The following is a 139,962-nucleotide window of genomic DNA, read 5'->3' as shown; positions in this document are numbered from 1 at the left end:
CTGGTAACTGATCTTTCCATAAACTCGCCCTCCCCCCAGCTCAGAAAATTCACCCACAAATGTCAACATCCAGAATGCTTTCTTGAGGAGGTAGGGTCTTCATTGCCGTTGCTTCCAAGTGTCTCCTACCTCTGCGCTGCACCTGGGACTTTGTGTCCAGGGACTGTCCCATCGTGGGAAGCAGAGCCTGCCCCCCCAGCCAGGAGCTGCACAGCCCAGAGATGCACTGTCCCAGCCTGCTTTGCAACCAGAGCATGTGACCAAGTCCCAGCCTGTCAGACGCAGTTAGTCTGTGCCTGAACCACTCTGCAGAGCCATTTGGGGCCATGTTCCCAACTGCAGAGCCCCCCAACCTGGTTCTCTGGCCTTCCTGAAAGTTCTGTGAGCCCCCCCCCAAGATCCTCTGGTGAACGCCTTTCCTGTAGCAGTCAGCCCCAGATGGTTTCTGTTGCCTGCAGCTACGAACCCTGCAGGATGCAGCATCAGGGAGCTTGGAAGGGCCCATGGAAATCATGTCTACCCAAAGTTTACAGACCTTCCCTTTTTCTCAGCAGCTGAAACTTTTGATCAAGGAAGCTTTTCACAGATGCTCAATGCAGAAAACAGAGCTTCTGTGGTTAAACCAAGCAAGAAAGGGAGCTAGAGTTGCTACATTTAACAAATAAAAATGTAGGCTGCCCAGTTAGATCTGAATTTCAGATAAACAATGAGTAATTTTTAGTCTAAGTATGTCCCATACTTTATTTGAGACACACTTATACTACAAATTTATCTCTTTGTTCTCTGAAAAAGATGTTTGATAGGTTAAGCCACAGTGTGCTGGGTTTCAGTCAGTTATAGCCCAAATCCTACAAATGTGTGGTTTATGTCCTTCAGCTTGAAGATAGAGAAATTGAGACCCAGAGAAACACTGCGGGGCCCCAAATCTCCCAGTGAGTCAGGGCAGAGCTGTCATTCAAACTCGGGCTCCTGGCTCCCGGGGTCCTAGAAGCTCTTCACTCCCCCGCACCATGCGTCTCTCCGTCCCTGCTCCTTCTTCCTTCTCTAACTGTTTCTTACTCTCTTACTTCTCTATTCTTACCTCCTCGCTGTGTTCCTGCCCATTTAAAAGAAAAAATTCTTCCTTCTACCTTGCATTTTATCTTTATTGCCTCCCCCTTGGTAAACCCTCCCTCCAAAATAGGTTAGTCCTGAATCGCATAAAAAGATAATTTGGGAAAATGAACAGATTTGACCTCACCTTACATATGATGCAAAAAATAATGAGGGTCAGCACTGATGAATGACACAGCTATCTGGTGCTGGGCACATTGTAGATTATCTCGAATCTTCTAACAGCCCTGAAATTAGATGCTCTGTCTCCCATTTCACAGATGAAGATATGAAGGCACAGAAGTCAAAGAGCTTGCCCAGGACAAAAGGCAATGCCAGCATTCACACCCTGGGCAACCTGCTTCTGACTCCCTTGTTTCTTCCAGCCACACCTCTCCATAAAGCCAGCCACAACTTTTATTTCCATGGCTCACACGGTGACTGACCACTGAGTAAGGTTGCCAGATTTAACAAATCAAAATATAGGACACCCAGCTAAATTTGAATTTCCAATAAACAATGACTAACTTTTAAGTAGAAGTGTGTCCCAAATTGTATGGGACATGCTTATGCATACTCGCCACCCCCTGAAATATATAGTTAAGTGTCTCTTGGTTTCTTGTCTCTCCCCCACAGGAAAGTGGGCAAGGATTTTGAATCCTTTGAACTCGTTCACTGCCCTAAACAGAGCCCAGAAAGGGTCTTGCACGTGGTAGATGCTCAACAAATATTTGCCGAGTGAGTGAATGACCTCCCTCAGAGCACATCTTGGTTTCTGTCTGGAACATCGCCTGAGTCAGAATCAGGAGCTGGGATTGTCACTGATAACCCGTCACTGAGGCACTGAGTGACAGTGGGCAGGCGGCTGAGGGGCTCATCATAGAGCCCAGTGTCACCAGGGAGATCAGGTGACAAAATGGCCTTGACAGATGGATCTAGATGGGAACGGCCATGTGTTCAGGTGTTCAGGCGTGGCCAGGGAGAGGCTGAGAACAACAGCTGGGAAGGCTTCTCTGAAAGGTGATGTCTGGGAGCCAGGCATGTGATGCACAGGGAAAGGGTGCTCCCGGTAGGGGCAACTGTAAATGCAAAGACCCCGAGGTGAATCCCAAGAGCATCTGGGCGACCTGACTTCAGGAACACCTTCTAACTCCAGCTTTTCCTGAGGCCCGATGGCTCCCTGTGCCCGGATCCCCGGACACCACCACATTCTAGGGGTGGCTTGCGTGCGTGCTTAATTCTTACAGCCAAAAGAAGTCAGCCCAAACCCCTGGCCTGGGCCCCTGGCCTGCAGCAGGGTCCAGGCACGGGCATTGCTGCGTGCTCCTCCACTGGGGGGGCTGAAGCTCAGCGTCCTCATGGGCCAGACCCATCCCTGTCTGGCCACCTCTGAAGAGCGTGCTCCCAGGAAGCTATCTGCAGTTGCAAAACCAGGAAGCATGATGTTCCCAGACATCAAAGAGGTTGCAAAGATTGTGGTCACCCCAAACCCAGACCTCTTCCTGCAGCTGCTGTTTAGTTAATACCAAGTCCGAGGATTTTTCTTCAGGGCTCCCATGAACGGTAGAAGCTGCCACCCCCACCCCCACCTCGTGGCTGTAATCTGTCCCATGTCCCTCCATGTCTCCGGCACGATGGCCCTGATTTTGTTTTTATGGGGTAATATTCTCTGATTCCCAAATGCCTTGTGGGAACTTGCTGGAGGTTGGGGGTAGGAAGCGGAGAAACAAAAGAACGGTTTACAGGGCTCCAGAAGCTTCATTATAACCAGAAAATTTAATTACACACATTTGGTTGTTTCGTTTCCATTTGTGAAGGAGGAAAAAAAAAATCAATTGAGTGTGGCCACACTGAGTCCCTCTTCGAGGTTAGTTCAAGGCATCTGTGACTTCTGCAATCCTTGTTGGCATTCAGCGATAAACAGGCTGAGAAGATAAAGCCGTCCTGTGTTTAAAAAGGGGGTCTGTCTCTGAGGCAGAAATTTCATAGATAAAACAACGGAATGTGACTCACAGAGGTCATCTAGTGAAAATGACCCTGTGTGGACACTGATCTCCTCACACAGGAGCTGAACCCTAAAACAGACAGGAAGCTGGGGGGGGCAGGGGAAGCTAGATCATTCTCTGCATCTGGCTTTCGAGGAGCCACCTCCAAGCCCCGTTTTCCAGATGAGTTTGATGTTGCGAATGTCCCTTCCCCGCCTCTGCTGTCTCCCCGCCTGGACCACCTTTCCTCTTTCTGTCCGTTCATCAAACGTGCGGACGCGGTGCAGGGAAAAAGGACTTCCTGGTCGGGTCAGTTTAAAGAAATGATGAGCTGGAGAAAGACAAACAGGTTTCTTCACTTCCGAGCTTCTCAGTCTGTAATTAGAGTACAGTGTTTCCCTGAGCTGTTACATTAAGTCAGGAGTGTATCCAGTCCCAATGACAGGAGCGCAAACCAAGGGGGTGCCTCTCAGAGGGAGAGGTCCTGTTCAGGCAGCGCTGGGTCCCGGGGGGGCGCACAGGGCAACCTCTTCTTGTGGCTCTGTTCTCTCCGTCTCCCTAGCTCTTTTGATTCGGCATCTGTCTGAATGTTGGCTTCATTATTTCCCACCACAGACTGGCGTCCTCTGCACGGCAGGGGGACTCAGACCCTGATTGTTCCAGATGGACAGTGCTGGCTGGTGAGCGTGGTGGAGAGGGAGAGCTTCTTGCTTCCGAAAAAAAAAAAAAAAAAAAAGGACGTCCAGGTCTTGGGCCAGGAAACGGAGCACCCGAATTTCCCGGTCTAGGTCACCTGCCCACCCCAGAGTCAGGATGGAGGTCCCTGCACTGGGTCAGCCCCACCAGAGACCTATGCCATGGGGCAGAACCAGGAACTCCAGTGTATAATTCAGTCTAGGCCTGAGCATCAGGGGGGCAATGGTGTAAGCCCTGGTCCAAGTCTGAAGGCCCAAGAGTCAGCAGGGTAGGTGTCCAAGGGCAGGAGGAGACGGATGTCCCAACTCAGCCAGAGACAGCGAATGGGCCCTTCCTCCACATTTTCAACGTGTTCAGACCCTCAGTGGATTGGATGACGCCCACCCACACGGATGAGGGCGGGCTTCTTTACTCCATCTACCAATGCAAATGCTAATCCCTTCCAGAAACACCCTTACAGACACACCCACAAATAATGTTCTACCAGCCATCCGGGCATCCCTTAGCCCAGGCAAAGGGACACCTAAAATTAACCATCACAGGGGGTCAGAAGGCTCCACCCCAGAGTTCTACAAGCACGTGGCGGGTGAGTTTCGGAACCACTACCCAGGGTCGGGAGGATGAGTCCGAGGTCATCTGTGTCCTGGGGGGCAGGAGAGCCAGGAGAGTTGCGACAGTTTGAACACTACCGTGAAGAAGAGCGCAGAGGCACTGCTCTTCCTACTCCTCGACAGCTTCCCAAACGTTCGCTGGACTGGAGGGGTCAAGAGTGGCTCACATCGCCTTCATGCCAGAACATGTCGCCTGACCCCCGACCCACCCACTCAGGATGCCCGGGAGGGTCAGAGACGGCACGTCTGACTTTACCAACCCTGAATAATGAGCACTTCGGAAGACTTCATCACGTGCCCAGCACTGGACTCGGTGGTAGGATTGCGCTGCGCTGTGTGTAACAGAAACCTGCCCGTAATGGCTTAGCCAAGAAGGACAGGTGGGTTTCGAACATAGGAAGGGTATAGTAGGAGGTTCAAGGCTGATGCCGCTTCCCCGTAAGGACCTTCCTCCTCCTGAGCGCCCTGCTCTCCTTAGCTTGTCGTTTCCACCCTCAGGGTCACACGTTGCCCCGCTCCAGGAATCCCAAGCGTCTTCCAGAATGATGAATGGAAGGAAGAGGGAGGACAAGAGAATGACGCGTCTCATCAGCCGGCACGGGGTCACACAGGCATGCTTAGCTGCAACAGGGGCTAACCCGTGAGTATTTTGGGCCGGCACCATGTTGTTTTGGTAGAAAGGAAGGGGGAGAGAATGGGTCAGCAACCAGCAGCATCTGCCCCACACGCCACCAGCCTGACTTGGTTCACCCTCCTGACATCTTCTTGAGGTAGCGACTGTTTGCATCTAGGCGAGGAACTACCTCAGGGGTCTGCAGACTATGGCCCGTGTGCCGCATCCGGTCACCTATGAAAGTTTTATTAACACAGCTACGGCCAAATGTTTACATCCTATCTAAGCCTGCTTTCACGTTTAACGGCAGAATTAAGTAGCTGTGACGGAGACTGTACGTTCTGCGGAGCGGGAAATACTGACGATCCGGTTCTTTACGGAAAACGTTGATGGACCCCTGCAAGAAACCCTGGTTACTCAAAGTGTGGGTGGGCGACCAGCAGCATCAGGAATACCAGAAACAGAATCTCGGGCCGGCGGAGACAAGAACCTGTGCTTACTCACTGCGTGAGCCTGCGTGTTCCCGAGTCCCCATTTTCCCACCTGTAAAATGGACACAATCATCCCTCTCATCTCCCTCGTGTTGCCTGGAGGAATCAGAGAGGCAGTCCATGGAAGTGCCTGGTGGATGACAATTACTTGAGAAATGGTAACAAGCTGCTGGTGTTGGTCTTCATGTCTCTCTCTCTCTCTCTTTTTTAAATGTCACTCCCATGATCCATAATCTCAGGAATTCCTTGGGGGATAAAGAAGGACAGGCTCCTGCAGACTCCTGGTTGCTGGGCACTGGGAGGGAAACAGCCATGACACCAATCTGGTACCGAATTCTCTCTGGGGCTTTTATTCGACACCGCACAGGAATGTTTTGGTCCAACTGTTGCCCTGTAGCTTTCTGGCTGGTTCTTGGGTGTTTGCACAGGAGGGTCCTCCTCAGGCCTCAGCGGTCACATTTTTCCCCAAGTTGAGTCCCAAACAGTCGGGTTGGTTCCTTTGACTCCTTTTGTTTCAATGTGCTCATGAGCCTGCATGAAAATGGTTGTGAGCTGCATCCGGCCCTGCACAGCAAGAACAGCCTACAGCCTGATGGGCTCACCCTTCTGGAAATGTGGAGGAAGAGTCAACAGGTCAAACGAGATGAGATTCTGAACCTAGTCATCCTTAGAAATTTTATCTTTGCCAATACATAAAATAATAGAATTAAAAACTAATTTAAAAAAACCCAAAATTTTAAAAAATGTTTTTAAAGTCTCTTTTAGGTAGTCCATTCCCAAAGAATAGGTGGCATTGAGCTTCTTTGATATCCCTAAAAGCTGGCCTCTAAAGTTCCCATCCCCCCACGACACACAAAAAGCTCCACTTTGGGGCAATTCTCCCTGTTTCCGGAAGGTTCTGGAGGTTTACCACAAAGGTCCCTGCCTGTTTGGAGCTTCTCAGCAGCAGAAAATTACTAACCACAAAAGCTTTCAGGACAGGCATTTAAAATCAACCCAAAGACACTCGTCTTTCACGGGCTTTTGCCTCCAGACAGTTTTTCACAGTCCAATCCCACACCGTTCCTCGCAGACAGGATCAGCATCCAAACCAAGGATTCTTTTAAGAATTCTGTATGCATTAATGTGATCACCTTGAACTTGTGCAGGACGAAGAGCTCCAGTTAGCAGGGGGCTTGCGAAGGCTTTTAATAGGAAACACTTGTGCCAAATATAAAGGCTTCTCCTTGTGCTTTGCTTTAGCTGTAAATTATCTCCTCCGAGGATCCATCCAGAAATCTCTGCGGAGGGTGAACTCTGCAGCATGGCTGGATCCAGATTTGTTGCTTGGTGCAGATAGATTTTCAGCTGCTGCATCCAAACCGCAACCAGGGGGACAATAAGAACAGAACTCCTTTTGTTCTGATTAAACTGTTTTTAATGGTCCCTTCTAGCCTGGGACTTAGTGGGCGTCTCAACAAGGCCCCTCATTGAGACGCCCTTGAAAGAGGCAAGTGGAGCAGAGCACAAGGGAGCCCTCGGGAGGGGCTGGACGCCCTTTGCTCAGCCTTGGTGGTCCTGCCACAAAGGAAAACGGGGCTATTTTATGTGTTGTCTAAGATGGAAAAGGGGAGGGGTGGCAAGAGAATGACACGCCCACAGATTTCCATAATTAGTGCTTGCAAAGTGTTAGGGTTCACACACACACACACACACACACACGGTGACATCAAAGTCATCCTGGGGGGACAGGGGTTCCCAAAAGCTGAAACCCCAGAAGCTGGTGGAGCAAATCCACTAAATGGAATAGCACGTGCTCCCCTGGCCTGAGAACTCGGGCTCTATTAAGGGAGCCACGTTTCTGACCACTCTGCTTTTCATCGGGAGGCCTGCGGAGTCCCTTTGGTTCATGCGGGATCCAGAATACAGAAGAGAAGAAATACACCAACCACTCCCGAGGCACAAGGTGTGTCCCACGCAGCACCTCTGTTAAAACCCAAGGGGCACAGTGTCCATCCTCTGAGGGTCTCCCAGGTGGCACCTGCAAGGACACGGTCTAGGTAAGAACAGGGACCGAAGAAAGGAGGCAAAGAAAGCTGTGGTTTATCGCTCGGAGAAAGGTTCCCCACTTCAAACCGTACACACGGAAGCGAGATTTTAAATGTGTTTACGTGCTCTTTTCTTTCCTAAAGACCCCACTTTGGTTCCCCACGTTAGTGATCAGTGGTTCTCAGCCAGGTAGAGTTCTGCCCACGCCACCCCCAGGGGACATGTGCTAATGTCTGGGGACATTTTTAGTTCTCACAACTTGGGGAGAGTATTACCGGCATCTGGTGGGTGGAGGCCAGGGATGCTACTCAATATCCTACCTTGTCCAGGACAGTTTCCCATGACGGAGACAGACCCAAACTGAACGTCCATAATGCCGAAGCTGAGAAACCCAGGGCTAGGAGAAAGTGACCCAGACCCCAGTCAAGCCCCCACCCCTGTCACCAAGGTTGGAAGGATCCAGATCCTCATTTAGTTGAAGGTTAGGAAAGACTGAGTTGCTTTCTGCCCGGTGGAGGCACAGTTTCTCCCAAATGTGTTAGAACAACAACAGGGACTATAGCTCTTTGAAGCAAGGGCTTGGAGGTTAGTCTTTATTTGGCACTAAATCATCTTAAATTGCATGGGGAGATGGACTACAATTCAAGTTATATTACTAATCAATCTTTCAGTGGAATAAATCATGTAGAATGATATTCTATTAAATCTGTAAGTAATTAAAGGTCATGTGGACTTCACGGGGAAAATTCTGGACTTTCATCAAGTTTCCCTCATGCTCACCACCCCCCTCAAAAAACAAAACAAAACAAAACAAAACAAAACACCTGCTTCTATCACAGGGGACTGTCTGGAGGTAGAACATGCTTATTATTTGACATAGTGATTTATTAATCACGCCTATTTTTCTCCAGGAAGTAATGGGAAGGGGCTAATACCAGAGAATTTTGAACGGAGAACTGGATGCAACTTAGGGTCCCCATCGCAGGGTTTGCATCTTGGCTCTGCCAGCTGTGAACTTGGGCAACCTACCTCCTCCCACCAAACCTTGGGTTGGCTCATCTGTAAAAGGGGGAAAAAATATTTCCTTCCTTGTAGGGTTTCACCAAGATGGAACGAGATCATGGATTATAAATGCTCAGCACCCTCCCTGGACCCTGAGAGGCCCGGACCCTGGACCCAGGAGGTGTTGGCTATCTCTGTCCCTCTGCAAGAAGCCTGGAGTAGTGAGGTCCCCCTGCCACATGTTCTTGGGGCACCCTGCTTCTCTGTACCCACGTAATTATATGGGCTCTCAGGACATTTGCAATTGGAGTCTGCTCTTCCCTCGAGAATGGGGGCTCCCTGAGCACACAGCAGGTCACAGCGCCTGGCACAGGCACACAGTAAGAGCTCAATAAATGCTTGTGAGATGAATGAATGATGAAGAGAGTATTTGACCAATGTCAAGAGCCTGGATTTCTAGTCCTTTGCCCACAGCGCAGTAGCAGTGGACTTGGAGTAAGAAAAACAACAGCCTCCTCTTTTCTCCTGCATGCCTGGGCCATCAGCAGGTCCTTCTGCTTCCACTGTCAGGCTAGATTCAGATTCTACCCACAGGTCCCACCTGCAGCCGGATCCAGGCCACCACTACCTCTGCTTGGACCGTGGCTATGGCCTCCCCCTGGCCTCCCCCAGAGCCTCGCAGTCCACGGCTACCCCACTTTCCGGCCGCCTTTACTGCACTCGCGCTATTCCAGATGTTCCAACCACCCAGCCTCCTCCTCAAATGTCACCACCCAGACCACCCTATCAGAATAGTGTCTTCTGCTCTGCAGCACTACACATGAAGAATTCTGTCCCCAAGTTAGGCACTCTCAAAATCCATTTTAGTGAAGTTCTTCAGGAAGCCAGTGACACTGGTCTACAAACTGAGACTCCTTCACACTACATCCCCTGGTTTCAATACTTTCTTTGTTTTTCCCTGCTCTCCCATGGACTGCCTTCTTGGTGACCAGAGGTTTAGGGGTGCTATTTTTCCCTTTATGGGTACTTTTGAAGCTAATGGCCAACCTCCGACTGCCTGAAATCTGAGCTTTGTCTAGAGTCAAGGTACACCCCAGCATTCTCTTTTAACTTCATTTTACCTATTACAGATAACAATAACCAAGGAATGACATATTTTGCTTTTTTTTTCTTATTAGTTTGCCTTTCCTTATGTATCCTGTGATCCAACTCTCCAAAAGTTGGATCCAACTCTGAACTCTGTTGCTAACTTGTATCTTTAGTAACTGATTACAGTACAGCTGCTGCTTTGTATGGTGGGTGACCACGCGGCCATCATCCCCTGCCTTCCACATTCTCTTTTCAAATCACATGTTCCCATGAAACAGGGTGAAGCTAACAAATCCCACTTCTGACACCAACTGTGATCTGTTTCTCCTCTAAATGTGTGTTTCTTCCTACCCCAACCACTACTCCAATTCTCTGGACACCAACTGGATGTCCTGCAATTCAGTTCAACTCTGACATTACCTAGAGTTAGCATAGACCCCACAGGTTAAGGGTTCGGTCCCAAAGGACTATGCCAACATCAGGTGCCAAGTCCTGGGACTCCCATACTTCTGACTGACCAGTTATAAACTGGGGTGGGGGGGAGCATAACACCCCTCTGCAGGTTTAGTAATTTGCTATAATCACTTACAGAACTCAAGGAAATACAACTTCTATTTACTAGTATATTATAAAGGATATTATAAAGAATACAAATGATCAGCCAGATGAAGAGGTAGATAGCGCTGGAAGCATCCCAAACCCAGGAGCTTCTGTTCTTGTGGAATTGGGGTGCATAATGCTTGCACACGTGGATGTGTTCACCAACCCAAGAAGCTCCCTTCTTCATTTAAGGTTTTGTACTGGGGTTTCATCACATAGGTATGACCAATTTTAATTATTAACTCAGTCTCTTACCCCTCTCCCCACCACTCGGATTGGGGGATGGGACTGAAAGTTCCAAGTTTCTAAACAAGATTTGGTCTTTCGGTGACCAGCCCCCATCATGAAGCTATTTAGGGATCTGCCAGGAGTTGCCTCATGAAAACAAAACACGTTCCTCTCACTCATTAAAATCCAAAGGATTTAGGAGCTCTGTATCAGGAACCAGAGCCAAAGACCAAATATTATTCCAAAAGATGCTCCTGTCACCCCTATTACTCAGGAAATCCCAGAGGATTTAAGATCTCTGTGCCAGGAACTGGGGACGAAGACCAAATATGTATTTTCCATTATAGCACAGCCTCCCCTCACTCACCCCTTATCTCACTCACACTCACCTCTTATCTTCACATTACTACCATTATCTATAATATTTTTTATTCATCTGCTATGTGTTGTCTTTCTCTCTTCATGGGACTGGCAAGTTTATCTTCCTTATCACTGTATTCCTAATGCCTAGAATAGTGCCTGGCCCACTTAAAAAAAAAATCTCAATTAATATTTCTTGAATGAATGAACAGATGGATTTAAAATGATTGATGAATGGTGAAGAGCTTGGGTTCTAAATTCAGACTGCCTGGGTTCGAATCCTGGCCACTATCCATTCTAGGTGAATGTCCTGGGGTATGTGATTTTGGCCATATGAGCCTCGGTTTCCTTATCCATGAAACGAAGAACAGCTGTATCCATCCTTGGGGTTGTTGCAAGGATTAAGTGATGTCCATGTGATGTGCCAACTTAGCCCAGCACTTGACCTCACAGACGTTCAGTGACTACTTGTAGGATGAGCTTACCCCTTGCATTAGTACAATGTGTACCCACTCAAAACACCCTCACACTCTTCCCTTTTAACTGGTTCAGGTACAGCCGTATGGAATTACTGATGTTTGGCCATTTTCGACCTACAAAAACAGCAGTTTCATAGGGTTTGGTCTAAAAGGTAGGCAGAACCACTCTATTACTGATCCTGTTTTGCACATAAGTAAAATCAGAGTCAGGCAAAAGCCAGGGACCTTTCCCCAGACCACACAACTGGGAAACACTGGAACCAGTCCGAGTCCAGATCTTCTGCTCAGTGTTCTAGCTGGGACCCCTCCAGTCTTCAGAAGCTGGTACATGATGCCAAGAGAACTCCAGGAACCCTTTGTTCTCCCCTGGTTGCAGGAAGGAGGTGCCATTTAGGGGTGGGGGCAACAGGGGGAGGGTCGTGGCAGGAACCACTTTCCAGCTGAGCAGGAAATGAGCTCATTCTGTGATAAGAAGAGTTGTTCCTACACAGCCCCTGGAAGAGCCCCATCCCTTGAGGGTTTCACCAGCTCTCCTTCCTCCCCTCCCCCTTCCTCCTCCCTCCCTCCTTCCTCCCTCCCTCCCTCTCTCCCTCCCTCTCTCCCTTCCTTCCTTCCTTCCTTCCTTCCTTCCTTCCTTCCTTCCTTCCCTCCTTCCTTCCCTCCTTCCCTCCCTCCCTCCTTCCTTCTTCCTTCCTTCCTTCTCTCTTCTTTCTTCATTTTTTAATTAAACAATGACAGGATTCCTTTCTAGTGGTTTCACAGGCGTGAAATCTCTTAGCAACCTTAATTATTTTCAACTTAATAACTTCCTGGGGTTGGGGGGGAGCGGCCGAGCCCCCAGTGGGTGAAATGCCTTGCTGGTTAAGCTGCTCAGAAGCAGGCTCTGGAGCAAATGAAGCGTTTGACCAAATACTTCTCATATTTTCCCTCTCCCTGGTAAGCACTTTTGTTTGGAGTGAACCTTTTTTTCTCCCCCTGATAAACATGAGTGACTAGAGTTGACTGCAATTTTTTTCAGCTGGCTGTAGCTTCAAAGGTTTGCGGGTTTTGAATTCCAGGCTTTTAAATTACGTTTGTTTTTTTTTTTTTTTCCTTTCTCAGACACACCTATAGTAGATAGTAGAAATATGAACTTGATCTTCAAATAAAAGAGAGAAAGGGAGGTGTGCTGTTGGCAGTAGTTTTCAGTGTGGTCAGGTCAGCGTGGACAGTTTCCAGTGGTGGAAACCCCGTAGATCATTGCAACCCCGAGCAATGACAAGGGGACCCGCATTGCCAGACCCCAGCCCACTGGGGCCAAATAAGCCCAGGAAGCAAGTCCCGAGCCCTGACCGTGAACGCTTGGTGGAGATAAAAAGTCACCGAGCCTCAAACCGCCCTAGGAGGCGGGTGCCAGGATTACTGAGGGAGAAGCTGAGGCACAGAGCGGTTAAGCAACTGATCCCGGGTCACAGAGCTCCATAATGAAGCCGAACCCAAACATGATTTGCCTCCAATGCCGCCTGCCTCCCCAGAGTTACTCCTTGTACCAAAGGACAAACACTCGATGAGCAAGCACCTATAAATCAAGACTAATAAAATACCTACTTTGAAGTGCTACCATGGTGATTGAAGGAGATAAAGGGCATGAGAGATTCTGGTACGTGATTCCTTAAGAAACATTCACCCATTTCCTGCCTCTCCCAGCTGGCAAGACACATTTGTAAATACCAAAGACAAAGATTCAGACAGATTAGGGTTCAATTTGAGCACTCATCACTTGGTGGCCACATGATCTTGGGTGAGTCACTTAACCCTTGCTGGGCCTCAATCTTCATCACCTGGAAAATGGAGCTAAAGGTAGTGCCTACTGCATGGGTGGGTGAGGGCACAGGGAGAAAGACGCGGAAGGACTGCATAAACGTCATCTGTGGTTTTAGAAGACAGGAATGAGCTGGCAACCTATAGAGCATGGCTTATCCTGGAGAGCACTGGTGTCTCTGGGGAGGTGGGAATTCTGTGATGCAGACTGAAAGGAGCCCCAAAGTGACTTTTCCAGCATTTGCTTTGTGCCAGGGGCTGTGCTAAGCTCCGCCCAGGAACCAACCCTGGAATTTTGCTCTGATTCTCATTTAACCCTCGCAAAGACCCCAGGGAACTAGGTCCAGGGATGAGCAGACAAGGAAACGGAGGCTCGGAGAGAAGCCACTTCCTCAAGGTCATACACGCAGGGGCGTGGCAGGATGAGACTCTCAACCCGGCCCCTTCCCAGGCCCAGCTCCCCATCGCTCTGCTGTGGTCCTGATCTGCCACATTTCCACTCATCAGACGTTCAGTGTCCACGATTCTACGTTGGCTGCCGAGCAACCTAAGACCCTCTTCAGGCAGCACCATCGCGACATCCTTAGCTGGTTAGAAACGACTCAAGAAGAAGAAGACGACTTCAGGGAAACCGCTGGGATGCTCTCTTGGCTAGCCCCTAACCACACAGCTGGCAGCCTCACTACCAGACGCGAGCGTGGGTCAGGGTTCCTAAAAAGCCCAAACCTCACAAAGCAGCCAGGCTGCAACCTGTACAAATACATCTCCACCCGCCACCCCCAGCAGGAAGAAGCAAGTCCCCGAGTTCTTGCAGCCCCTCAAGAGCGCTGGTCTGGTGGGATCTTCCCACGTCCTCGGTGGTGTCCGGAGACCAGGCAGTTCTTCGCCATGTGAATGAATCATTTTAATAGGGTGTTTTCACAGAAACATTCATCACCTACTGTGCAACAAGACTTTTCTTTTTTGTTTGATTTAAATGGTTAAGTAGGTAATAAATGCCTATCAGCTTCCCCACTGTAGGCTGGTAATCCCTCCAAACCATCAATCATCCCAAAGATTATTATGGTCCTGATAAATTAACACTTGGAGGCAATTGGTAAGCCAGCGGTTTGGGGCTGTCTGTCCCACAGGAGCAAGGAAGAAAAAGCTGGGTTTTCTATGCGACATTAATCTGCGGACCAGTGAGGGTCTGGCTAGAGGAGGCCCCCACTCTTGCCCATCGAGGCTGCAATGCCAACCCAGATGGTCGTTTCTCTCTCCCTGAAAGCCCCCACCCCCTTCTGTCTGGTACAAAATGCCCTACTATATGCCGGACACTTTGCTAGGCCTGGGGCAACTGAAGGGAAGGAATCAGATGCCACGTCCTCACAGAGCAAATGGGCAGCTGGGAGCCGGGCAGGGATGCCCAGTGACCCGATGCACTGCTTAGCCCCGCTGTGGTTTCACCAGGATGGAACTGGGCAGAGACTGGCTCAGCTGTGCCCCTTGGGGGAGTTGAGGTGCATCTGAAAGCCTGGGCTTGCTCTGAGCCATGGCACCCCCTTCTCTGTGGGGTGTGGGAGGGGGTTGCATTCATTTCCTCGGGCTACTCTAGCAAAGTGCCAAAAACTTAGATGGCTTAACACGACAGGAATTTATTTCCTCACGGTCCTGGGGCTGGAAGTCTAAAATTGAGGTGTGGGCAAGGCTGTGCTCTCCCCGAAAGCCTTTAGAGGAGGAGCCTTCATGCCCCCCTTCCCGCTTCCGGTGGCCCCAGGTGTTCCCTGGCTTGTAGCTAGCTGCCTCCCTCCAATCTCTGCCTCCACTTTCATGCCATCCGGCCACACATCTGTGTCTGAATTTCCCCTCTCCTTTTAAGGTCACGGAGCTAGAGTCGGACACCCTACTCTGATATGACTTCAGCTTATGACCTCAACTAACTACATCCGCATCGATCCTTTTTCCAACTGAGGTCACTCGCACGCAGACATCCAGCGGGTAGGACTTCAACATCTCTTCTGTGGCCGGGGGCGGGGGACAAAATTCAAGCCCTAACAGGGGGCTGCAGGAGAGATCCTTGTGTGAGACTCAGAGGGCGTGGTGGGGCTCAGCCCTTCTGTGGCTCACACACCGTCCCTCCCCTCCTGCCTCCCCGCCGTGGCACCAGGCCTGCCATTGACCCTCCTTCACCCCCAGTTCCTCCTTCAGCTTCTTCGACTCCTGGGCCAGGCTGTGTGTTAAGCTTTGTGATGTTCTGTCTGCCGCAGGACACCCTTGTCCCACCGCCCCCCTGCCCCCACCGCCGCCACCGGTCGGAGGGAACAAGAACCGGGGAACCAGGGAACTGGAGGGAACTGGTTCCAGTCCATCCTCGGGGGCTCCCGCTCATGCTTGCAGTTCCAGTATATTCCAGATGTCCCCCACTTCCCATCCACCTTCGCTTCCTGTCTGTCCTCCGGCATCCGCCCAGGCTGCCTGGGGTGCCCCTCTGGCGCCCTGCTCTTCGCTCCAACAGCCCGAGGCCCCCGCACCTGCTCTCCTCCTGCTGTCGCTTCTCTGCCTGCAGGTACAGGAAGCAGGACGCCCCCAGTTGTTGTCATGCCCCTGGACCGGAGCCAGTAAGCCCAGCCCCTGCTTCCAGGCAGACCAGGCTTTGAGTGTCCTTCACACTCCAGAACCTCCCGTGGGATTCGGCCCAGCCGGGCACTGTGCCTGAAACCACCCCCAAGTTGGGCTCCTTCCCTCCGCTGTCTGGCCGCCTCCTGGGCACACGTCCTCAGTAAGTCACTGCCCCTGGATCAGGGCCTCAGGGGTTATTTCGGGGGGACTCAGCTAATGCAGAGACTTTGAGCCACGCGGCTTCAAGCAGTGGGTTCGGCGTCAATCCGACTGTGTGCAAGTTCTGAGAAGCCAAAAGCAGGGGTACTGGAGAGTCCATATGTGTGCATTTTGAGCGGCTTTCCCGTCGGTCCCTGCTTTGGATGAGTGAGGGCACACGGGGCTGGAGGAGAGACAAAGGACCGACCTTGAGCCACAGGATGAGGAGGTCCCGCCGTGCAGTCAAGTCCACGAGGACCGTCGGGGTGAAAGGGCCCCGCTTCTTGTGAACTTTTTGTTTTGGAAGTAATTTTAGCCTTGCCGCAAAATTGCGGAAACAGCACAGAGGGCTCCGGTGCCCCCCTCGGCCCGCTTGCCTGCGGTTGGCGGCTCACGTAATGCTGGTACAGGGGCGTCTTTTACTAACTCAGGCTAGATACCCAGGGCTAGCAGCTGCTCTCCCCCTGCCTCCCCCCCCCCGTGGTGAGTGCGGGAGGCGGGGACATGATGCTGCAGGAAGGGGGGACCTGACCTTATTCTCAGGGCAAGGGTATTCTGGGAAGGAGGAACAGCTTGTGCCGAGGTTCCGAGTAGAAAGCCCCAGGCCCGTGGGTGCTGCAGGTGGGACGTGTGGGAACGCGGTGGGGGCACGCGCCAGAGAGAGCTGCCGGCCCCGGGGCTACCGTGCTGAGCACTTTGGAGCTTGATGTGCAAACAGGGGGATCCCTGGCCACTTCTTAGGGATTCCCCCCCCCCAGCCCCAGAGTTTGCTGCCTCCGCTCCAAGAGAGTGCAGAGGGAGTGGGTAGGGAGTGGACAACAGAGCCAAAGGCGAGACACGGAGAAGCTGGATGTACAGGACCCATCCCCTGGGATGGGGTCACATTCTGGCTGCAGCAGCCTTAGGCCTTGTCACCTGAGGGCTTTTGCAGGCCACTCAGGATCTCACGTCACCCCCCCCCCCTCCTCCAAGCAATGCCCAGGTCTGGCACCTTCCTCCAGTCCACCCACCCCAACTCCTTCGAAGTGGCCAGGAAGCTGCCCCTCTCCCCCTCATTCCTGGCGCACTCTCCTCCTCCCCGGGTTCCTGAAGGGAGTTTGGCCTCCACATTCACGCTGGGCCACCCCCACCACCGGCCTCGGGCTATCTTCCCTCAGAAATAAGTCTGTCTCCTCTCTGATAAGGCCTTAGGGGAAGTTTGGGCATCCAGGAGGCAAGGTGCTGATCTAATTAGCTGAGTAAAGCAATCAACACTAAGGTGTGAGTGACAGATAGGCCTCACCTGGCGGTGGACGTTTGCGGGGCCACAAAGGAGAATGGGTGAGTCCTGAGGGCGAATGGAGAGGGGCACACAGGTGGCTGCCCCAGGAGTGCTAGGAACTCCCAGAGGGGCTCACCTGCTTGTTACCTGGAAGTGCAAGTGCCCTCCTGTCTTGCTTCCTCACCTTTGCAGGGATCCTGCACCCCTACCCTCCTCCCCGCTAAGGGCTATTACAGCCTTGCCCAGGAAGAGTCTTGTCCTTCCGTGGGTGGAACCTGCCCAGCTCTGTGCCCAAATCATCCCCCGCTGTCCCCAAAGACCTCCAAGGGCACTGTCACTGCCATCCATCAATGACACCAAAGCCACCACTGACAAAGGCAAGGAATGACTGGGGAGAGGGATCACCCGAGGGGCGAGGAACCCCTTGGGTGGCCATGGGCTTCTTAAGACCATTTTCGTGTAAATGTTCTTTTATTTAAAAATTAAACAGATGTCATAATCCCAAATCCCCTTGTACGAGCTGGGTGATATTAAGCAACAACAGTTTGGCCTCTGTGCCTTGGTTTCCCCATCGGTGAAGGGAGGTGGTTGTGAAGACTACAATGGGATGATGCATAAAGCATGTTGGAAGCGCTCCATAAATGTGGGCTATGGTCCTCCATGACCTGCTTTTGTGGGAGAGTAGGGGAAAAGGGTCAGTTGGCAGGAGAACACTTGGATATGATCTTTCTGGGGGTCAATGATGGAATATGGGTCAAGATTTAAAACACACTTCTTACCAGCTGTGATTGCAATTACTTCACTTACCTGTGCCTCAGTTTTCAGACCTGTAAACAGGGCTAAAAGTGACTGTTGCACAGATCTCTGTAAGGATTAAGTTAAATTAATACACAGAAAGCATTGAATCATGCCTAGGTCCTAGTAAGAGCTTGATTCGTATTATGATATTCATTGACCCATTGATTCTGCTTTTCCAGTCTGAATTCCAACTTTCAGTTTTGGGATTCCTCCGGTGCCTTCCAATATGGACATAGGGCGGTTCATTGCAGCGGTGTTTGTAATAGCAAAGAATTAGAAGCCACTCAATATCTACCCGTAGCGGAGGGAATGATATACTACAGATTGTCCCTACAACGGATTCTTCACAGCTGTTAAAAAAGAAGGACTTGATTTGGAACGATGTCTAAGATGTGCCTAAAAGAGCGCCTGGGTGGCTCAGTCGGTTAAGCGTCTGCCTTCTGCTCAGGTCATGATCCCGGGGTCCTGGGATCGAGCCACGCGTTGGGCTCCCTGTTCTGCGGGGTGTTTGCTTCTCCCTCTCCCTCTGCCCCTCCCCCCTGCCCTCTCTTCCTCTCTCAAATAAATAAATAAATAAAAATCTTTAAAAAAAGGTGATTAAAATAATATGTACAGTGTTACCCATGTTTGTTCAAAAAATACTGTCAGGATACACAAAAAATCCTAAGGAATTTTTCACAAATGGCTCGTTTCCGGGGAAAGGGATTTACTGTGGCATTCAGATTTCAATATTTTAAAAATGAGAATATATGGCTTGTGTAATCTAAAAATAACAATATAACAATAAAGATACATTGAAATGAAAACAGCTATAACCCACGCCCCAGGGGAGGACAGAGATTGAGCTCCTGAGAGGCGGGTGGGAACCAACCATGGGATAGTCTGACTCTGGAAAGGGGCAGAGCCTGGCTCCGGGGGTCAAATTCCACTGCAGTGACCTGGAAAGGGCTGTCCCGTGCTTTGCAGAAGGAACCTCAGCGCACCGAGTGTGACTTTGACGTAGGTGATCCGGGAGCGTGGCTGGGAGATGTTTTGCTGTTCAGAGATAGGGGCAGGCGAGCAAGGAATGGGACCTGCGGTGCCCTGCATCTGTCCACTCTGGCCACCCAGAGAGACTCACCGGCTGCCCAGACCAGGGAGACTGTGCTGGGAGCTGGCAGATGGACCCCCACCCCTGACCTTGGAATGCAGCCACCTGAGGGCGGGAGAGGAAAGAGCAGATGGGGGTACAGAGGACCAAGGTGGTCAAATCCTCTCCTTCCCATCTCCCGGGGACACACCTGCTCTCTCACCCATTCCACATCCCTGAGATGACACACAGCTGTCTCGGGCATGAGCACAACCGGAGCCAGTGTAATCGAGGGCTTTCTGCGAGCCCGCACTGGGCACTCAGCATTACGCTCACTTTATTTCATCGCTGAACAGCCCGGGGTTAGGCTATTATCCCCCTTTATACAGTCAAGATCCTGAAGCTCAGAGCTTTTTAAAATAATTTATGCCAAATCACACTAAATTCCACCGCTTGTAAATCACAACCTTGTGATTTACAAGCGGTGGAATTTACACCTTTGTAACGTGCACATCTTTTTATACAAGCTACTGTTATTGCAAAACGTAGAAGCTGAAATTTCAGCTCATGATGTGTTGAAACCATCACAACACAAAACAATAAATAAACCACCAATATCCAAGAACGTCATTGCTGGCAAGCTCTTGGGAGATTCATTTCGTTGTCCAACAGATGTTTGTTGAGCATTTTCCATATATAGCACATTGTTCAACTGAACAATTTCTAGTACTGAAATGCCTGCCTTGATTTCAACAGTGCCGGACACCTGAAGGGACCTCAACTGGTATTTTGAATGAATGAATGAGCGAGTGAATGAGTGAATACACTTTTAACTTGCAAAGGCACTCAAATTCTTGGATCAAAAATCTGGCAGATGAGCAATTTAGGTCAGTGGGGAAAGAGATAGGCTTTGCCCTAGAAGACAGTGACAACAAATGTTTCCAAAAATGTAAATGAGTGAGTAATAGGACTGTCCACCCTCAACCTATAAAACCTCAATCCATTGAATTTCAGCATTTATAGAAAACTTTATAGAATGCCTTTTAAAATTGGACTTCCTTATACTAATATCTGCAACTCACTTTGAAAGAATCACCAAAAAGTAGACGGAATGGTGGATAGAAAGAGGGATGGAGAGATGGACAGGTATGAGAAAAAGCAAGTTGAGTAAAATGTTAATTACAGAACCGAGGCCATGGGGATATGGATGTTCACTGCATAATTTTTTCCATTTTTCTAGATCTGAAAATTTTCAAAATCAGAAGGAAACAATTTGGGTTTCCTTATAAAGCTGTTAAGGAGTGTTCCTGTAGTTATTCAGACCAATGTCTGTCAATGAGCTAAGCGACCATAAAATCTCATTTTTATCTTGTGACTCCAAAGAGCACAGACTGAAACTTCCATGTGAAGAAAATCAGTGTTCTTCTGATGGAGACTTGGTGAATTCTTTGCATTTCACTGGGAATTGGAAGGAAGACCCTTCTAATAGTGGGGACTTTGGCGCAGGTCCCCTTGCTTGTCCCAGAGCTGAATCAGCCAGGGGATGTTCTCTCGGGGTTGCAGGACTGAGGAAGGCTTGAGGAGCCCTCTCAGTCTGCTGCCTCGGGGCCAGTCACTGGGTGCCACAGGACACATGAAAACCATTTCTGTGTTAAGACATCCTCCTCTACAGGACCTTGCACTTCTCCTTTCCCAAGGTTAGAAATATTTAGCCAAAGAGCTCATCCTTTTGTTTGCCCTAAATCTTCAGTGCTGGGGTGTAGACGGCAGGCTCCGAGATACCCGCATGAACCCCATCTTCTGGTATTCACGTCTTTGTGGAACCCCTTCCCCTTGAGTAGGGACTGGCCTATGATGTGGGATGTCACTTCCTGAGTAGGCTACAAAAGACTGGTTACCATACAGGACAATACACTGTGATATTCTATTGATATGTGATTCTATGATACTCCACTTATACAGTACAATACTCTACGGATACACCATGATACTTCATTGATACTATGTAATTCTGATCATTCCAATCCCCACCCCACTCCTGCTCTTAGAACAAGGACCAAAATTCTCACCAGGCCTCCAGGGTACTGCATGCCTTTGCCCATGGTCCTCTCTGGCCCCCTTCCCCACTCTCCATCTTCCCCTATCCCCCCTCTCCAGCTCTCCAGCCTTGCCCACCTTCTGACATCACCAAGCTTTCCCCAGGGCATTTGCACATGCTCCTTTTGCCTGGAGCTCTCTTCTCTGCCTCTTGGACCAGGTAACTCCTCTTCAGACCTCAACTCAGGTGTCACCTCCTCCATGAAATCTTCCCTGGTTCCCCAGAGGAAATCAAGTGCCCCCCCCATTAAACATGCCCTCAAGGTCCAGAACACTTTTCCCTTTCCCATTATTATTTTGTGTGATTGGTAATGTCCGTCCACCAACTTAAACTCTAAACTTCACAAGGGCAGGACCACATCTGTTTGTTCTCTGCAGTGCCCCCTACCCCTCAGATAGATGCTCATTGAGTAACCACCGCCTAAGGTCCAGCCTGGAGGGGGAGGGTGGACATGTGGTCCCGATAACCCTAAGACAAGGCAGGCCAAAGCCACACATGAGGTTGTAGTAAGAGGGGAGAGGAAGGTAAACCTGCCCCTGGCCAGAAAACACAGAGGACACCTGATGGAGGACGGCACAGGGACCCAGCCTCAGAGAAGGACAGGAATCAAGGCAGCAGGGCAGAGAGTCAGAAAGGCTGAATGGCCAGGGCATCTTCCAGCAGGGCTGAAGGCTGGAAGTAGGAATGAGGGACTGAGCCCTAAGTACCTATGATGAGGACAATTTTTGTTTCTCTGAGTTGCTGTCCTGGCATTTTACGGTATGACAAGCTTGCTCACACCCAGTCTGGACAGTTAGATAAGGACCCGAGCTGAGGATTCTGCCAGAAGTTCCTGCTTTGCTTTCCCCGGGGCCCCTTTTAATAGAACTGCTTAGAGTTAAGCCCGTGAAAATTTAGTGACCTCCACCCCAAAACCCCTTCTAAGCAATAAGTGCTCGCCACCTGGCTTGCTCGGGACCGGGGATGGAGGATTGCCCTTCTCCCAGCTCACTGCGCTCCTCCATTCCTGGGATCTGTAAGTAATAAATCTGGTGACTTTGCTTCCTTGGCGTGGGTGTACTGCAACTGCACCTCCCATCAAGACGACCCTGTGGTTCTCACTTCCCCAAAGCGGCAGCTCAGATGCTGGGGGAGCTCCCTGCCCGCCCCATTCCGCAGGTCATAATCCGCATTGTCTTAACTGGGCGCACCAGCTCCAGCTTCCCCGCACAGCATCAACATCTACTCTTTCGTCTGCGTGAAGCAGAACCCCTCTTCTCAGCAGGGAAATGGGTATACTACTAAGCGGAAGGCGCTGCGCACACCCTTAAATACTTTACATGACCTCAGCTATAGAGAAAGTCTCTATAATACATAGGAAAGCCACTAGAATGGAATCTGGAAGGCAGCCTCTGAGTGTGAGATTATGGGTAATTTTTTTTATCTTTTTCGTTGTATTTCCCAACACGGCCATGTGTTCCTTTATAAACAGAGGAGAAAATATTGTTGAAGGCGTGTGCAGGTAGTTGGGGCGGATGACACCGGAGCAGCTCCTTCGGAAGAGCCTCCTGCCTTCTGGTTTGTGCGAGATGGCAAGCACGTGAGCAGTCGGGGGCTACGGCAGAGTTACTGTACCTACAGTGGTGAGAACAGAAATGGCAAAGAGTAGATAATATCAGAGATTGTTCTATAACAGGACGAAGCTTGCGGCGCCTGGCTGGTTCCAGCAGCAGGGCACGCGACTCTCCGTCTTGGGGTTTTGAATTCGAGCCCCATGGTGGCGGTACTTAAAAATTACCTAAAAATACATTTAAAAAAAAAAAAGGCTTTGTAAGAGGACATTTGATGTTTTTGTCTTCTCTCCTCGGTAAGCCTAACACTTCTTTTCTGGAAATTTCTCTTGGAGACACACCCTCCTCTGAGTCCAGGGAGCTCTGGTCGGGCTGGCTCTGGCTCTCTATGGGTGAGCCAATCAGAGCACGGCATCCCTCTGTGGCCAAAGTGATTGGTTCAAGAACAGACACATGACTCGGCAAGGTTGGTGAAGAGTCGGCGCCGCGCAGTCAGTCCCCACGTTTCTGTTGGAACTCTTGTGAGACGGGCACTTCTTTCCACTGGAGTTGCTGAGACAATTGGACACAAGCCTGGAGCTGCTGACACCACCTTTTGGGAGAGCGCCTGCCTAAAAAAGGAGACCACACAGAGCGAAGCATTGTTGGAGCACCTGGACTCAGCCGTACCTGAAGTCGTCTATTCCGCACTTTTAAGTGAGGGAGCCAATATTTATCTTTCGGTTTTTCTGTTAAGCTGGTTTGATTAGGTTTTCTGTCACTTGCAACCTAAAGTGTCCTGCTGACACCAGAGGCAGAACACACAGAGTTGCTTTTTTTGAAGTAGCTTCTGTGGCCACACCTCCTTGATTTCTTCTGGGAGTTCTGCAGCTGGCTGCAAGCTGACGCTCCTGCCCAACAGGCTTGGGCTCCTCTGGGAGGCCTGTGCAAATGGCCAAGGCCGCCCAACCTCCCTCCCTGACACCTGCACTCCTTTCTTCCTCTGATTCTCCTGTTCCCTCCTAGTCTTCTCCCTCTTCTCCTGAGGCTGTCTTCTTTCCTGTTTGTTACAAGAGGAAAAATCATGAGCCAATTAAGGGTAGGAGTATGGAATTTGGAATCAAACATTCCCAGACTTCAGACATCCAGCATCCCCGCTGTGTGACTTAACCTCTCTGAGACTCACTTTGCTTTTCTATAAAGCAGGAATAATAATTCCTCTTCATGATGAATCTTATAAATCAGTTGTGCACAATGCATCGTGCACAGGAAGTACTCATCAACGTGGACTGTTACTGCTAGCCTTTTTTTCCTCTTCCCACCACATGGCCCATGGATGCCCACGGCCTTCGGTGACCTTGAACCATCTCCCTGGCTGTCTCCATGGAGTCATTTGGAGACACTGTTGGCTGGCGACAACTCTTCAAACAAGGCCCACCCCTCAAGGAAATGCCTGTCTGCTCAGCCACATTTTAAGAATATAAATACCACCACCGGCAAGATTCAAAGGCCAGGACCAGGTAATGACTACCCCTCATAGGCCCTTAGTCTCAGGCAGGTTTCAGCTTGCTGTGCAAGGCCTGGAGCTTCTCGTTGGTGTGGCTGTAGCAAGCAGCCTTGTCTTGCAAGGAGAATTTCATCTCAGCTGAAGGAATCAGAAGCACGTGGGAACTATGCTTTGTGTCTTCTCGGCCCCCAGGTTCAGCATCCTTACAGCAGAAATGGAACACAGTCAATGAATAGACATTCGCTAGAGGACACTAGGAAACTGCGTCACCAAACTTAGCCTGTAAATGAACTGGAACAGGGCACTTACCCTAAGCTGTCACCGGGGATGCTGCTGGGTGGTGAGGTCTATTACAAAGCCTCCTCCGTTCACAGAGCGCTCTTCAAACATCCTGCTATTTGTGTAAAATATTTAACACCACTTGATACAGAGGTCACACCCCGACCCATGTTCTTGCATAACTGGGGGTTCTCTTGGAATGACACGAAAGTCAGTCCAAGGCATTCTGGAAGCCATGGAGTATAGTGTTGTGACCTGAGTGTAGGCTTTGTAACAAGTCCTTCTGTAAGGAATGCGATCTGAAGCACATTGCCTGCATTTGACTTTTCTTAAGTGCAATGCAGGGCAGAGCTCGGTGGTTTTTTGTTTTTCGTTTTTTTGTTTGTTTGTTTGTTTGTTTGTTTTGTGCAGTTGTCTCCTCCCTCCATACTTAACTGCAAACCCGCTGAGGGCAGGGTGCCTCTTGTTTGGCTCTGTCTGCTTACAAGCTTGCTTAGTTTCCCAATCTGCTAAGTGGGGAGCATAGTGGTTCCTGCTTAGTGAGGCCGCTGTAAGGATTAGTAACGGCTGCCTTTGCTGAGCCTAGACCTGGCATAGAATATCTAAGTGTGCTACATGCATTACCTTATTTCATCTGGACAGTGTCCCAGGGAGATGGGTACTAACATTATCCCCACATGAGGGAGATTTACAGATGAGGAAAATGATGCCGGGGGGCCTGAGCAACTTGCCCAAGGACACAGATGTAGCAAGTGCTAAGGGGCAGACTTGAACCCAGACAGTTGGACAGTAGAGACCAGCTCACAGATTGCATGCCTCGAGGCTCTCCAGTTCAACACGGTAATGGATGTGCAACACACACACGGCAGGGCGTCTCATCCAGCCATCCGTAACTTGGAGCATTTGACCTCAGTACCCAGCACACACCACAGGACTTTCACTACTTCGTATTTACTGAATGGATCCGTGCCATTGATCATCAAGGACCAGTTGCGTTCCTGCAATGCCAAGGGTCCTATTCTAGACACCGGGAATGGAGCACCCGAAAGCCTTGCAAGGCCTCTGTCCTGATGCTTCCATTGCAGTGGGAGGAAACCATAGCAAACCGAGAGTCAGATACAGAATCAGATGTAATCCAATGCCAAATGGTGGTATGAAGAAAAACACCGCAGCCCAAAGGACGAGAGAAGAACAGGAGCCAAAGGGGAATGACTTAGGGTTTCTTTGAAAATGTGGAATTTTTAGAAGGAGTGGGGCAGTGAGAAAAGTTCCAAAGGGAACGTGTTTGTGACTCTGTCACACTTTGGTAAAATTAAATGCCATCACACAGCAGGGAAAGTTATAGTAGGGGTTTTGAAATGCCAAGAGGGAGAGATGGTTGATGGGCTTGGCCTGGGGAGGTAGAAGCCTCATAGCACACCTGCTTGCCCAGGCTTTCAGAGCCTAAGGCACAGTGTGAAGACCGGGAACCAGCCCCCAGCAGAGATTGTCCACCTGCACCTCACCAGCCTGCTTAGTCGACCTGGGAAGGGTGCCTCTCGAATGCTATATTTTGTCTACCCTTGAGTGAGTGGCAGAAAGATCAGCACAACCCAAAATATGATGTCATCCATCTGTGACTAGCACAGAAGAAGCTAGACCCCCAAGATGGAATGTGCAACTGGGTCAAAATGCAGATGCGGCCCCCCCACCCCCGGCTGCAGCAGCCGGACGCGATGAGAAGCTAACCGAGACAGGAATTTACAAGCACATGACAAAATGGACGGCTTCCCTGGTTGCAAATCATGCAGAAGAGGGTGGGTATCTTAGAGTGGCCGATAACCAGATAAGAAAAAAAGGAAAACAGATCTGTGTGCAATTATCTCCCGACACTGAGTCATGAGGCACACAAGCGGCGCCCTGCAGGACGCTGTCATCCGCAGGCCGCGGCTTTGGCTGATGGCCTCCCAGCCCCTCTGCCTTTGCCGAAGCCCCCAGGGAGCTGGGTGGTGACTGCATTCGTTTCTGGTTCTAGCGCTCCCAAGAGAATCGGCCATGCGGTGTCCAGGATGAAGCTGATCAAGGAAATCCCCCCGAGAGCCAGAGATCGAAGTTCAAAGCCCACAGAAACAGTGTCTGATGAGGATCCCCCCCCCCCACCGTCTGTGGAATTCCCTTATGCAGGTGGTGTTCTGAGATCGAAGAAGAACACCAGCGGTCCCTCCACAGAGCAGCACCCTGCTCTCCCTTCACGGGCTGATTTGGGGGAGGGACACCCTGTCCCGGGGACTGAGGTCTGTGAGCTGACACTGAGAGTCACCTCAGGAGAAGACGGGAAATGACAGAGACATGGGCGGGGAGCCCAAAGTTATCAACAATTACTAACACTCCCTCAGCGAAGTTGGATTTGGCGTGCAAAGCCCAGGCCCCTCTTTGCACACCCAGCCCCGAGGATCGAAGGACAAGTGTCAGCTGCCGTAGCCAGTCCCGGATGACACATCATGTTTGTCCTCTGCCTCGAGCAGCTGAGTACGTGGCTGGCTTGGCCATCCCCAAAAGGAATCCATCTTGACCAGAACATTCTAATTCTATTAACAAGACAGCCGAGCCAGGGGTTTTTGGCTCTTCCTGCGTCTCTGGGGAGTGCCTTGGGACCAAGCAGAGACAGGGAGGAGCAGTGACGTGCACAGAGGCCCTGAGCTGGGACCTCCAGGAGCCCAGGGCAATGTCCCTCTGCAGGGTTCATTGATCCTAAGAAAGCATTCCACTGGGGACGGGGAAACAGCAGGATCCCTGTCCCAGGAGAAGCTGTCTCCCACAGGGGAGACGCTCTGGAGTTTGGGAGATGGGCCCGGGTTCAAGTCCCAGCTCCACTACTTTCTTGCTGGGGACGTGGGGGTAAGTTCCTTAACCTCTCTGCACCTCCACTGCCTGATCTGTAAAAAGAAGGCTATACCAACACCACCTCAAAGGCCCTTTATGAGGACTCAGTGCAATAGCGCACACCGAGTACGGACCGGAGCCTTCCATGCAGTATGTGCTCTGTGAGGGTGTCTTATCTACCTTGAGCTCTGTCACAGGTGCGACGTTGAAGGGCTTCTGTGTTCCAGCCACCTAGGGCTGATGTCGGTCAAACACTTGAGGACTAAGGACTGGGCAAGTTGCTTTACAAACACCGTTACCTCACTTAATTCTCGCAGCGGGTCTATGACGCAGGGCCTGCTGTTTCATCGGTGAGAATACGTCTGAAAGCAGGTCACAAGGCAGTCAATTAAAAGTGGATCAAACAATAAGAAAGCAGGGGCGCCTGGGTGGTTCAGTCGGTTGGGTGTCTGACTCTCGATTTCGGGTCAGGTCATGGTCTCAGGGTCGTGAGATGGAGCCCCGCATGGGGCTCCGCATAGGGCGTGGAGCCTGCTTAAGATTCTCTCTCTCCTCTCTCGGCCCCTCCCTGCTCTCTCTCTTGATCAACAACAACAACAGAACCAATAACAAAGTGGCTTTTCCTCCCGGAATGTGATGACCACTGACAGGCAGCCCCACTTGGGACCAGTGTCCCTGGGAACCGTTGGTGGATCCAGAGTCTTCTTGGCTCTGCCCGATCTACTGCAGACTGGCTTGTCCCCACATGGTCATGAGAAGCTGCTGCAGCTCCAGCTGTCACACACAGATGGGACAACATCCTTCAGAGAGCGTGAGGGATCTTAAAGTACAAATCTTCATTCCTGCTGTTTTGGGAGAATTCTTGATTTGCTGCTGAATAAAAATAGAGTGAATGGGTCTCAGAGGTCTGACTGTGGTCTCGCCATAAGGACATCGGTAATGTCCCCTTGCTTGTGGGCTGGCGCTCAGCCAGGTAGAGCTTTGCCTCAAATCCCAGAAGCGCCTGCGATTCTCGAATTTTCTGGTACATCTTTTTCTTCTGGTGAAAGGCTCCATGGATTGATTTAATGTTGAGCTACTCAGAGATTTTTCTCCCTTCCCATTTTGCCTTGCCATAATTAAGATGTATTGGCACCTGGGTGGCTCAGGTCAGTTAAGCGTCTGCCTTCGGCTCAGGTCATGATCCCGGGGTCCTGGGATCCAGCCCCGCATCGGGCTCCCTGCTCAGCGGGGAGTCTGCTTCTCCCTCTCCACTCGTGTTCTCTCTCTCTCTCTGTCTCTCTCAAATAAGTAAATAAAATCTTAAAAAAAAAAACCTCAAACACCCTACTACATAATGCTTAAAACCAGTAATTAATGAGAGTGTTAAAGATCTAAATGCACAAAAGTCAAACACTGACAAGATTTTCAAGGCAGAAGTTAGTGAGCTAAAGATGAAATGTCTCCAGGGCACTAGGGTGTGAGGCATGCACAGCTCCATGATGACAGAGGAACAAAGAAATATGGGCCTGTTCTGAATCACAGTTAGGTGCCGCTGTCCTCTGTGGCCTGAGGGGAGTCGGCCCCTCGACCCCACCGTGGAGACAGCAGGAACGAGACCGCGTCCTCCCTACCTCACAAACTGCGTCTTCTAACTCCCTTGAAAACGGTCTTTGCTCTTGCCTTTCTTTATTAGGGTGGGAAGCCTTTCCTGTAAACGGATGGTACACAGGCCCTTGGGCCTCATCTGCCACGACGGGCATAAGCCAGACCAGAGTTTGAGTGTGCGTTTACATTGACCCACATTTTCATCACAATCGGAAGATGATGATAATAATATTAATAATGAAAGTATTAGTAGTGGGGCGCCTGGGTGACTCGGTTGGTTGGGCGTCTGCCTTCGGCCCAGGGGTCCTGGGATCAAGCCCCCAATGGGCTCCCTGCTCAAGGGGGAGCCTGCTTCTCCCTCTCCCTCTGCCCCTCACCCTCTGCTCGTCCTCTCTCTCTCTCTCTCTCTCTCAAATAAATAACATCTTTTATAAAAAAAAAAACTAGTAGTGAGACTGATGGCTAATATTTACTGAGTACTTACTATGTGCCAGGACCTGTGCTAAACCCTTCACATGCATCACCTCAGTTAATCCTTCTAACAACCTATGAGTAGGTACTTTACCATCCCCATCTTTTTTTTTTTTTGAAGATTTTATTTATTTATTTGACAGAGAAAGACACAGCGAGAGAGGGAACACAAGCAGGGGGAGTGGGAGAGGGAGAAGCAGGCTTCCCGCAGAGAAGGGACCCCAATGCGGGGCTCGATCCCAGGACCCTGGGATCATGACCTGAGCCGAAGGCAGACGCTTAACGACTGAGCCACCCAGGCGCCCCTTACCATCCCCATCTTAAGGATAGAGAAACAGAGGCCCCGAGGGATTGATCACTTGCCCAAGGTCACATAGCTAATAGCTGGCAGAACTTGGGTGAGAACCCAGGGATTCTGGCCACAGAGCAAAGGCTCTGAGCCACACAACCCAGAGTGAAGTGTGTCTGCAGCCGGGTAGCTGGGCTCCTCCCGGGGAGGTTTTCTTGTTTCCGGTCCTGACTGCCAAGCCTCGAATGAATCTTTTGAAAGAGATGCCAAATCGACTCCTCATCACGAACACGGCAGAAATGAAGGCCCTTGGTCACTGGAAGTCTCGTGACTGTGGGACCATCACCTGAGAGGTTCTCCAACCGCAGATGTGGTGACGGCTCTCCTCTGCCTGCCTTCTTGCTATTTTCTTTCCAGAATCTACCTTGTCTGGACAGCATGCTAATGAGCTAACCGAGAAGGTCTGACTTACTGGCAGTGCTTCCTAATGAAACGCACTTGCTCAATAGAAAAGCTGGCCCTGGTGAGTAGACCTGAGTGGCAGGACCGTGCGCAGATGCCAAGTGGCATGGGGATAATTTAGTTCAAGGGGTTGTCCAGCTGCCAACACCACCTCCACACGCAGGACTAACTACAGTGCCAAAGCGTGTGGGTATGGTTTTCACGGGAGTTAGAAGAAGCAGCAGGCGAGGTAGGGAGTACTGGAGAATATTTGCGTGTTCGCTGTGTTCTTGCTCTTCTAAATAGCAAGGCAATGAATGTGCTGATTGTCACGGACGCTGAATGTTTTAGAACAGACCCTTGGGGCCCATAGACGTCTTAGAAACAAGGATGGCTCCTAAGGATTGAACACTTCACACCGTCAAGGCGTGTTATCCTCACGACCCTCTCAGGTCGGTGTGATGGGTGCCCCCACTTTACAGATGAGCTAAGTGAGGCTCGAAGTCACAGGGTTAGTCAGTGGAGGGGCTGGGACGAAACCCAGGCGTCTGAAGGGGAAAGCCATGCACGTGAGCAGAGCATCCACACTGGGGAGAGCGCAGAGTGCAGGGAGGGTTGGGGAGGGGGAGACGGAGCCCGAAGGGAGGTCAGAGACACGCTCCGGCAGCAGTAGAAGCATGTGTGGGAAGAAAACATTAAAAGCACCTGCTGGAAAAATCAAACTGTCCCTGCCAGGCAGTAAAGCGACGTGCTGCATGACATCTCCATCTCGGGCCCGAAAAGGCGGGTGAGGGCAGCTGGTCCGGCCGGCGTGCCGAGGGGCCTCTGCCGCAGTGAGGATGCAAGTTAGAGCATCGTGCTCCTACCCCACTGGCGTGGATCTGTGGGCCGCAGGACAGCCCTGTGGGTAGGTCTCCGGCCTCCACGTCTGGGCAGCTGGGGCTGAAGTCCCAGCTTCCCTCCCAGGCTATAGTGCCCTGCAAAGACCTGGCTCTCCCTCAGTTTCCTCCTCTGCTCAGTGGGGATTCACGAGCATGAATGAAGCTGTGCCTCCCTAAGCACAGTGTCCAGCAAGGCAATGAATGATGAGGGCCATTGCCACTGTGACTGCCTTCTGCCCATGCTCCCAGACCCCATCCCCACGCACACTGGACCCTCAGCTGCCACACCTGGACGTCGGGCCCCTGCACCCTGGTCATACGGGGCCTCTTGGAGGTCAGGAGGCTGCCCACTAACTCACTGTGTGGCCTCTGCAAGTGTCCTGACCCTCTCTGAGCCTCAGGTTTCCATGTATGGAAAATGGGGGTCATGATAGACCTCCCTCTCCCGTGGGACTGAGATGTGGCTGAAATGAGTTCATGCGCGGACAGCACTCAGCACAGTGCCCAACCTCCGGTGAGCATCCTCAGTTAGCAACTCTTCATACCACTATTGATCCACTGGACTAAATGTTATTGAGTGCCTCTGGTATACCAGGCAGTGTTTGAAGTGCTGCAGTTTAGCATCGAGCAAAACCAGACAAACCCCACCCTCCCAGGGCTTAGATTTTCGAGGGAGAGGGAAAATCGTGTAGCATAGGTCAGGTAGGGAGAAGCGCAGCAGAGAGCAGTGGTGTGGGGGCAGGGCACAGACACAGGGACTTTTGGGAAAGGGGTAACACTGAGCTGTGCGCTCAATGTCTTAGTTCTTTCAGACCCTTGTGACTTGCTTTGGCCAATGAAACATGACAGGTGCCAGTTCTGAGTGGAACCGCAGAGCCACTGTGTGACTTACCATTGTGTGACTTGCCATTGTCCCTTCCCACTGCCACCGTGACCATGAAAATACAAGGAGAAGAGCCTGGGTCAGCCTGGGCCTCTGAGCAGCCATCAGAGCTCCTAGGCCATGACATTGGATATGCAGTGTGTATGAGAGATGAACCTTCATGGTGCCCAGACACGGAGAGTTTAGGGTTGCTAACTGCAGCATAACTAAGCCTGATCCAAAGTCCTATGTCTTAAGGCGGCAGAAGCTTAAGGAGAATGGGGGAGCAAGCCACAGGACAATATGTGGGAAAAGTGTTGTTGGTGGGGGGAGCGGCAGGTGCAAGGGCCTTGAGGCAAAAGAGTGTGCTGGTGTATTCCAGGAACAGCAAGGAGGCCCTTGCAGCTGGAGTAGCTCCAGCAGCAGAACAGAATTAGAGCGGGGAGAGGGGGACCCATCACATCCTTGTGGGCCACTGTAAGGCCAAGCACAATGCTTACTGGTGTCTGGGGAGGGGAGGGTCTCCAAACCAACCAGCACACCTGTCCTCCCACACCTGTTTCCAACACTGCGTTTTAAAAGTAACAAGAGAGGTTGCAGCTGTTGGTGCCCCCCCAACACACACACACACACACACACACACACACGGGATGGGCTGGGGCATCCTGCCGGACCACCCCCATCCCAGGGCTCTCCCTTCTGGCTGGGACCTTCCAGCTGGCCTCACACTTGGCTGCAGGTCCTCGTTTGTTTGGGGCTTGGACAGACTTTCCAAGCTGCTCCTCTCGGCATCTGTTTATGAAGATGACTCTGTTGCACGAGCCTCCCAGGGTTGCTCCATGGGTCCAAGCATCTGTTCTGCTGAATTTCTTTCTCTATTTATTTCTCCAGTAAACAACCAGGGCAAAGGCAGGGTTGTGTGGTGATTCCACAACTCCTGCTGCTAGTGCCAAGATCTAATAGGACGCAGAGATAACAAGGGGAGAAATGAGGGTCCCATGATCGGAGCGGAACACGGGGTAAGGCTCTGGGATCTCCCTGCAGGAGCTGTATCATCCACAGCTCCCACGGCTCCCACGGCACCCAGAGACGTGGGCAGAGCTGGCCCCTAGCGGATCTGCTGGCTTTGCGCCCACCCCCCCACATCGCTTCCCTCTTTTGCTGTTCACAGCGCCCCAGTGACAGCCTTAAGGAACCCAAGGGACCAACCCTCTCCTTTCTCAGTCCAGGGGGGTTTAAGGGAGGCCTGAAGCCCCGTTACTCCCCATCCCCTGAGCCCCACATCCAGGAACAGGTCCATGGCTGAGGCCTCCCCACTACATTTCTCCTTCCCCGACCCTTTGCGATTGGTTCTGCAGTGGTCACATGACCCAAGCTGGGCCATTCCAGGTCACCCCAGGATTTTTAGGGGAGCCATGTGGAAAGGTGGGGGTCTCTGATTGGGTTGTGAAGATGATAGGATGTGACTCACAACTGCCGGTGACCGTCTCAACCATCACGGGGCCGGGGGGGCGGGCGGGAAGTGGTGGGAGAGCCTGCCTGAGAATGAGGGCAAGGCAGAAGAAAGCAAAGTGGAGGAATGGAAAAACACAGATTTCTGAAAGTAACACTTGAGCTCCTGGATCCAGCTACTCCTGAAGCCCCTGGGTTTGAGGGGTAAGTAATTTATGTGGTTTCCTGTCACTCACAATCAGCAGTGCCCCAACCGATTCACGAACACACATCAGTAGACAAACATAAGGAAGTAGGGTGTGGGGATGGAACAAACACCGAGCAGGATGGAAAATGAGAGAAGGCAGGAAGGCGAGGAGGTCTGAGAGTTACTCAACTGGGGTGGTTTCCTGTGTCCTCGGCACAATCGCAAAGCCCAGCAGGATCTGGCCTGTTACTGTTGGGCTTTACCACCTCTGTCTCCCACTTGCACCCTCTCTTCTAGCTATACCACCTCTACATCCGTCTTCTATGCTGTGTCACAAATGACCCAAATTTAGCAGCTTAAAACAACACCTTTTTATTAGCTCACAGTTGTGTAGGTTGGAAGGACATCACAGCGTCACTGGTTCTCGGCTCGGGCTGAAATCAAGGTGTTAGCCAGCTGAAGGGTCTCTTCCAAGCTCATTCCTGTAATTGGCAGGATTCCGTTCCTCGTGGTTGCAGGACTGTAGCCCCATTTCCTTGGTGGCTTTCAGCCCGGGACAGCTCTCAGCTCCCAGAGGCCATTATGTCATGGGGCTCCTGCCAGCAAATCCTCTCGGCTTCCAGTCCCTCTGACTTTTCCTCCTGCCCCCAGCCACACAGAACTCACTTTCTGCTCTCCAAGGGCTCCCCCGATGAGGTCCGATGCACCTGGCTTACCTCTGCATCTTAAGGTCAGTGGCCCTGGGGCTCTAATTACAAATGCAAAGTCCTTGCACAGCAGCACCTAGATTCAAGTCTGGATGAATAAGCAGAGGATGGGAATCTTGGGGGGCCAGCCTGAGGATCCTGCAGGTTCCTTGTTCCTCAGCCATCCCGTCTGTGCTCTCCCTCGAAGCCTGTATGTGCTGTCTGCTCCTCCAAAGAGCTCTTCTGGCAAGTGCCCACATGGCTGACCACTCACCTCCTGGTGTTTCTGTACTGATGGCACCTCCTTGAAGAGACACCCTCGCCCTCCCCACAGAAACATCAGCCCTCTCGCTCCCCAGCCCCTTAACCCTGCTTTGTTGTTCTTCGCAGAGTTTACGTGATATTACAGATGTATTCGCTCTTCCTCGCCCCCGCTGGACGGCAAGCCCTGGGACAGGGACTTTTATTGTGTTTGTAGAGCCTGGCACAGAGTAAATGCTCAATAAATATTTGTTGCCTGGAAGAATGGACATGTTTCTTAGATTTCCTTAATGGTCTTAAATAGTCACTGTGAGGTCTTACTCGTGTTTAGCTGCCAGCCCCGGGCTCCACGGGAGGCACAGTAAAGCCGAGGCAGAGAGCCCAGGGATGGGAGCCAGACTGCCTGAGTTCCAAACGTATGGGCCAGCCCTGCCCTCTTCAAAGCGGGTTTCTTCATCTGCGACATAGGACAATACTAGCACCTACCTCAAAGGGTGTCCATAGGTGTGAAATAGCTCAGGTGAAGTGGCCGGCACCCAAAGCCAAACCGTAAAGTGACACCATTTCCTACCCTCAGAAAGGCAGGGTTGTCACGGATCGACAAGGATGGCTAAGATGGGCATCTGCGGGGGAGTGCATCTCGAGGCAGTCACTTCAGAGATTTATTTCGTAAACTCTAGCCGAGGTGAGGACGTGCACATCCTGTGTCCTGCCCAGAGACAAGCCCAGGAATCCTTTAGGGGTTTGCAATCACATCCACGCCACCTACCAAGATATACTGCTTATATCAGTAAGATCTCACGGGACGAATTCAGAGACGCTACCAGCTTCTGTAGATGGACCGTCAGACACCCGAGCAAGCACTCTCCATAAATAACCTCCCGTGTCTTATTCCCACTTTACAGATGAGAAAATCGAAGCTCGGGGAGCTGCACAGTGCTTGCTCAAGATCACGCAGCAGGAAGGGGCAAATGCACCCTGGATGGTGGAGAGGGAGGGGGCGGGGGGGGGAAGGAAAATGGCAGAGCAGAGTGGACACAAAAGACAGCATCAATGCGTCTCAGAGAGCGCCCTCTTCTGCAAAATGCTGGACACACACCTACCACCTGGCCCAGCTGTTTTGCTCCAAGGTCTGGACCCAACAGCAATGAAAACACATGTCGACACAAAAACTTGTACAGGAATGTTCATAGCAGCATTATTCATAAAAATGGAAACAACCCAAGTGCCCATCACCTAATGAATGGGTAAACAAAACTGTGTTCTTTCCACCCAGTGGGAGATTGACTTGGCCATAAAAAGGAATGACGCACAGATACACATGGATAAACCTCGAAAATATGCTGATTGAAAGAAGCAGTCACAAAAGGCCTCATATTGTAAGACTACACTTATATGGATTTCCAGAATAGGCGCATGTATAAAGACAGAAAGTGGACGGGGGCTGCAGGAAGGAAGGATGAGAAATGACTAATAGGTACCGGGTTTCGTTGCTGTTGTTGTTGTTGGGGGCGAGGGGGTGGGACACAAAAATCTGAAAGTGGATTGTGATGGCGGTCGCACAGCTCTGTGAATGCACCTGGGACTAGGAACTCTAAAAGGGTGAATTCTGCGATCGGTGAATTCTATCTCAGGATAGCTGTTTTTAAAGCGTGTTCTAAGGGCCTCTGGTTTTCTGAGTGTCGATGAGGAAAAGTCATGAAAAAGTAAGTTTGGCAAATGTGGGTAAAACAGTAAGATTCAGTAAGATTTTTATGCAGAGCCTTCAATTTGTAGATATGCATGCTGACACCCCACGTTGGGCCTTACTTTAATAAACAGTGACGTTTGCCAAGTACCTGCCATGTGCCAGGCATATACGAACTCATTTACATGTATTAGCAAATTAACTCTCCACGCTGACCCTGTGAGGTAGGTACTCCTATTACTCTTATGTTTGAAACGAAGAAACTGAGGCACAGAGAGATTGAGAATCTTATCCAAGATCACACAGCTAGCAAGTGGCAAAGCGAAGGTTTGAACCCATCTAGTCTTGCTCTGGGATTCATGCTAGACTGCTGTCTTGATGGAGTATCCAGCATTTCCGACACATGTGCGATCATGGCTTACTTTGGTACGACGCATCCCCAAACCTATGCCTTCTCTCCTTCCTGGAGGACAGCACCCTGATCCAGGAGCACTGCTCACAGGCATGGTGGCAGTTCCTCTCCCCAGGCTTGCTGCCTCCACCCACTCCCTCTGCTCCATTCTCCCTTCCTACTTCAGCTTGCATCATTCCCTTGCTCTGAACCCTCTGAGGACCTCCCCCTGCCTTGGGACCAGGCTCTCTCAGCCTTGGCACTATTAACATTGGGGATTGGCTCATTCTCTGCTGTGGGGACTGCCCTGGGCACTGTGGGATCTTTAACAACAGCCCTGGCCTCTTCCTACTATATGCCAGTAGCATCCACCCCCTACCCCAAACTCCCACAAGTTGTGACAGCCCAAAATATCTCCCAACATCGCCAAATGTCCTGTGGAGGCAAAATTGCCCCAGTTAGAATCACTGCCGTCTAGCAAAGTTCCAGTTCCTCCAGCTGGCTGATAGGCCCCTGATGGTCTGGCCCTTGCCCACCCCCCTTCCCCCACCCTCTGGTCCTTCACACCCTCCACCGACATTGGCTGGCTCTCCCCTATCCCATCTCTCCTCAGGCCCTTTGCATGTGTTGTTCCCTCCAGTGTGGCTGGCCCTTCTTCATTATTCACATTTTCTCTGTTCACTTCTTTACTCCTTCCTGTCCTAACCAGGATGTGTGTTCCCGGCAACACAGCATTATTGAATTTATCTTGTAGATGTGTTGTTTTCTCTTTATAATCTGTCTTCCCCACCAAAATACCAGCAACATGGGCATGGCACCTGGTGATCTTGCTCTTCATTGAATCTTGGTGCCAAGAAGAGCCCTGGGCACCAGGCAGGCACTTGTCTCTGCCAATTGATTCACGTCGTGATGTCAATCCGGGAGGCCTTCTGGTGTGGACCTGTGCACAGCAGAGAGGGAGAATTGAAGAGGGAAACACCTTAGGAGAGTTTTATCACCTTGGCTCTGGCCACCAAAGATGCCTTCTGGTCTTTCGTAAAAGGTCTCTTTCTGTCAAAGCCGGTTGCCAAGGAGTTTTTAGAATGGAAGACAAACAATAAAAGACAAAGAAGCAGCAGAGAGGGAGGATGAGAACTACTTTAAAAATTTTAAAGTCTCCTTAAATCAAAGCCAGTCGCTGTTTAGTGTCAACTGATTTTTTCAAATAAAGCAGAGACTAGCTGTTGGAGCAGGGCTGGAAAACAGCGGCGGTAGGGTGTCTCTAGGCCAGGATCCCGACGCAGAGGGTGGGGGGAGGGGAGTGATTAGCAGCCCAGTTGGGGTGTGAGGAAGAAATAAAAAGCAGAGAGGATGCGTCAGGCTGGGTTGGGGCAAGAAGACTCTGCATGCTAGCCAGCCAAGAGGCAGCCAGGTGGAGAAAACTTCCTTGCAAATCCATAGGACGGTTGTACGCTGTGGAGGGAAATTGTGGCTCTGAGAGCTCTCCCTGGATGTCCTCCTCTGGCTTGGTCTTCCGTGAAGGGATTCAGAACTCAGCAGGGATTTTGCTGAGCATGACTTCACCGCCTGGGGTGAGCTTCTCCTTCTGTTAATGAGAGGCTCAGGTTGGCTCTGAGCTTCTCAACCTGGAAACCCCAGCCACAGAGGTCCTGGAAGGTTACAGTAGAGATTCTACATAGTTCAAACTACCTAGGATATATTTTTTGCCAAAGGCGAGGGTAGGGGGTGGGGGGGGGGAAGATCAAAGCAAGACCCGTCAAGCCCCTAAATCTAACCTCCAATTTAGAGGAAATACCAGGGACAGAAAAACAGGTTAAGTGACACCACAGGGGTGCAATCCACAAACTATTAATTGCATGAAACTCTCTGGGACAAATGACTCGGTATCTTCAACAAATAAATGGCAAGGAAGAAAAAGAGGGGAACCTACAGAATTAAGGGAATTTAAGAGACATATCAGCCCAAAGCCATGAATGGATGGAACTTATCTGCACCTTAAAAACAATTCATGGAATTGGGGACATTAAGCAGTGAGGGGAATATTGGGGGATATTAAAGGATGATTGTGAATAGAAGTTTTGCTATGAAAATGGGATTATGGGTTTTTTTCAAAGAGTCCTTGTTTTTTGGAGATACCTGTTTAAATACTTCAGATGAAATAATATGATGCCTGGAATTTGCTTCCAAATAATCCTGAAGGAGGGTTGAGAAGGGGATAGATGTAGGTGAAAAAATTTGGCTGCGAGTTGACAGTCATGGAAGCTGTTGTTGGGTCCATGGTGGGGTGTGTGTGTGTGTGTGTGTGTGTGTGTGTGTGTGTGTGTGTGTGTGTATTATAGCACTCTCTCTCTCTCTCTCTCTCTCAAAACAAACAACCACAGGGCGCCTGGGCGGCTCATTTGGTTAAGCGTCTGCCTTCAGCTCAGGTCATGATCCCAGGGTCCTGGGATCGAGTCCCGCATCGGGCTCCCTGCTCTGCTTCTTCCTTGCCTGCTCTGCCTGTCACTCCCCCTGCTTGTGCTCTCTCTCTCTCTCTGACAAATAAATAAATAAAATCTTAAAAAAAAAAAACCACCCACCATGCCCGCATCAGTAAGATGACCTACATGCTCCCAAATATTTTGCTGACCTTCTTAAAATTTGATTTATCTTCCTTTCATTGATCTGCTTTACATCAGACACCCTCTTATATCATCACTGGCTATGAGAAATGGGCAAATTTATTCATCAGTACTAAATTACCTTGACTTTGAGGCAATCTCGTACAGCAGCTGACAGCAGAGACCCCGTTCCTGTCAGAGTTTTCTCATATGCCTCTCTAAGAAACCCAGAAGCTTATTTATACTTCTTCGAGCCTCGACTTTCTCCCTCACACAGTGGGAAGGAGTAAATGAGATTTTGTGTGTAGAGCATTTGGCTCAGTGTCTGACCATCAGCAAACTGCGGTTATGATTGTGACCAATGGCAGCAATCCCAGAATGTTTGAGTAGCGTCTTATTCATATAAAAAATGATGCTTATTTGGGCATGCACAGAAAGATGTCTGAGGTGCAATACTACAAGTGGATGATAGACATAATCCCACAAGGGGTCATTCGTTCATTCAACAAACACGACTGAGGGCCTTCTGTGTGCCGGGCACAGTACAACTGTGGGGTACCGGGTGAGTTCACCCCGGGGGCTGACAGGGTAGAGAAAGGCAGGCATGTCGAGACAGGGGGAAGGCAGGGGTCAGGACTTGGAGTGTGGTCCAGGGAGATGTCCAGACTGCGACCTGAGGGATACAGGAGAATTAGCCAAGCTGGATTTGGGGGAGGGAGGGGAGGGAGTAGGAGAGAAAAAGGGCAAAACATTCCAAACTGCTAAAGGATGCGGACGTGCAAAGGCCCTGGGGCAAGAGGGAATAATTCCAGGGTCAGGAGGATGGCAGAGCCCAGAGGAGGACAAATCAAGGTGGAGCAGAGAGTGGCTGCAAGGGGCAGGGGTTTCTTTCACTCTTACTCTGTACTTTCTGCATTATGTAAATATTTTATTAAAAGCATATAGCATTCTTACAGTTTTTTAAAAAACCTCAAAAACCTCACACATAAAAAAGAAAAACACCTGCTAAAGCCCCAAGAAATAAAGAAATTATTGTAGTGTTTAGTTTTTTTCTCAAGAATCTATAATACGTTAAAATCCATTTACATTTGCTAAAGACACCACCTTGCTTAAAAGTAACAAGCGTGGCATCCTCTCCTTTCTGCTCCTCTGGGTGGGCCCCCCCATCCTTCCCTACAATAATTGTGTCTAATTTGAATAATGCTCCTTGCCAACCTGCCTGGGGGCTCTGGTTCTCAGACAAGTTTCTGGATGTCGGGTTGGGTCCGGACGAAAGGCCCACTAGTGGGGTTTGGGGAAAGAAAAGCTTTCCATTTTCCCAAGAGCAGCTCGGGCGCAGCTTTGTGACCCTTCTCTGTCCCTGTGCTGAGCGTAACTGGAGAGCAGGAAGAAAGGACCCACTAGGGAGACTACCCTGCAAAGTGGCATCTGCCTGTTTCCTTTGCAAGCTGTTGCTTGGGGTGGGATCTGCTTTTCTGGTTTCCTCTCAGGGCCTGGGGCTGGGATGGCTGACTCTGATGTGGAGGTGGTGCACGCAGAGCCTGCAAGTTACCTGAGTGCAGCCTGGATACCTGGGGGCAGAACCACAGCTGCCTGGAAGGACGGCTAACGCCTCCTGCTTTGGTCTGTCGCAGTGGGAGCACAGTGAGGCCTTTCAAGTCGGGCCCCTCGTGGTTTCTCCCTGAAGGAATGCCAGGTTTATTATGGGTTGTTCCCTTCTCTGTGCTGATCCCCTCCCTGTGCCCCTGCCCAGCTCAGGACTTTCCATTTCATGTCAGATCCAGTGAGGCCACTGGCTCCTGGCTGAGTGTAGCACTACGTGATATGGAACAGCCTGTCCTCACAGAAGGCAGAGACAACCAAACAGACGGTTCTAGTCCTAGGAGAGAGGCACCTCCCAGCAGACAAGCCCAGTTGGTGTCACTGACTTGCCCTCACCCTTCAAAGGCCTGATGTTTGTTTCTTGATGAGGAAGATCAACGAAAGCCCTCCTGGGGCACCACGCTCATCTCACCATGGGGAAACGGAGGCCAGAGGGGGTAAGTCCACCCCCAGAGAAGCCTCTGCAATATTACTGCACCTTCCCAAGCCTGCCCCGCAGGGGTGCCTCCCATCCCTGTGGTAGCAGCTTGAAGGTGGAGTCGAGGTTCACCCCTCAGCTCTATCACATACCAGGGTGCGCTCTTGCACATATTGCTCCACTTCTCCAAGCCTCAGCTTCCTCATCTGTGAAATGGGGATAATAATTTTTACCTCTTAAGGATGCCAATTTAAATGCACTTCTCACCCTGCCAACCTCAAATTTAAGTGTTCACTTATTTATCCTCTTCTTAGATGGTGAGCTCCCAAAGGGCAAGGACTCTGCCTGCCTTGGCCACAGCAGTGTCCTCGGTAACCAACACTTCCTAGCTCAGAGTAGGCAGTGACCAAGTATTTGTGATAATAATAACCACGGCCCTCAGCTCGGGGCCTGGCACAAGCAGCCGTCATTATGAACAGAGGGGGTTCATTGTTATTTCTGATGGCAAAGCAGTTTTTATTTCAAAACTATCAAATAACCAGGAAGTGAGGGAACAAAATAGTGCTCTGGAGGGGGCCTGCTGTCAGGTGGCTCTTCTGGGTCAAAGCCCTTGGCCTCCCATCCCTGTAGGACCAAGACCCCACAGGCCTACCTTGCTTTATAGTCTCTCCCCATTTTCCTCTCTCTCAAGGACATCATTCCCCCAGAGGCAAGAGTTCTTCCCTGGGGCTTCAGAACTCCTAGCTTCTGCTCAAAGGCTCAGAGCCAGGGAGGCGGGGAGGAAGGGGGGACAGCTCACCAAATCTGCCAGGCGAGGATGTGGTCCAATGTCAGGATTGCTAGATGAAATACTGGATGTCCAGTTCAGTTCTAATTTCAGATAAACAACAAAACAATTTCCAGTAACAGTATGTCTCAACGATTGCATGGGATCTAGTCATCCTTTAAAATAAAAAGCATTAATTGTTTATCTGAAATTGAAATTTAACTGAGCGTCCTGTATTTTAATTTGCTAAATCTGGCGACCCTTCAAAGTGACCAAGCTGGGATGTTACCCCAGTCTGATTCAGCTGTGGACCTCATTTTCCTCCCCTCCTGCAAAATCACCATGACCACATCAGGAACCTCCTGGGATGGTTATGAGAATTAAGAGATTGGCTACTATAAAAATATCAGGAAGAGCAGGAATTTTGTTTGCCTTGATCTCAGCTGAACCCATTGCCTAGCGCTGCGTCTGCCACACAGGTGGATCACCAGAACTACTTCTTTTCATGAAATATCGCTGGTATTAGTTTTCAAAAAAACAAACAAACAAAACAAAACACCACAAAAAACCCAAACACCATAAATCCATTTCAAGGAAAACTGGATCCAATATCCCAGACATGTCATGCTGGTCCCCAGCGGCCCATCACTTTGCCCCGCAGGTGGGGACTGCACCTGACTGAACCCTGTGCACCTGCGCACTCCACTCAATGAGAGGCGTTATGCGCAGGCCTGGGGGGCAAGGTGTGCGCATGCCCGGACCGGAAGTGTGGGAAAAGAGACCGCCATCGCCAGGGAGGCTGTGAGGGAGGGCGGGCGGGCTGCCAGCGCCCGGGAGGGCCGTCGCGGGCGCTAGGGGGCTTCCTGCTCTTGGAGCCTTCAGTTCCTGTCGGCCCTCATGGCCTTTGCACCCATGGGGCCTGAGGCCTCGTTCTTCGCGGTTGTGGACCAGCACAAGGCTTCCCTGCTGGCCACCCTGAGCAGAGGCGGTGGGGAGCCGGCGGGCGGGGGGACGCGCCTGGCCTCGAGGTAGAAGGGCCCCCTCTGGGGCGCGCATGTTGGGAAGTTAGAGAGGAGCCGGCTTCCCAGCCGGGCTGGGGCGGGGTCTTGAGGCGCTCTGTAGTAGGGACACGGCTGGCGCTCCTTGCCGTCTCCCTGGTCTCGGGATGAGGAGGCCCCAGGAGCAACTCCCTTCGCCGGCCACTCATGAACCCTGAGAAAAGTCCTTCCTCAGGGCACTCGCTTTTCCGCTTTTAGCTTTTATTTTGGAACTCAAAAAGCCCGGTGAAAGACCTCGCCTCTGGTGACTTCTGGAATATTCCCCTTCTAGAATGTTCCAGGAGCATCCCCACAGCGAGGCTCGCCGGGTTCCTAAGATTCTCAGAGGTCAGGGAATTCAGGGCACAGTTTGGCTTTGTGTTTGTTTACAACACGTTTTTTCTGGATACAATTTCAATGTAAAAAGCTTTCAGGATTTTGTGTGCGTGCGTGTGTGAAGAGAAAGAGGGAAGACGAATGTTGGGAGGTCTCGCTCAGTCCGGGTTTTATCAAACTGAACAAGGAAGTGGCTGATAGTGAGACAACGATTTACTTGACTTGGAGAGAATGTACACACATTTTAAGTGATTTATTTAAAATCAATTAAAGCAGTTGGCGGCTGGCGGGGTTGGTTAGAGGTGCTGAAGAGATGGATTACTGAGGTTCTCCAGCTACCCGGCTCGGAATTAGCTACAGAGAATGTGTTTATGTTATTGGCCATTCTTATTTAAAATGCTGTTTTTTTTTTTTTCCTGGATCTGCTTTTCTGGTTTATCAGCAAAATTTTTCAGCCTAAACAAATTACTGTCTTATTTTTAAGAAGACTAAGCCAACCACCAACAAAACAAAACACCACACACACAAAAAAAGTGGAAAACCTACAAGCAAACAGATTTTTATAGAAGTATTTAGTTTGAGGGAGAACTTATGAGGGTGAGGAAAGGAGGGAATGGAAGTCCCCTGTTTAAGCTTCAGATGCAAGTTAATCTAATTGTATTTTCAAGTTTGTCACAGTGTTACCTTGCAACTTTTTTTTTTCAAACTGGAAAAATGAATGAGATCTTTCTTTGAGTCAGTTTGTATCGCTCCGTGTTAGAAAATACTGATTGTTTTAAGATTAGCTTTCTGATAACATGCATTTTCAAAGCAAGCTCTGAAGTTTCTGGGGGAATTAGGACATTCTACATTCTGCGCATTTTCTAGATTTAATTCGATTTCCCTCCTTAGGCAATACGCTAATGGTATTTATAACTGAACGACATTTTCTGAAGCTGATGGCTTGTGAAATGAAAAGTCAGCTCACAGAAGACTGGGCTAGGTCTTAATATTTTTCTGTGAAGTGCTGTAATGGTTGCCAAGTCTTTCCATGCTACGTAGTGATTAAACTTTTTTCTCTTTGTATCACTAAAATTCAAAAGGGCAGATTTAAGGCATGAGATCAATCAGGGCGATGTGCTACAATAAGAAGTATTTCTTTTGGAATATTTTTGCATTGCATTTTTGGGAAGGAAATTAAATTCAAAGCCAATATTACATCATTTTTAATTAAAACATTTATCAGTAGTATTTCAAGCCAACAAGTTTGAATTTGAGTAGGTTAATATGAAGAGATTAAAATACATTTATAAATCACATTGTCTAGTTATTAATGTTGTCTAAAAGGGAGATATTACTTCAATTGGTAATTGTTTGAGAAGTAGAATTACAAGCAAATGAAATTTCTCTGTAAATAACCACTATAAATACGGTTGTTGTTTTAGTGCGATGCCCATGTCAAAATTTAGTGGGAGAGGTCAGTATGGAGGCGAATTACCTAGTCTTAAAAAACAACCAATGAAACTAAAACCTACTTTCCTGTTGATCTGGGGAAATGTTACATAGTGTAAAGGTCTAATTTAGAATTAAGATTGAATCATAGTGTGTTTATTGTTTCAGTTCTGAGGTTCTTGCATCTATAGAAAGTGTTATCCAAGACATCATCACAAGTGTGGCAAGGAATGAAGCACCTGCATTCACAATAGACAACAGATCAAGCTGGGAAAATATAAAGTAGGTATTTTGCATTTTTTATTTTTAAATACAGTATCTATGTCATTATTTGAATTTATTTGAGTTAGAGTTCTAGTCTGATTTCATTCTTTTTACTGCTTTTACCCTGCCTAGAAGGATTTAAGGAAGTTTACAAAATACATACCTCATAAGCAGGTCATATAAACTAGAAGTGGGTGTGAAAGATAAGGCAAAGGGAAAACAATGCTAGGAAGAACAAACGAAGCTCCAGAAGAGGTTAGAATTCAAAATGCATATGATAAAGTCTTACAGTTCTGCTAAAAACAGGCTCCCTACTGGGATCTAAGCTAGAATGTCTAGCACTCAAAGGGGGGAAATATGACCAGTGGAATTCTGCAGAAATACTGCAAAAGCAAACCACTTGCTCAGGGGAGCTACAACCAGTCCTGATACTGGAAGGAAAATAAATGTATCCGGAATACAGAACATATTTCAAAGCCTCTTTCTCCTGGTAGATCTCCCCCTGCTAAGTCATGTGTCCAAGAAGGTAAAATCAGCAAACAGTTTTGTCAAAGCCTCCAACCTGCTTGTATCTTTTGTGTTTTTCAGATGCTCAGCCTGTAGAATCTAAATAATGAAAAACACTACAATAGTTCTCAGTAAGAGTTACAGAAACAGAATAAAAGTAATTTTGAGTCTCCTTAGTCACTAAGACTTCTTTTGTGGTCAGTATAATTAATAAAAACTGTAAACTTTTGAATCATATTTTACATCATTTTGGAGAATGGATTTCATCAAGCCCTCAGGCAGCTAACACCTGACCTATTTGCCTGGTGCCTTCTGCCACCTTTAGGACAGGCTTGGCAGTTCAACTTAACAACCTAATATAAATTATTTCATTTAATGTAATTTTGGAGGTAAATCAGAAATATATTTCAAAACTTGTTAAATTGAGGGAAATTAATAAATGAGTAAATATTAAAATGAGCAAAATGCTAATAAAATTATGAAATAAGTGAAAATAGTTTACATACCTAAAATGTCACACATTAGACACTAAATACACACACATACATGATACTCAAAGGTATTTAATTCACTTATTTTAAACACTTTATTTTAGTGCCTCTGTATGTCACAAAGCTAATTACCTAATTACCACCTGGAATTATCTAAGATTATAAATGAAGTTGTCCTAAAGCTTCAGTGGCTCTGTTGAGAAGAAATACGGATTTAGGTGATGCGCAGTAGAGCACATTAAGTGTACATTGTTTGGTGTTCAGAAGTTAATTCTTTTCTTATCTTATTGCCTTTCAACAAAATGACAGGTTTGAAGATTCTGTGGGTCTTCAGATGGTATCTCATTGTACCACGAGAAAAATCAAAAGTGATTCACCAAAATCAGTTAAAAATTTTGGTAAATTAATCTTTTTTAGCTTTTAGTAATAAAATAAATAAGTTTGGTTACTTTCTGGGTTTAGTTGTTCCTAGTTGAATAATTTTAGTTGTTCTTTAATAGACCACCCTTACACCTGAAATAAAGTTACAGAATTTTTCATTGTCAGTAATCACAGAAGCAGATTATAATTCCAAAATAAATTTTCAAGGTACATAATTCAGTAGAAAAGTATTCTCTCAGTTTTGCTGTTCGGACAGCAATTTATTTGATCCTTCAGGAAATTATTATTCTGTTCTCAGTGCTTTCTATTTTGGAAAGATAATTTTTTTAATGTTACGGAAAGTAACTGGGGGTAGTTGGAATCCTTGATAATGGTATGTTTTGAATTAATGAGAGAAATGATGAGTAACTTGTTTATTGTATCTTATTTTCCAGCCCTAATTCTTAAAATATTGTCCATGATTTATAAATTAGTACAGAGCAACACTTATGCAACCAAAAGGTAAATACTTGTTTTGGTAAATTACTCCTTTAAGATGCAACCCGAGAGTTAGTTTAGATTAACTCCCATTATGGTTTGAAATGGTATATAAGACTAGACTATGGGTAATAAATTACTTTCTTTATATGTTGTATTTCATCCAATTAAAGTTTCCCACAAATAATACTTGTCATAGTCAAAGAGAATATGGCTAATTAAAAATATATATTTAACTTTCATAGAGACATATATTATACTGACAGCCAACTCTTTGGTAACCAGACTGTCGTGGACAATATTATCAATGACATTTCTTGTATGTTAAAAGTGCCGAGGATGAGTCTACATATAGTAAGTAGCATTTAATACAAAACACCTTATTTTAAGACAAAAGAGTTGTGTAAAATCATAATAGAAAAATGTAATCTGTGCTTTGTTTTGATACTATTTGATACTACATTTTTGTCATGATTTTAAATAATCTACTCTCAATATATTCCCTTGGATGAATGGACTAAAACAGGTGAATTACTAAATATTTTTTATTCCTAAATATCCTTCCGTATTTTCTCCTTTACTTCTTAAATTCCAGTCTGAGCTGAAATACATGTAATCTGGCAGGTGAACATGAGGATTGATTCAGCCGTATAGAATATGTTAGTGAGGGGCACCTGGCTGGTTCAGTTGGTGGAGCATGCGACTCTTGCTCTTGCGGTCATGAGTTCGAGCCCCACATTGGGTGTAGAGATTGCTTAAATAAATAAAAAATATGTCAGTGAAAAAGTGTTCAAACATGGCTATTATTTTTTCAGTTATCTACATCGAAAGGTTTAATTGCTGGCAATTTAAGGTATATGGAGGAAGACGGCACCAGAGTGCACTGTACCTGTGGTTCCACAGTAAGTATATTAATGTCACCTGCTTTAACTCCCTTTCAGATCCTTTGTTTTTGAAATGTATTTTATTTCCTGCTTTCTTATGTAGTTTGGAGCTTAAGATGTTCAAATAAAACTGAAGGGTGAATAAGCGTATGCTTTAGGAGGTCCTCCGTTAACACAGTTTTAAAATACGCCAGTTGTCAAAGGTCATATTAAAATAAACAAAGATATGCTTTCCTTTGAAAAATGTACTGTTGTCTTCAGGTAGAATGTAGCTTGGCTATTTTAGCATGGTTATTTATGTAATCTTGATACAGTTTCCTGGTTTGGAAATTGATCTGTTTAATTCTGAACTATTTGCTGGGCTTTGGCACCTGGAAAGCCCACAGCACTAATCTGCACAGCAGTCTGGAAATGAGCAAGACGACACCTGTGTGCTCTAGGATAGGAGGGCTTTAATTCAGCACTTTCTGCCGCTTAAGCCACATATCCACAAAGTTTCTGAGAGATTCTCACCTGCTAGGAAGTAGTTTGGGTGGCAAGTTTGTCTTCTTAGGAGTAAATCTGTTTCCTACTGTTTCTTTATTGAGGAATAAATCTCTGATGACTGATGTATTCAGAGAAAAATGAAAATATGGGATTTTTGTGATACATTTTTAAATGTGGTTATACTTGCTTATTTAAAATAAAAACTCTCTTGTTTTGTTAACTTAGGCCGTTGCTGTGCCATCTAATATTCAAGGAATTCAAAGTATCCTTTGAGTGGTAAAACTATTTAAGCTTGTAGAAGGTGCATTCGTTCATTATTTTGATAAACCAAGCCTTCATAATGTGTAACCATCAAGCTAGACCCTATGGTGGTCAAGATGAACACACATGGTTTCTGCTTTAGGGGCTCCCTGTCTAGTAGAAGAGACAGGTATCTAAATATGTGAATAGGTGTCTATGTATTTGAAGGCAAAAAAGAATATACTATATCTACAGCTGCTTTAGAATTGATTTATATGGCATCACTATTTAGTTGGTGATTAAATGGAAATATTCTTGTCTTCGAATTATCAGCCTTAACATCACAGATTTAATTACAGATGCGAAATTTCTATTAATTGTAGAAAAAGACGCGACATTTCAGCGACTCCTGGATGACAACTTTTGCAACAGAATGTCCCCTTGCATCATGGTTACGGTATTATATTATTTCCCTTTACTACAATGCCAAGACTAACATACTACTTTGGTGATTGGCAAGAGGGGTTTATAACATTATCTCTACAGCTCACACAACGTTCTGTTATCAATATGGCACATCATTTGGGGTGAGGGAGTAAGAATTTCCAAGGCATTTATTTAAACATCCTCAAATCTGACTAAAATCAAGGTGGTGGTCCCAATTTTTTTTTTTTAATTTTATTAGAGAGAGAGAGACAGAGACAGAACACGAGCTGGGTGGAGGGGCAGAGGGAGAGGGAGAGGCAGGCTCCCTGGTAGGTGGAGAGCCTGATGTGGGGCTCGATCCCAGGACCCTGAGATCATGACCTGAGCCGAAGGCAGACGCTTAACCGACTGAGCCACCCAGGTGTCCCTGGTGGTCCCAATTCTTAAATACCAGTGATTTTCTAATGCCACAGTGAGTTTGCACAGGCTCTCAGAATCACCTACATGCCATTCTCCCATGGCTGCTCGTCTCATCTATAATATGGTAACACTGGAGCTGCTTTGTGTTCTGCCTCCCCCACAGGTTTGTAGATCAGGTAATTGCATGAATTCCATCAAAGGGAACCTGCTTTTCTGTACAGATATAGACATGCATATATATCTGCACCAAGAATGGCAAAGAACACAGAAGCATACATTGAGATGCCACACGGGCAGCTACAGTCATCAGTGAGCAAAGGGTAGTAAGCTTCCTGCTACAGGGTCATGTGGGAGGAGTTGATAACACTGGAGTAATCAAGGACACCTGCCGAATGACGACTGACATGTGCAATGCTGCCTCTCATGTCCCTGTTGGTAGATATGTCCGATTTTTATTATTTCTGATTCTGCTGAAGTGTTTCCTTAGGATTATTACCCAGGACTGGGATAGTTGAGTCACAGTGACAAATGTAGGCAGGCTTTTTCACTCTGTTGTGTAGACTGTACATTTTTCACAGTCCACCCTAGTTTTCCACCTGAAATTTAAGGTGATCTAACTTTTCTAACTTTTAAATTGTTGGTAAGATAAGGAAAAGGTTTTGTCAGTTTCATTCTGCTGGAATTAAAATGCATAATTTCAATCTTCCTTTTAGGGAAAGGGGGTACCTGATCTGAACACAAGACTTTTGGTCAAGAAGCTATGGGATACATTTCACATTCCTGTTTTCGCTCTTGTCGATGCCGATCCGCATGGTGATTTGTCGTTGGATTATTTGAAGCCGTCGTCCTAACTAAATCCTATTCATCATACTTATAGTTGTGCTTTTCTGCTCTTAGAACACTTTCATAAATTATTTTAAAAGAAGATGGTTATCAGATTAAAATTAATGATTATAATCATTTGAGGCAATTTATTGCTCTTTTTGCCCCATTGAACTGAACCACAAGTTTTTTATTGGTAGTGTCTATGAAAATAAAAGTTGCAGGTGTTAGATAAAATGTGAGAGTGCACACCTGTGATGTACAAGGAGACTAACCATAGCCTTGATGTACAAGAGACCTAACCTGTGATGTGCAAGGAGACTAACCATAAAGGTGACTCTTTTCACAGGCATAGAAATAATGTGCATCTACAAGTATGGATCTAAGGTAAGTACAGAAAAGTATTTTTCCTTTTCCACTATTGAGATAGTTCATACTCATCAGAGTGATTGCTGCATTCACTTACCAGCCCTTAGTTAGCTGAGGACCCCCACGGTGTACCGGGGAGCTACTCTTCTAGTCTAGGGCCAATCTGTGTTAGTGGCTGTGATTCTAGCTTCCAGCATGACCACTGTGACCACAGATGACAGAGTGGGATTAGCTGTGGGCAAGAGACACTATTATCCTTCACTCTCCCAGTCTGCCGAAGTAACTGTGGGACCTCAGGGTAACAGCAAGGGCTGGTTGCCAAATAAACTCTGAAAATTATATATAACCTTGAATTCTGACATTGCAAATTCCCTTTACACCCACTGTAAGGAAAAATGAAAACATCACCAAATTTCACTAGAGTCTGTACATCAATGGTTCTGAGTAGGGTCCCAGACAAGCAGTGTTGGCATTACCGGGGAACTTGCTAGAAATGCACAGCTCAGTCCCCATCCAGGCCGCCTGAATTGGAATCTCTGGGCTTGAACCCCAAGTGATTCCGATGCATGGTAAAGTTTGGGCACCACTGGTATACACCTTGAGTGTTTCTGACAGATATGTTTGTATGACGTATATGTTCAGACGAAAGGGTTGGTGAAGCAAGATGTTAAAATACAGAATCATGAACAACAATAAATGCAGGTCAGAGAGGTTCATTTGCAGTTTTAATTTATATAAAATCAAGACAGAAATCCTAGAGTAGTTTTAAAACCTCACTGAAAGCCCAGGTTAGCAAAAGTCTGGGTGATTTTCTTAGTTCTGTGGGCTCAGGAAGTGTGCAGTCTTTTGTATTTATCCTTCTTAATAAGTAAAAAGTGTGGCTGCAAAAACAAGTCTGCTGGTTTTCTGCAATTTAGCCTCACCTAATGTACGTTTGCTCTTTATTTTAGGCAATGTCTTTTGAGGCCCATAATCTCACAGTTCCAGCTATTAGATGGCTTGGTCTCCTCCCTTCCGATATTAAACGGTTAGATTAATCTTAGTTTTAGTAAAACTAGGATATTTAAAATGATGACTCATCGTAATATTAACAATAAGCCGAAAAAGTGACTGTATGGGAAAGCTCTTAATGTGTTTATATTGTCACTATGACTCAGGATTATAGAATTATGAATTAAATTCATCGATGTTTCTGTTTCAATTACAAAAATGCTTGAATGAATTTGGTTAACTGAACTTTCAGCTAGAAAATAGTTTTTGTTTTACCTTTATGGTTAAAAGATTTTGTAATATTTTTATTTTTTAATTTTTTAAGATTTTGTAATATTTTTATACTCCAAAAGTATGATATTGAATCTAGTTAAGTGGTAATCATTGACAACATCGTTTGTCATATGAATCAATTTTACCATAGATTTAAAATTTTAATTTCATAAAAAAAATCTCATTTTAAGATTACTTAACATTTGGGAACGTAAATTTTGTCAAGTTTAACATACATGTTCATTATAGAAAAAGTTCCATTATGTAACAAGATAAAAATCACCTACTGATGAACAGCTTTACCACTGTAGATTATTATTACACTCTGTGCATAGCCATAACTTTTTCACAAAAATGGGATCATACTTTGTTACTTTGTAATCTGCTTCTCTCACACAACACAATGAAATCACTTTTCTGTACCCATGACCTCATTTTAGTGTCTTCTATTACTGAGTTCCAATTCTGGATGTACCAGTGTTTATTCAGCCAGTGCCTCGTAGTCAGACATTTGGGTGGTTTCCAAATCTCTGATAAATAGTGCTTTGATGGTCCCTCCTGTAACTAAATCTTCGCCCACATCTTTAATTAGTCCCTTAGTCCCCAAGGCTGAATTCCCAGAATTGCTGGGTCAAAGGGTATGCACATTTTTAAGATTTTGACTGCCCTCCTGATAGGTTAATTATTTTGTTTTCCCTGGAGAGTGAGAGCCCACCTGTCCCTCAGCATGGGACATGATCACTTTTATTCATCTCTGCTAATGTGATATTTAAAAATATTTTATTGTTTAATTGGCCAGTATGAATGAACTTATAGGTGTTTATTGGGTTTCTTTAAGCAGGGAGCAAACCCTGGTACCTGGTCCTTGTTTCCTAAATTTGGAACGTGAACAGGTTTTGGGTGATTGCCACTTCTTAACAAAATGAGGGCATAAGAGAAAACATTTAGTTTTTGATTTTTGAGTATTTACACTCTAGTGGATCAAAGTTTTGTTCCATTTGGTGTATGTGTCATGGTCAAAATCTCTTGGGGGTGATCTGTTTGTATGAAGAGCTTTCCTAACACAAATTCAGGATAAATGATCTGATAATTATTAAGGTGGAGGGCTTGAAGAAACTCCAGCTGCATCTCATAAATTCCATCAGTGCCCTCAAAGCCACTCCAAATAAATGGACAATGAAATGTTTAAGAAGTGTGATAGCTACACAAACACAGCTTCACGGGAAATCCTCTAGCTCCCCGCCTCAACTTTTAATCAAATTGTCACCCTATCTGGTAGCTGCCACTGGCAAATGGTCATAATTGTGGGGACATTGAAAAAGACTATTTGAAACTAGAGCTCTCCTGGGAAATCCAGGATTTGTGACTTCAAAAAAGTAGTCTATACCATAAATCCTGGACCTTTGCTGTCCTGTTTTTAAAACACACACCAAGAAAAAATTACAATTCACTTTTTTTAAAACTTAAAACTAGATAGGGGTGCGTGTATGTGTGCACACACGTGTGCTTAAGTGAAAATAAGTTAGAAATAGACTAACTTCCTTCGCCCTGAAAGTTCTCAATGAATTACAAAGAATGAAGTGCTCAGTGGAACCTGAGATCCCACAGTGACTTTTGCTGCTGGCCACGCATATTCTACAGCTCACTGCTTTGAGGCCGTGGCGCTCTGGGAGCCACGGTGGTGTCCATACACTTGATGGAGTGCTATTAGCATTGTGTTTAATACCAGTGTCTGTGTTCTTCTTGTCATTGTCCTGTGAGTGTGACGGGAAGGAAAACAACAATTTAGAATGGACGTCCACTATGAACTTGAATCCTTGCTGATCTAGGACATCTCCCAAATTCTGGCTTTAAAAGAGGGATCTGTACTAATTTGCTTATCTGTTATTTCTGAGTTTCTTGACATAGTATAATAAATACAAATAAAGATGTGACCTTTAAGTTATAGGAGCACTCTGTTTTTGCTGATTTTTTTCATGTATTTTTTCTAGGTTAAATATACCTAGAGATACTTTAATTCCACTGACAAAACGGGACCAGATGAAACTTGACAGTGTCCTGAAAAGACCTTATATTACTTGCCAACCATTTTGGAGAAAAGAAGTATGTTTCTTTCTAAAATTCAAGTGTTGTATGTTTTATTGCCTTTAACTTTCATAGTGGCTATTCACATAATATTCTGTAAATATCCTCCTTGAAATTTTATATAACCAACAACTAATGTGAGTGGTGTTTGGCAGTAAATGGTTGTTGAAACACTGAATTACGAATGCTAATAGATAAGATCAGATGGATGGAGCTGACCTGTTTTTATCCTCATCATAGTTCTCTACCCATCGTCCATGGCTGTATCATAGTTTATGGGCAGGGGGCGGGGGAGAAAGAAAATAGAGAAATTACATAAACACACCAGCCCATCCCTAGTTGTCAGAGACACCCATACTGGGTATTCTTCTAACATTTTTTTCTGTAACAGCTCTGGAATGTTTTGGCTGACCTAAAAGCTATTGCCCATGGCTTCTGAGAATAAAACAAGCCTAGATTTACTAGGTTTGAGTCAAGAGATCTGTAGCACAGGCCTTGGTCACAGCTGTACTTTACTTTTATTGACAGATGGAAATAATGGCAGACTCTAAAATGAAGGCAGAAATTCAAGCTTTGACCTTCCTATCATCAGATTATCTTTCCAGAGTGTACCTACCTAACAAATTAAAATTTGGAGGATGGATATAAAAATGTATCAGAATAGATCTTGTGATTGCAAGAGGTTTTTCATTGGTTTTATTTTCAGTAGTAGATACTGTCATGGAAAGAACGTATATTCTTAATTCTGTAGAGGTAAAATAATTTTCCACTAATCATATTATTTGCCAAAACAATTTTCTTTAGAAGACTCTATCCTTCTCTGTGGAGACTGAGTTCTATCCTATGTTCTAAAGTAACTTATAAAAGAGTATACATTATTTTGACTTCTAAATTTTATTTGAAAAAATATTGTAAAAATGCCATCAAAGTCTGCAAAAATATTTAATTTCTACAATATAACTAATGTTAAGGCATGAAGCATCTTTTAGTATCAAAACTAATAATAACCTAAATTTGAGAAGTTGCAAATGAATTAGAGTGTCTAGCATTTCCTTTTTAGTTGCTTTCTTTTTTGCTTTCATGGTGTAGGGGTCACACCCTATTCATTCACTTGTGAAAGTAGTAAAATTTATTACGAATAAATATTTGGGTTGATGCAGTCTGAAGCACTTAATTTTGTTTCTGAGTATGCTTTTTATTATTAACAATTTATTTGTAAATTTCCCCACGGTTTTATCCATTCTCACCCCACATCAAGTCCCCTGACTTCCCCTCTAGTCCATGTTTATGAAACACGTTCAAGATTTACAGAAGCCTCAAATTTTAATAAGGTCTTTCTGTAATAGTAAAGATTCAATCGTCTCCCCTCATAACCCTCTCTGAATTTTTCCAGAGATGAGTTTTATGACTTTATTCTGTACTTTCAGCAAACGTTTAACTGCACTGAAGTTACTTGTAATTGTAAGCAAGAATATGTATTTAGAGGAGAACAGAATTGTTGGTGAGTTATTTTATCAAAATAGATGTTGGTAATAGTGGGTCCCATTTCTGAGAACTTACCTGTGCCAGTCACTGCTTACACATTATCTTAACCCTCCCAAGGGCCCTGGCAGGTCTGTAATTACATCTGTAGTTTACAGGTGAAAACACGGGGGATGTTGCTTGTCCAAAGCCACGTCGCCGGAACGGGGCAGAGTGGGGACAGTAACACTGTCTACCTCAAGAGCAGGACCAGCTACTGAATATGTGGGGCCAGTGCACAATGTAAGTGTAGGGTCCTCGTTCAAAAATTATTAAGAATTTCAAGATATTAGCAGAGAATTAAAGCATGCACTGGGGGCTCTTCTTTGCATGGGGCCTGGCGTGACTGCACCCATGAAGCTGGCCTTACACAAGAGGTTCTGGTAAACATTAAGTAAGGTCATATAATAAGAAAAGAAAATACTTGTATAGCACCTATTATGTGCCACATATTTTTCTGGGTGTTTTGAACATTAATTTCATCTTCACTGAAACTCTGTGAGCTAGGTACTTTTCTTACTCATCCCCACTTTACAGATAAGACAACAAAGGTACAGAGCTGCTCAGGAGCTTTTCCCAAGGTCACATAACTACTAAGCAGTGGAGCTGGGACTTACCCCCAGAGCCTGGCTCCACGGCTCCTGCTTTAATAACCACGACACTGGTACACGTGAAATGCGTGACGTGTGGCTGAGGGGGCACACTGTTCCGGAAACGTCTACAACTCTTACTGTTGGCTAGTGGTCAAAACAGGTCCTCCTGATACCAAGCCTGCAATGTCAACAATTCTGTTATTTCCCCTTGGTCACGTCAGAAAACCAAGTATTTCATTTTGAGAATATTCTGTGAGACTATCAATTTGACTTGTGAGACTATCCCAAATTGTAAAGACATTTTTGTAAGTCACAGTGTTTCTTTGAATTTATACCTTTCTTCCTTCCTTAACATCTAATGTCACTGAACTTTGACAAGTTCTGTGAAGGAGAACATCACTAACCTAGAAACGCTTGGTCAAGCTGCAAGATGTCTGGATTAGGACATACTGTTAAAATGGAGAGCAATGAAAAATCTACAGTAGTCATTAAAATTTGAAAATACATAAAAATTTTTTGAAAAGAAATTTGAGAGGGGATTGCAGATACATTCAGTTTAGATAATTACATTCATTTCCAGTTTATGATGGAAACTTCCTTAAAATAATTTTCATTTATTTGGGAAAAGGAAATGGGAGAGCAAAATGCACTGTTTTGGCTTTGCTACCTATCTTTGATGCAGATGAAAACCTAACATTAGTAGCTATTGGGAACCATCTAGAATTCTAATTCTCAAGAGTTATTTCTAAAAAGGATTACTGTAAAATAGATGACTATTTAACATGGCAACTGACAACAGATATCCCCTCTACCATCATCTACTGGGTTTATTTTTAATATTTTCATAATTTTAATTAAAGAACAATGGTATTGGAATTGTTTGTAATGAAAGTGAATAAAACCTGATGCAACAAAAAGATGTTCAGAGAATCTTATTTTTTTCCTTAAGAGCTCATAATCACCCTCATAAAATAAAAGCTCTTGTAATATCCCCAGGTTTCTGGGAAATTTAACTGTCATCATTGATGGTGCTAAGTGATTTGAGAAGTCATGATTTCATGGAGAAAAAAACACATATTGCAGTTTCTACAAAATAGGCAAAAACATAACAGGATTTCATCTATGACTTCCTTTAACTGGAGCATCTTGGTTGAACTTTTTGACAGAGGTATCTGCTTACTGGTGCTGAAAAGAACGGATGCTAAGAACGGACGCTGTCAAAGCTAAACCACATACACATGTGCACTAAAAAATATTTGCTGCGGAGTGTTTTTGTAGCAAAGTATTGAGAAACATTACTTCTGTTTGGACTTGGGTTCACCTTTGAAAGTCTATATCCCAAGGAAACAATCCTGCAAACACAAGCCAAAGGCTCCCTCTGCTGGCAGAAGCTCTATTGTTCTCTCAGATCCTCCTGCTATTTGGGGGGGTATTTCTTTTTCTTCCACTTTTTTTTTTTTTAGAATTATTTATTTACTTATTTAGAGAGAGGGAGAGAGAGCAGAGGTAGGGGCAGAGGGAGAGAGGGAATCCTGAAGCAGGCTCTCTGCTGAGTGTGCAGCTCGACATGGGGCTTGATCCCAGGACCCCCAGGTCACGACTTGAGCAGAAATCAAGAGTCGGACACTTAACTGATTGAGCCACCCAGGCTCTCCTGGGTGGATATTTCTTTAAAATATTTTCAAGTCATTGTTCTAAGGAATGGGGTAGAAGAGTCTGAGACATGGCAAAAGAAGTTGGGTAAAACCATGAGAATTCCTGTGTGAGACTGAGTACTACTAGAAAAAATCCATTCTGTATCATCAGCTTTGGATGCCTCCAAGTCCTTGTAAAGCTACACTTCGTGTTTGCTTCTTGGCAACCATGCTCTTTATAAAAACTTAACATATTAGAACTTTTTAATTAGGGCGCCTGGGTGGCTCAGTCGGTTAAGTGTCTGCCTTCGGCTCAGGTCATGGGCCCGGCGTCCTGGGATCGACTCCCACATTGGGCTCCCTGCCCAGTGGGGATCCTGCTTCTCCCTCTGCCTCTGTCCCTCCCCCAGCTCATGCTCTCTCTTCCTCTCAAATAAAGTCTTTTTTAAAAAAAGAATTTTTTAATTAAAGTTTCAAAATTAAAAATCACTTTAAGTGAAAAGGAATTGATACTAAGCTTACAAGCATATTTAGTTTGTATTCACCTAGAAATGGAATGTAAATATTGCCTTGGGTAAAAATTGCAGAAGTGTTCGCCAATGCGAATGATAGCCATAACTGAAATTTAATTTTAATTATTTTTTTTGATAATTTTTTCCTGTACTTTATGGCTCAATAATTCTACCCACGCATACAGATCATTTTGAGTCCCCTTCTTGTTTCTAGAGGGAAGAAGTGAGGTGACTTGCTGCAGTCTGCCATCTGGGGAGGTGTGGAGTCAGATTGTGGGGCCAGGCGGCTTGCATCCCAGTTCCCCTTCTACTCACTGCCTCTGTGACTGGGACAGGTTACAACCTGGCCTTGATTTTGTCAACTGTAAGATGGAAATAACAACAATAATAATGCCCCCATAGAGTCATTGTGAGGATTAAATGAGATAATTCATGTAAAGTGTTTGAGTAACTCTGTTCAGAAAAAGTCAAGGGGTGTTAGCTGTTGTTACATTTGGGTGCGCATGCTGCTGCTCTTCTTCCCCTGATGGTATATGCAAAAGGAGCTCATCAGTTATTTGTCCCTAGATGGCAGAAAGATTCTTTTAAAGTATGCTGAATAACCAGTACTATATGAGAATCTGTATCATAATAGAGGTTTCTGGAATATTCCTCAGGCATGGAAAATATAATTCAACAAATACTGATTTAGCAGCATATATGTGTAAGACACTGTGCTCAGTGCTGCAAAATGGAAAGAATGAAAAATCAACAGTAGTCATTAAAATTTGAAAATAAAAATTTTTTGAAAAGAAATTTGAAAGGGGATTGCAGATACATTCAGTTTAGATAATTACATTCATTTCCAGTTTATGATGGAAACTTCCTTAAAATAATTTTCATTTATTTGGGAAAAGGAAATGGGAGAGCAAAATGCACTGTGTTTTGGCTTTGCTACCTCTCTTTGATGCAGATGAAAACCTAACATTAGTAGCTATTTGGGAACCATCTAGAATTCTAATTCTCAAGAGTTATTTCTAAAAAGGATTACTATAAAATAGATGACTATTTAACATGGCAACTGACAAGAGATATCCCCTCTACCATCATGCACGGGAGTACGGCATAACGTTTAAAATCTAGGAAGCTAGACAAGGCAAATATTTGCACTGTTTTATGAGACAGAATATGATAAGCACTGAGGGGCTCTGAGAGGTTAAAGAAGAGATGGTATGAGATGATCCATCTAGGAAAGAATGAGGAAAGGCGTCATTGAGGAAGGAGTACTTGTCAAGAGAGGATTCCAAGATGATGCTGGTGGGGTTAGGTACCCAACAGACCTCTCTGGCTCTGCCGTTTAACAGCTGTGTGATGTCTGACAAGTATGTTCTCTCTCTCTCCGTCGCGCTTTCCTTTCTATAAAATGGAGATTACAGTACCTACCTCATAGGGCTGCTCTGGAAATTACAGGAGTTGGACCATCTAGTGCTCAAGAGAGCTATTATTATTATCATGATCTAGAGGTTCTCAAGCTTGCCTGCATCTTAGACTCACTTGGGGGAGCTTATGAAAAAAGATTAATTCCCTCTGTCCCACCGCAGACTAACTAAATCAGAAATCTCTGTGAGGCCCAGGCAGCAGGGCTTTACAAAAGTTCCCCCAAATGATCCCAAATACCTCATCTAGATTCTTGGTGCTCAGCTGCTGCCGTGCGTGGCGCGGCAAGCTCAGCTGGGAATCTGCTAGAAATGTGGGTTCTCAGGCCCCCCTGGACCTCCTGAATCTGCGTTTTATAACAAGGTCCTGTGGGTCTGAAAGCTCCCTGCAGGTATCAAGACTCCGGGTTCGCAGACCACACTGACTAGCAAAGGAGAAGATTCAGCGTCTGTCCCACAACCTCAGCAGATCCCTGCCTTTTTTTTTCCTTCAGAAATTCAGCCACCAGCTGAAATATTTGGAGTTGGCGCGCGCGCGCGCGTCATAACAGCCCCTTCGCATTCTTATGGAACCTTACACTTAGCAAAAAGTCTTTCACGTATGTGGCTTCACTTGAACCTAAGGACTCCCCTCGAAGTCGGGCATCACTGTGCCAATTTTATGGCGGGAAACCGAGGCCCAAAGAGCCCGGGATGGCTTACGACGCCCCAATCGGCAAACACGAGGTCAAGGGCCGGGACCCAGGCTGGCCGACCTCACCGCCGACCGAGGAGGCATCGTTCCATCGGCTTCTCCGAGAATGGCTTTGGACTTGGGCTGGCGGGAATCAGAAATATGCTAGACTTTTAATACTCAAGAGAAAATACTAACGACCCTCCATCAGCTGGGCTGCGAATTTATCAAAACGGTCGCTTGGCAACATGCAGGCGGCCACCCCAACTTTCGACCAATCCGCAAATTGCTGGCACGGGGACTCCTTCTTGGCGTCAATGGTGCTTCTGCGCATGTGCCTTCGTCTCCTGGGACCGGGGGCGGGGGGAGCCTTTTTCTTCCTTCCCTGCCTTCCGGGCGACACAGGAAGTGGCTCCGAGGCGCCTGCGCGGTGGGTCCACGGTAATTTGGGCCGTTTCCTCCACCGGCGTGAGGGTATTTCGGCCCTTGGGGTTTCTGGGCGCCGCGGCTCGCCTTTGCCACCTCCGCGCCGAGCGGGTTCGCAGGCTCCCAAGTCCTTCCCGCTGCCCGCCACCGGCCCCCTGTCGCGGCGTGACTCTCAGGTAGGCCCCGTGCCGCCTCCCTCGCTGCCCGCCGCCATGACGCCTCCGATGCCCGGCCCCCCGGCGGAGTGCGCCAGGCAGCGATGCCCCTGGGCGCGAGCCGGCCAGTTAGCGAGCTTCGTTACTGGCCCCTGGGAGGGACTCTGGGGTCTCACCGGGTCTAACCCCCTCGTCCTTCTTTTGGGGAAACAGGCACCGGGAAGGGTCACAGAGTTGATGGCAGCGTCTGTCGTCTCCGCCCTTCTCTGTTAACAGTTTGGCTTATCAGACACATGCTCCCACCTCCTCGGAGAAGCCTTCCCTGACCCTTCTTCTACAGAAGGGCATCCGTTCCTTTCGGTCTCTCCCGCGTTAACCTTTCTTCGTTGCACTCGTCTCTGAAACTTGTCTGTTCCTTTGTTTCTGTCCTCCTCTGCCAAGTGTTTACTGTAAACACACAAACGCGTTGCCCCCCCAGGCAAGTGTCTGTTAAATAGCAGCCGCCTTGGCCCTGGCTCCCTGCCGAGCGCCGGGTGTTTCTTAGAGGAGTCCAGACCGCCCTCTGTTCTTGGAGCTGACATTTTCCTGGGGGAGAGGTTGATGGCACACAATACTAGGTCGTGACAGGTGCTACGAAGAAAACAGGGTGGTGTTATCCGAGGTTGCATATGTTAAATCAGGACGGCAGTGGAGCCTCTCAGGAGGTGACCTTTTTGGAAAAGGTAGGTCTAACAGCTTTATTGAAGTACAGCTTACCTGCTATCACCCATTTAAAGTGGGCCTTTTGATGAGTTTGGGAAGTTGAATACAGTTGTGCACACATCACCCCCAGTGCAGTTTGAGAACATTTCCGTCACCACCCCCATCCCCCAACATTCTCAGGAGACAGCTTTTGGGAATTGGGATCTGAAGATGCAGACCAAGACAGCTGGAGGCTTGGGAGAGGGCGGATCATCTCAGGCTGAAGGAACAGATAGTAGAAATGCTGCAGGGCAGGGCTGAGCTTGCTGTGTTCACAGGTGGAAAGGATGCCCCCAGAGCCGAAGAGGCACGGAGATTATTTGGAAGAGTACACCTGTCCTCTGAACTTCTTGACGGTTCCCCATGCCCTGTATAACGTGTGCTTCACAGAGGCTAATACTTGAATGACCCTTGCTCCTTCCCTAAGTTCATCCCAAATGCCAGAAATGTTCTCTCCCAACTTGATAGCCGAAGAGAGGGAAGGAACAGAAGAAAGAATTTTCAGGCACCGGGCATGCGACCTCACTTGGTTTTCATGATTCCGTGAACTGGATGTTAGTGAATTTCTTTTTGTGGATGAGACAATCAAGGCTAAATAACCTGCGTAAAGCCCCGTAGCTAGTGATTGCAGAAGCTTTGTTATTCCTCTGTTCACTCATGCAGTTAACTGGTGTTTCAAGTGCACTTCTAAGATTTGAGGCACAGGTAGTTGGCACACACCACTTCCTCTCACAGAGTTGCTTCTGAGATATTAATGTGCTCAGAGCTGTTGCTTTGACCAGGATATCCCACTCATTTTCTTCATGAAGTTGGGGATCCCAAATGCCCTTCCAAAATCTCTAGTAATTTCCCCATTCTGTGTTGTTCAGAACCTAATACTAGACCTTTTGATACTCAGTTACACCAAGTGGATTACTTTTTTTAAAACTCGTTCTACAGAGAAATTGCTGAATGTTTGCCAGGACTAATTGCTTTTCTTAGGAACTTCATGGAGAGATACGCACCTAAGCCAGAGTGTAGAAATCAGTAATAGGAAAGTAGATTCTCATTGAGTGGTGACCTGGAAGAGTGGGGCCTTCTGCTGGTTTACTGTTGTATTCCTGGTGCAAAGCTCAGTGTCTCAAATTATGTAAGAAAGGGGTGAATTTATTTTCTAGCTAGTGACTGAAAAGTACTTTGCTGTTAATGTACTGGTTTACTAATGGTGACAAATATAAGAAGGAAATAAGGAAACTGGATGTAGGGGGTATAGGAACTCTGTCTTTACAATTTTCTATAAATCAAAAACTGTTCTAAAAGATTTCATATTTAAAAAGCACTTAACACATTTTTTTTTTAAAGACTTTATGGGGCGCCTGGGTAGCTCAGATGGTTAAGCGTCTGCCTTTGGCTCAGGTCATGATCCCGGGGTCCTGGGATTGAGCCCCATGTAGGGCTCTCTGCTCAGCCTGGAGCCTCCTTCTCCCTCTCTCTCTGCCTCTCCCCCTGCTCATGCGCGCGCTCTCTCGCTCTCTCTCTCTCTCTCTCTCTCTCTATGTATCTCTGTGTCTCAAATGAATATATAAAATCTTAAAAAGAAAAAAAATTTTTATTTACTTATTTGACAGAGATAGCGAGAGGGAGAGCACAAGTAGGCAGAGCTGCAGGCAGAGAGAGAAGCAGGCTCCCCGCTGAGCAGAGAGCCTGATTCAGGATTCAATCCCAGGACCCTGGGATCATGACCTGAGCTGAAGGCAGACGCTCTTAACTGACTGAGCTACCCGGGCGCCCTGATTATCCGTATTTAGATTTCTAAAGAGAAACCTAGCATCAAGTCATTTTTCCCTTCTGTGACTTAATTAGCTTTATATTATCTCTCAGGGATATTGATTACTGAAGACAGGACCTGTCCTTAACGTTTTCCATTATTTTTTAGGGCCAGAATGAGTCTGTTTGGAACCACCTCGGGTTTTGGAACTAGCGGGACCAGCATGTTTGGCAGCACAAGCACAGATAACCACAACCCCATGAAGGTACCGCATGAAGCTTCACGGGAGGTTGAGGAAATTACAGTCCAGGGTTCCCACAGTGAGAGAGACCCACATAGCTTGGGAGCCTCCTTTGGGGCAAAAGCTCTGAAACTTTTGTCTAGCCCACTTTCTCAAACTTGGAGCACAGAAATGGTGTCCCCTGTGCTAGTGTCCTGTGCCCCCTGACTTTCTTCACTTAAGTCACCGAGGTGCTTGTTAAAATTGTGGATTCCCAGGGCCCAGCCCACAACTGTTGAATTAGAATTTCCACGGGGTGGGGGCAGGCAGTGGCTCTGATCGAGTAATTTGGGGCCAGAGTGAACTGGTGGGCTATCACGTGGAAAACATCATCCTGGGCATTTCATTGAGAGTGCTGCTTCAGGTCCCAGCAGTGCTAGCTCTTCCACTAGCTCCTTTATTGGATCAAAGCTAGAGAGGTCCGGTTCATTTAGTTCTTAGCACAAGGAAAGTCCACTATGAGTGTTCAGTGAGAAAGAAAACAATTTTGAAAGAAATTGATGATTCCTATGCTGTAACATTGACTTTCCCCCTCGCCCCCCAGGATATTGAAGTAACATCCTCTCCTGATGACAGCATTGGTTGTCTATCTTTTAGCCCACCAACCTTGCCCGGCAACTTTCTTATTGCAGGATCGTGGGCTAACGACGTAAGTGCTCCTTTTGTGCATGTTCTAGAAGTCTTATCTCTTTGTATGGGCGAGGTTAGCTTTCCATTTGGCTTCATTCTTCCCCAAGTAAATGAAGCAGAGATGACCTTTTTAAAGAAATCAGTAGGTGTGACCCTTCTGAGTAGGGCAGACATCACTTGTTACACTGATTTTTGTTAAAAAAGCGTGATCATACCACTCAAAAATTCCTACTCTAGTTCAGTAACTTGACATGGATTCCCAAATCAGTTGTAGTATCATTGAGAATGACTTATCCATGGTAGTGTACATAAACTTATAGGTATCCTGAAAATGTCTTAAGGCAAATGTTAAACTTTTTTCAACTTCAAATATAGCACACATCCCGCATAGACATTATATATAATCTGTTGTGTACAAAAAGAAAGACAAGAAATCATAGTGCACAAAAGGAAAGATAAAAACTCTGGTAGAAAAATAAGCAAAGGATGTGAAGAGGCACTTTGCACAAGGAGTGCAGGTGGCCCGTTAGTGTGAACTTGAACCATTCAGCCACACTCATATAAGCAGATAAATTCAAACTTCTGTGATGGAGACTCTGTCAAGTTAACAAAAGGAGAAGTTTAAAAAAATAACACTTGATCCCAGCAAAAAAAAAAAAAAAAAAAAAAGCTTGAGACCTTTCATGTACCGCTGGTGGGTATATAAATTGATACAGCTCTTCTGAAGGCTAATTGGCAATATTTATCAGAAATCCTTAAGTTTATACTCCTGCATCTCGGTGGTTCCCTTCTGGGGCTTGGGGAAGATCTCCAGTAATGTACTTTACGTGCATAACTGAATTAATCCCTTAACAGCTAACGCAGTTATCCCACTGTCCTCTCTGTCTTCTGGCGCAGGTTATGGAAGTCAGAGGTGTAGAATAACTGGCCCATGTCCCGCATCTAAGGAAGCAGCAGCCGGGATGCTGCTGCAGCAGCGTGACCCCAGATCTGTACTCCTAGCCATTACCTGATATTGCCTCATTGTATTGTATTGTATTTTTATTTTATTTAAAAGATATTATTTATTTGTCAGAGCGCACAAGCAGGGGGAGTGGCAGGCAGAGGGAGAAGCAGGGTCCCTGCTCTGCTGAGCAAGGAGCCCGATGCAGGGCTTGATCCCAAGGGGATCATGACCTGAGCTGAAGGTAGATGCTTTACGAACTGAGCCACCCAGCTGTCCCAGTCTCATTTTAAAAAGTCTTCATGCTAGTGGAAATCTGGAAAATTGTAATAACAAATAATGTATTTTATGGTATGTTTGTGTGCTGGAAAACCATTTAAAAGTTTTGGAAAAGATTTTTATGCAACAGTGGGGGGTAAGCAGGGGGTTGGGGAGAGAACGGGAGGAGGAGGAAGGTAGTCATGGTTGAGCAGGTTTGGTTTCTACATGTAGTTTCTGGAAAGACTTCACATGATTCACTGCTGAAAAATGTTAGAAGAATGCTTAATGGCAGTTAATAACGCAAGGGAGAAAAGCTTCAGTTAAAAGAGTGAAGGTACTCTATAATCTAGCTTTTTGAAGAAAATATGTGTGCATAGAAACACTGAAAGCACAACGAACTATTAACTATAGTGTGGTGGGAGTAAGGGGATTTTTTATTTTCTTGTCATATTTACAAAATCTCTCAAGTAAAATGCATTACATTTGTAATCAGGGGAAAAATGATGTAAAAAACCAGAATATTCAGAGAAGAAAGGTAAGTTTCCCCTGTGGTCTTGGTTGTCTGGATGGTGATGGATAACATTGTACTTTAGAAGACAAATGTATCTCAGATGTGATGAGAAATTTATCCGCAGTTTTAGGTGTAAGTAAAAGAATTTGTATATTTTGATGGCTTGGAAATAGGAATAGGGAAATAGCTACTTGAATAGACTTTTCAGTTGCTTTTTTTTTTTTTTTTAAGGTTTGTTTGTTTATTTAGAGAGGGAGCACAAGCAGGAGGGGCAGAGGGAGAGATCTCAAGCAGACTCTGAGATGAGCACGGAGCCCAACGCAGGACTCCATCCCACAACCCTGAGATCATGACCTGAGCCGAAACCATGAGTCGGACGCCTGACCAGCTGCACCACCCAGGCGGCCCTCAATTGCTTTATTCTTAAAGTTAGATAATTAGGTTTATATGAGAAGTTTGTGTATATTTAAGTTGCACCCCATTAGTTATTGGGTATTAAATGCATGTAAAACGTCAGAAGTTGCTATGTTTGCCTTAATTTGTCATATTACCGTAGGTTCGCTGCTGGGAAGTTCAAGATAGTGGACAGACTATTCCAAAAGCCCAGCAGATGCACACGGGGCCTGTGTTAGATGTCTGCTGGAGTGATGTAAGTTTCATTCCATTTTTCATGTTTCCCACAACATTAAATCATGTGTTACCTAGAGTATTTATATAATTTCTACTTTTATATAACATGAGCCACAAATAGCATGTATGTATACACATTGTTGGAATTCTAAGTGAGCGTCAGTACAATAACTTATTGACCTTCCTAATGTAGTCATTTAATGTTAGCTTCAGTTTGAGTTTTTCTTGCATAAAAAGTTCATTTTGTTGACATGTTACCTTTTTTTTTAAGATTTTTTTAATTTATTTTTTAACAGAGAGAGAGAGAGAGACAGCGAGAGAGGGAACATAAGCAGGGAGAGTGGGAGAGGGAGAAGCAGGCTTCCCGCCGAGCAGGGAGCCTGATGTGGGACTCGATCCCAGGACCCTGGGATCATGACCTGAGCCGAAGGCAGACGCTTAACGACTGAGCGACCCAGGCACCCTGTTGACATGTTACCTTAAGCAAACAGTTGAATTATTTCTGGAAGCCCTTCTTGCCTTTATGCCATGAATTTTTATGTCATTTTAAAATTAGAAATTTAGTAACCCAGAAGATAAATCCTAGAGAAAAAAAGAATCCTTTTCTATTAATAGGTATTTGAAGTCTTCGGGGTTTTTGGAATTCTTTTTCCTCCCAGATCCTGAGCATCAGTTGTATAAACAAATATGTTCAAGTTTATTTGGCTGTGAGCTTTTGATAGGGAAGGATGTATCGAAGGGACCCTTCCCAAAGGTGCACTGGAAGGGAAGGTAACTGGTGAACCACAGCAAGAGCTGCAGCTGTAAAGGGGCCCATCCCCTTTGTAAAGGAGGAGCCAGTGCAAGTGGACAGCTCAGCCTTTCTCTCCCTTCTGCCACTGCTGCCCAGCAGCTGAGCCCAGCAGAGGCAAGAAAACGGGGGCCCGAGTGACAGCTGCAGACAGATGTACCTCCATGCTGAGGAAGCTAAGCCTCCAGGCCCCTCTCAGGCCTTCTATGTAATTTTTAGTCAGATTCATTAGTGATGAATTGTAGACAATAAAATTGAAACTTTTTAGTGTATAATTTTGTCAGCTTAGAGAAATGCGTAGAGTTGTGGTCAGGGTACAGAACAGTACAGCCCCAGGTTGCCTCCTGCCCCTCAGTCACATGTTCCTCAGTTTCTCGCTGCTGGAAACCACCAATGTGTTTCCTGTCCCTGTGGTTGTGCCCGTCCCAGAATGCCACGTGAATAGTCCTGTACTGTGTCATCTTGGAGTCTGGCTGCTTTCACTCAGCAGAATGCACCTGAGACCCATGCAGGTCGTTACGTCAGTCAGTAGTTGTCCTTGCTGAGCGGTGTCCCCGTTGTGTGGGTGTGTCACCGTTTGTTCAGTAGGAGCACATTTGGATTGTTTCCCATTGTGGTCATTACAAATAATGCCACTGTAAACAATTGTGTGCTGGGTTTTCTGTGAACAAAAGTTTTCATTTCTCTGGGGTTAATATCTAGTAGTGGGATTGCTGTGTTGTATGTTAAGTATATGTTTAACTTTGTGAGAAATTGCCAAACGACTTTTATTTTATGTTGTCATTTTCAAATTACACCATTCATTTATGTGATCTTACTTGGTTTTATAGCTAAGAAATTTATAAATATTGTGAGATGGTTTAGGAGACAGAATTGATCCCGTTTTCATCATTAGCTATGATAGGCTTCTCTGAGCATTTTTGTCATCTGAACAATGTTTTCTTGACATATGTGATTTGGATTATTATGAGATAATAATAGACTTGTGAAAATAATTTGAAAAGTGATTGCAGATACAACTTATTTTTAGTTTACATGTGGAAAAGCAGCAACTTGAGTAAGTTGAAAATCTTTCTAATTTATTTTGCCTGTCTTTTTTTTTTACGAATGGGTAACAGATCAGAATGTAAAGTTTCTTATAAAGTAGGATAAGAAGTAGAATTAACTGATACAGGAATTCTGTTGCCCACATGTTACTGAGTGGCTGTTGGCATTTCCAAAACACAAAGACAGCTTATTTCCTTTCTCCAAGTTGTGTGTCATCTAATGGAAGACTCAAACACGGTAATGAAGAGTTCTAATACAGTGAGCCGAGCTCTGAGAGGGTCAGGGTGTCCTGGTGCTGGCTTGTAGGGAACACAGAAAGCTATAAATTTTGGGAGGGGTGCCGTGAAGGCCTCACTGAGGAGACAAGTTGAACTGAATCTTAAAAGAGAAATGAACCCTGTGCCTGTAGCTTTTTGAGCATTGTATCATCCAGCTCTAGTTCAAATTTGGGCTCTAACTCTTCAGCATTTTGACTTTGGCAGGTTACTTAATCTGTCTGTGTTTGTTTCCTCATTTGTAACATGAAGGTAATAATTACAACAGATGATATTTAATTAAGCAAATAATTATCAGGCTCCTCTAGTATGCCAAAGCCCTGGGGATATAGTGGAAAGGGAAGTAGGCAAGATGGGCAAATACCATATTCATGGAACTCCCGGTCTGTCAGGACAGACAGAATTGCAGATGGTAGAACTTTGTGGCAGCTAAACTGCATCTACATAAAGTGGCTAGCACGGGGTTAGTTGACAGACTTGTCTGAGGCAACATAGTGAATGGCTGAGTCGAGGCCCAGAGCCAGACCTTCCTGGCTCCCGAACCCATGTGCTTGACAGCCTCCCTCGGAGGCTTACAGGAAGGGGAACGGGCTAGTGTGGAAGGTGGGAAGAGCGTTTGGGAGAGGAAGGTACACATACAACACCACCACGGAAGCACAAAAGCACCAGAGTTACCTTGGAGGCATAAAACCCAAACTTGGTGACGATGATTCTTCAGTGCTGTAGGAACACATGGTTCGCTGTGTGGCCATAGCAGGGCGGGGAGCAGCTGGCTGGAGAGCACTTGCAAATACTGTTTCTCTGCCCTGGCTTTTTGCTAGGTTAGCCTCCGTATCTGTATGCCCAGTGGGATCTGACCTGCTGCTCCGTGATGCTGATTACAGCTGTAGGATGGGCATTTTATAATGAGGTTGAGAGGCCAGTGTGTCGCTCAATCTCAGGGTAGCCCACGACATATGTGGGTATCTTTCTAAAGATTTATGGAGTTACCCTTATAACTTCGCTGATAGAGAAGCAGGTTTTATCTTTTCTTTCAGTTGGAGAACTGGTGACTTTATATGGGAAGAAATTTTTGCTAAGGAAGGATGGCAGTGAATCTTTGAGCTTTGGAACCAGAAATGAGATAATCTAGGTCGTTGGTCAGCAGACTATGGCCCATGGGCCAGAAATGGCCCATTGCCTATTTTTGTAAATAAAGTTTTATTGGCACATAGCCACATTCATTTACATAACGTGTATGGCTGCTTTCAAGCTATTATGACAGTTAAGGAGTTATTCACTAAATAAATGGCCCTTTAAGAAGAAATTTGCTAACCACTGGTCTAGACTTTCCATTTAGTTTTTTCTCTTCCTAAAAATTATTCTGTTTTTTTATATATGACTTAATTTATGAGTTCTATATTTGAATATTTTTAAAACCACTACACAATGACTGCTAATTTAAGCTGTTCTGTAGTTTTCATAGGACCAATGATTATTGAAAATTAGTGTAGTTTTATGGTGTGCACTTCAGAATGCTGTCAGATACATAGCTGAACAAATGTATAATGATAATAGATGCATGTGTGTGTATATAAAGAGAACGATGCACTAAATGTGGCAAAATGTTTACCATTGGTGCTTCTGGGTGAACGGTTTATGGGTGTTCATTGTTTTATTCTTGCAACTTTTGTGAAGGCTTGAAATTGATCAAAAAAGACTTGAAATTGGGGCGCCTATGTGGCTCAGTTGGTGAAGTGTCTGCCTTTGGCTTGGGTCACGGTCCTGGGGTCCTGGGGTCCTGGGATCGAGCCTCGAGTTGGTCTCCTCTGTGGAGAGCCTGCTTCTCCCTCATCCCTCCCTCTGCCTGCTGCTCTGCTTGCTTGTGTAAGCTCGCTCGTGCTCTGTCAGATAAATAAAAATCTTTAAAAAAAAAAAAAAGGCTTGAAATTAACCAGAAGAAGAAGGATACGTGTAAGTGGCCCCTACTACATATGGATGCAGGATTTGCAAAAACTACTCGTGGAAGGTAGTAGTGGCCCATGAGAAAGGAGAGGGTCAGGGGCGGGAGACTTCATTTTCCCTATATAACTTCACATGTTTGAATTTTTATCCTGTTTATTTGGTATCTCTTAGGAAAATAAATCAGTAATAAAGAAACAGCGAAAAATGTGTTTCGTATATGACAGTGAGTTTATAATACACTGGCTTCCCAATAATTAGAAAAATAAAAATTGCGAAACAAAACCTGCCTCAATATGATCAACCTAACATACAGATAAAAATTATATATATATTTTTTTAGAATGACAGATTTTCTTGATTTTCTTTTAGGATGGGAGCAAAGTATTTACAGCGTCATGTGATAAAACTGCCAAAATGTGGGACCTCAACAGTAATCAAGCAATACAGATTGCACAGGTAATAAACGCTGCGTACAGAAAGGCTGGTGCCTGGGGTTGTGATGACTTTTAAATTCTGATTCTCTAGTATAGAAAAAATGCAGGTGACCTACCAGATCAGTTAGACTTACGCATTCCAGAAACCTCTTTAGTATTAGAGTAACACCAGAGTAATAACCATTCTTATTCCTACTGGTGTTTCACAGATGGTCTGTCATGGGTCTTCTGTATGTGTGTAGGTAAGGATGGTGTCCTAAGGAGTTAGTGATATTAGAGCCTATAAAAGGCAGATGTTACAAGTGGGCCTCAGCATTCATGTGTTTGACATTCTGACAGCCATGTGTGGCTTGCCTTTTACCAACTGCATTTGGACCCTGGTTCATTTGACGAGTATTTACTGAATGCCTGCTCTGTGCCAGGCACTGCTGGTAGGGGTAGAGACACAGCAGTGAGTAAGAGGAGAATTTGCACGTGCTTCTGGAGCTTTTACTGGGAACAGCAGGCATGAAGGGCAGAAGTAATGAAGCTCAAAGACGCGAGAACCAAAAGGTCTGACCTGGTTGGGAAGGGAGCCCTTTGACCCAAAACCATTTTCAGAAAAGCGTTACCTACTCTGAGCTCACAGTGTGGGTGGCCGTGTGCCAGAAGCATCTCTTTGATCTCTTCGTTCACATCACCTTAGTCAATAAAATGAAACTGTAGCGTTCCCTACTAGTTATTTCTGAATACCTCCCTAGGGAGAGGCTTACTTTGACTCTCATTATGGGTAAAATAAAATTAATGTTTGTCAGGATGGAAAGTAGATAGATGTTCTTAGATTAAATTAAATGTCACGGTCATTGGGAAGGGCTTGGATATCCTTTGGTGTTTGTTTGCTGTGACCTCAGTATTTAAATTTGTGCCTTCTCTTTTGAGTTTCCGGAACTGAAGCTGCTTACACATAGTTAACGTTTATCTTGATCTGTTTTGATTTTGTCTTCTTGCAAGCACGATGCTCCTGTGAAAACCATACATTGGATCAAAGCACCAAACTACAGCTGTGTGATGACCGGGAGTTGGGATAAGACTTTGAAGGTATGCTATGCCAGTGAGGGGACTGCACGGCCTGACCAGGAGTGACATTAATTCTTATGCTGTTTGGACGATTGCTCTGCATGGTCGCTTACTGGCCTTTTTTTTTTTTTGCTTTTAGTTTTGGGATACACGATCATCAAATCCTATGATGGTGTTGCAGCTCCCTGAGAGGTGTTACTGTGCCGACGTGGTGAGGAATTTCTAACTTAATGTATATCCTTTTAAGGGGAATACAAATTTCTTACCTTACGACATACTGCGATTAGAGGGTAATCTAAAAACCCCTGTAACTTGAATAATAAATACACAGAGGATATAGTTCAAATGGCCACATGCCATCAGTATATAACATCTGTTGTAGCTGTAGGAAGGTGGGCAATTACTGTGGTGTGGTGTTGGATCTTTGGGGACTGAGTGGAAGAGAAACAAGAACTTTCTCTGTCCATTTGGTTATAAGTCTTCCAGTTTTGTGCTAATGGCCAGTAATTCCACTCTTAGGAATTTATCATGAGAAAAAAAAGACACAGGTGGTCTTTGTTCTGTATAATGTAATGAAAGCTTGGATGTGGCCTGTAAGCCAGCAAGACCAGTGAGGTTAAATGAACTCGTTTGAGGGAATATTGTACAGCAACAGCTAGTATTCTTGGAATACACGCCTTGAGTGAAGGACATAACTTATGTAGGAACATAAATACATATATACATAAGCATGCATGATGCTCGGAGAAGCCCTAGAGGAAAACATAGCATGATATTAATTAGCAGTTAGCATTTGAAAGGGTGGTGTAGGTGATTTTCACTTCTCTATTCCTCAGTATTTAAAAAAAAATCCTGTAGTTTATAGTTTTAAAAAGTGAATCTTTTAAGAATGGATGTTCTACTTTCAAGTAATTTTTTCCCTAGATTTTCATGAAAAATGTTGTGATATCATTGGATTTTTTTAAACTTAAAAAAAATTCAGACTTATTTTTGTGAGTCTAAAAACATGGATCTAGTGTTTTGGTATTTAAAAAAACACATTCCTTCATTTTAATCATGTCTCTGCTTCCCTCCGTTCCCTAGATCTACCCTATGGCCGTGGTGGCCACTGCAGAGAGAGGACTGATTGTCTACCAGTTAGAGAATCAACCTTCTGAATTCAGGAGGATAGAATCTCCACTGAAACACCAGGTGAGTCATGTAAGATTAGGAAGTGTGTACTTCATATGTATCACGTGTGGAATACAGTTGTACTTTCAGACACCCAGAAGTATTTTTAAAGGGGTGAATTTAAGGGTACAAGCACATGTATTTTGTGAGTAGATACTGCCCGTCCCTGGAGGAGCCCAACTTCTCTGTTGTCTCCAGAGGTGCCCCTGGATGGCTGGACGCTGCTGTATACAGTTGTGTACCTCCGTGGATGGGCTCCGTCGGGTCCTGGCACCCAGCCTCAGCTCTGCCTTCATTGGGCCCACACAACACTAGGCTTTTCCGTGCAGTCTCCCACCTGCCACGGACTCTTAGATTTTCTTCATCTCTTCTAACTCCTAGGCTCTCCCTCCTCGAGCCTTTGTCTCAGCAGATCAGCTTGGCTCCTGCTCAGAGAATGTAGTGGTGGGGAGCTTCTTAGCTTCTTCCTGGGGGATCTAGAAGTCTGCCTGCGCCTGCATCTTTCCCTGCCTTTCTCCTGCCAGTTAGGTGAGCTCTGTGCTCTGTGAAGGCTGGTTTTGTGGTGGGGCTCCATGGTTGACCCCCTCATCCTCCAGGGATATCTGGACACTTGGCCCCCTCTGTTGGCGCCCCGAGCACGGACACGTGCTCCAGTCTCATTCATCTTAGAAAGCAAACTCTTGCCCCACGTCCTCCGATACCACCTGGACCCCTTTTCCTTTGCAGTTAAGCATCTCACATGAGTTTTCTTAGTTTCCTTACCTCCCACTCATTTCTCACCTGACTCCGTTGAGGTTTCTGCCCCCATTACTCCACCGAAACTGTTTTTAGCTTGGCCACCAGTGGCTTCCTCATCCATAATTTCTGGGGATGCTGACCGGCCCTCATTTAGCTCATAGAGCAGCGTTCATGTTCTGACATGTTCTTAAACACCCTGCCCCTGGCCTCTCTAATGCCCACCTTTTACCCCATGCCTCTCCAGTGGCTACTTCGTCTTCCTTGCTGGTTCTTGCTGCATGTTGGGGCTCCCCAGGCCTCTGCCCTTGCCCACTCCCTTCTCTACTGAAGCAGAACCTCATCTCCTGTCCTTGCCGTCAGTTAAGTATACCTTGTGGTCTGGGGACTCAGATCCCTAACAGACGTCGCCTCTGGGATTCCCTAGAAGGGACACCCACAGTCTGACAGCTCCTTTGCGTGTCTCCCAGCATTTCAGCCCACCAGTATCTCACACCAAACCTGGGACCACTTTCTGAAGATCTTTAGGTGTTAGCTCTCTTCAGGCTTCTCACTGGCTGTTTTCCCCAAAACTGGGGGTGTACGTATATACCTTTAAAGATCTACGCATACGTGTCTTACGTATTCTGTTTCATGTTGTCCACTAGAATGTAAATTCACGCGGAGCAGAGATTTCTCTTTGTTGCCACCTCGTCCTCAGCTCCTAGAGCCAGGTCTAATGCATAGAAGGTTTCTGCAGATGTTTGCTGAGTGAACAAACAACCTTAACCTGCTCCTGCCTACCACCCTCAGTCACCTCCCCCCCATGTGCTCTGTATCTCGAGATGGGACCTCCACCTGCTCTTGTCTAAGCTGGAAATCTGGAAGTCACCCTTGATCTGCTCCCTCTCCGTTTCTCCTGTCTTACCGATTTCCAGGTTCCCTTCTGCCCTGCAGGTGTTTTGGAATCTGTTCATTTTGCTCCTTCTCTCCTGCCACATCTAATCCAAGTCTCCTTTTTTGACTGTAAGAGCTTAGATCTTGTCCCTCCTTTGATCCACTCTCCATGCATGGGTCGGGGGCTCTTACAACAGCACATCTGACTTTGCCACACCTCTCCTTAAAGACGCAGCACTGACTCCTCATTTCCTTTTGGATAAATCCCAAATTCCTTGACAAAACCTGGTCTAACTGGCTTCATTTCCTGCTACCTGTGCCATACACCCTCGTCTTTAATTTGCTGAGGCAGGCCCTCAGCCTTTGCATAGGACCACTGTGTGGTTGTGTTCTTATAAATGGTGCCCCCCAGAGGTGTGCAGTTGCTGGTCTCTGTGCCGAGCATGGGAGGCATAGTCATGGTTCCTGCTAACTTACAGGCTTTTGCCTCTTTTCATTAATTTTTTTCCCACTCAGAAAAGTAATGAGCTGCTTGTTCAAAAAAAGGCAAATGATAAGGAAATAGAACTAGCATATCTTTTTCCTTTTACTTAGGAAATTTGTGTGCTCTAGCAGGTGTCATAATAACAGAAACTGCTCTTTACCTTCATTTTCTGTGGCTTCATCCAGAGGCTCTGATCCTGCCCCCATGTCTCCTGAACTCCTCACGGAAGATAGAACCTCAGTTTGGGTAGGGTGGGTGGTCCTCTGGAGTAGGCCAGGTTGTCACGACGGGAAGGAGGGAGTCAGGACCCAGGCCCTGGCTTCTCCTCCTCTGCCCAGGCGGCTGGGTCATGGGCTCTTCTGTGGGATCTTCTGTAGAGTCCAGGAGACCCTCCTTTGGGTCCCCAGAACCGGTGTTAGATCAGGTGCAGCGTGTTGCTTCTGCATTGTGTGGTCGCAGTTTAGAAAGCACTGGTCACAAAAAAAAAAAAAAAAAAAAAAAAGCGCTGGTCATGTCCACTCTCCCACGTGATCTTTGTTTCCCCTGTGATCTCTGGGCAGATGCTATTTCCCTTCTCCATTTGGGGAAGCAGAGGTGCAGAAACATTGGGTGAGTTGGCTGCAGGGTGCCCACTTGGTTAGTGGTGAGCTGTGGATCGGGGGCCAGCGCCAGAATAGGAACGGGCAGGGTTCAGGGGGGCGTGTGCACCGCTGGAAGGACAGCAGGCCCTTCCGGGGGTAAAGGAAGAGCAGCCCCAGACACAAGCATGTGGTCCGCAGTTAGTTCGTAAAGTTGCATGGCTGAATAGAGGTAGAAAATAACGCTTGGCGGAGGACTAGAAATAATTTACCATGTTTGTATAATACGTTTCTGGTTTTGGTGAAACCCCAAAATGAGGTGAACGTTATTTACCTTCACTTAGTTATGAAATCTTGTATTTTACTTTGGGATAACATACTATTTTCTTTGAAACCATAGCATCGATGTGTGGCTATTTTTAAAGACAAACAGAACAAGCCGACTGGTTTCGCCCTGGGAAGCATCGAGGGGAGGGTTGCTATTCACTACATCAACCCCCCAAATCCGTAAGTGGGCTCCATTTGCTTGCACATTTTCACTTGAGACTTTTTCAGAAAGGAAAATTCAGTTGAGCTTTTGCTTTTCAGCGCCAAAGACAACTTTACCTTCAAATGTCACCGCTCGAACGGAACCAATACTTCAGCCCCTCAGGACATCTACGCAGTACGTTTTTAGAAACTTTAACCTTAAGAATGCATCTAGAAACTAGACTTGGGGGTGGGTGGCTGAGTCATTATGGGGCTCACTCTCGTTGTGCATGTTTATGGGCAGAGATTGCTGGATTACGCTGTAGGTCCTGGTTGTCTGTTTTTGTGCCACATTGACCACGTTTGCTCTCCGCTGCTGCTGACTGCAAGCGGACGGCTCTTGGGGCCTTCCCCCTCCTTCTGAGTGCTGCCCGGCCGCTCACACGCTTAGTTGAAACTGGGAAACGGCTGATTGCTGAAAAAGAAAGAGGCACTTTCCTGAGGCCCCCTCCTCGGCATCCCCGGCTGCGTACTCGGGAACTTCTGCTGACTTGTGTTCGTAACGAGAGATGCGATGAGGTTCTGGGCTGGCAGTTGATCACAGCAGCACGCCTAGTTTCTCCCGAGATCGGCGGGCAGCCGGCACTCGTGAAGCGGCCGTCTGCGCTTTTTGTTTTCCAAGTGAAGCCGGAGGCACATCCTGGTACAAACCCGATTCCTCCTCCCTTTTCCACTGCTTCTCATCGTGCCTGTTAATCCTTGCAGGTAAATGGGATCGCATTCCATCCTGTCCATGGCACTCTTGCCACTGTGGGATCTGATGGTAGATTCAGCTTTTGGGACAAAGATGCCAGAACGAAACTAAAAACTTCAGAACAGTTAGATCAGCCGATATCGGCTTGCTGCTTCAATCACAATGGAAACATATTTGCGTATGCTTCCAGCTACGACTGGTCAAAGGTGAGCATTCCCAGGCCTGCTGTGGAAACTGAGGGAGCGGTGCCAGGCTCTGGACTCGGAAGGCCTGGGCTTGAGTTGTGACTCTGCTCGGGTCTTGCTGGTGACCTTGGCAGGTCACCATCCTGTCACTGCAAAGGGAAATAGCACAAGTGCCCTCAAAAGGTGTGGGGATTCGGCCGAAGTCATACCTGTAGAGCCTTTCCCTGTGAACGTGCCCCTGGGAAGGGTCTGGTCATTGTGAGGTCAGAAGTAGAGAGAGGCTGTCACTCTAGGAGGCTGTAAGTCCTTCAGTGAGGCCCGGGGTGGTTGCCAGAGTGTGAGGGGACACAGTGAGGGCGGCTGGAGGGGCAGCAGGGCCAGGGCATGGGGCTTTCACTGGAGGCATTGCTGCTTTGTTTATTATCTGGGGAAGGGAGTTAGGGGCTGACAGGGTTGTGGCTGCATTTTTGAGGCATCCCAGCATGGTGGTAAGGGGAGCAGACCGCGGGATTGGGGCTCCAGGCTGCTAGGTAACAGCTGATGTTTCTCGGCCAGCCCACGTGTTTGCTTCTCAGCTGCTGGTTGTCCTGGATCGTTTGTTCATTTTTCTCATGCCACCCCCCAGCCCCCTCTCCACAGCAGCCTTTCAGACTTTTCCCTGCTCTGCCCTTGCTGCCCAGCTTCCTGACTGGTGAGGTCGCCGGCCTCACCCAGAAAGGCTTTGCCCTCCTCAGTTTCTTTCCCCTTCATCTGCACGCATGCCTGTCTGCCCTGGCCCATTTCCCTCCACCTGCCTCCCACCCCAGACATGCCCCAGACTCCCTCACACCCCTCCGTTCTCTCTCCTTCTGCGAGCACCTTCTCTCCCTGCCCCCCGGCTCCTGGTCCTCCGTCTGTAAGCACACACTGAAGCTTTCGGCCACGCCAAAGCTAGCTGAGAAACCTTGTTTTCCTCAACTGATCAATGCATAGTGGGGTTAACACCCACTAGCTTCCATTCCTTTGGCTGCCTCCTGGATGCCGGCCTTCCCCATCAGCTCTAGCCTGACTGGTTCTCCTTGGGGTTCTCCCAGCACAAACCAGTGACCGACCCTTCAGTCTCTGACTTGGTTCCTGAGCTTGCACTCCACTTCTCTCCCAGTATCCCCATCCCAGCAGCATGAATGCACAGCATGCCCAGAGTGCCTTCACTTAGGAGATGAAAGTCCTGTAACTCTTGCCTGTGCGTCCTTTATCCTCCAGGCTCACTGCCTCTCCTGGGTCCCTCCTTGGAGTCAGTCACTGTCCGTTCACTTGGGGGTCTCAGTGTCACCTTTGATTCTCTTTCTCAGAAGATCTGGGCAGTCCCCAGTCTCTGGTGGCTTTACCTGCGGTCCCCCTGCCCACCCGGCCTCCACACCTGAGCCCTGTCTCGCCAGGTGTGTGCTGATGCGGACCGGGCAGCTGCGCTGTGTTTCTTGAAGCCGCTTTACTGAGGTATCCTGGGGGTGCAGTAGTCGTGCACGGTGGTCACTTTCAGTATCTGTATGTACCCGTGAAACCATCACCACAGTCCAGATAACCTTGTTTTAAGATAACAGTTTTATTTCCCCCAGAAGTTTCTATATGTATTACTGACACACACACACACACACACACCCACCCACGACCCTCAATCTGCTTTCTGTCATAGACGAGCTTGCTTTTTCTAGAATTCTATGTCTTTTTGGCCTGGCTTCTTTCACCCATTGTAAGGATTGTGGCGTTCGCCCCCAGCGTTGAGTGGATCCCTCGCCCATTGCGTTCCGTGGCTGGGTGGTCCGTGGTACCAGTGTGCCACGTGTGTATCCATCCACCGGTGGCAGCCACACGCAGTTTTTTGCAAAGTATGTCTCTTCCGGTTCTGCCGAGCCGGGGCTGGAGCAGGCTGTGGCCCAGGGCCTCGGTTTCTCCATGGGCTCTTCAAAGGGGCTCCCCTGGTCCACGTGCTCTGCCCGCGGCTGCCTCAGGCTGCACCTCTGCGCCCCCCTCCCCCGGGTCACGCTCAGGGAGCCGCGTGTTGCAGGCATTGAAAAATTAGAAGTGAACTGAAAGAAGTGAGAAAGCTCATTGCTGTGAATGCTGCTCAAGATGAATTCATCTGAACAATTAATGTCAACTTACACTAGGAGTTACTTAAATTACACTCTTTTTAATGTAAAAAGAGTTGCTTTGGGAAGTTCACACTGTTCTTAGTTTAAGGACAGTTCTCTCCAGAATGAAATCGTGATCACATAGGATTAATGTTCTGAGCTTGCTGCCCGAATGCAACTGTCCAGAAAAGCTGTACTTCGTATATTATGATGGGAACTTCTGGTCACCGTTAAGATCAACTTCTAGAACCATCTGGGCATGTCTGTCAAGGGATGAGACTAAAACACGTCGCTGCGGTAGAGGAGGCAGAGTGCAGCCGGAGGCCCTCCCCATCTCCCTGTTCCAGGTCTTGGGGTCACCCGAGGTGCCCACTTCAGCCTTGCCCACCACCCCCTCCGCTGTCCTGGCACTGTGAACCCCTTACAGCTTCTGGCTGCTGTGCCTTTTTCTGGGGGATAATGTTCAGCGGCCTCAGTCTACCCTTCACGGTCCTTCATAGTCCAGCCTGGTCCTGATTTCCAGGCTCCCCTTCCGCCTGCCCACAGGCAGACTGGCTGACCACCACACGTACTTGTACTTCTCTCTGGGTCTTTGTGGGCCGGCTCATCCTGGCCCTTGCCCCCGGCCCCAGGAAGTCATAGAGCAGATGTCTCCTCTTCTGTGAAACCTCAGGTCTGAGCCAGTCCTCCACTGCCCTCCCTGGAGGCCTTGCTCCTGTGGGCGGTCACCTCGGCATTGAGGTGGTAGTGGGTTAAAGAGGCTTAGCACTGAAAAATATGTAGAAGATCATTCCTTTAAGTGGGACACCGAAGACAAATTTCCACCAAGTCCTTAACCTTTCCTCTGAAACCAAAGTTTAAATTTGTTTAACATTTGACTTTTCTTTCCCCCCATAAACCTGTTTTGTTCCCCCAGATACATTATGTTTCATGTATGTAGCACAGGACTTGGCATATACAAAGTGCCCACAAAATGCTAATTTTTGCTTTTTAATGATAAGATTGTTGTTGTGTGTTTTTCTCCCCCCCTTTAGGGACATGAATTTTATAATCCCCAAAAGAAAAATTACATTTTCCTGCGTAATGCAGCCGAAGAGCTAAAACCCAGGAATAAGAAGTAGTGGCCGGAGACTTCTGGATTGTCCAGAGCTGTTTCCTCTCCACTCTGCCTCGTCTTTGTACGGATTTGGGTCCCAGTGTTTGGTAGGTTTTCAGCCCTGGATGTGGATTCCAAGCCCCGGAGAAAACAGTGTCCTTGATCAGCAGTCAGGAGCCCCGTCGGCCACGGTGACTGTCCTTCTCTCCATTCCACTGCCTGTTAACAGATTTCTTCTGTGACTCACGGGGTTTGAAATAGAGTCTAGAAGTTAGATTCCTGTGGGCGACTGCCAGGTATTTTGCAGTGCTTCATTCAGCCATGTACGTATTCGAGAACGTTGGGAAACATTCTGTGAACACTGTACTGTATTTTGTAATAAAATATTTTGAAGATTCCCTACTAAGCTCCCTTTGTGTGTCTCTCCCCTTGCCTGCCCCCGAAGCTCTGAAGCGGCCATCCTGTCGCGCAGCATCCAGGGTTTTGATTTGTAATTGGAGCCACCCTTGGGGACCTGCAGCGGTCTTGCCCCTTCGGAGAAGGGGATCCTGAGCTGCGACTGCCACGTGGAGTGTCTAGCGGCAGCTTCAAGTGCAGGCCGGCAGAGGCTGGATGGGTGTTTCCCTTGTCCTTCGTCCGCCTCTAACCTCCCCAGCGGTGTTTGGCTCTGCCCGGCAGAGGTCCCGGTGGCCGGAATGGGGCTTGTTCCGTGCGCTGAGGGGCAAGCCTTTGTGCGCAAGCCCAAGGGGGTGATGTTCGTGTGGCCTTCAGGTCAGGACCCGAGCTCCCCGCGCCACAGGTGCGCTCCAGTTGTGCCCCGGTGCTGGTAATTCATTTTTTTTGTTGTTTCTCATCATTTAAAATTCTTGATTGGTAAGTATCCGAAATGAAATTCAGCTTAACATTTGACTTTTGAGTCTGTTGTGTTTTTACTCTGTGATCCCAAATGCTGCTTATGCTTTACTGTTTGGGGCTGGTATGTAAACTAACTTGCTGAGTTTGGAAATCTGGCTTTGACAGTATTGTAAGTTATGTTTGCCTACTCATGAAAAGCAATGAAAATAAAATTTTCTACTGGAAGAGATTGCTGGCACTCAATGGTTTAAAAAATTCTTTGGTAGATCACAAGTAAGGTCAGACCTGTTAACTCTTCAGCGCTGTCTTTTTGCATGAAAAATGTTATTTTTTGAGAGAGAAAGGCAGGTGTACTGGTTAAAAAAAAAGCCGGAATTTTCAAGTTAATTATTTCCACCTCACTTTTCATGAATCAGCCCTGTGCGTGTGGGAAGAGGGGCAGGTAGGACCGCTGTGCTGAGAGTCAAGCTCAGTTACCCCAGTAGCCGGCTTTGCTGACAGGTAGGCAACATTTATGAGCGTTGCTTTAGCTGTAATTTCATAATTCTCTTTATAAGCTTGTGACTGGCGATGGTTGAAAAGGACCTGCAAATCATGAGTCTAAACCAGGAGCTTTGTAGAGTGTTCTTTTCCAGCCTGGGCCTCGCCACATTACCAAGGGGATAGGTAGTTTGTGCCATTGGCTAACTTAAAACATTTGCCTTAGTCCATTTACCAGAGTTACCCATGTTGGGGTGCCGGAAACCAGGAGTAAGGGAGCTCCTTGGTGCCCATGGGGATGTGAACCCTGGCAGATGGGTCCGGGGCTCATTTCTCCACCTGCCCAGAACCTAGAGCATAAAGGCCTGCTATGGGTTTACTAGTGATGAACCAGGAAATATTTGTTGAAATCACTGAACTTCTTAAGATATTTGTTTTCATGTTTCCTAAAAGGATATGGAGTCTTTGAGGAGCTCCCCATCTTAAACGTCACCCCTGCAGGTACCCATACTATACGCTGCTCATAAATTTGCTGGCATCTTCCAGTTGAGCAAGATACAAGTGTAATCTTGACGGCTTTAATGACAAGTCACTGTGCCATTAAAGATGGACACCCGGGGGGCGCCTGGGTGGCTCAGTCGGTTAAGGGTCTGCCTTCGGCTCAGGTCACGATCTCAGGATCCTGGGATCAAGTTCCGCATTGGCCTCTGCTCACGGGAAGTCAGCTTCTCCCTTTCACTCTCTCTCTGTGCGCATGCTCGCTTGCTCGCTCTCTCAGATAAAAGCTTAAAAAAGATTTACACCCAGAGGTCCTGCTTTCATGGGAAGAGGGATGTGTAAGCCTAATGGAGAAGACAGGTTTTCTTGTTGACTTACGTTCTCCCAACATTTTATCATGAAAATTCCCAAACGTGTTGAGTGGGAACAGCTTCGCAGTGAACACACATATCTACCAACCAGATTCTAAAATTAAGAGGTTGCTCTCGTGTGATGTCTCCATTTGGTTTTCCTAGGCCTCTGCTCTGCTCGTGACACCACACTTGGCAGTAACTGTGGACACAGCCTGGCGGCGAGAACTCACAAGAAAGGAGACAGGTCAGAGCAGGTGGGAGTCATGTGCAGGAAGGCCCACCTCTGTTGCTGCCACGTTTGGTCTCACCCCGTGTTCTTCGAGACAGACACCGAAATGGCCTGGAAACGCGGTGCTTTGTGTGCTTGTCTGCGAGCTTCTCCAGAGTCCTCTGCCATCAAGGGGGCCTACTGAACCCTGCGCGCCTGACCCGTGTGAGGGGCGGCTTTGTCTGTCCTGGGCCTGGACACGAAGATGCTTAGGTGGGATTGGGTAGAACAGGGTGAACAGCCACCTTAGGACCATGCGTCCTCGCCCTTCCTGAGAAACAGGATTCTGCCGAGTGAGAAGCTGCTCAGATGCCTGGTGTGTTTCTGGGCTGGTTCCCATGCAGCTTCCTAAGCACGTTCATCTGGTCACCAGTTTCACCATGATTTCCTTATTTTTCTTTAAGTCGATCCACTTCTAAAAAACACAGTTGCCCCCACAAAATTAGTCACTGCCATAAATTTAAAGAAAAAAATGACATACGTGGAAAACTATTATCTTTTGCCCAAAGTTAGAAAATAACCATAAAAATTTACACAAAGTAAGACCATAAAAAGCCATGAAATAATACAATGGAAGTTAAAACATACCACCTAACGTCCTCTTCGAGGGACAAAATACCTCACTAGAAAATTCTGTTAACGGGACATTATTCGGTATGTTCTAGGCTGCTTGGTAGAACCTCTCTGCCATTTTTGGAGTGACTTGGGGAAGTTTTTTTTTTTTTCATTCAACCAAAATGTGATTTTTCCTTTGAAGGAGGGGCTCTGTGACAAATGACCAAACACATTAGGAACACGGAAGTCTGCATTTTCCAGATTAAATCGTGATCTCGTAGGTTGTGAAATGACTATAGTTTGCTACTAGCATGTTTTCAATGGAGCTGCAAGACAACATTAAAATATATTTTATACGTTCACGAGCTCACTGTGATGGTAAGCACTGTTTTGCTCGACATGCTGCCATTACGTGTGTATGTATGTGTCTACGTGTATATGTGTTACAGATGTTAATCGTGTTCTGGACTGGGATTTTTCTCCCTGTTACGCCTTACTTGGTTGGGGACCGGTAGTACTGACCGTTTCCTTGCACTTTCCCCCAAATGGGAGAAGGACTGTCTCTTGGCTATAAGGGGACGTTTGAAATACCCATATAACACCATACATAGTTAAGAACATGGACTGCCTGCCTCCAAATCCCTGCTCTGGGACCTTGAGCATGTGATTTCTACTTTTCTGAGCCCCAGGGACCTCATCTGTGGAATGGGAGACATTAAGAGCAGCATTTGCAAAAGATGGGTGGGAGTATTCAGAGGTAAAGCCTGCAGGGTGCTGCTGTGGCTGGCCCATAATGAGTGCTCCAAATTCTAGCTGCTACTGCTGTAACTTCCAGGTGGGATGACATCTGTGGGAAGTTGCTCTCCCATGGGGCCAAAATGTCCACAGACCGGGCTGTCCTGGGACCTCCGTTGTCTGGAGGCGGCTCCTCGCAGCCCCGGGCTGTGTTTCCAGGTCGCCAGGAGGTGGCGCCCACGACCCCAGTGCCAGGCTCAGGGGAGTATGCAGTGTATTCTATTCCTGGGACTTGTGCTTGTTCAAGGAAATGAGTGCTGGCTCTCCACGTGGTGGTGTTACTAAGCTTGTAAGATAGTTGGGAAGTGGGGTTGAAGGATTATTTGTCCTGTTAGAAAAATATCCTTTAAAATTACACACTTTTACCTTTACAAGGTTTGATGGCCTCCTTAGAATACTAAAGTCGAGAATTTTTCAGAGGTCAGATTCCTGATTTTTCTACTTAAAATATAATGCCCCCCTCCCCGGTTTCCTTATGGGACACTGAAGTTTTGTTGCCTGTGGTGTGGGCGACTCTGAGTCTCCACTCACCCTTCGGCATTATCTCTGCCTTGCTTTGGGAAGGAAAGAGAAGGAAATGCAAACCTCCATCCCAGATGGGTGCTAGAGGCCAACAGGGCCATTTGAGACTAGTTTCAGTAACTTTGAACGCTCTAGATGCACATGTGCTGGTGGGCGGGATGTCCCTCCTGGCTGCAGGTGGAGGCGGCGGTTTCAACACGAGCATCCTATGCCCGTGAGGGGCTGGGCTGACGCCCCATGTCAGCATTTCACAGCTCAGTGGCGGGATTTCCTGCGAAGTGAGGGCACCCTGATTCCACAGAGCCCGAGCAGCGAAGTGGGGAGAAGGCAGGAGAACCATGTGGCTGTCGTGTTGAGAGGTTTTTTTTTTTTGAGCGTTTTTTATCACAACAGGTGTTATGTCACCACAAGGCCCATAGAAGCAGAGTAAGTCATTTTATAGCCTGCTGTAAGTCTGTTGTGAATTTTGCATATACTGAGAAATACTAAGGTGAGGGCTGTTTCCAAAGCAAATAAAAGCCTGTTGCATACTTGCTTAAAACGTGAGTCAGCCCCTAAAGAGAACTGGCAGGAGAGCTTATCCCCGGAGTTTCCCCCTGGGGGGGGGGGGGCAGGGCAGCGGGGAGGGGCGGTCAGAAGTGCTAAGGGGCTGGACCACCAGCACCTAGAGGTCCCAAACCCACGCTGGCCGTCGGGTTGTCCAGGCACCAGCGCGCTTCCTCCTGCCTCCGTTTCTTCTCCACGACGGGGACAGCTCAGAAGCGTGAGGCCCCTTCTTTGCTTTGCAGCCTCCACACTTAGCCATTCAGCCGCCACTGGTAGCCCGAAGGGCAGTGTCACCATTACTCCAGGGCCTGGAGGGGCTGCCTTTGACTCCCTGTGCCCCCAGGGCCTTCCTCAGCAGGGCTGAGTGCCCCCCTCCTGACCCTGGGCCTCCTCCAGCACCAGGTAGACCTGCATTTCCAGTCTGCATCTTTCTGACTCTGAGCTCAACCTTTATTTTTTTATGTTTTTATTTTTAAAGATTTTATTTATTTGTTTGAGAGAGCAGGGGGAGGGGCACGGGGAGAGGAAGAAGCAGACTCCCCACTGGTGAGGAGCCTGACATGGGACTGGATCCCAGGACTCCGTGATACAACCCGAGCCGGAGGCAGACACTTAACCGACTGAGCTGCCCAGGCTTGACCTTTAAAGCAGAAGTGCAATGGAGGCTGAGTTTTACTGAGGGAATTCTTTGAGGCATGGGGTTTCCCACTGTCTTTATGTTTGTGGCATGTGCCCTGGTGCTAGGGGCCACTTCATCTCTTGGGACCTACTATAACACGACCCCAGTCCTTGGCCACCTCAGTGGGACTTTGCAGGAGGGGCCCCTTGACCCACATGGGAGGCCCCAAGCACAATTCTGAGAGTTGCCTGCAAAAGCAAAGTAGGTATAGGTTATGGACTGAATTGTGTCCCCGGCCCCCCAAAATTCCTGTGGTTAGTCCCAACCCCCAGTGCACCAGAATGTGACTGCATTGGGAGACAGGGTCTTTACAGAGGTGATTAAATGAGGTCCTCAGAGTGGGCCCTAATCCAGTGTGGCTGGTGTCCTTCTAAGAAGAGATTAGGGGGGGCGCCTGGGTGGCTCAGTTGGTGAAGCGACTGCCTTCGGCTCAGGTCATGATCCTGGAGTCCCGGGACCGAGTCCCGCATCGGGCTCCCTGCTCGGCGAGGAGCCTGCTTCTCCCTCGGACCCTCCCCCCTCTCATGTGCTCTCTCTGTCTCTGTCTCTCACTCTCTCAAAATAAATGAAAAATCTTTAAAAAAAAAAAAAAAGAAGAAGAGATTAGGGTACCACCGACACCCAGGAAAGACCAAGTGAGGACGCGGGGAGGACACAGTGGATGCAAGCCAAGGACAGCAGCTCCACACAAAACCAGCCCTGCCAACACCTTGATCTTGGACTTACGGCCTCCAGAACTATGAGGAAATATGAGCCCCCCCGCCCCGGTCTGTGGTCTTCTGCCGTAGCAGCCCAAGCTGACTAGGACAGTGTTCCCAGGTAGCCATTCGGCTTTCAACTGTGTGGCACGGCGCCCCCTGGCCCCACCATCGAGCCAGAACAGGCCTGTGTCCGCACAGTACCTGCAGGCGCCTTTACCAACGCGCTCCTGGGCTCCTGGGGCAAGCGGCTCATGCACCTGACAGGCTGCACCTGCTGGGGTGGGGGCCCCAGACCAGTGCTCCCCAGGAAACCCCCACTCCAACCGCAGGGACAGGCTCCGCCTCTCCCTAGCCTTGGCTTTCAGGGAGTTCTGGAAGCTCAGGGATTAGCCACACACCGCACTGGGGCAAGGGGCTTCCCCGCACAGCCACTAACCCGTAGAGTGCCAAAAAGGTGTGCAGCCTTCCGAGGGGGAACTGCCCTGTTTATAATCCATGTTTTTTCAGATCAGCACTGGCCACTTTTCTAAGGTTGACCGAGGCAGTGGCCCAAGCTGTCCACGGATGAAACACCACCATTAACCCCGAAGATGGCCCCTGCTTTCCGTGCTACCTCCCGTGGCAAAAAGGGGCTTTGCGGATGTGACTGAGGCTCTGGACCTTGAGATGGGGAGACGATGCTGATCCTGGGGAGATCATCTTCCCCTTGGCAGCGGGAGGAGGAAGCCGCGAGAGAGTGTCGCAGTGGGGCGGCCTGAGACAGGCCACTGAGCACCAGGTCCTGAGGAGGGGTGCAGGGGCCGCGAGCCAAGGAACCCAGCCGCTGAGAAAGGGCAAGGGGACCAAATACCCCCCAGAGCCTCCAGCCCTGCCAACACTGTGACTTGAGTCCAGGGAGACCCCTGCTGGGCTCCGACCTCCAGAATAAGGAGAACAAGAGGGTAGATCTGTGTCGCTTTAAGCCGTTAAGGGTGGTAACTCGTGACAGCGGCCAGAGGAGCTCATGCGAAGGCGCTGTTAGTGGGGCCCGCGGACCCACGCAGCCCGGGGACAGAATGCAGGGTCTGTGAGCCTGATGGGGAAGAAGTCTTCACCACAGAGGCGGGCCGACACAGGCCAGCCGGGCGCCCTCAGCCGCAGCCGTGACCCTGAAGCCCCGCGGCTCCGTGGCCCGCACGGCACGGGGCTCACGGACATTTCGCTCATCGCTGCTTCACAACCAGAGCACCAGGAAAGCCACCGCTTGCTCTGGTGACTTAACCCCTCAGCGAAAGGGCACACAGAGTCCTGAGTCACACGCTTGTTTCTAAAAAATATTTTAATAGCTGTATTTTAATGTGGTTCTTTTCCTTTGCGTTTCTAGCCATTTTACTGTTTGAAACCGCTGTCTGAGGAGGGGCCTTAGGTCTCAGCAGACGGCCCGGGGTCCCAGGCCCACACAGAGCAGGGGGCCCCTGAGAGGGCACACGGCTGGGGCAAGCCGGGCCTTTCCACACCGGCTGGGGGGCGGGAGGGCATCTCCAACAGAGGGGTTTGGGACTCTGTCCCCCAGGCAATGGGAACCCCTGAAGGAGCCTGGGTGGGAGGGCTGCCAAGGTCCCCACCTCCCCACCTGGCCTCAGGCCGCTGTGTAGGCTGGAGACTGAGGCGTGTTGGTAAAAAAAAAAAAAACCACCAAAAACCCGAAAATTGCAGGAGTTTGCATTTACCGAGCTCCCACTCAGTGTGAGGACGGCCTCAGCACTTTCTGTGCCCTCCTGCAGCCTCGCCAGAGCCTCTATAAGGAAGCTGCTAGCGTGACGCCCATCTTAGAGCTGAAGAAACTGAGGCCCAGGGGGGCCTGTCGCTGACAGACGTGTGATGTGTGCAGGACACGAACGCGGGGTTTGTCTGGACTGCCCTCTGCTCCCCCACGCCCCCGCCAACCGATGCCTGTGAAGAAGGCACCACCTGCAGAGGGTGAGCCCGAAGGAGCCCTGCCAAGCCGAGAGTGCCGGCCCGTCGGGCTCAGCCAACACGGGAAAGTCTGCAGGCCCCAAGTCTCCTGCGCTTCCTCTGTTTGTTGTGTCGATGTTTTCTTTCAGGTTTCCCCGAGCCTCCAGTTTGGGTGGAGGTGGGCGTGGGGGGCCTGCATGATAACCGCCCCCCCCCCCACCGCAGCCTGGCTTTGAGGTGAAGGGCAACCCCCCGCTTGAATCCACAGAAACCCTGAGTTCCTCGGGTCTCCACGAGGATCCCTCCACACCCCCAATCCCAGGCTTCTGGAATGGGCTCTTTGGTGTGTTTGTTCCCTCACTCAGCACACATGGACCGAGTGTCTTCCCTGGGCCAGGCGCTGGGGACACGGCGGGGAACGATGCAGACAGCGGCCTGCCCTCTTGGAGCTGGCGTCGGGCTGGGAGGTGGCCAGTCCCTAGAGAAGCAAACGGAGGTGGAGAGGAGGACTGGGCAGGGACACTAGCTTTTGAGGGATGTTAGAGACCAGATGGCGCCTCCGAGATGCAGCTGGGGATGGTGGGGTCCTAGCCTGGCTGCTTGCTGGGGAAAGAGCCCAGGCTCCAGAGATGGCCGGGAGAGGCCAGGAAGGCGGGTGCTGGTTCTGTTCCCAGTTGGGTGGGGAGGAGGGTGGTGGTGTAAGTGGAAGAACCCTCTCTCGGCTGAGCAACTGAAGCCCAGAGCGGATACGGGGCTGCCTCCCACGCCTGGGTCCGGGAATGACACCCAGCAGTCCCAGGACCCTCGGCTGGCTCTGAAGGTGGTTCCCAGACCCAAGAGTGACAGGCTGTGGGATTTCATGTGCTCAGGGCTCTGTCCTGCTCAGTACCTCCACCTGCGTGAGTCTCCGAGGGCTGCCGCAGCCAATGACCACAGACTGGGTGGCTTAAGACAACAGAAATGTATTCCCTCATGGTTCTGGAGGCCAGAAATCCAAAGTCAAGGTGTCAGGAGGGCTCTGAACGCACGAAGGGAGAATCTGTTCCACACGTGCCTTTCTCTGTTTCCCGTGCCACCAGTAATCACGGCGCGCGTTGGCCTGTAGACGCATCTCTTCAGCCTCTGCTCTGTTGTCACATGTGTGTACATCTTCGAGTGGGCTTCTGGTAAGGACAGCAGTTATTGTATTAGGCCCCATACTAATCCAATATGACTTTCTCTTAAATTGATTAAATCATAAAAAACCCTACCTCCAAAAATAAGGTCAGGTTCATGGGTCCCAGGGGTTAGGACTTGAACATATTTGGGGGGAGACACAATTCAACCCACAAGGGCTCACACCCAGGCATGGTCTCGGACAAGGACCCATGTTTCCAGACTAGAGGCGTGAGTCTGGGCTTTCCCCCTAAGACTTCTGCTTCATTCTCACTTCACCTAACCTCTCTGCGGTCCCAGCCACCCAGCCCTCAAAGTGGGGAGACCAAAGTCTTCCTTAAAGGCGGTGGGGAGAATAAATGAGATCATGGATTGGTCATCATTTACAGCCCTCCGTGGCCTTGGGGAAGCGACCCTGAGCCTCGTGCCCTCCCTCTTAAAAGTGGGCTAATAGTACCGACAGATGACAAAGGCTGTTTTGAGGTTAAATCATCTAATATATGTAAGGTGACCCAGTCAAGGACCTGGCCCCAAACAAATGAACGTCATCCTTATTAGCGGTGTGTGAGGATCGACCACATACAAGTGCCCAGCACTCAAAAACCGTTGGATAAATGTTGGTGGCTCTGAGCCTTTGCATTCTGTTCTCTCTGCTGTTCCCTGTCCTCCAGTGGCTCTAGCTCTCACCAGTTCCCACAGGCCTTCCCTGACTCTGAAGAACACCTATCACTGTCCTCTTTGCTTCCTTCTCACCGCCCTAGAAAAATTACCTAAACATAAACATAATATTCGCCATTCATTCATTCATTCCTATCTCTCCACTCCTGAAATGTAAGCCCCTGGGGGCGGGGGGGTGTATGCTTGTTTCCTACCTGCAGTATCCTGGGGCCTGGACCCCTGGCCTGACACCTGACGGACCGTTCATAAGGACCTGTTGGGTGAACAGCTGATTCCCAAGCAGAAATGGGGGCACGTGGGGGAAGTGGCGCCACCCGACGGGAGAGGTCGGGGATGCAGAAACCTACGGGGCCACAGGGTGACCGAGTGAAGGAACCCCTACCCAGGCATGCGCGCGTTATGGCGCACACGGCCCCCCGCCGGGGGGGGGGGCGGGCCCAGCTTCCGGGCCGGGCAGGGGCGCGGGGTGCACGCAGCCAGCCCACCTAGCCCGGGGTGGACAGACGCCCCGCCCGAGCCCCGGGCCTTCCGCTTTTCCAAGCCTGTGTCCCCGCCCTGGGCGCCCGCCCCCGGCTGGGGAAGCCCAGGCCCCCGCGGCGGCAGCACGTGCTCCGCAGACGCCCGCCGCCCGGCGTGCCGCCGCGCTCCAGGCCGGCGCTCCTCCCGCGCCGGGGTTTCGCCGGGTGGGGCTCGGGGCTCGGGGCTCGGGGCGCGGGGCGGGCGGGGCCGGGCGCGGGCGGCTCTGGGACTTGTAGGCGGAGAGCCTCGGCTGCCGGCGCCCCGGGCAAAGGCACCGCCCACCCCTCCCAAGTCCGTCCTGGCCAGGGCTGGGGCAGCCTCCGAGAGGCCCTGTCTGCCACGGAGGGGGAAATTGAGGCCCAGCTTGCCCAAGATCACGCGGCCGGGTGAGGGCCGCCTTCCCTGGCCTCTAGGAAACAAGTCTAGGCCACACTTTAATCAAACTTTAATCAAAGTTTCCAAAGGGCTCTCTGAGGGCCCCTGGTCTGGTGGGGAGCTCTCCTCACCTCCGTTTCATCGTGCATTCACTCAACAAACATTTCCCGAGGGCCCTCTGCTTGCCAGGTCTTACAGCCTGGGCAAAACATCCAAGGTCTCACCTAGCGTAAGAGGGAGGCCGCCCACGCACAGGTCAACGGGGCTTCTGGAAACAGAAGTACCTTGGGAAGGAAATAAAACTGGATAAAGGGCAAGCAATGAGGCGAAGGCCTGGAAGGAGGCAGGAGTGTGGCTGAGGTGTTGGAGGACCATGAGGAACGGGACTGAGGTGGGACGGGGAACTGTGTCCCTAGGAGGCCCGCTGAAGGCTGGGGGCTCCCCTCCCAGCGTCAAGGGGGCTAGGGCACAGATTTGGGGGAAGGAAGGAGCGCAGGGTCAGGGGTCCAGGGGCTTGAGACAGCCCGTCTGGGCCTGGAGTCAAACACAGCCACGACAGAGAGGCGCTGGATACACCCCTGAAAGACTAGGGAACATGGCTGGCCGTGCCACTGCCAGGCCCACAGACCCCGGCCTGTGTCCCGCTGTCCCCGACGAGGCGATAGGCTCGGCCTGAAGTGACCGCACCTAGAGCTGCAGTTCTCAACGGTGTGCACAGCTGCGCCCGGACCCGCCAAGGGTTCGAGGCCCCACAGCGGCGTTCTGCACCGCACGGAGCTGGGACCCACCAGGGGGGAGCGCTGGTGCCAGGGCCGGCGTCAAGGGCCCCGAGCTCAGAAGCAGCCCGCGCTAGGGTTCATGCTCTCCCGTTTGATGTGAAATTCCTAATAACTTTGAACAAGTTCAGTAGCCAGTCCCGCCTGGTGTGGAGCTCACAGAGGCGCTGACATGGCCTGTTTCTGTGGCTGGGCACAGGGACAGAGGGGCCGGACTGCCCTCAGCCTGCGTTCCCCCCCCCCCCCCGCCCCGGGTCGCCCACACAGAGGGAGGAATCCCTGACATGGGGATGGGGGGTGGGCATGGACTTTTGACGAGGCCAGAACAACTCCCCCTGCCTCGTCACCTCCTCCGGGAAGCCTCTGGGACCACTCTCGACCCTCCTGGATCGCAGATCCCGGGTTTATACCCCTCCCGATTGTACACCGTATTTTTTAACGTTGACCCGCCTTATTCAGAGAACTCCGTGTATGTTCTGTGCACCCACGCAGCCCCCATCCTGGAGTGCCTGTCCCATGAGGGGCCCTGAAAAGGATTCGTCGAATGAGTCATATTTGTATATAAGACAAAAATCAGTTCACCTTTTAATACATGTTGCTGTATCTTACCTCGCCCCGAGATAAATGTTGGCTCAATAAACATGATGCTTACTCCCGGGCTTCCCTCTAATTCACTAGACCGTGCGCTCCGCGAGGGCAGGGGGCTGGAATCCGGCGGGCATGCAGAGGGCCCCCGGGACCGCGGTACCCGCCTGCAGCGCGCCCGCCCCGGTCGTCAGTCTCCAGGGTGAGAGCCCCGCCCCGCCCCAGGGCTTCCCCGGCCCACGGGGTGCGGCGGGGCGGGGCCGGGACTACGCTTCCCGGCGGCCCCTGCGCGTCCGTGGCGGGGCGGGGCCGCGGCTGGGGGCGGGGCCGCGGCGGGCTGGGGGCGGGGCCGCTTACAAAGCCCGGGGGCGGGCGCCGGGGCGCAGAGTGCACGCAGCGCCGGCCCGAGCGCAGCGCAGCGCAGGGAGGCGCGCAGAGCGCGAGCAGCCCGCGAGTGGACGGGCCCGGCTGCTGGACCCGCGCCGCTGCTGCCCTGCTCCCTCCCCGCCGCCGCCCATGAGCGCTGCGCCGCGCGGCCCGGGTCCGTAGGCGGCGGGGCGCCCCCCCCCCATGCTGCTGCAGCCCGCGCCGTGCGCGCCGTGCGCCCCGAGCGCGGGCTTCCCGCGGCCCCTGGCCGCCCCCGGCGCCATGCACGGCTCGCAGAAGGACACCACGTTCACCAAGATCTTCGTGGGCGGCCTGCCCTACCACACCACCGACGCCTCGCTCAGGAAGTACTTCGAGGGCTTCGGGGACATCGAGGAGGCCGTGGTCATCACCGACCGCCAGACGGGCAAGTCCCGCGGCTACGGCTTCGTAAGTGGCCCCGCGGCCGGGCGCGCACCCCGCCCCGCACTTACCGCGCCGGGGGCGCTGAGTCAACCGGCGGGAGCACGCCCAGCCGCCCCGGCACCTGCCGCCCCCTCCTGGGCTCGGGGGCGGGGGTTCACGCTCCAGCCGGTCGGGCCGCCGCTACCCGGCCCCGGCTCCCTGCCCCCACCCCCACCCCGCTCCCGGTTTAAAAGGGAGAACCGCTGAGTTCAATTAGCACTTCTGAGTTTGCAGAGAGGTTTTGGGGACAGTCGGCTGCGGCCAGGACTTCCTGGAGCAACAAGCAAGCAGGAGCGGAGGCTTCACCTCAGGGCGCTTTGGAGGCCTTTAGCACTCCCTCTTCTCCAGTATTTTACAAGAGATCACTTAACCGCCCCAAATAAACGTCAGTTGAAGTGAAAAGCGTCTTGAAGAATTGTTTCCTACTTCTTTTCTGACTAGCGCCCCCCCCCGGCCCCTCCCATGAGGAAATTCCCACCCCCCACTGGCTGGCAGGCAGGCCCGGCTGGGGCCCCTGCCTTGCTTGGGGCGGGGGAGGGTGCCTTCTCTCCCCTGGGGATCCTTTCTGTCCTTGAAGGCTAGGTTTCCCAGCACATGAACTTGGAAGGAGGAGCTGAAATCCAGGGGCACCTCTGTGGGAGGGCCCCGGGGTGGGAGGTCGGTGGGGACTGGGCCAGAGGCTCTGAGTCACTGGCCCCGGCGGAGGGGCACGTGAGGGCCCCTTGCCAGAGCAGAGCCTTCTGCTCCTCCCACCCAGTAAGGGAAGCCCCTGATGAGTCTGTGCTCCTCCAGGTGACTATGGCCGACCGGGCGGCAGCTGAGAGAGCTTGCAAAGACCCTAACCCCAACATCGACGGCCGCAAGGCCAACGTGAACCTGGCATATCTGGGCGCCAAGCCGAGGAGCCTCCAGACGGGTGAGAGAGCCCGTGTTTTCCTTCCCAGGCTCGTCTTGATTGCTATATTCAGTGTTGGTATCCGTGGGGTGGAAACGGCCCCCCCTTCCCCGGCCCTGCCCCAGGAGTGGCCGTCAGCTATCATGTGCCTGCAGAGCCGTCACAGGGCCGTCCTCCCCTAGCTTGGGAGCTGGCCCCTTGGTCTAGGCACATGTACCAGTGGGCAGGGTGAGGAAGGCGCATCACCCAGTCGTCAGCTGTCTTGGCGGCAAGGGGCAGTCAGCTCCCGGGCTGGAGATCGGGAGGGCGGGCACCCAGGGGCTGCTGCAACCCTGCTCCCGTGGCTTTGCTTCGGCAACGCGCGTTCGGCTTGGTGGGACGGCAGCCTGGGAGTGAGGAGGAAGCCCGTTATCTGTGTTTTTTGGTGGGGGGCGGGGTGGGTGGGTGCTCCCTGGGGTGAGGCCAAGCCCCTAACTGCTGTCGCATTTTAGGCTTTGCCATCGGCGTGCAGCAGCTGCACCCCACCTTGATCCAGCGGACTTATGGGTGAGTGGACGTGGCTGTTGGGGGCAGGGTTCGGAGCGGGGGTGGGGCGGCGGCAAACCAGCCGGAGCAGGCCCCGGGCGCCCCTTGGTCCAAAGGAGTCTTTCACCCCAGGGCCACCAGCCCCACAGCATTGGTTATGCTGTTCGCATCCACCTTTTCTTGTCTGAGGACCATCGCTTTTTCTGGTCTTCCGTAAACGTGGTGGGGTCCCAAGGGTGGGGAGGGCGGAGTAGAGCCGGGAGAACTGAGAGAAGGCAGAGAGCACTTGTGCACCCCCGACAGAGGCCGCGGTGCGTGGGCACGGGAGCCTGCCTGCCTGGTCTCAAATCCTGGCTCCCCCCTTACTAGGTGCGTGAGCTCTGGGGGTCTACACGGCCAACTGTGCCTCGGTTTCCTCCCCTGGGAAACGGGGATGGTCACAGCATCTCCAAGTCCTGTGGGTGGAGAGCTCCGGATGGGCCTGCTGGGGGCACGTGAGCGCTCTGCAAGTGAGGCCCACAGTCTGTGGGCCTGGCGGCTGGGCTCTTCTCAGGGGGCCTGGTGACCTGCCCCGGTGCCTGACAGATGGTGGCCGCAGGTCCCTGCCACCCAGGGTCTGGTGTGTTGGAGAGCTGCGGCGGGTGAGACCGGACCGGGGCCAGCTGTCCAGCCCGAGTGGGCCCGGCCTGTGGACCTTTTGTCCGACATGCTGTGGTGCGGCCCATCCCACTCTCCCCTCGCGTTTTTTGTTTTTTTTTTTTTTTTAACTTCCAACAAGTCTTGGCAGCTGCTTGCGGAAGGACACACACTTTAGGGGCACAAAGGAGCCTGCCATGCGGTGTGACTTCCCAGCCCCGTGATTGATGTCGGCTGTGTGCCCCAGTGCTGGGAGCAGGTTGAGGGGGGTGGCGAGGGCCATTATCAGACAGGCGGCCCCTTGTAGGACATTAGCACTCCGTAAGCTGTCAGAGGCCAAATCCTGGGCTTGGGTTTTGTGCTTCAAGTTGTGTCAGCGTGTTGTCTGCCTCTGCCCTGGACAGAGGCCCAGCTCAGGAGCAGCCTGGCTCCCCTAGCAGGGGCGGGAGCGAGGTTCGGGTGGACTGCAAGGGTCAAACAGATGGCCGAGGAGTTGCTTCACGCCTCTGATTTGGGGGTGATTTGCGGGCGCTTGCCCAGACAGGCAGCATCTGTGTCTGCATGGTGGCCTTGGCGTGGATCGGCGTGTGTGGGAGCTCAGCTCTTGGTCTGTTCTCCCGGGAGGGAGTCCGGGGGCGGCTGGGAGCAGGTGGTTCTGGGTTTCCTTCTCGCCCTGGAATCTGCTTCATCAGTGTCTGGAGCCGTCTTGGAAGGTATCTGGGGACACTCCGTCACCCTAGGTCCTTCCTTTTTGGGGTTCAGGTCACACGGGGAGGGTACTTCTCATTTTCCATAGCCTTGGCTCTGTTCCCCACGTCCATCCCAGACGGCTGGGACCGGGGCCGGAGTGGGGGGCCAGCTGCACAAAGCTCAGGGCACGAGCCTGGGCACCTGCAGCTCTGTCCTGCTTCAAATGCAGCAGTGCCTTCCCCTCCCAAGTTCGAGCTCTTTTTTGATCTTAAAAAGATCTACAGGAGATCTTTTTTGATCTCCTGTAGCTGCCTCTAAGGCTCCAGTAATTGTCAGGACTCAGCCTCTGGAGCCTGCAGACGTGGGTTCGAATCCCGGCTCTGGCACGGTCCAGCTGGGCCCATTTGGCAGGTGACCTCTTCCTGAGCACCCAGGTGCCTCGTCTGTTGTTTTCCCGTTGGAAATGTTAAGCGCTTCCCACAGTGTCAGCCACCTAGGACCGGGGGCTCCACGCCCCTGTGCGTGCCCCCCCCATTCCCTCCTGTCCTCACAACAGCCTCTCTGAGGTCAGAACCGATGTTATCCTCACTTCCTAGATGAGGAAACTGAGGCAAACAGAGGTTCACAGTCTGCCACGGTGACCTGAGTGATGCAATCTGAAACCAGGGTGGCTCGCTCCGAACCCGCATTCCACCACCGCTCTCTGGGGCGGGCGGGTGGGCAGGCTGCCCCAGCCTTTCCCCTCAGGGCCCCTTGAGTGCCACCCACACGAGGGTAGTGGGGGCTCAACGCAGACTTCACTGCTGTGCGTTCCTGACTTCAGGTGACAGTGTTTTGTAACTGAATCTCCGGCTGGCATCTAATACCCGTGACGATGAAGAGGCCGCCAGGTCTATTGGTTGGTTGCCAAGGGGCGGAGACCCAAACAGGGACAAGGGGTCAGAGTGACTGTCCAGCTCGTTTCCAGGGGCCAGTGGACTGAAGCCTCTCAGGGTCACGCCGCCTCCCACCAGGCCTTGCTGGGCTCCAGGGTGGCGGGAGGGGCCCCTGGAGGTGCTGCCCCCAAGAGGTGGGGCGGGGCTGCCCGGGGTCAGCTGCCCGCCGCCCAGTGCTCCTCAGTTGGGAGAGTTGGGCCGTCAGCGTCCCTTTTGTCTTTTGTCTTTGCGATCGAGAACAATCGGGCGGGAGCGCGGCTGGCCTGACTCAGCAGTCGGCGTTGTGAGCTGCGGGCTGGCAGCGAGGCCTGGCCTGCCCCTGGCCAGGGCACAGTGGGAGCCGGGCAGCTTGGGCTTTTGAAACCAGTTAACCCCTCTCCTGCCTGGCCGAACTTCCCGCAGACTTCCTGGCTCCAATCCTATGCCTTGGACGGTTGCAGAGATTCCACAGCCCCGCTTCTGGGCAAGGCCACGGCAGAAGCCTCGCCTGCTGGGCCGTAAACTTAGGAGCGCGGAAGATTCTTCTGAGAACTTTTTACATATTCGGCTTTTTGCTCAGATTCCCCTGCCCTCCGCTTTTTAAAGCGGAATGGGGTCTTTCAGGACCTAACTGGGGCTCTGTGTCTTGCAACTGTACGTGGGGCCAAGGCCTGAGGTTTGGAGGGTCCTTCCTTGACAGGTGACAAGTGACTTAATCACAGGAGGACTCGACTAAAGCTACAGGCCATCCAGCTGAGCGTCTTTTGGCTGCCCGGGAGGCATAGTCCACAGCCTGCAGGCAGGAAAGTTCAGAGCCGTTTGGGGAGGGCACAGTGTCGGGGCAGAGCTTTGGGTCTGCCCTGGAAGGGACCTCGTGTCACAGGGTGTGTCCAGGCCGGGGCCCGAGGCCTGCCAGGATTGGAGGTTTGTCCTGGGCCTGCCTGTACTTGGAGCCTCTCCTTGGGTTATTTTTGAAGGGCCAGCTGCTTCTCTGGGCACAGCCCCCACCCCCGTTCTCCTGTTCTTAAGGGGGCCTTGCTGTGACCTGCATGCCACTTCACCACAAGCCCCGCTCTGTGCCGGGGGGTGGGGGCGGGGAGGCAGGCCCCAGGTTCCAGACAGCAGGGTCGCTGTGTGCTGGAGCAAGGATCCAAGGGTCTGCCCGGGCTCATCTCCCCGTCCGTGTGGTGGGGCCCAGGACGCTACTGCCACACAGGAAGACTGGGGATTTGTCAGGGACCCATCTCGCGGCAGCGCCCTGACGAGGCCTGTGGCCCCAGCTGCCTGTGGAGGCGCTGGGAAGATGGGTGAGGAGAGCCTTGCCTGAGCTCCCACTGCGTGGGGCTGGGTGGCTCCAACGCCCTCCTTCCTTCCTCGAGGCCCCTACACCTCCCTCTGACCAGCTCTTAGACAAATCAGAACCAGACACCCCGGGATTGACGGCTTGATGCCACAGAATCCTTTTCAGGCGGTTTGTGCCGTGTACTTTCAGGGGCTCCGCCCCCCCCCCCCCCGTGAGGCCCCCACTGCCCTTGCCATCGCTAGGCCACAGGCGTGTGCACGCTGAGGGGTCTGAGCCCAGTCTCTGGGTCACCGGGGGGGGGAGGGGAACTGGGAAGGGACAGGAGGTTGTCCATGTCCCCAGAAGTGTGGAGCACATGGGGCTCAGAGTCCTTCATTCATCAAGGCTTCGATGTGCTGGATGCCAGGCCCTGGGCCCGGGATACTTTACAGAAGAATGACACGGTCAGTTCCCCACCTCAGGGCGCTCACTTTCCAGGGAGGAAGCCAGACCATTCAAAACTCTTCTGTGCACGTGAAGGTCCCGAGGTGGTGGTGGGCGGAGTGACGGAGCGGCCGGCCAGGGGGACTTCCTCGTGGGGAACGGTTCTGCGTGGTGCTTGTCATGGTGGGCGGGCCCTCTGTGCTGGTGAGAGTGTCCTAGAAGGACACGCCAAGAAATGCTGACATCTGACCGGGGTCTCCAGCCTGGCTAAGAGCCGCGAGCTGGCATCAGGCTCCTGGTTTTGATAACGCGCTGGGTGGTGTAGACGTCACCACCGGGGGGACACTGGAGGAGGGCACACAGGATCTCCCTGCAACTTCTTGGGGTTCTACCATTATTTCATAATCCAAACTAAATAAAGGCCCGGGGCTCGGGGGTGAATGGCAGAGCCCTGCGGGGGGGGGTTGGAGGGGAGGGTCAGCATCTTGAGGGGCGCAGCAGGAAGTGAGGTCAGAGCCGGAGGCCCTGTGGACTGGGAGGAAGCTGGTGCCTGCTGTGGCGTCACCTGGCTTGTTTTTACTTTCAGGGTGCCTGGGGTGGCCCTGCTCCCCACACCATGGCTTCCTGTTTGGCACCCACTGGAGCGAGGCGTGGGCCGGCGCGTGGCCCTCCCCCGTGGGCCGCCCGTGCACACCTGTTGTTTGTCCGCGGTGGCTGTAACAGAAACCAGCCCCCGGGCGGCTCTGGGGTTCCTTTGGAGGATGAGCTCCTCGCTCCGGCCCACTGCCCTGGCAGGAAGGGCCTTCTCCTGAGGCCTGGAGAGCCCCGTCCAGAAGCCTCGCGCTAAGGCACAGCGGCCGGAGCACAGACAGAGGCTGCCTGGTGTCCGAAGCACCGCGTGGGTGCCCTGGGGTGGGGGGGAGGGGCAGGGGAGGGGTTCCCGGGCTTCCTGCTGCGGGAACATGGGCAGGCTGAGGAGGCTGGAGGCCCTTTACACGATTCCTGTGCGCGATGCCTTGTGGCCGTGACTTTTCCTCTTAGAGCCTCGGCTTCCCCGCCTTCTGTGTGGATAGGATGGGGGCTCCGCAGGGTCGTGGGGGGACATCTGCCTTCATGTCCCTGACCCCTCCCCCGTGGGTGGGAGGAGGAGGCCGGGCATTCACTCATCTAGTTTGGTCAGCAGATGCTTTTGCTTGCTCTGCAGCAGGCCGAGGATGCCGTGGGGACGAGGGGGGAGCCACGCCTGGTTAGGGATGCAGAGGAGCCTGGAGCAGACGGGTGCGTGCAGGGAGCCCAGGTGGCAGGAGGCGCTGAGAGGGGGAGAGCGGCTGGGCTGGGGCACCAGCCTGAGCAGCGGGAGGGGAGTTGGGGGCCCAGGGGCACATTTAGCTTTTATTCTGAGTGATGCGGGACAGAGGTGGGCCCTGAGCAGATGGGGGCTGGGTCCCTTGTGTCTTGAGAGCATCCCTCGGGCTGCCGGGCAGGCCTGCGCTGCCGAGGCCAGGGGGGAGGCCCCGGGGCCCCTGTGGCAGTCCACGTGCAAGGCCATGGTCGCTGCTGGCTCCGCCGCCAGGGTGAGCAGCTGTAGGATTCTGGATGCGTTTTGAAGAATGTGTGAAAGAAGAGCCCAGGAAGGTTCCAGAGCTTTGGGCTGAGCAAAGGAGGGTTGGATTGGCGTTGGGGAAGGTTTGGGGGAACAGTAGGCATTCAGGTTCGGACACGTTGGGGTGGAGATGCTGTGCCGGGGCCTGGCGATGTCCCACGGCGGCACGTCTTACTTGCCTTGTGCCCGCTGCCCCCACACTTGCCTGCTGGCTGTCGGCCCCCGGGAGCCTTCACATCCCCCTGCGGGGATTCCCGGGCGCGGGGCCTCTTTCCTGCTGGTGTGGGCGCCGCCCTGCTCGAGGCCCCTCCCTGCGCCCGGAGCCTGGTGCCCCCAGCGGCTGCCTGCGGGTCCGGCATGGCGGGCGAAAACCTCCAGGGGGCAGAAAAAGTGAAACGGGCTCATTTGCCTTTTTTATTTTTGGGGGTGGCTTTGCATTCGGAAATGGAATCGGTCAGGGCTGCTTCGATTTCTTCTCGCTGAGTTTTCCCCTGAGTGTGTGGAGAGCGGTCGTCTGGCCCCGGGGTGCTGGCTGCCCTCGGCTGTTGTCAGCACCCCGTCTACCTGGGAGCTCGCATACACTGCTGCTCGGAGCCCCAAGACCTCTGCCTTCTTGAGGGGCCTCTGGGGGCCCAGGGGGCATTCTGTCGGGCTCAGTGGCACCCTTAGCTTACAGAGGGGGAAACAGGCCAGAGGCTGGGATCCAAACTCAGGGTTCTCGCATCCAGACCCCTGGGCTTCCATGGGGCCGAGTCAGCAGGGGTGCTGTTAGTGCTGCGTTGTTGCCTTGGGTCCTGGCCAACATCTCGGCTCCCCAGTGGACTGTATTGAGGCTGCGAGACCCCAGTCCCGCAGGTGATGGTGGTGCCTGGCAGGAGCAGCCCAGATGGGCATTGGGGTCACCCGACCTTTAGGTTCTGACTCTGAGCCTGACTGTCCTGCTGGCTGGTACCGTTCTCCCTCCTGGGGCTGGGCCTGGGCGGCTGGGAGACAGAGAGGACCTTCTGTGCGCCTTGGCTGGCCTGGGGGCTATTCCTTGCCCTCCCTCAAGTCCAGGGGGGTCTCTGGTGCTGCCAAGCCCTCCGGGGCACACAGAGCATTAAATCCTCATGGCAGGCCCGGGGGTTGGTCCCACCCCCACAGAGGCTGTGCTGAGGCTGCGAGGCACCTAGCAAGCGCCAAAGCCAGCCTTGAATTGAGCCGGGAGATTCTGCCTCCCCAGGGTCCCCCCAGCTGTGACTTGCTGAGCAGAGCTGTCCCAGGCTGGGCTGCTTCTAGTGCCTTCGAAGGGGCTTCAACTTCCGGCCCAGGAAACTGTTGGCAATCCTGGGGGAGGCTGCTTTGCCACCTGGGGTGCCAGCAATCCTGGGGCCTGCCTGGGGTCCTCAGCCCTTGACAGATGATGTGCTAGGTGCTTGGGACCCAGCATTCAGCGCCAAGTGCTTTCGCTCGTAGGGCTTAGGTTTTGTTTTCGTGGAGAAAACAGAACAGAAAGTAAATGACCAGAAGGTTTCAGGTCATGAGAAGGAAATAAAGCTAGTGGTTGGGTGGGGTGTGCTGGTGTTGGCCTAGGGGGTTGGTCAGGGAAGGCCTCTGAGGAGGTGAGGTTTGAGCTGTGGGAAGAAGCCTGCAAGCAGAGGGAATAGCAGGTGCAAAGGTCCTGTGGTGTAGAGGAGCCTATTGAGTCTGGTAGGAGTGGAGACAGGGACTGGAGATAAGTTGGGGGAAGTTGAGGCCTGGTTGTGTGGGAAGCCATAGGGGGAGCAGTTTGGTTCTGCGTAGCGTGGAGGCCACAGGAGGGGTCTGGTCCTGGGGGTGACCTGGTCTCTTGGATGTTTTTAAGATGAGCCTCTGGCCACCACATTGGGGCACAGTTGGGGACTGCAGTCCTGCTGCGATATTGTGTTTTTTTTTTTTTTTTTTTTAAAATTTTTTTTTTATTTGTTTGGCAGAGAGAGACCAGAAGAGGGAAAAAAAGGGGGGGGGGGGGGGGGGGGGGGAGAAGCAGGCTTCCTGCGGAGCAGGGAGCACTATGTGGGGCTCGATCCCAGGACCCTGGGATCATGACCTGAGCCGAAGGCAGACGCTTAACGACTGAGCCACCCAGGCGCCCCCTGCTGCGATGTTGTGTTACGGTGGATGGAAGCTTGACCTGGAGAGATGGGGGGCGGGTAGCGTGGAGAACACAGAGAATTCGGGGATCAGGGGTGGGAATGAGGAGTGCCGGGTGGGTGGGGCGGACATGGGCTGCGGGAGAGGGAGGGTGAGCAGGGCCGGCAGGCCAGCCTTCGTTAGCACAGAGCGTTGTGAGGCCTGTGCCCTTTTCAGAGGCCTGAAGATCAGGCCTGTGGAGGCTGGTGGTGCCCTGACCTTTCTGGGTAGTAGGTGGGGCAGTGAGGAGCCTGCTGGGCACACCCACCCTGTCCCCAGTGCCAGGCAGCTGGGACCTCCCCCTGCTGCCATGTGCAGGCCCGGGGAGGGCGTGGGGCTGCCCTCAGACAGGTGGTTTGGCTGGGCGTTCTTTCTCACCCGAGAGCCCAGTGGGTTCCCTGTGTGTGTGTATGCTGCTCGCACGTGCGTGCGCTCACCCCTCCGCCTCTGCCCCGCCATCCCTGCCTGGCCTCCTTCCCAGCCCCAGGCGAGGGCATCTGGTCACAAAAGCGCTGAAGAGCCTTGTATCTGCCCTTGGCTTTGTAGTTCACTCTGGCAGGCTCTCTCCACGTGGGGCGAGCCATGATGCTAGAGGATTCTCTGCGCTGGGCTGTCCTGTGCCTGGTGGGCTGTTAGCAGCATCCCTGGACTCCACCCACCGGGTGGCAGCAGAAATGTTCCAGGCATGGCCTGGTGTCCCTCGAGGGGCAGAGTCGCCCGGGCTGAGATCCACTATTCTGGTGGAGGGTCCCGGGTCTCACAGCGGGCCCTGAGGCCGGCCTCTGTAAGTTCAGAGGCAGAGCTGAGGGGCTGACCTAGGGGAGGGAGACTACCTGGGGCCCGTCCCCTGTGGGGGCGGGGGGAGCTTTGCGGCTCCTTCCCCTCGATTCACCCAGCACTGTCCTCTCTCCCGGCCTCACTGTGTGGCACCATCTGCCATTCCTTCTTTTCCTTTGGATGTGAGGCTGGGGTGCACACACCTGTTGAGGGTCCAGTCTCTGGATACACTGAGCTCCTCGGCAGGAACAGAGTCACTGGGGGCTGCTGGGTCGTGGACGGGGGCCGCTCTGCCATCTGGGTGGCTTCCTGGAGAGCCGGGCTGGCCCCCGAGGTGAGCCCAGGGTCGGAGGCTCCAGCCAGCCGCCCCTCCTTGTGGGCACAGGTCCCAGGCAGCATACGGACAAGGAAGCCGACTTCGCTTTGCCGCTCCCTGGCTGTGTGAGGAGGCAAGTCATCCAGGTCTCTCTGAGCCTCAGTGTTCCTCTCTGGGAAATGGGGTAGCACCGCCCCTCTTGTGGCGTTGAAACGCTTTGTGAGTTATCTCAGGCTTGTTGCGGAGTGCTGAGCACTCCAGGGAAGCAGGTGAATAGATGCAGATGTGCGGAATCCTGGCGTGTCAGGAAACGGGGGCTCCCTTCCTCCCCAGTCTAAGAAATATTCACTCACACCAAGTTGGAGCGTCCCCGTGGTGGCCGGGACAGAGGTCTCGTCCTGGCAGTGGAGAGTGTCGAACCTGGTAAATGTGACCACTGCCTCAGCTGGCTGGACCTGTCATTTTTAAAGCCCTGGGTCCTGCTGTGTGACCAGCATGAGGCCCGGGTCTAGGCAGCGCGTCCGGCGTGTGGGTGTGTATCAGAATCCCTGGGGGCCTGTCAAATGCAGATTCCCAGACCCTATCTGACTTCTCGGTCTGCAGGGGATCCACGTTTTTGGCAAATGCTTGGGGGGGTGTCTCAGGCAGGGGCATCCCTGCCCATGTTTGGAGAAGTTCTGGGCTTCACGCCTCCATTGCCTCCAACTCAGGAATGTTCCTGAGGCTCCCGGAGCCGGGTGGGGACGCTCATGGGGCCAGGGACGTCCTGGTGGGGGCTGCACCAACACACGCTTCCTCGTGTCTCCAATTTGCTCCTTTCCTGAGCGGTGTCCCTACTGCTGGAGCCCCTTGTCTTTCTCGGTGGGGAGACTGTTTTCGATGGGCTGTTCCAGCAGCGCTGTGCACCCGGCATGTTCTAGGGCTAGGTCTTGGGGCAGAGCCCTCTGCGCGGCTAGTTGAGATGCAGGGCAGATGAGAGAACAGGACCAACCTCAGGTGCGGTCAGGAGGCCGCCCCCTGGGATGAGGGCTCCAGGGGACGCAGTGGCGGGTACGGCCCCAGGAAGGGGGGATGGCCTTGAGCATTGGGGGCCGTCCCTGGACTCCACCCACCGGATGTGTGCAGCTGGGGTGGGACAGGGGCATGGAGGGCCGAGGGTCTGGGATCTGGTCTCAGAGTGGACAGCCTGGTGCCCTTGTCCTGCTGTACCAGCACACACACTTGCCTTTTTGTTGCTGTTCCCCTTGCCCGGAATGCTGTTCCCCACGGCTAGCTCTGTTTTGTTTTCCGGGCTTAGTGCAGTTGCTCCCTCCTCCAGGAGGCCTTCCCTGACCACTCCCCGCAGTCCCTCTTCTAGTTCATGGGTTGGATTGTTTGTGTGTCTGTCCGCATCCTGGAATCCAAGCTCTGGGGGGCCAGGGCAGTGCGGTCTGCTCACCGCCGTATCCCGGTCCCGAGCAGACACGGGAGAAGGCTGCTGGGTGCCAAGCAGGATTCGAACCCAGGCCTGGCTCTGGTCAAGGCTTTTGTTTACGTGGGGGAGGAAGGAGGTGGCCGGCAGAGGCTCCCGGGGCGTGGGCGATGGGCGCTGTGGCCCCGAGCGCGGGGATCCCGTGGAAGCTGCCCAGGCGTCCTGGCGTGCACTGTAGAAGGTGGGGCGTCGGGGGGCACAGCCTGTCGCCAGCAGGGGTGTGTTGCCGCAGGTGACCGCCGGGGTGCTGCTGCCTAGGAGGGCAAACGGCAGCCATGAGGGTGCCGTGGTCGGAGCCGGTGACCCCTCAGGCAGGGGCAGGTGTGTCCCGGACCTCCCACTCCCTCCCAGATCCCCGGCACAACCCCGCCCCGGCCGGTCCTTGTCCCAGCCCTGTCCACACCAGGCCCAGCCAGCTCGCTGCCCTCGCCGGTGGCTCCCCCTCCTGCAGGATTTGTCCTTCTCGTATCTGCACGGTGCTGGTAAGGACAGGTCCCCGAACAGCCACCATCTTCAGGCATGAAGGGCACTGACAGACGTGTGCGGACGCTAGCACCGTCTAGCTCCGGAGCCCCGTCGGCCCTCGCTCCCCATCCCGGCCCCCTTGCGAAGCCCCTGGCAGTTTAACCGCTTTCCGCCTGGGGTTGCCCGTGTGCGCCTTGCCTGTCGGTGGGACGCTGCCGTGTGTGTCTGGCTGCTCCGGTCCGCACGTGCTCAGGGTTCGTGCACGGGTGTCAGACGCCGTTGCTCGTCGCGGCGGGGACGGACCGTGTTGGTCGCTCTGTGCTTGGGGGGCTTCTGCTTCGAGGCCCTTGTGAGCACTGCCCCTCCTGGTCACGCACGTGAAGCCGCCCGCCCTGCAAGGGCCACAGCGCCTCAGCGGCCCGGACCTCTCCTGCGCATCCGCTGTACCCGACACGCTCTGCCACCTCTCGGGCCCTTTGCACGAGGCAGCCTCAGCCGTCCTTAGCGTGGCTGCAAATACACGTTTGGTCGTCGCGTCAGCGGTGTCACACTGAGCACGAACGTCACGGTTGTGCGTCATGGGCCCCTCTGTTCTGCTGCTTGTGTGTCGCTTCCCGACGGCAGGGAGGGCAGAGGCGGGGGCCTGAGCCTGCGTCCCTGGTGTCGCGGCTGCCGCATGCGGCTTGCTCTGGAGGGACATTGGCTACTGCCTCGTCCCCTGCAGGTGACGCTCGGGCTCCTCTGGTTTGTCAGCAGTCCCGTAGGTGCTGCTGCTGGGGTCCGCTCAGCACATCTGCCCTTGTGCCGGGGAGGGCTCCTCGTGGATGCTGAGGGGGCCCACCTGGGGAGGAAGTGTGTGTCCTGCCCACGGGCCCCCGAGACGGCACTCTTTCTGCCCCTGCTGAGTTGGGGCGGGGGGGGGTTCTTTCAAAACAGCTTCTCTTTGGAGCAGGGGCAGGGCAGGGGCCCCGGGGTCAACTGACAGGGGCCCGGAGAAGTTGGGGTTCCTCGTTGCCGCCAGGTGTGGCCCTGTCCTCGGTTCCTCGTGCTGGTGTGAGGAGAGGCCGAGGGTCACGCCGTCTGCCCTAGTGAGGCGGCCGTGCTCCTGACACAACAGACAGGCCGGAGGCCCAGAGAGGCCCGGCCACTTGCCCGGGGCCGCCCAGCGGCTGGTTGGCAGAGCAGGCCCACACCGATCCTGCCTTCCTGAGCCTCCATTTCCCCATCTGCGACACGGGGGACCCCGTCCCTGCCTGGCAGGCTGGCATGCACATTAGCCTGCAGCATGGGACAGACGCGTGGGTTCAGAGGGTCCCCTCACCGTATTGCGGCGGGGCCTTGGGCGAGCCACTGGCCCCCTGAGCTCTGTTCTCTGTTGTAAAACAAGGTGATGCTGTGCAGGGCAGCCTGAGGGCAGGCCCAACCAGTCACCGTGTGGAGGGCGTTTCAGACCCGGCGCCGTGGGTACTGGCGGTGGCTGGTGGCCTTGCGCCCAGAGCCTCTGCTTGTCCTCCTCTTCGTCTTCATCGATGTCCTTAGTGCATCGCTCACGTAGTCCTCACTCAGCACGTGTTCGCTGAGCTGCTCTGGGCTGGGCTCTCGGCCGTCAGTGACAGAGCAGGGGAGAAAGGCGGGGGAGAGCCATAGATCGTGCAGGATGTCACTTGGCAGGTGGCAGATGTGGGGAAGATGAACAGGCAAGTGGAGGGATGGGGTGTGACCTGGGCAGTCACACGGGGACCTGTGCTCGGAAGGCCCATGTCGGATTTGATGCTCTGCTGTCACCGTCTGAAAATTGTAAATCATTTTTAAACCTGCCCCGCCCCCCAGTCATAGCTGGCCCTATGGGGAATGGCAGGAGTGTGGAGTGTAGGGTTGGGCTGGGGGTGCCTGGGAAGGGCTTGCTGAGAAGGGGGAGCTCTGTGCATAGTGGGGGACAGTGCGTTGCAGGCAGTGGGAAGGGCCAGTGCAAAGGCCCTGGGGTAGGAGCACATCTGGTGTGTTCAAGGAAGGTGGGTCGTGGCCGTACCCACAGCCTTCCCCAGCTCTGCCGCCTCGCCCTGACCCTCTGCGTTTGGCCCCACAGGCTGACCCCCCACTACATCTATCCGCAAGCCATCGTCCAGCCCAGTGTGGTGATCCCGGCTGCCCCCGTCCCGTCGCTGTCCTCGCCCTACATCGAGTACACGCCAGCCAGCCCGGCCTATGCCCAGTACCCGCCGGCCACCTTTGACCAGTACCCTTACGCCGCCTCGCCCGCCACGGCCGCCAGCTTCGTGGGCTACGGCTACCCGGCTGCCATGCCTCAGGCGCTGTCGGCCACAGCCCCCGCGGGCGCTGCCTTCGTGCAGTACCAGCCTCCGCAGCTGCAGCCCGACAGGATGCAGTGAGGGCGCCCCATCCTGGGCCCTGGGCCCGCGGCCCCGGCACCCCCACGCCGGGCGAGCGGCTGGCCGCGCTTCGGGGTGCACACCCGCACATGTGCCTCGGGAGAGCCCGCAGGAAGCCCCGCCTGACCCCGGATGGACTGGAGACCACTTCTCTTTAAATCCAGGCCCTGCCACGCCTCGAGGGAGGACTTTGGGGGAAAAAGACTGACGGATCGCTCTTCGAAGAAGCAGCCCAGACCTCGCCCACACCGCCACCCTTCCTCCTGCACCCCCCGCACCCCGGGCGCCCACGGGCCTGTCCCCCCAGCAGCCTTCCTCCTGCACCCCCCGCACCCCGGGCGCCCACGGGCCCGTCCCCCCAGCAGCCGGCCAGGGCCCTCGCCGCCCTCCACAGACTGGCTGCCCGTCGGGCTCTGCGGACACTCTGTCCTGCTAGAGATGCCTTAGCCCAGCGCTGCCCGAGCGCGCGGCAGGGGCGGGCTGCGTGCTGCAGGTGTGCCCCCAGGGCCGTGCGCGCCGCCGGGCGGGGCGTGGGTGGCGGGGGCACCTGCCTCCGGAATTCGCATCTTCTAGACCACAGCGCGCCCCCCACCCCCGGGACTCCCGGGCGCAGCAGGGCCCCTGGCGACGTCCCTTTCTGTCAAAGCTGCAGCTCTTTTCTTACCGTCATTGTTTTGCTACTAAGATGATTTCAGAATGTCAGTCTATTTTTTCAACCGGAACTCCCACCACCAAGAATCCAGAACCTATTTTTGACTTTGAGACACTCGCTTTGGTCGACGGCTCCGCCCGAGGACACAGTGACAGTGACAGTATTTCCGTGTGATAAAGCGCCCCTCGGAGGGCAGGCGTCTCCAGGCCTGTCTCGCTAGGCGACAGCAAGTTGTCTCAGAGCTTGTCCCCCGGCCTTGTCCGCACAGGGCGGCAGGGAGTGGGGCCCAAGGTGATGCTGGCCAAGGGCCGCAGCGCAGTGTCCCAGCCAGTGGCGGGGGGCCTCCGAGTGCAGAACCACACAGCCACGCCCGCCCGCCCGCCCGCCCGCCCTCGTGGTGTTACCTGCTATATACCAGCGTGGGCGGTGGGATGGAGCTGAGACAAGTCCTACCTCCCTTGGGGGCTCGCTCAGTCCAGGGTGGAGGCGAGATGTTCCAACAGGGCGGGGTACCTGGGCTGTGCGGTGGCCCCCGGCTCAGAGGAGGAGGGGAGTGAGCTGAGGGGCAGCCTGGCAGAGGAGACAGGCAGAGGGATTTGGGGAGGGCGGGCCGCAGAGTTGGGGGGCACTGGGGGTATTCCTTCGGACCTACCTCAGGGAAGTGGGAGGCCTCAGGGGGCTGACCGACGTGGGCAAGCACTTCGCGGCACGCCTGGTACAGAGCCAAGGCCCAGAAAATAAAGGTAGCTAATATTATAATAATATTTTTATTAGAACGTTCTGATTATAAAAATAAAACTTGTTTTCTTTAAAGAAAAAGTCGGTCTGTGGTTTTTCTCTCAAAGAGGGGGCCTGCGACACTGCCCCCACCCCCACCACAGTCATCATGGGCCAGTCGCTCAGGTCATGATCATACCTGGTGTCACAGCTTGGGAGCCAGGGGTTTTAATCGACTGTTCCTTGAGCCCCTACCCTGCACCCTGCATCCAGAGTGATGGGACAGACGCAGTCCCCCCATCACCACCCACCTTCCCACTGAAGTAGGGAAGGAATGGGCACTCCCCGGCCCCCTAGGTGCCTGTTCCCCTGCAGCTCCCTTCAAGTCCAGGGGAGGGCTGACAGGCTCAGCGTGGGTGACATGCTCCCAGCAGCGTCCTGGACACGGCGGGGGCAGAGGTGGGCATGGTGGTGTGATTGGTGGCTGCCCAGAATCCCATAGAATGGGGGGCAATTCCCCAAGAGAAGGGAGGGTGCCTCTAGAAGAACCTGAGTGATGGCTGCTGAGGGGACAACACCAGTGTCTGAGCCAGCTACCCTCTGGGTGCTGGTAAGCAGGGTGCAAAGTCACAAGAAGAGAAGTCTCGGTCTGGGACTGAAGGGGCCCAGCCCAGGGGTAGTCCTGGCATTTCACAGAACTCTGCTGGAGCCACAACTCCATGCTGGAGAAATCATGGGGGCCTCACAGAGGAGGTGTTAACACTGGAGAGGAGATTAGTTCAGTCATTCCTTCATTCAAAGACACATGTGCCTGGTAATAGAAGCAAAGCACTGGGGAGAGTCATAAAACAGACATGATGCTACCCATTGGGGTTTATAATCTAGTTGGGGATTCCTAACAACATGCATAAGGGATCATTTCAGATACTGACTGGCACTATGAAGCAGGTATCACAGGGTGATGGAGAATGACAGTTCCCAGGCAGATGGCAGCAAGTGCAAAGGCCCTGGGGTAGGTGCATGGAGCAAGGAGGCCAGTGTGGCTGGAGAAGGGGTAGCGAGGAGAAAGTGGCAGGAGATGAATTTAGGGAAGTGAAGGAACTGGAGCTGAGGAAGCTGCGGGACCCAGGGACGGTCCCGCTGTGGCGTGCAGTCTGGGGAGGGATGGTGGTGCACAGACGACCCAGAAAGCTTAGCACAGTGTGGTCTGATTGATGCTGTCAGTGGGGAGGCCCCTGAACCTGGTGGGGGCGAGGGGGAGTGGTGGACGCCCCGGCTTGGCTGCACAGGTTGGAGGGGCTCCTGAGGATCTAGGGGGAATGGAATGGGCGCCCCTGATGAGCAAAGGCTTGGAGGTCGTGGGTTTGCTGTACGTAGGGCCAGGTGCACTCCAGGCACCAGGCTTATCGTCTCCTGACCCCGCAGAGCAGAGCTGGGCCCCATAACACGCAATCTGTCCCCGTCTCCTTCCGTCACCTCCCCCAGGCATCATCTCCCTCTCTGGCTGAGCCAGAGATTCCAGTTGGTCTCAACTCCTCTCTCTCCCTCACCTTCACATCTAACTTGCCAGGTCCAGGAGTTTCTGCCGGCGAAGCCAGTCCGGAACCTGCCCCCCAACCCAGGCACCCCCCCTCTTTTCTGCACCTTCACCATGGTCCTTCGCTCCTTCTGTCCTTGTCTCCCTACAGACCGTGCTCCACGTGCAGCCAGGGGGGTCCTGTTCAGCATAAGTGAGACCACATCTCCCAGCTCAGAGCCCTCTGTGGCTCCCCGTGGTCCTGGAAGGAAAAGCCAGTGCTATCACTGTGGACTGTGAGGCCCAGACTAGCCTCCTCCCTATTGGCTGGACACACTAGTCACAGCCGGCCACTGGCCCTTTGCATGTGCTGTGGAGTCAGCTAGCTTCTACCAGCTGAGTCCCACCTTCAGCTCTCAGCCCAAAAGTTTGAGTTCAGGGAACCTGAAGCCTGCAAGCATTCTGAACCTGATGCAGCCGATGATGAGTGGGCATCAGAGATTTCTGGCAGAAGTTTTAGGACCATGCATTCAGGGAGGAGTATGCAAGGCAGACCTGAGCCAGGAAAGGCTGGGCCAGGGGAATGGAGGGACGGAGGGACAGAGACCAGTGACTGCAGTGTCCACGTGGAATAGGGCAGAAGGAAACGTGGTGAGCGGAGCACCTGGGCAGAGCTGGATCTGACCCCGGAACCTACCGACTACTCCACGTGGTTGGTCCTGGGCTTTGAAGTGAGATAGGGTCACCCTGATGTGGGGAGGGGGCTTGCCTTCTCTGGGGGTCCCCAAGGGACTTCCTTGGGCCTTTTCCAGTGACTTCGACTTTGAGATTTACAAATCCCCTTTTTCTGGGGCCCAGGACCCCTGGCCTCTGCCCAGGGAAGAGTCGGGGTTCCCAGGGTCAAGTCAGGTGAGATCCTATCAGGCATGTTGGCTTTTCTTACCAGGGACCGGAGCCTGTCCCTCCCCCTGCCTGCTGGGTCTTAGTTTGCAAACACTGGCAAGAGGTCAAGGAGGTCAGCATGGGGCTCCCAGCTCGGGCGGGGGGGGGGGGGGGGGGAGACATTGGCTTCAGCTGATAAGGGCTTGGGGCCCGGGCAGGGGCTTGCGGGTGCTGCCAGTGTTATCTGGAGGGCCACTCGCTGCCAGCCCATTTCCTGTTGCTATCGACTTGTGGCAGCCTCTGGGATAGGCCTCGGAGACTTGAAAACACCCTCCTGGGTCCCAGGCCCGAGGGCTCTGGATGGTGGCAAACCTAGGAGAGAGTTTCCAAAGTCACCAGCTCCAAGTGGAAGGCAGGGTGAGCTACGGTGGGGCCGGGGCGGCCAGGACCTCGGCCACCAGTCTCAGCCACAGTGACGGCAAATAATGACCATGGGCCCAACTGCTGACTTCCGCGGGGCTGCCCCGGGTCAGGCACAGCGCCGAGTGCTTTTCACCGATGGTCTCAGTCCCCCTTGAGGTGAATATTCTAAGTGTCCCCATGGCCCTGGAGGGGGTCTGCCCTGGAGGGGAGGGGCCCTGGCCCCACCCAGGCCAGGAGGGAGAGCCTCCACCTCCCTCTGCCTCTTTGAGAAAGGGGCTGTGACTGTCCTCCAAGGGTAGGACTCCCTGTCCCCCCTTAGCCTATGTCCCTAGCAGCCAGCCTAGGGGGCACGGGCTCAAGGAGCAGCCCGGGGTCTCCAGCTCCTTCCTCGTCTGCATCTGTCCCATCATCCCTGGTCCCACACACCCAGAGGGCCAGACACACACACATACACACACACACACACACACATATCTATATGCTATACATGGACACACACCCATATATACAGAAACACACACACATGTACATGTACACAGACCCACATGGATATACACATCCAGACTCACGCACAGTTCACATATATGCACCTAGAGTCACATCATATATGTTACATATATGACACATGCGGGTATACATGCAGAGACAGACACACAACCATGCATATGTACACACCCAGATGCACACAAATCCATTCACTCCTGGACGCGCACACACACATTCACTCACACACGCGAACTGACAAGCCCAGAGCCGCCACCATGGTCTGGGGTCCATGTTAAGTGTGTCAGCAACATCCAGGGCTTTGAGGGGCTCACGGGTTTGACTTACCGGGGAAAAGGGCTGAGGGCCGTGAGCCAGGCCCCGTGGCTCGGAGGGTGCGGGTGGGAAGGGGATGGTGGAGTACCCCCTGGGGGCAGGCCCCGGCCAGCCTGGTGGAGAGAAGAAGGGAGGGAAGGTCGGCCCTGGGGGCAGCAAGGGAATGGTGGGAAGCGCCCAGGGCTGTGGCTGCAGACATGGGACATCACGGGCACCGGGGCCCTCCTGGCGCACCCGGAGGCTGCTAAATGCTGCCACCCCCGCTCTTGTGCTCTGGCCTCAGGGATGAGCCCCTGGGAGTGGCCCCAAGCAGAGCTGGGTGGGGGTTGGGCGAGCACCCCCTCCCTCAGCCCTGGGGTGCGTGTTCCCCACTGGGATGGAGCTCGGTGGCACACAGCGATGATCGGCTCCGTGACACACCTTTCCCGTCCCCTCCCACCTCGTCCCCACTCTGTGCTGAGCTTCCTGGGGTCATGTCCCCAGCAAGCTGCGGCTCCCAGGGCACCTGCCCAGCCAGCCAAGTGTGATCACAAGCCCCGCAGTGGGGAGCAGTGCACCCCATGCCCAGGCCTGGGCAGCGCTGAAAATCCCTTGGCTCCCTGCTCCCCACAGGCCCTTCGGGCAGGTCCAGTTCTTCCCCTTTCCATAGGTGGCGACAGGTGCAGAGAGTTGCCCCAGCCAGTTCGTGTGCAGGTCTCTGAGCTGGCAGGGGCACGGGGCCAGGGGAGGATGCCCCGGGCGGGACTCCAGGGAATGTGGCTGTCACGTGGGCCGTGTGGGGTTCCAGCTACAGGGTGGGGTAGCACTTCCTTCACTGCTTGGAGCCTCATTCTCCCACTTTCCAGATGAGCAAACTGAGGGCCAAAAAGAAGAAAAGGGCTTCTCTGAGACCGCTGGGTTGTTGCTCCCACTCTGGGGGTACAATCATGAAGGGACAGACTGGGTATGGGGCCACACAATGTCACCTCCATGCTACTTTGCCCTCCACACCTGCGGTGGGGATGGGGCTCACCTAGCCCCTGGCCTCTCTGATCCTCAGTTTCTTGCACAGATGAGATGATCCCTAGGTGGCACCTGCAGGTCCTGCCTGCCCAGTGTCCACCCCCTTCCTTAGTGAACATTCCCTGGTTTTTCCTTTGAGGAGCTGGCCTACCTCACCCTTGAGCCAACCCCAGCTCAGCTCCACAGCTCAGACGAGCAGCATGTTCTACTCCCCTGGCCCCAGTGATTGGCTCCTAGGGATAGGCATGTGCCCCAGTTTAGGTCAATGAGAGTCAGTCCCGACTTCTACTAGAACTCTTGGGGGAAGGAAGCTCTTTCTTTTTTCTTTTCTTTTCTTTCTTTTTTTTTTTTTTTTTAAGATCTTATTTATTTATTTGACAGAGAGAGACGCAGCGAGAGAGGGAACACAAGCAGGGGGAATGGGAGAGGGAGAAGCAGGCTTCCCGTGGAGCAGGGAGCCTGATGCGGGGCTCGATCCCAGGACCCTGGGATCATGACCTGAGCCAAAGGCAGACGCTTAACGACTGAGCCACCCAGGCGCCCCCGGAAGCTCTTTCTGATGGGAAGCCAGGCTGGGAGCAGATAAGCCTGGAGCTGCTGGGAGGGGAGGATGGGGAGGGATGATTTGAGCTTATGGAGACACTGCCTGACAAGGAAGCCAGCACAAGGGCAAGTAGAGCTGAGGAGTGGAGAAGACATAGGGTCTTGGTGACACCTTTGGGGGCCCCTTGATCCAGCTATGCCTGAAGCTAGATCCTGGGCTTTTCTCTTCTAAGAGCTAATAAATTCCCCCTTTTCCATAAGTCTATTTAATTTTGTTTTTCTGTCCCTTGCAACCAAGACTCTGGACATATACAGTCTCAACAGACCTGCATTACTTAGAATTAGATTGAGTGACATACAGGGAAAAGAAGAAAATAACAGTGATTCTTAGCTAGTTATAAGTTAATTGTTTTCCCCATGTTAAAAAAAAAAAAATCTGAAGCAGGCAGTCCAGAGTTTCAATGACAGCTCCACAGTCATCAGGAACTCATGCTCCTTCTAATGTCCCATTACACTATTTCAGTGCATGGCTTCCTTTCTCAAGACCATCTCATGGTACAGAGTGGCTGCAGTAGCTCCAGCCATCATGTCCAAGTTCCAAGCAGCAAAAGGAAGAAGAGGAAGGTGAAAGGTGTACCTCAAGCTGAGACTTCACTAGGAGACTTCCCAGAAGTTGCACAGCATGCTCCTCTCCCATCTCACTGTTCAGAACTTAGTCACTTGGCCATGCCTAATGGCGAGGGAAGCTAGGTGTTTAGCTGGGCATGTAGCTACCTGGATACAGGAAGCCTTCGGTTATGAAGGGAGAAGGCAGAATGTCCCTTATGTAGTAGACAACTTGCAGCTTCTGTCTCGGGCTCTTCCAGCAATAATGCTGTGCATCCAGGAGAATAATGGTCGTGTGGGGGGATTTGTGAAGACTGTCACTGACTCAGCCTGTGTTCTCTCTCTTCACCTTTACGCCAGCCAGCGGAGCTGGGTCTACCATCATTCTGAGCCCATTTCACACATGGGGAAACCGAGGCTCCGAGTGCTCATGGACCTTGCCCGAGTTCACCTGGCTCCCTGGGGGCCGTTCCGGGATGACAGCCGAACTTCTTCCTCACTGATGTGTTCAAGTTTGGTGAATAGTCCTCCCAGGGCCTGTCACGCTCGAGGATCTGATACTCTCCTGTGTGCTGGCTCGTCTCCTCATTGCCAGAGCCTCCCACACGGAGTGGGTTACTCGTCCTTTTTTGCAGAAGGGAGGGCTGACGCTCAGAGGGGCAAGGGCGTGGTTGGAAATGGCTGCTCCAGGCTCGGGTGGGTGTGCCCGGCCCCAAGGCTGTGTTGCTGGCCTCTGCTATGCGGCCTCTAGGAGCTTGCGATGGAACATCTGGGTTTTTTTAATTTTTTTTTTATTTTTTTTTTAAGATTTTTTTAAATTTATTCATTTGAGAGAGAGAGAATGAGAGATAGAGAGCACAAGAGGGGAGAGGGTCAGAGGGAGAAGCAGACTCCCCGCTGAGCAGGGAGCCCGATGCGGGACTCGATCCCGGGACTCCAGGATCATGACCTGAGCCGAAGGCAGTCGCTTAACCAACTGAGCCACCCAGGCGCCCCCATCTGTTTTTTTTTAAAGATTTTATTTATTCATTTGAGACACAGATACAGAGAGAGAGAGAAAGAGAGAGAAAGCATGAGCAGGGAGAGACGCAGAGGGAGAGGGAGATGCAGGCTCCCCACTGAGCCAGGAGCCCGATGTGGGGCTCGATCCCAGGACCCTGGGATCATGACCTGAGCCGAAGGCAGACACTTAACGATCTGAGCCACCCAGGTGCCCCAAGATGGAACATCTTGGCCAGGGCTCCCGCCGCACGCCTCTGCCCGCACCCCTCCTCCCAGCGGGCTGTCATGGCGTGGCGCAAAGGGCCGGATGCTCAGGCACCTCCAGCTCTGTCGCTGCCTGCCCTTGGGTGATGGCTGGGTCATGGTTGCATCACCTGCATGTGGGGTAATCACCGTGGCCACCCGCCCCGGGGCCACGGCAGGGATGGAAGGAGGCCACGCATGCAGGCCTGGCGTGGGGTAGGCACAGCGTGCGGGGTGGCACTCACGGAGCCCCCAGCCCCCGCACCCACAGGGAAGCTGGGCCAGCGAGGATTTTGGAGGTGAGAAAACCACCCTAATTCCTATGAAACCTACCCCTGCTTCTCAGCATCCTGCCTGTGGACAAAGGACCCCCTGTTTCTGGTCCAACGAGATAGCCCCCCTGCAGCGTGTTTTCATCGCTCGAGCCCCAGCACTGATGAGAACTGACACTTATTGAACACTTCCTATGGCTTTGCGTCTTTTCTTTCCCTGAACCCTCCCAGCTGCCTGGGGGAGGTTGACTGTGCCCTATTCACAGATGGGAAAACCAAGGCTGGGAAGGCGGGGTGGACGCAGCCACTTGCCCAGGGCCAGAGAGGTGGTGCATGGCAGAGCCACGATTCGGACCCAAGAATCCCACCTCAGGAGGCCACAAGCCGCAAGGCCTGAGCCCGGGTCTTCCACGTCCTCACCCCACAGCCAGCTTGGGCGTGTGGCCCTGCACGCTCCCTGCCCTGGTTGCTGAGTCACACTTGTGTTTGTACCCCAGAGATGTAAACACCATACTGGGAGCCCCTGGGTTGGGGACCATCCAAACACAGCCGGAATGACAGGGGCAGATGCCCAGAGTGCCCTGGGGCTGGGTGTCTGCACAGGGCACGGCGTGGAGTGGGCACCTGGCCCTCCAGATACCTCCCGGGCCTCCTGCTGGGGCCGATAAGTGCCCGGCTCTGCTTATCAGCCTGGCTCCCCTCCTGCTCTACCCACAGCCTGGAGTATGCATCGGGGTGCGCAGCGGGCTGGCCGTCGATGATGGGGTGAACCTCCCCAAGCCCGGCCCACCGGACCCCTGAGCTCGGTACGTCAGAGACAACTGAGTTGTCTCTTTTTGCTTCCGGGTGCCGCCTGCTGGCTTCCCTGCTCCCGTGATGGGGATATTTTTAGAGAAATTAAAAACTAAGTTGGTTTTTTTTTTTTCTAAATTATAAAATGAAAACGTTTGGGGGGGAATTCTAAAATAAATGTATTAAGATAATCTGCATACATGTGTAAACATGGGAGGAAGGAAACAGCTGATGTAAATGCAGGACTCTGGGAGAGTCTTTTTGTTCTTCACGGAGTTCTGTATTACTTACAGCTGAGTCATAAAAATCAGAAAATGAAGTTTGTGTGTGCATACTCCAAATCCTAACAGGGAGGGGTTCTTTCCACAGCTGTCAGCTTGCTCATATTGATCTGGGTGCCCCTGATGAGGCCAAGCTAGGTGGGGGGATGCAGCGGCTGTTCTTACCCCCTCCTATCTCTTGTCTATGGCAACGCACTCGATTTTCTAAGAAGGTAACTCACAGAATGTGCTGTTCCCTGGCATAGAACCCTCTGTGGCTCCCTACTGCCCTGGAATGAAATCCCAGTTCTTTGTCTCAGTCTCCCTGGCTGGCGTGAGCCAGCCCTGCCAGCTCTCAGGTGCCTCTCTCAAGAGCCACGCTCCCACCAGATGTCCTGCTCAGCTCAGATGTCACCCCTGCTCCCCAGCCCCCAGGTACCTTCCTGGGTCTCCCTGTCTAAGCTGCTTCCCCTTCACCCCCATCCCTGTTCTCTCTCATTTTTCTTTTCTTTCTTCCTTTCTTCCTTTTTTTTTTCTTTTCTTTTCTTTTTTTTTTTCCTGGACAGCTGTCTCTTTTTCTGTTACCGGCATCCGGGACAAGGGCCTGGGCCCTACGTCAGAGCATCCTAGGAGTGAATCTGGGCAGCCTCTAGTTCCTCCTTGGAGCTGACCGGGGTCTCTGGGCTGTGTTTCCCCCAGCAACCCCATTCCTGGAGGGTAGGCCTCGCCCCTGCCTGACCCTAGGCCTCCCACTACCCAGAAGGCCCACCCCTGTGCTGGTGTGACCCGGTGGCTGACCAGTGGGCATCCTGAACTCTCCTGGGCCAAAGCAGAGGTTAACATTGCAGGAGGCCGCTTGGCTCCCACGGGCCCAGGCTCAGGGAATGGCTTGTGCAAAAGGCCACCATCCTGAATCTCAAGCCGAGGTTTAATAGAAGCCTCCAAGGTGACGAGGGTGGGGGGCAGCTGTGCTCCCGGGTGGGGGAGCAGGTCGGAGAATCCTGCACTGATGGAGCACCTAGCTTGTGCCAGGCCTCGTGCCTACCACTCAGCGATGTCAGCTCACTGAATCCTCGCAACTCTGTGCAAGATGCATGTACACCGTCCCCATTTTGCAGACGCAGAAACTGAGGCTCAAAGTAGCTAGGAAGCTTGCCGGAGGCCACATAGCCAGTAGCTGGCAGACCCCAAAGCCAGCCCCTTAACCTGCTGCTGGGCTCTCCACTGGAGGGAGCAGCGACGTGAAGTATGGTGCAGCCACGAAGGTCCAGAAGTGGGGGTGTATTTCTTGCCATGGAGAGATGCTCACGGAGCACTGTGGGAAGGAAAGAGCAGCTGCCGCTGGAAGCTTCTCTGGCAGCCCTGGGCCCACCTTCCCCTAGAGCAACGATTAAACATGCTCTCCAGTTTGCCATAGTCCCCGGCTGGCCTTACTGTGCCTCTCACCAAGCTCTGGGGCATTTTAGTTTGTCGGTAGGAGCCACGGGAGAGAGTCAAGCGGGGGACAAAGGCAGGGGCCACATCAGGCACACATGTTTTATTGGCCCGATGTCTAACTAGAGGACAGTCAGGCAGTTAAGCCCTGAATGGATGGAGGGAGGGACGGATGGGTGGATGGAAGAAAGGACAGAGAAAGACAGGGAAGGAGGGATGAATGCAGGGGTAGAGGGATGGAGAGACAGACGGATGGAGGGATGGATGGAGGGCTAGATAGACTGCCAAACCCCATCCCCACCCCTGCAAAGTCGGCTTTGCCCCAGGAGATGGTTTAGTGCAAGTTTGAATGATTCAAGGGTTTGGAATGAGACAGACTCAAACTTGAATTTGAGTCCCTTTCCTTACAAGCTGTGTGACCTTGGGCAAGTCACTCACCCCCTCTGATCCTCAGTTTTCCCATCAATAAAAAAATGCAGAGTAATAGCTCACAGCGCCTCACAGGACACACGTGGGGAGAGCACTTAGGGCCAGGTTTGAGGGAGGAGCCTCGGGGTGGGGGCAGTCCCTCGTTTCTATCTGTGCTGTTCCTGCCGCCCTCCCTGCCTGTCCCGGGAAAACAGGTCCGTCCCCGGGGAGACTCGGTGCTCCCCACCCCTCCAGTTCCGAGGAGCTCAGGATCTCATGGGTCCAACACCAGTAGCATCGCTTGCTTGCGGGTTCCAGGTGTGGGACAGGTGTCAGCGGCCAGTCGCACGGTCTGCACTCAGCGGTAGAAGCAGAAGGGCCTCGAAGCCCCGCCCAGAGCAATCGTTGTCATCGGGGCTCCAGTCCTGGCTGCGCCTCGGAACCTGCCTCTGGGGGCTTCTCCCTGCACGGGCCCCACCCGGGATCCCCGTCTCTGGGAGAAAGGCCTCGGTATGGCTATGTTTTCAAGAGCTTCTAGATGATTCTAGGGTAAAGTTTGGCCCAAGAACCACCGTGTTTAGTTCTTTTCAATATTTTTGTTTCCACCCGGCTGTTTTTTCTGCTTCTCTTTAGTTTCTTCAGAGATTGGAAAAGATTTTGCTCTCTATAGTTAGAGGAAGAATTCAAATTTGTTTCCTTTTTAGGGTCTTGATGGTTCAGTTTAAAAAATATTTTTTTGTGAATCCTCTTGGAGTACAGCTGGTTAGAGCAGGGAGATGGGGGCCCCCTTCTTTTTCCTTTGTGTGGCTCTAAAATCCTCCCTGAGTGTATATAGCATGGGGCTGGCTCTCGGTACAACTTAAACTGAATTCAAAGAATAACAGTGCAGGCGCACCTGGGGGGCTCCGTTGGTTTAGCTTCGACTCAGGTCATGATCTCAGGGTCTTGAGATTGAACCCTGCGTCAACACGGAGTCTGCTTGAGATTCTCTCTCTCCCTCTCTGCCCCTCCCCCCACTTGTGCGCGCTCTCTCTCTCTAAAATAAATAAATAAAATCTTTAAAAAAAAAAGAATAACACTAAGTGCAAATCAAAGCAAAAAAGTAAGATTCTACTTCACACCCTTAGAATAGCTGGAATGAAAATCCAGGTAATACCACATGCTGGTGGGTGTTGGTGGGTGTTGGTGGATATTGATAGGTTTGTGAGTGTTGTTGGATGTTGGTAAGTTGGTAGATGTTGGTAGGTGTTGGTCAGGTGTTGGTAGGTGTTGGTCAGTTGGTAGGTGTTGGTGGGTGTTGGTAGGTTGGTGGGTATTATTGGATGTTGGTAAGTTGGTATGTGTTGGTAGGTATTGGTAGGTGTTGGTAAATTGGTGGGTGTTGGTGGGTGTTAGTGGATGTTGGTGGGTGTTGGTAGGTGTTGGTAAGTTGGTGGGTGTTGGTGAGTGTTGGTGGGTGTTTGTGGGTATTAGTAGGTGTTGGTAAGTTGGTGGGTGTTGGTGAGTGTTGGTGGGCGTTGGTGGGTATTGGTAGGTGTTGGTAGATGTTGGTGGGTGTTGGTAAGTTGGTGGGTGTTGGTGGATGTTGGTGGATGTTAGTGGGTGTTGGTAGGTGTTGGTAAGTTGGTAGATGTTGGTGGGTGTTGGTAAGTTGCTGGGTGTTGGTGGAGGTTGTTGGATGTTGGTGGGTGTTGGTGGGTGTTGGTAGGTGTTGGTAAGTTGGTGGGTGTTGGTGGGTGAGAATGTGGAAGAGTTGGAAGTCTCCTGGTGGGAATGTCAGATGGAAAACAGCCTGGTCGGGCATCAGATGATTAAACATAGAGCTGCCATATGAAATTCCACCCCAGGTGTCTAACCGAGATAGTAAAAGAAAACATCCTCACACAGTCTCGTCCATGAGTGCTCACTGCAGCACTATTCATAGTAGCCAAAAAGTGGAAACAACCCAGATGTCCATCAGTTGAAAAATGGGTGAACAAATATGGTCTATCCACACAATAACTATATTATTTGGCCATAAAAAGGAATGAAGTTCTGATAGATGCTACAACACAGATGAACCTTGAGGACAAGGAGCTAAATAAAAGAAGCCTGTCGCGGGGGCTCACCTTGTGCGCTCCCATTCGCATGAAGTGTCCAGGAAAAGTGAGTCCATACAGACGGTGAGTGGTGTGGTGGTTGCCAGGGGCTGGGGCCGCAGGGGGCAGGGGGGCACTGGGGCCGGGGGTGCAGGGGGGCAAGGGGGTGCTGAGGGTTGGGGATGCTGGGGGCTGGGGGTGCAGGAAGCTGGGAACATGGGGGCAGGGGGCCGGGGGGCCTGAGGGCTGGGGGTGCAAAGGGGTGCCTGCTGCTCACCAGGCATACCTCATCAAGCAACTCTTCGGAAACCAACAAGGCAGTGGCTCTGGAAAAATGAGGAAAGACTGAAAGAATATTCCAGAAAAGAGCAACAGAAATCACCACAGGAAAACCCAGAACTCTGGGGGCCCTCCCTGCACTGATTTATATTTGCATGTCACTTCTGTGTTGGATAACATGTTGGATAGTCACCTCATCCTTCTCGTTGTTTGTACCCAAAGTCTCTGCTTGGCCGGCATCACTGGGTAGAGGTGGTGACCAGGGGCAGGATCAGCCCTCAACAGGGAGTGGGTTACTGTGTTGGGCTGTGTCCCCAGGTCATATAGGGAGGGAGGCGGCCAGCCTCAGAGCGCTCAGGAGGGGCCTCCACCCCTCTCCCAGGCCTCCATCCACACTCACCCCCAACCCCCAGCCTCTGGCTCTATGGCCTGGGGGTGGACACTGGGGCCAACTCCTCCCCCAACTATCAGGTATAACCCCTGGGGGTCAGGGGTCTAGGGGGTGGGTGCTAAGGAAAGGTGCCTTCAGGGAATTCAGGGCGGGTTGAGGGGCTGTGTCTGGCGAATATGAACTTTTTTTCTTACTTTATACTTTGAACGTGGTGCCACAAATGCATATTGCTTCTGTAATTATAAAAAAACAAAACAGATTAAAAATAAATATAATCTCACAGTAAAATGCTGGAAAGTTGCAGAAGTTGCCAAGTACAATGAGAAATTCCCTCCGATGCGGCCCCCGGGAGATAACATTTGTGTCTGTCCCTTCAGATTTCTCTCCTAGGACAGGGTGACACAGCCATAAATACTCTCTGGCGGGACCGCTCTGTTTTCTGCTCACCTTCGTAGAGCCCGGCCCCCTTGTCAGTTCTGCATTCCATGAACGATGCTAATATGTATCAGCACCTGCTGTGTACAGAATTTATTCTAGGCTCTGCCGATATGGCAAGGAGCAAAGTGGACAAATTCCTGTCCCTGTGGGGCTTCCCGTTTCCTGGGAGAGATGGACAATCTACAAGGAAACAAACAACCAAGATCATTACAGGAGACGCCTGGGGGGCTCAGTCGGTGAAGTGTCTGCCTTCGACTCAGGTCATGATCCCAGGGTCCTGGGATCCAGCCCTGCATCGGGCTCCCTGCTCAGAGGAGAGTCTGCTTCTCCCTCTCCCTCTGCCCTTCCTCCCTGCTCATGAGCTCTCTCTCAAATAAATTAATTAAAAAAAAAAACCCAATAACCAAGATCATTCCAGAACCAGAGAGGAGCTGGGAAGAAAATCACAAGGCCTTTGCACGAGCAGGTCCCTCTGCCCTGGAGCGTGCTTCCTACAGATGCTCATGTGGTGTGCCCATCCTTTGGCCATCTCCCGCCCCCTCCCCTCACTGTGCACCCTGCTCGCCTGCCTCCTCCAGAGCACCCATGGGGGGTGGGCGTCTCGGTGTGTTTCTTTGTTTGCTCATCTAATACCTGTCTCCCGCCTGGGACTGGGTGCTGGGGCGGATCGGGAGCGTGTCAGACCCATCTATGACCCAGCCACTGGGCCAGTGTGGGGCCCACAGCAGGGTGACTCGGTATACTTGCTGAACTTACGGATTCTAAAGAAGGTGAAGGAAATAATCTTCCAAGCTGAGAAGTCACCTGAGGCAGCATGGGGTGCGTCTTCAAGAGAAAGTTCTCAGGGGACATGGGTACCCTGACCCCAGGCTGGGGACCCGGCTGGCAGCTGACCTGGGAAAGGCCTGCAGGAGTCCAGGCCCCGGGGAAAGGAGCGGAGCTGCCTCATCTGGGGGCGGGGGGCCAAGCAGAAGTGACCCCCCCCGACTCTCCTGGGTGATCAGAGGCATCCATGGGAGTGTGGGATGTGGATGCCTCCCACCAGGTTCCTCTTGGGACAGCCTCGCTCTTCTCCGAGGGCATCTGCACTCAGTTTTGACCATATTTGCCTCAGAGCCAAGTGGCCAGCCGGTGGGGCCGTGGTATAAATATCAGTTTATTTACTCTGTGTCCCAGTAAAGCATGCTTCTGAGTAAGGAAAGGCTTCCCTGTTTTTTTTTGCATGAGTTTGGAAACACGGCCCTGGGGCAGGAGATAGTAGCCTGGGGCTCAGCTGCAGAAAGTTTTGCTGGAGGTTCTAAATCACATTCACCGGGCTGGCCTGGGGCTCTTCCTCCTAGGCCACCCTGATGCAGCTTCCCCACCAGAAAGGAAAACAGCAAATTCTCTGGGAGGTCGGACCTCCCACCTGCCCCCTCGTGTGGGGGTCTGCTGTGGGCATTTGCCAACTTCCTGTAAACTGTGCCCTTGTTTTCCTCTGGGGAACCCGCCCCGGGTCCCAGGTGGTTCCAGATCCTTCTGCCCCTTCTACAAATGCCCGAACGTCTCTTCTGTGCCAGGCACTGGGGGTGCAGCAGTAAAAACATGGGTGTGGCTACTGCCCTGACAGGAGCTCGCCTGATCAGGAACACAAGCAAAGAAATCACCGAGTTCCAAATTTGTGAAGGAAACAAACAGGTGAGTGGCTGGAGAAGAATCAGGAGGGTCCAGGTCAGAGGTGGGTCCAGCAGAAGGCTCACTGGACAGAAGTCATATACAGAGGAAACAGTGGGAAGAGCGTTCCAGAGGCGGTCACAGCACGTGCAAAGGCCCTGAGGTTGGATGTGCCCAGCCAGGCTGGAGGGCAGGGAGGCCTGCAAAGCAAGAGCGTAGTCTGGGAGCGGAGGTTGAGGTTGGCACAGTGGACAGGGAACTGGGTGGGGATGAATGCATTAAGCCACTCCCCCCAGCCCCCCACCAAAACAAAAACGGGCAGCTGGCGTGGCTTTAGCACAGCTTCCTGTGGGTTGGGAGCATGGGGCCTGACTAGGAGTGCTCCCTGGCATGCTTGTTCTCCCCCCGCCGCCCCGGCACCGTTCCCCCAGGACCTGTGCATTTGCAGTGATGGAGCCAGAGACCATGGCCAGCATGACTTCCGCTCTTGCTTCCGTCTGGCCTCCCAGAATAGCATTTGACACCTCCCTGAGGTCTCCACCTGCCACTCCTGGCTGTCTCCGCCCACCCTTCCTCCCCGAAGAGGAGGGGAAGCACTCCTGTTCTTTGGGGGGGGGGACGAGTTGTGGGGATGGTTGGCTTAGTGGGAAGGGAGGGGACAGATAGGTCCCACGGAGCGGCGAGCCCCATCAGCCCAGCCTCCTTTGCACCCGAGGCCAGTGGTTTCTCCGGCCTCCAGCTGCAGGGCGTCACCTCCCTGCTATGAACAGTGGTGGCATTTTCATCAGGATAGTTGCACAGCTTCTGTCTAGCAATGTATCGACTAGATGTCACAGAGGCGAGTCTGTCCCAAGCTGTCCCACACCCAGTACCCCCCTGGAAGCATCTGGCGCCTCCAGTTTGGACACACTTGCATTTTGCACGTCGGTCTATCTATTCTCGCCAAGGTCAAGTACGCATCTGCGCCCTGCGAGGCGCCCTTCCCTGAGATACGTCCTGAAGGGCTCCCACCCAGCACCCCCAGGGTTTGCTCTTGCCTCCTTGCCAGCTGTGGGGTGTCCAGGGTGGGGCATCTCTGTCGCCCGGCGCCCTGGGATGCAGGTGGAAGGGGGGGATGCATCACCTGGGACAAGCCGCCTGTGCCCGCGTCCGCCGTGGTCCGGTCGGTGAGCACCTGCTGGGACCTCACCTGCGCGCTCTTTCTCTGTCCCGGCTCAGCCCTGCCCGGCGGCCACATGGAAGGGCACATTTGGAGCCTAGGGGCCACACTTTTAAAATTCATTTTCCCAGTTCAGTGACCCAGCAGGAACCTGGCCCCCTCAGCCCCCAAAATGGTTTCCCGCGTCCTTCTGGGGTATCTGAAGGGGGTTCACGTATGCCTCAAACCAAGCTTGGAGTCTTCCCTGTTCTTCTTTTTCCTGCTTTGCTCTCAGCTGCTCATGCCTGCCGCCCCCAGGCTCCTGAGAAAAGCTGCCTGGTGCCGCTGTCCCCAGACACCCGTGCCATGCCCAGGTTTTGGTCCGCAGGTGCCTGCAGAGCTCCAGCCTGTGAGCTGCCCAAGGGCCTCAGGGCAGGGCTGAGGCTCCATGACAACTTCACCAGCCCCAACCCCTCCCTTGAAATAAACACATGCATAAATCCTTTCTCCGTGTATTTAGCGAACAAGTACCAAATACAAGGTCCTAGTGGGTAAGACAGAAACTGTGTAAATCATCACGGGAATAATTGTTTAATTTCTGGCTGATAAACACCACAAAGTGCTGAGCACTCCCAGCTGAGCCTCTGCCTCAGGGCCTTTGCACGTGCTATTCCCTTTGCCTGGACTGCTCATCCCCAGGTATCCACAAGGCTCACCTCTTTACCTTGCTCCATTAAAAATTACAGCCCCACGTTCCCTCTCCCTCCCCCGCTCATTTTTCTCCATAGCCCTCGTCACACCTCAAACCTACATTTTCCAGTTATTATTGCTGGAACATTCTTTACTTGTCTGTCGACTGCCTGTACCCCTGGGGGAGTGTAGGTTCACAGGGCAGGTATTTTTGTCTGTCTTGTTGACTGGTCTGTCTCCAGTGCCTAGAAAATTGCCCAGTACAGAATAGCCGCTCAGTAAATGTTTGTTGAATGAATGAATTACCTAACGGAGGATGTGACCTCAGCTAATCGGGGGCTGGGGAAGAGAGTGTCAGGGGACATTGTCCCACCACTGGGGACAGATGCAGGTTTTGTGGGACTGTCTTTAAGAAAAAGAATATACATAACCGTTACATGTCCGGCGTTAGGGCAAGACACCAAAAGCCAGACTGGCGTCAAGGAAGGGAAAGCATTCCAGGCAGAAGGAACAGCTTGTGGGAAGGCTGGTGGTGACTGAGAGCCAGAGAAAGACGGGGAGAAGGTTGGCGTGGACACAGCTTTGCTGGGCATCCAAAGGGGCTGCAGAGCCACCGCGCACCGGCCAGGAAATGACACGGTGTGACACAACCGGCGCCCTGGTTTCTGCGGGATCCCAGGGAGATTGCCCGGACAGATGACCTTTGGGTCCCAGCGGGACAGAGCCCTGTGCCAGCCACCACTTTCCCACTCCTTCCATTGACCAAGCGGAGGGTGTCCCCAGCGGCAGCCTTCCCTGTCAGCCTCCAGGAATGTGCCTCCCTGCCTTGAGGTCCCCGCTCACCCCTAACCCACCTGGAAAGCTCCCTCGAGGCTGCCTGGGGAGGCTCCCTTTCCCTCCCTCCCTCCCGCCCTCCCCAGGCTCCGCTCAGAATAAAAGCTGGGGCCCTGGCTGGGGACATGTGCCCTGGCCCCAAGCCACTGCCAGCCATTTGCATCACAAATGAGACTCAGGCTGTTGGGCTCCAGCCAGCCGGCCTGGTGCTGCCCTCGGTGACTTAAGGACACGAGCCAGGATCCAGCTGCTGCCCCCGCTGCCCCCTCCCCCAGCTGCCTCACCACACCCTCCGGGGAGTCGCGGGCTCTCCAGCCTGCTCGGGATCCTCCGGACCAGACAGCCCTCCTCAGCAGCCGGCCAAGGAGGGCTCCCGAATGTCAGGGGGGCTCAGGACTTGACATCTTTTAGCTCTCATGCCAGGCCTCTTTACAGAGGAGGGATCTGAGGCTCCAAGAGCGGGACTGATATGCCCAAGGCTGCTCAGCTAATAGCCCACAGAGTAGGGACTGGAACCCATGGCATTCTGCTCTAGAAACTGCACTGTGGATGTGGGCCACCCCTCGAGGCTCCTCTGTGTCTGTCCACTGCGCAGTGAGCACCAGTAGCTGAGTGCTGGGTGAGTCAATGACCGTCTTAGCACGGGCCTTTCTCTCCTGCATGGTCAGGGAGGGGGCGAGCTGCCTCTCCTTCTAGACTGTGAGCCCGTGAGGTCGGGGCACTGCCCATGCCCACTTACGGTTCTAGCATGCAGCAAACGCTCAATACGTCTTTCTTTCTTTCTTTCTTTTTTTTTTTTTTTAAGATTTTATTTATTTATTTGACAGAGAAAGAGAGAAAGAGAGCACAAGCAGGGGGAGAGGCAGAGGCAGAGGGAGAAGCAGGCTTCCCGCTGAGCAGGGAGCCCGATGTGGGGCTCTATCCCAGGACCCTGGGATCATGACCTGAGCCGAAGGCAGCCGCTTAACTGACTGAGCCACCCAGGCGCCCCTCAATAAGTGTTTCTGAAGTAAACCATCGAGAAAATCAATCCACAAACTTTGTTTTGAGCCCTGGTGTGCTTTCCCCCTGCAGGTTCTTTCCAAGGCAGAGGTGGATCATGTCCACCTCAGGTTCCCCAGGGCTGAGCACGTGGTCTGGCCCTCCGTGGGGGTGCTGGAAGGTTCTCTGAGGTTTGTGAGTGACTTAATTGCCGTAGGCTGGCTGGGGCTCCTGCCTCAGCTCCCCTGTCTCTTCCTGGCTTGTCCCCTGGGGTTCTTCCCCACCCCAGGGCCTTTGCTCATGCTGTCCTCCTGCCTGGATGTGTCCCAGCAGTGGCTGCTTTTCCTCCTGTAGGATTGGCTTCATTGTCACCTCCTCAGAGGGGTCCCCGTGGCTGCCCCATCTAGCTGGAACCCTTGGATATTCTCTATCCCTACCCAGTCTGTCTCCGGAGCCCTGAGCATGCCCTCTGGTTGCTTTTTATTTGTTTTCTTGGATTGGCCTGTGTCCCCTTCCTAATAAAAGGGGGAGACAGATGCAGACACAGAGAAAAGCAGAACATGTGTGAGGGCGACAGCATGACTCACAAGCAGAGACATGAACAGAAACTGAAAGAAAAGCAGGAACAGAGTCGCAGAGAGAGAGGAAACCAGAGAAAGTGCCATGGTGGGGGACGGGGAGGGGAACAGGGGCTGTCCTTCTGGGGTGATAGAGATGTTCTGGGACTTGGTGCACAGGTGCACAACTGTGTGCATACTCCCAGCCACAGAATTGTGTGTGTGTAAAAGGGTGCATTTTATGGAATGTGAATTATCTCTCATTTTAAAACACAAGAGAACCTCAGATAAATCCAAATTGAAGTACAACCTACAAAATACAGGAATGACCCTCTTCAAACACAGCAAGGCCATGAAAGAACAGAAAGGAGTGGAAAGCCTCCCCAGGCCAAGATGACCAAAGGCTTGGGTATCCCTGAACAGAAAGGGGACGTGAGGGGGGAAATTGGTGAACTCCAAATAAAGTCTATAGTCAATGGTACTGCATCGATGTGAATGTCTGGGTTCTGACGATTGTGCTATTATGTAGGGCATTGCTATTAGGAGAAGCTGGGGGACGGGGATATGCACATTTTCTACAAGTCTAAAATACAAAGCTAAGACAAAGAAGACAGAAATGACAGAGAGCTGCAGGGGACAGGGAGCTGCCTTGTCCCGCTGGCCCAGCAGGGACCACCAGCCCAGGCCTCTGCAAAATTAAAGCCTGGCCTCGGGGGAGGGGCGGGTGGCCCAGCCTGGGGTTGGTTTCCCCATTATCGCCAGAAAGACTGCTGAAAATTCAGGGTGACAGCTCTCATTCATCTAAGGGGTTCAGCCGTGGTTGGGGCAGCCCTGGGGGCTCCCTTCCACCTACCCGTGATTGTGTCTGAATGTATCTGCTGCCGCCCATGCCCTTCATCCCCCAGTCCTGGGTACCTACCAACAGGCTCCTGCAAAGCTCCAGGGGGGGTCCTTCTGCAGGAGAAAAAAAACCACCTGATCTCACTTTCCTATGAAAGTAGCCAAATGGGAGCCCCATGCTACGGTTGGGGCCGTGTCATGTCGTTCCCGGCACAGGACATACAGATCTGCTTTCTGTCCCCCTTGCTGGCCTCTGGGCTCCTGAAGGGAAAATGCTTGGTTCTGTTTCCCTGGAACACAGCCCTGGGCCAGGCATGTAGTAGGTGCTCAATTAAGGCTTGTGCATTTCTGAGGCACCTGACTCACAGGGTGGTAGTAAAAGAATAGATACTTTCTAATCCGGTGGCTTACAAGCTTTTAAAAGTGGTGAAATCTTTCAAAATTGAAAAGGTACGGAATGCTTCAGAAAAGAATGAAATCTCCACCACCGCCACCTCGAATTAAACATAAATTCTGCTATAACTCCCACCCCACCCCCTCACCTGCCCAGAGCCAGCCTCTGGGGAAGAGAAGGTGGGAGCCTCAGCCTCCTGCCCTGGTCTTTACCCAAACATTGATGGTGACTGTCCACTTACAGCATTGTTTTGTGCGTGTCGTTCTAACTTGTATGCGAGCCGCCTTGTGCTGTGTGCGGGGCTCTGATGTTGAGTTTTCCTCTTGACAGCAGGTTGAGGTCGTAGAGAGGAATCCATCCTTGTAAGGAACAGCCCCCACCCGCATCGCCTACCCCCTCCCACCCTGGGGGGGCATCCCCCCCACGTCACGGGTGTGCAGCCTTGGTAGTCACGCGAGGCTCAGAAGGGCCCTGCACCGGGTTTAACACTCTGCTGTCTCCATCTTGAAAGTCTTAGTTTCTTTTGAGCAAGGGGCCCCACATTCTCATTTTGACTGGGCCTTGTCAATCTGACAACATGGAGCACTGACTGAGCCCTCGTCCTGCGCCAGACCCTGTTCTAGGCCATCTGGTGGCACGAACGTCACCCTTGAATCCTCCCCAAGGCTCTCTGAAAGGTGCAGTTTCCATCAGCCCATTCTGCAGATGGGGAAACTGAGGTTCAGAGAGCTCCTGACTCTGGTGCCCCTGCCTGAACCACCATGGGACAGCCCCTTTGAAGATCAAATCTGGTCCAGGTCCCTTTCTCTTAAACCAAGGTGCAGAGAGGGTAAGGCTCGCTCACATGGACAGGCCTGGGGAAGCACAGCCAGCTTCTGGGCCACCATCAGCCAGGAGCCGGAGGCCCCCGGGCCCGGCGGCTGAATTCATTTCACACATTTCCTCTCCAGTGGGGACTGTCTCAGTGAGCAACCCCCAGGGTGTTAGAGCAGCCTCTTCCTCTGAGACCTGCCTTCTATAATTAGCTGCTAGGCCTCACCGGCTTAGCCAGGCCCCAGCTGAGGAGGGCTGGGCCTGCGGCTGCTTCCGGCCAATAGGTTTCCACGCTCTTCCCCAAGAACCCCAGAAAGCCTGGGGGCAGGGCTATGTGTGTTTGGGGGGCGGTGCTCAGGGCCCGAGGCCCACAGAAGGGGCCCTCTCTGGCTTCCCTGGCAGGCTCTCCCCCTACCTTCGCAGTCATGGGGGCAGACAGGATCCATTTCTAGAAGCCGAGAGAAGCCCACCCACCTCATTTGTTCACTCGCGGAACTCGGGTTTCCCGAGTGTCTTCTGTGTGTCCGGAGCTGTTCTGCCCCATGGAGCTGAGACATAAGTAAACGCATCCATAAACGAAAAACAGAAACAGAGTGACTTAAGGAAAGGCAAAGAGGTTGATAAATTAGGGAGATGGATGGAACAGGGGGGAATGGGTGGGGCTCACTCCAGCAGCACGGTTGGGGGCCCCCAGGGTGTGAAGGGCCTGGAATGGGACAAGAGATTCGCAGGTGACCAAAGGCGGAGGGGACGGCAGGTGCCTGGGTTGTGGGCAGGGCAAGTTGGAGAGAGAGGTGGCTGAGGTCCAGCAGGTCCCCCCGCTGTGGGTCACCAAGACAGGGGCTGGGCTCCAAAGATCCCAAAGATCGGAGGAAGCCACCAGACAGAGGACACTAGCTTTGTTTTGCCAGAGTCTAGAGCAGGGGTCCTCCAATAGGGGCGGTTCTGCTCCCCAGGGGACACCGGGCGGTCTGAAAATGTTTTCGGTGTCACAACTGGGGTGGGGGTGCTCCTGGCATCGAGAGGGTGGAAGTCAGGGACGCTGCTCACCACCCTGAGGTGCCCAGAATGTCCCCAAGTGTCAGCGGCAGGAGGCTGGCCAAGGAGGTGGTGACTAAGGTGACAGTGGAGGAGGAGGAGAGAGGAGGGGGGTTTGGGGTGTGCTCTCAAGGCAGAGTAGACAGGACAAGGCAACATCTGTGGGCAACAAGCACACTGTGCAGAAGGAACGTCATAGGGAACGGCCCACAAGGAGAGGTGGGGAGAGGCCCCTGGTGGCAGGTGACAAGCCGCAGAGGCCTCCCTGGAGAGCCTGGGGGGAGATCTGTGGGGAGACGGGGGCAGGTGCACAGGCAGATGGAAAAGGATTTTGAATTTGGGTGAAGAGGTGGGATGATGCAGGTGGGGGTCACATCCTGCCTGGCTTCGTGGGCCCAGAAGAGGACTTTCACTGGCAGCCTCTAAATGCAAATGTATTCAGAGCACTGGACGGGGCGGCGGGGCTGGGAGGGGGTGTCCAGACACTGGGTTTCAGCTTGAATTGAGACTAACTGGCCAAGTGACTTTGGAAAAATTACCCTTTGGGGGCCCCAGTTCCCTCTCTGTCCATGCTTCCATGCTGTCCCCCAAGGGGGCTTCTGGACATGGTCAGTGTGGTGCTTGGTATTGGGACTTAGGATGTGCATGGGATGGGGATGTGACTTCTCATTCTGCTAAGTGTTTAGGAGTGACCCCCGAGAGTTGTAACCTCAAGTCGCAAGTGTGGGTGACCCCCAGGAACCAGGCAGGGGGTCTTTAACCAGCTCAGGCATCATTGCCAAGTGGGCACGTGTCTGCAGGACTGTTCCAGGGCGATCTCCAACAGCGCCCCCCCATGTGGTGGCATGATGCCGTTACAGCAGTGAAGTTTGGTGGGGAACCAGCTGCACCCCCTCCTGTTGAGGATGATTTTGGCATCCTTGGTTGATTCCAGGTGACGAAGGACCCAAGAAGGAGTTCTGGGTATCTTGATAATATAGCACCAGAAGCCTAAGTGATCAAAGAATAAAGAGAGTCATCACCTTGTCACGACTTGGTGGAGGGGTTTATTCTGACCCTATAGTTTGGAAGGACAGTTTCTCAGGACCCAGGGATTCCTGGGAGAGCCGGGAGGGGGGTGCAGTAGGGTAGCGGTCAAAGGTACAGGAATGGTGTCTGTTACCCTTCTGTCTCAATGGCTGGCTTGTTGCTCTAAGAATGCAATAAATTCTTCTGGTCCCCCGTTTCTTCCTCCCCCAGCCTCGGTGCCTGCAACCCCAGTCCCAGGAAAGGATTTCCTCAGTCGGGGAGGCTCTGAAGACACTCAGGTGAAGGGAAGGCAGGGGATGGGGTGGGGGGTGGGTAGAGGTTTTCACTGCCACCCCAAGCTACAATCTCTCCTGTCTCTCTTTCCTGCTCAGAAGATGCTTACAAATGTGCACCTGACAAGGTACTGTCACAGATGTCACTTGAGAAACATTCAAAGGAGGCCACCAAACCACTTATCCCTGAGGAAACAATAGACAGCTGTCACATGGAAGAATGCACGGACTTACAGGCAAAGAAAGAAATGCAGACAAAACCCCTCTCCATTTTGATCAAATTAGGAAACAACTATAAAATGATAAAACCCAGTGCTGACAGGGATGTGGAGAAAATGACACATTGGCTTTGCTGTAAACACATTCTGATTTGAAAAGTCAATCTCCGTGCCAGAAATAAGTGCTGTAAAACTGCACAGGCCTTCTGACCCAGCATTTGGTCCTCAGGTACAAAAACATTTATAGTTGCCTTATTTAAAAGTGGGGGGTGGAAAAAACAAAGACCAAAAGCCCCGGATGCCCTGGGCTAACATTTGTGGGGTGCTCACACTATTTGAAATGCTGAACGTGTTATTTCTTCTTTAATCCTTGGAGAGTTGTGTGTTTTATTAGCCCCCATATCACAGATGAAGACCTGGGAGCACACAGAGTCCGGCCCCGTCTCCGTGGTCACTCAGGCGGTCAGCAGCAGAGCTGAGGTTTGAGCCCAGGCTTCCCCGCCTGCAACCTGCGGGGGGGGGGGGGCACTCCACACCGCTGTTCTATAGCACGAAGGCGGAATTGTCCACCAAAGAGAAGGTGACATGCCACTCCTTGGGGGTGCGCTGTCACCAGGATGTGACTGGAAGAAAAAAAGGGCTTCTTTCTGCTTCTGCCTGGTGATAAATATAAGCCCGCTGCCTGGCAGGCATGCCCCAGCCTGTGGTTCTGGAATGTGGGCAAGCCACCCACCTGGAGACCTGCCGTTGGTAGCTGGTCTTGAGGCAGCCAGTCCCAGCCCACAGACCTGGCCAGCAAACCCACTGTGTGTTTGGTCAAGCCAGCACCTTCACGCCGCCTTCATGGGAGTCGAGCCGTTGAGCTGATGCCTAGAACCTCTCAGGGTTGCCCCTGGGCAGAAACGCCAGCAGCCTCGTGGTTGGAGGTGCTGGATGGATGGTGACGGTCTAGGCAACTCTGGCTTCAAGGAGATCACGACATTTTGGAGATGAACGTGGCACAGGGCAGAGCTTGGAGATCCTCTGCCTCCTGAGCAGGCGATGGGAGGAGACACAGCCTGGTGGCAGGTTCGAGGCTGGTGTGAGTGTTGACATGCCTCAAACTCTCAGGGAACCGTGGCTCCTGTTCTTGGGGCCCGGCCTCCCATCTCTAAAGAACGGGGCCAGCGCAGATGGGTAAACGTGGGACCCCGGCTGCTGCGGGGTGGGCAGGGGTCTCAGGGAGGAAGCCCTTCCCTTTCGACGGCTTTTCTGTCCTTCTCAGTTCGGCTTGACTCTCGGCGCGTCTCCATGGCTGGCCGGCCCTTCCGATCCCCCTTCACGTCAGAGCGTGAGCAGCCTCAGGCTCAGGGCCATGGGCAGGCAGCAGGACTTACTACGTGGTTTCTCTTCCCTGTGCTCATTTTCAGGGCTATCTTCTATTAGTGGCAGGTGATACTTGTTTCCCATTGACATCGGTGTTAGAGAATTTCCTTCTGAAATAAACTAATTTAGGTAAAAAAAAAAAATAAGGCGAGTCATTCTAAATATAAATATGAAGCAGATGACAGGTCAGAGGGTGGTGGTCAGAGTCCTAGAGCTGGTCTCAAGTCTGGGACCCACAGGCAAGGGCCCTTCTTGGCCCCCTGCAAGATCAGCCCCGATGGTGTGGGTCTCACCAGCCTGGCCCCTCTTGGCCTCTCCCCAGTCCCCAGTGTCTGGGGCCTAGCGTTTGCTCCCCACCTCTGCAGGGTGCTGTCTCCTGCACTGGGCCTGGGTATGAAGCAAAGGGTCCTAGGCTCAAATCCTTGCTCGATAGCAGCTGTGTGACCTAGGATGGCTGTCTCAGCTTCTCTGGGCTTTGCTCTTTGTCTGCACACAGTTAACAGCCCTTTCTTCCAAGGATAGCACGAGCGTTCCAGGCGGTGATGGTTGGCACAGAACCTGGCATTCAGCAAACCTCCGGCTATTGCTGCCTATCCCACTTAATGAACGGGCCAACCGAGGCCCAGAAGATGCTCGAGGTCACAGAGCCTCTAGATTCAAAGGCAGGCCTCCGTGACTCTGAGTCTCCGCCCGGGGGGGGGGGGGGGGGGGGGGGGGGGCGGGGACGAGCCCGCCCTGCTTGGCCGGTTCCCGGGCCTGCTCCCGCGCCCTGCTTCCCTCCCTTTGTCCTGCTGTCACCAGCTGTCTGGGAGCAGGTGGTGTTGCACTGGTGCCGGGCGGAGGTCGAGGCGGGTAACACACGGGTTGCTATTTGCTTTCCTCTCCATGGCCCCTTCCCGGGCTGGGCAGACGTGGGCGTGGGGCCAGGTGTGTGGGCGCGGCGGACCCGGATGTCTGCTCCCCGGTCTGAGCTACCAGTGGTGCCCCGAGCCCCTGAGTGGGCCAACTCTAGGGCAAGTGACCGACCATCTTAGTGCCTGGACTGAGGGGTTTCCCGGGAAACAGGACTTGCCGTGCTGGACAGGGCGAGTCCCAGGCACAAGAGGGCACACTGGTCCCCCGTTCTGCAAGAGGCCATGCATGAGGAGCAGTGGGTGGGATGGCAGGCAGAAAGGGGGCAGGATCAGCCACCCCCAGGGACATTGTGCTGCTCCCCTCTGGCCCTGCTGCCTTGCTGTGGGGAGGGGAGCGGGGGGCAGTCTCTGCTGGCACTGGCTTTGACGTAAGGCAGAGCTGAGGGAGGAATTCTGGCCTATCCCATATTAATGACACAGCACGTCATTTCCACGCTCAGAACCTCAGTTCCTCATCTGTAAAATGGGGATAAGCATTCCATTGCCCTCACAGGGATGCCGGGGAATCAGATGAGAAAATGAACATACAGCACTTAGCAAAGTGTAGACATCTCCTCCATGACAGCACATATGATTAGATTAGATGTCTACTTAAAATGCAGCCTCCCACTACTCTTGGAATAAATCCCGCCCCCGCCCCCCCCGACATGAACCTTTGAAGCTCCTGTGATCGTGACCTGTGCCTGCAACTTCTGCCCCAGCCAAGCTGGCCTCCTGGCTGGCCTAGGCCTGACCATGCTTCTCCCTCCCTCAGGGCCTTTGCACGTGCTATTTCCGCTGCCTGCAACACCACCTCTGTTTTTCCCAGGACTGGCTCCTTCTCATCTTTTGGCCTCAGTTTAAAGATTGTCTGCACAGAGAGACCTTCTCTGTGTACCTTACTTGATAGGGTGTTTGTTCTCTTGGGGACAAGCCATTTCTTAGCTGGTTCACTGTGGTTGCCCCAAGCCAAGGATGATGCGCAGCCCAGAGCTGAGCTCAGGACGTGTTTTTGTGAATAAAGTGCATTGGCCTGTGGAGGTCCCCACAGGGTTGGAGGAAGAGCCCGGAGTCCTAAATCCCTTTCCTTCTGCGATCCTTGGCTTCCTCATCTGTCAGCAGGGACGCGGGGGGCGCGTCCAACTCCTTGGGGCCTGAGAGGCATGGACGAAGTGACAAAGACGGACCTGTCCTTCCACGGCGGCCACACGCAGTAGGACCCTGAGGCTGGCGGTCCCGCCGGTGGTGACCTCACTGGCACCCCCCCACGCCCACGTTCCTCCCCGCATCCTTGGGGGATATGCACTGCACACACCACACGCCGCTCCGGAAACGGAGGCCCACAGTGGGTGCTCCCTGCCTGGCCCCCCTACACCGAGGGGGGAGCCCCGAGCCTGCTGCCTGAGCTCACCGGCCCGGTGGGCGGCTGACGCCCCACGTGCCCCCGGCCCTCCGGGACAGGCTTCTCGCGGAGACTCCAGAACATTGTCAAAGCTGTCAAACAATTTCCCTGCCAGGTTTTTACAAGAATGCAAGGCCTCGCCGCCCGATGCCAAACACCCTCTTAAGACAATACCTCCGGGGCCTGTGGGCCCGTCTGAGCACCGCCGCCTCGCCTCGGCCATATATAGGCAAAAGCTGGGGAATCCCTCTCCCATCCCCTGGGCTGGGATCCCAGGGAGGCCGCCACAGCCTCGGGACCCTCGGGATCTCGTGCCTCCCAGACTGACCGCCTCTGGCCCGGCGGTAGGGGGAGTGGGGGGAGAGTGGGGGGCCCGGGGAGGAGGCCACGTGGGCGGGAGCGGGTGGCGGGCCCGGCGGTGCCCCGGCAGCTGGAGCCCGAGTGGCAGGGCCAGCGCGGGCTCTGACCAAATAAGGCCCGGGCAGCGGGGCCTGGACAGGCTCACGGGCGGCAGCGGGCTTGTCTGCTCCCCGCTTCCTCCTGCCGCGCTCTCCTGCCCGCCGACCGGCCTGCACAGGCTCCCACACCCGGAGCAGAGCCAGTGGGCCGTTCAGCACCCTCCGGGAGAGGAGCCTCCATTTAGGACCCTTGGAATGTTCTATTTGGAAACTTCAGGAGCCCCATTTAGAATCTTGAGAGTAAAAATTTCTGGAATTCCGGCTCCAGCTACGGGAGCCCCCCCGCTGGGCCCGAGGGGTGGCCTGCCCTCCCCGCGCGCACCCCCACCCCCGCCCCCATGGGTGTTTGCTGGTTCACGTCCCCTGTGGGTCACCAGTTACACCTTGTAGTCCTTCCTGGTCTGTGAGGTCAAAGGGCGAGGCCAGTCAAGGGGCTAGGGTGGGGGCCCCGGCGACTCCGGAACAAACTGACCCCCGCCCCACCTGCACCCGTGGTGAGGTGGTGGTGTGAGCCCTGGAGGGAGGACTCCATCCCTATGAGCAAGCACCCTGCGGGCGGGGACCCGGAAGAGGGGGTAAATCCGCTGTGTGTGTCGAGGGGGCCGGGGGACTTGTCATATTTCAGGAGCCACTGTGGAATGTGGAGCTCCTGAGTCTCCCCGCCTTGGTTCCAGCAAGCAACTTCTCTTCTTGGAACCTCAGTTTTCCCATCCTTAAAATGGGTATAATGCCAACCCTACGTCAGGGGTGGCTTCGGGGATTCAATGGGATAAGGTGTGGAGGGCTTAAGTGGGATTCTGGGCCAGGGAGGGGATGCCTCCTTTCCTGGGAGACTGGGGGTGGCAGGGGCTCTCTCTCTGTCCCTGACACCCCCTCCCCAGCTTTGTACCCCCTCCACTTTCTCAGTAGCCTGGGTGTGCTGGAGTGGCACTTTGAGGTCTCCTGATCAGGAAGCCTGTGGCCTGGTGTGACCAGCTGTTGCATGTGTGAGCCCGCGTGAGTGCGGGTGAGTGTGTGCAGCCCTCATGAGCCCAGCTGTGCAATCAAGGACATCTGCAGAGAGGGGACTGGGGGGCACCTGGGTCCCTACTGTGGGCATGAGGAGGCCAGGGATAGTCAGCGTTTCTCTGCTGCCTGCTTCTGAAGCCTCTCCATAAGATCTGAGAATCTCAGGGGCATGGGCTCACCTGCTGGGCCTCAGAACCCCTCTTCCCGGATTGGCTACAGAATTTGGGGCCCAGTGCAAAATTAAAATGTGCAGCCCCTATTCAAAGTGTAGCAAGACTTATGAGACGGCAACAGCAGAGCATTAAACCAAGCGTGGGGCCCTTCTGAGCATGGGGGCGCGTGCATGACCGCCTGGGCCCTCTGCCCTCCCTCTCACTGGCAGCTTGGGCGTGTGGCCTTGGCCAGGCCCACTGGACACTTCAGCCCGGCTGTGCTGGTCGGATCAGCCAGAAGGGTCTGTAAAGTCTGTGAAATTGACCCCCGTCCCCCCAGTCACAGCCGCAGCCAGGAGCTCTGCTCCGAATAAACATGCTCTCCCAGCTGTTCTGTTTAAGCCCAGACTGAGCTTTGCTCCCACGGACCGGAGGTGAGTGTGTGCCGCTCCCGCTGTTAGCCTAGTGGGTGCTGGCCGGGACACTGCGGGCAGGGCCGTCTGTGAGCTGCACACCCCCTGGGTGGCCGGGATGGCCTCCATTGGATGGGGCAGGCTGGCAGAGCGGGGGAGCCCTGGAGGTGGAGGGCAGGAAGGGGGCCCAGATGTCCTGAGAGCCCAGAGCCTCTCGGCGCAGGAAAAGGAGGCTGCCACCTGGGGGCTCCTGCAAGGGGTTTGGGGCTCCCCTGGTGGCTGCCACCTTTGTTGCTGGCCCTGGGGGTACTGGAGGCACCCCCACCTCTCTGGAAAGTTCTCTATGATCTCCAGAAACCACCCACCTGGTGCTTGAACGCGTGCACTGGGAACTCGTGGCTACTCTGTTGGAACCTCAGGGATTCCGCTCAGAACCTTCTGGATTGCCCCCTCAGGGTAGGGAGTGGGCTTGGCTTGCTCAAGGAGTCTCTCAGAGCCTGGCACAGCACTGGCACAGAAGGGAAGAGCCATCAGCTTCCTGCGGGGGTAGAGGAAAGCGGGACGTTTCTCAGCCAACAGCACAGAACCAGGAGTTGGTGTTCCTCAAAATCCTCCCCTGAGGCTGGGATCATAACCCATGTGGCAACTAGTCCTTCAACATTTCATTTTAATAGAAAGCTTCTCATGCACTTGCCTATTTTTTGATGTAGGAGAAAGAACTTTTATCCAAGGGTCTGGGGGCTCTGCTGACAAGGGTTCCCCTTGCCCTTTCTCACATAAACCGTGCGCCCCACGGCCCTCCTGCCTTCTGCAGTTTCTCTTTCTTTAAGTGGCGAGAGGAGAAATATGTTCCCGGAGACAATCAACCCAGAGCTTCTGGGCAGACTTCTGCACTCTAAAGTAAACTTGTCTTTTCAATTAATTAATCAACAAAGATTTATTTG

At 51.7% G+C, this 139,962-nt stretch overlaps 3 protein-coding genes and 2 long non-coding RNA genes across 13 annotated transcripts; 4 read left to right on the top strand and 1 right to left on the bottom strand.

Moving 5' to 3' along the window:
• The first annotated feature begins 42,751 nt into the window (after positions 1-42,751).
• SPO11 (SPO11 initiator of meiotic double strand breaks) lies at positions 42,752-54,925 on the top strand. 3 transcript variants are annotated; one of them, XM_073883935.1, is made up of 13 exons: positions 42,752-42,882; positions 44,827-44,940; positions 46,230-46,318; positions 46,736-46,802; positions 47,024-47,132; positions 47,594-47,680; positions 48,374-48,410; positions 48,748-48,845; positions 49,948-50,047; positions 50,406-50,443; positions 51,376-51,452; positions 53,680-53,791; positions 54,302-54,925. In XM_073883935.1, the coding sequence occupies exons 1-13, from the start codon at positions 42,752-42,754 to the stop codon at positions 54,419-54,421; spliced, it is 1,179 nt and encodes a 392-aa protein (XP_073740036.1). In that variant the 3' UTR covers positions 54,422-54,925. The 3 variants fall into 3 exon arrangements, with proteins under 3 accessions (XP_073740036.1, XP_025709165.1, XP_073740037.1); XM_025853380.2 differs by having other exon boundaries at positions 48,736-48,845; XM_073883936.1 differs by lacking the exons at positions 46,230-46,318; positions 46,736-46,802 and having other exon boundaries at positions 48,736-48,845.
• A 5,587-nt stretch (positions 54,926-60,512) lies between these two features.
• RAE1 (ribonucleic acid export 1) lies at positions 60,513-83,822 on the top strand. Of its 6 annotated transcripts, none has more exons than XM_073883911.1 (14): positions 60,513-60,723; positions 61,181-61,424; positions 63,359-63,455; positions 64,015-64,119; positions 65,798-65,839; positions 66,372-66,464; positions 70,871-70,957; positions 71,926-72,012; positions 72,131-72,202; positions 73,075-73,182; positions 76,235-76,341; positions 76,423-76,498; positions 77,068-77,262; positions 82,797-83,822. In XM_073883911.1, the coding sequence occupies exons 3-14, from the start codon at positions 63,366-63,368 to the stop codon at positions 83,127-83,129; spliced, it is 1,395 nt and encodes a 464-aa protein (XP_073740012.1). In that variant the 5' UTR covers positions 60,513-60,723; positions 61,181-61,424; positions 63,359-63,365; the 3' UTR covers positions 83,130-83,822. The 6 variants fall into 6 exon arrangements, with proteins under 6 accessions (XP_073740012.1, XP_073740015.1, XP_073740013.1 ...); XM_073883914.1 differs by lacking the exon at positions 82,797-83,822 and adding an exon at positions 80,387-80,850; XM_073883912.1 differs by lacking the exon at positions 61,181-61,424.
• Positions 83,823-88,032: 4,210 nt separating this feature from the next.
• LOC112809926 (uncharacterized) lies at positions 88,033-92,918 on the bottom strand. Its single transcript, XR_003204695.2, has 3 exons — positions 92,748-92,918; positions 91,494-91,646; positions 88,033-89,798 (listed from the first exon to the last, which is right to left on the bottom strand). It is a non-coding gene; the product is annotated as an uncharacterized lncRNA (long non-coding RNA).
• Positions 92,919-93,117: 199 nt separating this feature from the next.
• Positions 93,118-108,422, top strand: RBM38 (RNA binding motif protein 38). Of its 2 annotated transcripts, XM_025853260.2 has the most exons (4): positions 93,118-93,539; positions 94,347-94,470; positions 94,941-94,995; positions 107,810-108,422. In XM_025853260.2, the coding sequence occupies exons 1-4, from the start codon at positions 93,294-93,296 to the stop codon at positions 108,111-108,113; spliced, it is 729 nt and encodes a 242-aa protein (XP_025709045.1). In that variant the 5' UTR covers positions 93,118-93,293; the 3' UTR covers positions 108,114-108,422. The 2 variants fall into 2 exon arrangements, with proteins under 2 accessions (XP_025709045.1, XP_025709047.1); XM_025853262.2 differs by lacking the exon at positions 94,941-94,995 and having other exon boundaries at positions 107,810-107,950.
• A 15,913-nt stretch (positions 108,423-124,335) lies between these two features.
• LOC112809877 (uncharacterized) lies at positions 124,336-134,774 on the top strand. Its single transcript, XR_003204675.2, has 3 exons — positions 124,336-124,547; positions 133,048-133,115; positions 133,209-134,774. It is a non-coding gene; the product is annotated as an uncharacterized lncRNA (long non-coding RNA).
• Positions 134,775-139,962: the final 5,188 nt, after the last annotated feature.

The sequence above is a fragment of the Callorhinus ursinus genome, unplaced genomic scaffold, assembly GCF_003265705.2.
Source record: "Callorhinus ursinus isolate GAN/ISIS: 27379988/994484 unplaced genomic scaffold, GSC_fseal_2.0 scaffold53, whole genome shotgun sequence".
Lineage (NCBI taxonomy): Eukaryota > Metazoa > Chordata > Mammalia > Carnivora > Otariidae > Callorhinus > Callorhinus ursinus.
The sequence above is the reverse complement of the archived record's forward strand: the minus strand, read 5'-3'. Positions and strand labels throughout refer to the sequence as shown.

Coding starts and splice junctions, on each gene's coding strand:
- SPO11 (XM_025853380.2), top strand. CDS start 42,752: ATGGCCTTTGCACCCATGGGGCCTGAGGCCTCGTTCTTCGCGGTTGTG. Junction 46,319..46,735: donor AAAATCAGTTAAAAATTTTG/GTAAATTAATCT, acceptor CTTATTTTCCAG/CCCTAATTCTTAAAATATTG. Junction 46,803..47,023: donor AACACTTATGCAACCAAAAG/GTAAATACTTGT, acceptor TAACTTTCATAG/AGACATATATTATACTGACA.
- RAE1 (XM_073883912.1), top strand. CDS start 63,366: ATGAGTCTGTTTGGAACCACCTCGGGTTTTGGAACTAGCGGGACCAGC. Junction 65,840..66,371: donor AGAATATTCAGAGAAGAAAG/GTAAGTTTCCCC, acceptor ATATTACCGTAG/GTTCGCTGCTGGGAAGTTCA. Junction 66,465..70,870: donor TAGATGTCTGCTGGAGTGAT/GTAAGTTTCATT, acceptor ATTTTCTTTTAG/GATGGGAGCAAAGTATTTAC.
- RBM38 (XM_025853260.2), top strand. CDS start 93,294: ATGCTGCTGCAGCCCGCGCCGTGCGCGCCGTGCGCCCCGAGCGCGGGC. Junction 93,540..94,346: donor AGTCCCGCGGCTACGGCTTC/GTAAGTGGCCCC, acceptor GTGCTCCTCCAG/GTGACTATGGCCGACCGGGC. Junction 94,471..94,940: donor GCCGAGGAGCCTCCAGACGG/GTGAGAGAGCCC, acceptor GTCGCATTTTAG/GCTTTGCCATCGGCGTGCAG.